Source organism: Erpetoichthys calabaricus, chromosome 15 (assembly GCF_900747795.2).
Source record: "Erpetoichthys calabaricus chromosome 15, fErpCal1.3, whole genome shotgun sequence".
NCBI lineage: Eukaryota > Metazoa > Chordata > Cladistia > Polypteriformes > Polypteridae > Erpetoichthys > Erpetoichthys calabaricus.
Window position 1 is genome coordinate 56,293,170 of NC_041408.2, and position 144,179 is coordinate 56,437,348.

The 144,179-nt window shown below is 41.9% G+C and overlaps 2 protein-coding genes across 3 annotated transcripts; one reads left to right on the plus strand and one right to left on the minus strand.

The window, feature by feature from the left end:
* The first annotated feature begins 4,605 nt into the window (after nucleotides 1–4,605).
* srd5a2a (steroid-5-alpha-reductase, alpha polypeptide 2a) lies at nucleotides 4,606–88,915 on the plus strand. 2 transcript variants are annotated; one of them, XM_028821109.2, is made up of 5 exons: nucleotides 4,606–4,932; nucleotides 68,800–68,963; nucleotides 80,738–80,839; nucleotides 86,524–86,674; nucleotides 88,559–88,915. In XM_028821109.2, the coding sequence occupies exons 1-5, from the start codon at nucleotides 4,658–4,660 to the stop codon at nucleotides 88,623–88,625; spliced, it is 759 nt and encodes a 252-aa protein (XP_028676942.1). In that variant the 5' UTR covers nucleotides 4,606–4,657; the 3' UTR covers nucleotides 88,626–88,915. The 2 variants fall into 2 exon arrangements, with proteins under 2 accessions (XP_028676942.1, XP_028676941.1); XM_028821108.2 differs by lacking the exon at nucleotides 4,606–4,932 and adding an exon at nucleotides 47,211–47,518.
* A 46,314-nt stretch (nucleotides 88,916–135,229) lies between these two features.
* Nucleotides 135,230–143,331, minus strand: mkks (MKKS centrosomal shuttling protein). The gene is made up of 4 exons (XM_028821105.2): nucleotides 142,342–143,331; nucleotides 139,389–139,570; nucleotides 136,226–136,336; nucleotides 135,230–135,700 (listed from the first exon to the last, which is right to left on the minus strand). Exons 1-4 carry the CDS (start codon nucleotides 143,324–143,326, stop codon nucleotides 135,260–135,262), a joined length of 1,719 nt encoding a protein of 572 aa, XP_028676938.1. The 5' UTR covers nucleotides 143,327–143,331; the 3' UTR covers nucleotides 135,230–135,259.
* Between the last annotated feature and the right edge of the window lie 848 nt (nucleotides 143,332–144,179).

Consider the following 144,179-nt stretch of genomic DNA (forward strand, 5'->3'; position numbering starts at 1 on the left):
CAGCTACAGTTGAGAAAGGGCTTTCTAACTAATTCCATAATATAAGAAACTGCAGTAATCGAGTCTCGAGGATATGAAAGCATGAATGACCTTCTCCAAATTACTGAAAAGGGTTTCACCCTAGCCAAAGATCGTAGCTGATAAAAACTCATAGGAAAGACAGCATTTAGTTGTTTCTCAAAATTAAAACACTCATCCATTAAAAACCCCTGGTTTTTAGTAAAATTTCTGCGGTAGATCAAGAAAGAAGCAAGCATTGTGTCAATAGTGTTGAGAACATTAGGAGGCTGAAAGATAACAATATCAGTCTTATCTTCATTCAGTGTGAGAAAATGTAAAGCTGCAGTAGCTTAAGCAGTTAAGACAAGAAGTGAGAGCTGATTTAGGGGCTTTACAGGCAAGTAATTATATTGTAGTGACTCGAAGGTGCGAGAGACGAAGGATGGGACTTAGCACTCTACGTGGTAGCTGACCCTTAGAAGGACTGTTCAGCGGCTGGACCCGCTACCTCCATCATCAGCTGCTCCTCCACACCGCCCAGTTCTTCTGTGGCTCCTCGTACTCTTCCTTGTCTCATCCCTGTGCCTGGGCACACACGCTGCCAGCCTCGCCTTCACTCTGCTTACCCACGCTATACAACACTTTTCCTCAGCAATACGAACCAACACAAGACCAGGGCCCTAAACTGGAGGTCACCGGTGGCCACACCCCGAGTCCGATGGGCTTTAACAGAGGAGAGATGCATCTGAGGTACTTCAAGTAAATTCTCCATCTGTGCATCTCCCTTCCACATGACTTGAGTCTGTCTTCACAAACAGAGGACTGAGGGGGTTCCCCACTTCCTCCTGCATCACTGTGATTAAACTTTTGGAGTACAGTAATTGTTCTATGTCTCGTAGGATGTGTCTTCTTCACTAGTGAGTCATTTGTCACATATCATTAGTGCAAGCCTTAGCAATTTGTTTGGGAAGCTCTGGAATCGATGAATATGCCAGTTTGCTGCATGACTCCAAACTGGAGAAGCATACACAAGCTGTGAACAAACTACCCTTCTGTAGAGCAGTGTTTTGTTCTGAGGGCTCAGATTAGGTTGCCTTAGCTAGATTGGCGTCAATGCTTTTCTGGTTGGCTTCTCCATGGAGCCCCACCACTTCGTAAAGTCCACGGACCCCCCTGAAGAGCTTAGGTCTGGACCCAGGATGCTGCAGTATTCTGTGTGCCACACACTGCTGATGGCGACAGGACATCAATACGCTGTACTCTGTACTTAAGTGTAATGGATCAAACTTTATATCGGGATCACGTTCACAAGCTGTTTGGAAATGCACAGAGTAAAATTTAAAGTAACGCAGGGTAGCAATAAACTACTGAAACATGTGGAGTTACTGTCCTAAAATAAAATGCAAATAAAAACCAAGTTAAAGATAAGGAGCTGTTGATACGAGAGTAAGTCAAAAAGTAAAGGCAACTTGAAAATTCCGTGGTAACCACAACGGATGGAAACTGGCACAGTATAACACGTTCTTGGCAGATGGCTTATGGGCAGTCCAGACACACACAGCACAGCGCTCTGCCGTTAGTCTAGTTGAAGCCAAGGTCAAATGAACGTGGACGCTCCACTGCCACACTGCATCATCGTTGAACAAGGTGTCGTAGTGAAATGTCTTTGGGCAGGGGGAGTGAAACCTGCTGAAATTTACTGAAGGATATTGGTTTGTGCAGATCAGTAAGCTGTTTGGGTCCCCATCTTGTGCACATTTTACTGCGGGTGTTACAGCTCATTTGATAACACACAGAGGTGGCATCGCCGGACGTCTTTCATCAGCAGACTTGAGTGGGTTAGAAGGAGCTTCGGACCTCAAAAGTGTCTCTGTGTAAATAAGTGCTGATGTGTTGAGTACTACGTTGGCAAGCATCAAGGATAGGAACTTGAAATGAGCTGCTGCAGGTTGTCAAAGTAGTGAGCAATTTCTTCACACCTGCATCAACAGAGTACCGAAGTTAAGCATTTGCATTGATTAGCAGGTCTACTATTATCTTCAATCACTTATTGTAGGGGCTGTAATGGTAAAAAGGCTAGGAATCCCTGGCCAAGAAATATCATACAACATGTGATCACCTGTGCCCAAACGTTCTTCTGTTGTTAAGAATTTGCATTGATTAGCAGATCTACTATTATCTTTAGAACAATAAAAAGGTTGAGAATCCCTGACACAACATTTGATCACACATACCTCAATTTTCTTCTGAAGTTAAGCATTTGTGTTGTTCAGCAGGTCTACTATTATTCACAATCAATTTTGGTGGGGCCTATGCCAATAAAAATATTCAGAACCCCTGAGTTAGAGATATCATATTACATCTGAGCACACGTGGCTCAATTTCTGCTGTTGTTCAGCATTTTCATTCATTAGCAGCTCTATTATTATCTTTTTAACTATAAAAAGGTTTGACTTAAGGATAGCACATCACATTTGATCACATGTACCCCAATTTTCTTCTGTAGCTACGCATTTGTTTTGATTAGTAGGTCTACTATTATTTACAATCAATTCTTGTGGAGCCTATACCAATAAAGAGGTTGAGATATCACACGACATTTGATCACACGTACTCCACTTTCATCTGTGGTTAAGAATTCGCAATAATTAGCAGGTCTACTATTATCTTTAATCGGTTCTTGTAGAGCCTATACCAATAAAAAGGTTGAGAATCCCCAGCTTAAAGATATCACATGACATTTGATCACACGTGCCCCAAATTTCTTGTGTGGTTAAGCATTTGCATTGATTAGCAGGTCTACTATTATCTTTATACCAGTAAAAAAAGGTTGAGGACCCCTGACCTAGAGATATCACACATCATTTGATCACACGTACCCCAATTTTCTTCTGTAGTTAAGCTTTTACATTGATTAGCAGGTCTACTAATATTTATAATCAATTATTGTGGAGCCTATACCATTAAAAAGGTTGAGAACCCCGGGTGGCATAGATATCACATCATATTTAAGTACAGATGCCTCAATTTTCTTTTGTAGTTTAGCATTTGCTTTGATTAGCTATTATATTTAAACTAACAAAAAGGTTGAGGACCCCTGGCCTAAAGATATAACGTGACATTTGATCACACGTGACCCAGTGTTCTTCTGTAGTTAAGCATTTGTGTTGTTCAGCAGGTCTACTATTATCCAAAATCAATTCTTTTAGGGCCTATGCCAATAAAAAGGTTGAGAACCCCCTGAGTTAGAGCACACGTGGCTCAATTTCTGCTGTAGTTCAGCATTTGCATTAATTAGCAACTCTATTATTACCTTTATAACTATAAAAAGGTTGGCTTAAGAATAGCACATCACATTTGATCACATGCACCCCAGTTTTCTTCTGTAGTTACACATTTGCTTTGATTAGTAGGTCTACGATTATTTACAACCAATTCTTGTGGGGCCTATACCAATAAAGAGGTTGAGAACCCCTGGCTTAGAGATATCAAATTACATCTGATCACACGTGGCTCAGTTTCTGCAGTAATTCAGCATTTGCATTGATTAGCATCTCTATTATTATCTTTATAACTATAAAAAAGTTGAGAACCCCTGGCTTAGAGATATCACATGACATTTGATCACACGTACCCCAATATGCTTCTGTAGTTAAGCTTTTGCATTGATTAGTAGGTCTAATAATATTTATAATCAATTCTTGTGGAGCCTATACCAATAAAAAAGTTGAGAACCCCAGGCGACATAGATATCACATCATATTTGAGCACACGTACTCCAATTTTCTGCTGCAGTTTAGCATTTGCTTTGATTAGCTATTATCTTTAAACTAACAAAAAGGCTGAGAACCCCTGGCCTAAAGATCATTTGATCACACGTGCCCCAATTTTCTCCTGTAATTAAGCATTTGCATTGATTGGCAGGTCCACTATTTTCTGCAGACCCAGCCAAGAATAATGCTTTCATTCACAACATTAGATTTATATTAGAGGGAGGCCCTGAAAAGATGTTACAACATTTCGAGGGGAGTCTTATCTTATAATGTTTGGGAACCCCTGTTTAAAAACACAATGGGGAAACAAGATTAGTCATGCAATATATGCTTTAGTTAACCCTGAGCAAAAATCTAAATAAGATCACGTCCAGGATTTGGACAGCTGACATCTTTTAACTACACCCAAGTTCCGTCTAATGAAAATAACAAAAACCTTTGCCAATTAATTTCTCGATTCTTGTAAGAGAGGGAACTTGTAGGCCATCTGCTTAAAGAATGCCAGAGGGTAACATTCTTCAGAATGAGGCTCCAGTGAGCAGATTACACAATGTAATGTTTGAATCTGGAGCACACGTCTGTTTGCCACTTTTGACCTGCTAATTCACACAAACTGAGGGAAGTCTGCTGAAAATTCAGAAAAGAAAGTAGAGCTTGCGAGTGTGATGATCTCATGCCACCCACCTGCCTACCCCTTGGAGCTCCGCATGCTCCTCGCTGCCAGCCAGTTGACTCAGGTTACAGCCTTCCAGGGAAGCCTCTTGAGGTGGGGTTTGCATAAGTTATGGAAATGAGCAGGACTACATTTTCCTGATAGGCTACTTAATCTCCAGGATTTAGCTCACAGCTCTTGGAATCACTTCATTCATCATCTTCCAGAAAGAATGAAGTGCAATGAGCTTATGATCCATTTCATTACTGGAGTCCTGCTTCTTGGCGGAGTTCAATACTTCATCAGGCAGCTGTCTGTACGTGTACATTATGGACGCTATGTGGAGACCCGAAGGGCAATGCCTATGGTGCCAGCCAAGGCTGCTTGGTTTATACAGGAGCTGCCATCATTTCTTGTGCCATTCCTTCTGTGGTACAACTTGGATGGAGATAGCAGTGCAGCCAACAACTTCCTCTTGTTGATGTTCGGTGGCCATTATTTCCAGAGGTATGTTGGTCTTAAGTGGAATATCTTGGTAAGAGGCCCTAACTGGGCAGCAATATTCTGAATTGATCAATCTGGTGAGGATAATCCCCCTTGTATTAAAATATAACCATTGACCTAGCTAATGAGATTACATTTTAGATGACCTAGAGAGTGCTGCCGAGGAGCATGAAATGATGGGCCTGATGAGGCAGACAGATAAGCTCACAAGTGTCCGACACTCATCTTATTATCATTTAATTGTGATGGCACTTGCTCGTCTTTTCATTTGCATACTTTATGATTTGGGGGGCTGACTGTATCTTATTAACGTCTAAAACATCTCTCCCTTCCTTGCTATTCACCATTCTCTGGGCTTTAATGTGCCGCATTTAGCTTACGCATTTACAATTTAAAAGTCTTTATTGTCATTATACCATGAATAACAAAATTATGGAGTAGCTACTCCTTCAGATGCAACGAGAAGCAATCAATCATTTACACAGTAACGATAAAAGTACTACATATAAAACTGCTATATCAAAAATACTAATAATGTAAAATATTGCACATGGAAAATAAGAGCCAAAATTGCACTTGACTGTGATTATTACACAGACGACTGTTGCACATCTAGAGAAGAGGTGAGTGCATGTGACAGAGACAGAAGAAGAGAGAAAAGAGAGAAGGACAGAGACAGAGAGAGATGGTCAGTGCATGTTGAGATTCAATGTTGTTACGGCTCTGGGAAAGAAGCTGTCCCTGAGTTGGTTTGTCTTTGATTTGATGGACCTGTTGGTCCTATCAATGGGCAACAGGTCAAACAGAGTGAAAATCAGGATAGGAGGGGTCCTTCAAAATAGTTTTTGCCCTGCCAAGGTGGAAGTATACAAGTCTTGTAGGGAGGGCAGTGAGCAGCCAACAATCTTCTGAGCTGCATTGATGAGATGCTGAAGCCCCGTCCCGTCTGCTGCAGGGCAGCTTCTGTACCACACTGCGATACAGAATGTCAGCACGCTCTCTATGGACGAGCGGTAAAAGCACACCAGCAGCTTTTTGACCCAGATTGTTCTTCCTAAGAAAGTGACGTCACTGCTGTGCCTTTTTAATGACCACTTTGGTGTTTGTAGTTAAACATAGGTTAGCACAAATGAAGGTACCCAAGAATTTGAAGGCTGGCACCCTCTCCACACAACCACCGTTGATGTAGAGCGGGGCTATGTCTGCGCTGATTTTCCTGAAGTCACAGATGATTTCTTTTGTTGTTATGGTGTTCAGTGTCAAGTTTTTTACTGAGCTCCAAGCTGAAATTTCAGGATCTCCTCTCTGTAGGCAGACTTGTTCCCCTCTGAGATGTAGTGTTGATAATAGTGTTATTAGAGTGGACTGAACTGCAATTATGGGTGTAGAGGGCAAACAGCAGTGGACTCAGCACACAGCCTTGAGGAGAACTGGTGCTGAGTAAGTGAGTTGAGGAAAAAATAGGGGCCGAGTTTCACCGTCTTAGGGCAGTTGCTGAGAAAGACCATTGTCCAGGTGCAGAAGAGTAGAGAGAGAGAGACCTCGGTTAGACAGTTTACTGACTAGAACATCGGGAATAATTGTAATAAAAGCTAACCTACAGTCGATAAAGAGCATCCTCACACAGGTCCCTGGTGTTCTAGGTGGCTCAGTGCTGTGTGGAGAGCTATGGCTCTGGCATCTTCAGTGGACCGGTTTACTCTGTAAGCAGTCTGGTGTATATCAGAAGTGGGAGGGAGGGAGTGGGGGGGAGACAGGCTTTGATGTACTGTATTGTGAAACTAACTTCATGAAGCTATTCATGACATGACATGTAAGTGCTGTTTCCAAGAATGCTTTAAGAATTTGGTGCAGTGTAATTCAGCTCAGTCCCATTATAATCAAGACTTCTTTTAATCGACTGGTGCAGCTCACTAAGTGGAGCACTATTTAAAATCAGCACTTCTTAGATAAAAGAAATAATTTGCATATCTTTGTTTTGCAGACACTTTTACTCCAGATATCTTGACAAAAGTAGAGCAAGCTAAAACACATTTATTTGGTTAGCTGACTATTTACAGACAGTGTAGATACCCCAGGATGAAGCTGAAATCCTTACCTGGCTGGGATGCCATAACGGAAGGATGGACTAAATTGGGGATGCCTGATGATTTCTGTGCTGGATGGGATGCCCAAAAAATACAAGGACTTGCAATAGACGATGGCAGGGAGCAGTTCATCCCCCGCTTTGATTGGTGGTAGTGTCTTTTATATAGAGTCCCAGCTGGGACACCTGCAGGGCCGCATAGGAGATGGACTCCGGAGGAGCAGCCCTGTAGTGGTCCCAGTCGGACGATAGAGGGCGCTGCCAGGGGAGGATCTCCCTGGCTTTCTTATGACCCGGAAGTGCTTCTAACTGACTACATTATGCCACTGGAAATACTCCCGGGTCCACAATAAAAGAGACTGTGCTGCCTTGTCCAGGTGAAGCGGAGCTGGAAGAAAGGAAGGCAACACTCAACTGGAGGAGGGCAGTGCGGTGGAGAGAGGAGAGGTGATTGAAGGAGAGACAACTTGTGTTTGTGCTTGTGAATACAAGGTATTTTGTAATAAAACACACATTTGTTTGAACCCGGGACTGTCTTGGTGTGTTCGTGTTGGGGTTTAGGGCTCTCTGGTGCCCCCTTGCCTTCATGATAGATAGATAGATAGATAGATAGATAGATAGATAGATAGATAGATAGATAGATAGATAGATAGATAGATAGATAGATAGATAGATACTTCTTTAGTTACAAGGAAAAAACTTAAGAACATAAGAAATTTGACGAATGAGAAGAGACTATTCAGTCCATTGAGCCCATTTGTTTAGCTAGTAGCTAAGCTGTACCCAACCTAATAGCGTTAGACAGAAATTAACCAAACAAGACTCTTCAACTGTGTCTCCAACACACGGAGGGAGTTGGCAGCTCATATGGAGGTGGACTGCTCGTTTCACCAGCCGGGTGCTACATATGAAGAGAGTCTAGACTGAGATTTGATGCCACATAGAGGAGGCATCACCAGACGCCATTTATATACATAGTTGTGCGTGACATGACAGTGCAAAATGAACAGGAATGACAGCCAAGAATTTCAGAACTGCAGTTAATCTTATCTTGTGTGGCCTTTATTTGAACTTGTGTTGCTTTTGTCAATTGTGTTGTGTGGGTTCTTTGTGCAAAACCATTGAATGGTAGTTTTAAAGAGGATGTCTATACAAAAAACATTTAAAAACCAAACAGACCACATTCCTAACCAAAGGACAAAATTATATAATTTTAACAAAATTCTTTGTACAATATGCCCTGACAGATTGAAACACAAGATAAATGACATCATGGCCTTTGTGTCCAGGCGGAGGAATAAACACTCACACAGCATGGTATTGGGTCAAAGGCTCCAGAGCAAAAAGAGGAAGATTAGGCTTAATTGACTGGAGCCAGGAGCAGCGGTGATACATGCACTGCTCCGGTCTCCACCCACAGGCCAAAGACATGGTGATTAAGTGAATTGGCGATGCTTCACTGGCCAGGTGTGTGTATGAGTGTGTGAGTGTGTATTTGTGTGTGTATATATGAGTGTTTTTGCCCTGTGATGGACTGGCGCCATGTCCGAGGTTTGTTCCTGTCTTGCGCCCTATGCTAGCTGGGTTAGGCTCCAGAACCCCTCATGACCCTGTTCAGGACTAAGCAAGTTAGAAATAGAAAAATATATAAAGTATATTTTGAAAATATATATCACTAGCTGATGGCACGGTGGCGCAGTGGTAGCGCTGCTGCCTTGCAGTAAGGAGACCTGGGTTCGCTTCCCGGGTCCTTCCTGCATGGAGTTTGCATGTTCTCCCCGTGTCTGCGTGGGTTTCCTCCCACAGTCCAAAGACGTGCAGGTTAGCTGCATTGGCGATTCTAAATTGTCCCTAGTGTGTGCTTGGTGTGTGGGTGGGTGTGTGTGTGCCCTGCGGTGGGCTGGCGCCCTGCCCAGGGTTTGTTTCCTGCCTTGCGCCCTGTGCTGGCTGGAATTGGCTCCAGCAGACTCCCGTGACCCTGTAATTAGGTTATAGCGGGTTGGATAATGGATGGATGGAAGTAAGCCCTGTTAATTGAAGCCTACATATGCTGGTGCGGTGACTGATATGAGCAACTTTTAATGAGTTACAGGGAGTTCAAAATAAATTAGAAGCATTGGGAAGACAGTGTGCAGCACACAAATGATCTGCTGTGGATATGGACACACAGTATGGCTTATACGCCCCATATTTTTGGAAATGAGATCATTACAATTTATTAAGGGAAATATGCTAATATTTCAGATATACACTTAAAGATATGTTACACTATACTAAAAGGCATATCCACGCATACTTTGGGTATTATGCAAGATATTTCATTTTCTAAGGCTTATTCTGCCACCACAGAGATCCAGCGTCCCACATGTGTTTGCTGCGCCCAGACATTGTCTTTGTGGAGTTTGCATGTTCTCCCTCCCACATACCTAAAGACACAAGTTAGGCTAATCCATGATTTCAAATTATTGCTGCTGGATAGGCTGTTGAACCCTGCAACCCTGAACTGTCTTAAGCAAGTCTGACAATGTTCCAGGGTAATTGTTTCTTTCTGGAATAAACACTACATTATCAGTCATTATCATAGCTCATTATGAGTCAGTGTTGTGTAGTGCATGTGATTGCATGTCAGATAAACATCCGCTGAATGTAGTTAACAGTCAAGTAAAACAGCAAATAAGTCAAAATTTCATTAAAGCAAACAACCATGAGGGCAGAACTTTGGGGACAAGAGTAAGCAAGGTCAAGATTAAGGACCGCTAATTCAAAGCAGGAAGAGCAATTGCAGGTGGTACATAAAATAAGCATAAGTCTTTGTTAAAAGTGTTTAAAGCATTCAGCATAGTATGTGAGGCGCTATATAAAAATACAAACATGTTGTGAAATATGTCGTATTTGCACTCACCATGAAAGACACAACTCAAAGACTGTAACTTATAACATTAGCAACCAACAACCTCTCATAACAAATGATGACTTTGTGGGTCAAGAGAAAGAAAGGCCAGCAAGATTTTACAGGTTGGTGGTCACATACAGAAGTGTTTATAGGAATCAGTGTGGCATTGTGGTTATGGCTTTAGACTTCAAACTGTGTGACCATGAGCAAGCCACTTCACTTGCAAGTGGTCATATATGGAGGTGTATATAACACCCATTGCGTCATAGTGGTTAAGGCTTTGGATTTCAAACCCTGAGGTCGTCAGTTCAAATCCTGCTACTTACACTTTGTGATCCTGAGTACGTCACTTCACTAGCGAGTGGTCATATATGGAGGTGTAAATAACATCCAGTGTGTCTCAGCTTAAGGCTCTGGACTTCAAACCCTGAGTTTGGAGTTTCAGATCCTGCTACTCATACGGTGTGACCTTATGGGTATCCTTTAATAAGGGCGCGTAAATAAAGGTGAGCTTCAAAAGGGCGACCTCAATTGGGCGCAGCGAATAAAGGCAAACGCAACAAAGTTATTACAGAAAATTGCTCACCTCCAGTAGTTGTAGAATATTCAACAGGTATAGTCAAGTTGTCCAGACTAGTTGGGTTTGACACTGGTGCCTCATTGACACGCCAAACGCGACGGACAGTTTGTTTAAGGTGACGAAAAACAGGAAGTTGTCCAACGACCGCTGATGACAGACCTTGGGTTGCTGTAGCCACGAGTTCCTGCTGTCCGTCAGTAGAAGAAGTTGCTCGTTGTTTGATGTCCACTATTGCTTTCCTTTTTTCGATCTTCGCCACATCTGGAACATGGTTGTGCGTAGATGGTCTCTTGACGAATAATCCATTTTTGGTATGACAGCGAGACGAACATTTTCCAATCCTATATTCAGTGCATTTCCAGATGTGTTTCCCGTTGATAGTTTTCTCCTTTCTGAATGTGTAGCCTTCGACTACGAGTAGATCTGCACCTTTGTTGCTCTTCACATATTCCAGAGCCATTTGAACTAAATTATCTACAAACGCCTTTATTCGCCGTGCTCAATTGAGGTCGCCCTTTTGAAGCTCGCCTTTTTGTGCAAGCCCTTATTGAATAGAGCCGTGACAATGAGCCAGCCACTTCACTTGTAAGTGGTCCCATACAGATATGTATATAGCTGCACATAGCAGGCAGTGTGGCGTAGTGGTCACTTCACCTGCATGAGCTCCAAATGGAAAAACAAAAGACATGTAACTGATTGTATCTCTTACATGCTGCATGTTGCCTTGGATAAAGGTGTCAGCCAAATAAGTAATTAATCATAATAATAACAGCTACTGCTAATGTCCTTAGACTTGAAACCACGGAGTTTCCAGTTAATCCCCTCATTGTGTGATTGTGATCTGCTTGTGCATCAGCTGTAAAAATAAATAAATACTACGGCCCTTTATTTGAAAATTGCTATGAGTTGACATTCATAATAGAAAAAATGTAATATATGTTTTTTTTGCAGCGGTCTCTAAAGTACTTGGTGATATTTCTATAAAAGATGTAATATGAAAGTTTTGATTATAATAGAAGATCCAGATTTTTTATTGTGATCAATGTTTTATTAAGTAAAGACAAATTGAAAGGAAATACCAATAAACAGACATGGCATAATCCCAAAACGGGGCACAAGTCATCAATCAAGCGATCATGTATAGGTCAACAAATGTTTTAGACATGTATTGACTAGAAGAGTTGGACCCCCTTGGAGTTTTGTGCACAGTATTAGACATTAAATTGAAGAGCCTTTTTAAGTTTTGTGGGCGTTTATTAAATGACTAGCCTATTAATAACGGGATATTAGGCTGTAATCTAATTATTAAACGGGGCGCGATGCATAAATTGGGAATGTCCCAGAAAAAAACGGACGTCTGGTCAGCCTAATTATGAGTGCATAACAGAATCAGTCGAAATGTCCTCTATATCACTGGTGTTGAACCTTGGTCCTGGAGGGCAGCAGTGACTGCAGGTTTTCATTCTAACCATCTTCTTCATTATTGACCAGTTTTTGCAGCTAATTAACTTCTTTTATCTTAATTGTAATTAACTTGACTCGGGCACCTTTGTTGTTTCTTTTTCCTTAATTAGCAGCCAAATAAGAGTGAGACACGAAACAAGCCGGCACATGACCAGCCTTACTGAGACCTTCACCTTTCTTTATTTTCAGATATTGTGTGATGGGCACAGGTGAGCTGATCTTTCAAGTCACCAAAACATTTTGATGGTGTTCTTAGCACAACCAGAAAATCAGCAGTTTTGGAAATGTGTGCTGTGGCTGAATGTTGGCAGCAACAAGCCATGGAATAAAATAATAAGTTTAATTAACAGCAAGAATCAGCTTCTCATTATGAAAGGGATTGGAGTGAAATTGGTTGGCATCTGAAGCCCCAATTTAGCTAGTCAGCTGTTGGCTTGTTTCATGTCTCATTTCTATTTGGCTGTCATTTAATGAAGAAAAGAATCAATTCAGAGCACTGAATTGATAAAAACGGCTATTCAAATGAAGAGGAAAAGAATGTAATTAGCAGTGGAAACTGGTGACTGATTAGGAAAAGAGTTAAAATGAAAACCTGCAGCCACTGCGGCCCTCCAGGCGTGGAGTTTGACCCCCCGCTCTATATGGTCCTGCGCCGGTAGTGATTACTGCGCATTCTCACACCGTAACACAAGGTGTTTGGACGCGGTGTGTGACGTCGTTATCTGTTGTGGTGGACCCAGCATGTAAACGGTGGGAAAACTTGACAATATTCAGGTACATCCTAATAAAATAGCTCATATAAATGGCATATATATTACAGAATGCGGTTTTGAAATTTAAAAAAGTCACATGTTGATTGCATTAACACATCATGTCGCCACAAGTCTATTCATAAATCTGTTATCATCCGTTTATGGAGCCTGTCACAGATCCAAACAAATAAAGGCTATTTCTGGAGACTTCATAAGGGTGGTTCTTTTGGGAAGCGGATATAGCTCCCTGATAGCATCGTTCTGAAGGACCACTTTGGCACGCTTATGTTTAAGTGTGTACACCATCTGTGTAAAGTTAATGTGATACAAGTGCATGAAATATGTGCGGCTTTGAAAGCTTCTTTGAAGTTTTTAGATATGCGGAAAGGTGGTCTGCAGCGTGCCGTTCATTGTTTGTCTTCACTGAGCAGTCTTTCCTTCAAAATGTGCGCTTGTCTGTATTTGTTACTTTTAGGAGTAGAGGAAAGGAGACTTGCAAGTCAGTGAAGGCATAAAAGAATGGTTTATTGGGGTGTGAGGTCCAAAACGAGGAAAAGGGTACTCACTGATATTTTAGTTCTGATATTAATTGTAGTTTTAGTTTTTGTTTTATTTTTATTTCGTTCTAGTTTTCAGTGGAGTCAACAATTTTTATTTTTATTTAGTTCTGTGTTTAAAATTTTTCTTCTTCTCGCACGCTACATTTGCTTTTATCATCTGCGCTGTAATTAAAGTATTTCCACACGTTACTTTTTCGCTTTCTATACCCACAAACACTTGTGCAAAACTCGCCATCATTACCCACACGTGCTTACTGCTTCAAGCCGATGAACCAAATGTGCGCAACATACAAACAATGGTCTTTAATGGAAGTTTGCGCCACGTGACTATAGTAAGCCTAAGATACAAGATCACCGCATAGTGAACATCCCAACGTAACTGAACTCTCAGGGCGACCTACAAACAACCCCTCTGGACGACTGAACCAGATTGAATGAAAATGCTATTGCTATTTTTTTCGTTTTACTCAATTTTCGTTCTCGTTTTAGTTCGTTCACATATCACTAATTTTTATTTTTATTTAGTTTCTCTGTTTGCCTTAATTTCAGTTCTCGTTCTTGTAAAACGAAAAACAATATTTTTAGTTCTAGTTCTTGTTTTCGTTATGAAAATATCACTGCTGTGTACTAAACGGACGGTACAATCTCCCCCACGGTTACGGCTGGGGTGGCAACGCTTTAAATGGGCTGCTTTGGCGATTTCGCGCACCCAGCTTTTCCAACACCCAGAAGAGGCCACTGACTGTTCTGCCTCCCATTTTCAGCTCGATGCGAAGCAACACCTTCACTCATAACCGCTGCGCCTGTCACCCACGCTTAGCCTCTACTGTATATAATAAGCGCTCTTGCTAATCTGCCTTCTTCTTTCTGATTCTCCCCCAACAGAGTGTAATTGCAGACTGCACTACCTACGAGGTCAGTCATGTAATGCCCTAATATCACGAAACGCCCTCAACTTCAGTCACGTTAACACCCATCACATTAGACTATGATTAACATTAGGGCCCCATTACACTATGGTTAAGATTAGGGTTGTAGGAGGGTTATCTGAGTCAAAGGGCGTTTTGTGACTGATGTTGTGGGCATTACCTGATCTATATCATAGGTATTGCAAGCTGCAGCTAGACCCTTCTCGATTCTCCAACCACTTTCTATTTCCACCCTCCTCAGCGCCACACCCTGTAGATTTTCTGTCCGGGAAGTCGCCTCCCTTCACTCATCCATTCATCCTATTGGTCAATGCTGTTTTTCGTAACCCCGCCCATCGTACCTGCCGGCTGTCCTCATTTGCAATAAGGCACCCTGCTCGCGCTGTCTCTCATCATGCCTAATCATTTATACTAGCCAACGCCCGCCATAGCATACGGCGGTGTAAGAACATGAACGGAAAACGGTGAGAAAGGAATTCAGAAATCAAGAAGAAATAAATACTTCTTGAAAGACGCAGTGTGCATATAGAATTTCCAGCCAAGCAGGATTACATGTGAAAGTGATAAATAAATCAGGCTTTCCGAATTTACATACTATGGCCATGGCATCCTGATAGTTTTGTTGCATGTATCTTGGACTTCCTGGAAATGTGGATGGTAATATGATCATTTAGCCTACACGAACGTTATTTTCAGCGTTTGCTTGCAGTGCATCTGATAATTCAACGCACAGATCTTGTTGATGTAATCTGAGATAGTTGAGATGCGCGCCCTCTGTTTTAACATACGCTCCTACGACATACTGTTGGAATAGTTTGCAGCTGGAGTGCAAAATATATAAATGTATTCCTCATTGCTAATCTGTTAGTGTAAAATTGGCATTGAGTAAGCCTTATTCGCTTGGCGGTTCTTTTATCGGGAATATGTTGTAAATCTTTGTGCCAGCCAATGTCTCCGTAAGGGAATAAAAGTGGATAAATCATAGGATCGCAATTCATATTGAGCGTGGAAATCTATTTACAGGAGTTGCCTATGGGATAGATGCAAATGTCCTTTTCGGCAGACGTTTCGCCATCTTCTCCAACGAAAATCGCTGCAACATCGGTGTGACATGTCAGGACATTGTATCGTCGTAAATCCTGCCTAGGGGTTTCCTTGAAAACCATTTGTACAGATGCTGTTGGATTGGACTGAGCGATTTCATGCATGTGTTTGTATGATTTAGCGAAGGGGTTGATGGTTCTGAGCATGGAATCTAGCTGGTGAAGTACATTTTTGCTGCATGCAGAATTTGCTTTATTTTGTAATCGTACTTTAGTAACTTGTGCTGTGTCAAAAACATACAACTGTCCATATCCTGGAGAGGTAGAAGTGTTAGCGTATAGTGGAGAGATTTGGTGATAAATTTGCCCGTGTATTTTAAAACAGTATGGTCCGTGGCCAGGAGGTTGAGTTATCTGTGCACCCATGGAAGCAAACGCTAGAGAAGGGTTGAATTCTCGAATGTGTTCACGATAATTTTTAGCTTCTGATGTTTGCTGTGTAAGAAGCTGTTGTAAAGACATAGGTGGCACCCGCAAGGGTGGTAAAGCTACTTTACCGTTGTGGCAGCACCTTGAGTACTTGTTGGATGTGGGAAATGCTGACAGGAAGTTTAAGGGGTCAAATAATGACTTAATACATGCATTAGAGACAATTAAAAAGTTAAAAGATAATAAAATTCAATGATCTTATCTCTTGATGAGCACAGCGGCCAAACTCAGGCTTCAGTGTTTTTCATTAAAGGTTTAAGTTTCTAAATGAACTTTAAACTTTTGTCAAGAGGAATGATGGAGCAACTATTACATAACCTCAACATATAACGACCTACTGTATAATACAACCGCCCCCCATCGTGACAGAAACTACAAAGAGTAAAAACTTTTAACGCCATACGACTTCTTAATGCTCATGCAACCTAAAACTACAAATACTGACTTTGAGCACCACTGGCTTTCCATTCCTTATCATGACTCTCGTGATAATCACATGCAGTGCCATGCAAAAGTTTGGACACCCCTGGACACATTTCATAACTTGTTGACATTTGAATTAAAAAATAGTACTTAAAACTTAAAATTCCAGCAAACTAAAGCAGTGTCCTCCCTCACTTTCTCTTCTCCTGGACTTCCACTCCCATCACTCTTTAGCCCACATATTCCTCATCACATGTCCATACCACTTCACTCTACCTTCCTGTACCTTCTTAGACGTCTCTCCCACTTTTGTTGTACCTCTGATTGTCTCATTTCTTATTCTGTCCTTTTTTGTAACTCCACATATCCGTCTCAATGTTCTCATTTCTGCCACATCTAACTTCTTCTCCTGCACTCCTTTCACTGTCCGTGTCTCAGCTCCATACCTCATTTATGGCCTTACCCCTGTCTTAAAAACCTGACCTTTAACCTTTGCCTTAATTCTTCAATCACACAAGACTCCTGATTCTACCTTCCAGTTGTTCCATCCACACTGCACTCTATGGGCTATCTCTGCATCTGATTTCCCATCTGTGCAGTTTAAACATTATGCTGTCCAACACAACATTCTGCTACCCTTCTTAATCACCCCTGGCCACTGACTGTTTGTTATCCAAAATATGAATATGGGAAGTCAGTACCCCTCACCTGGGGTGAATCTACTATCAAGGCATTCTGGGTGCACACCCAGGGGCCCGTGATGACAAGCCCTGCCCTCCCTCACATGATGAAATGATGGAGTATCATCCATGCACCAAAATGACCAGGGGGAGCCCACATCTTTCTCGTTCAATGAAACGATCTACTGTTTGTGAGTTGTGGGGCGATGAATCGATTATGTCTCATCAAAACTGAGAAACACTGTGCTGCATTAAACGACCGGATGTCCTCATGCTGCATTGTTCAAAGTATGATTAACCCTTTGGTCTTTCTGTTAAGGAGGTACAGTAAGGCACCGAGGAGTCCCTTGTCCTCCCTGCGTGGAGTTTGCATGTTCTCCCCGTGTCTGCATGGGTTTTCTCCGGGTGCTACGGTTTCCTCCCACAGTCCAAAGACATGCAGGTTAGGTGCATTGGTGATTCTAAATTGTCCCTAGTGCGTGCTTGGTGTGTGTGTGGGTGTGTGTGCGTCCTGCGGTAGGCTGGCGCCCAACCTGGGGTTTGTTTCCTGCCTTGCGTCCTGTGTTGGCTGGGATTGGCTCCAGCAGACCACCGGTGACCCTGTAGTTAGGATATAGCGGGTTGGATAATGGATGGATGGATGGGTTTACCAAGGGGTCTCTGGTGGGTCTTTATACTCCCTTGGTATTTTCATCTAAATGTCATTATTATTTGGGACAGTTTGTTCATTTTTTTTTTCTGCGGATACATTTCTTAACTTCATGAAGTATTATTACACAAATGCTTTGTATTAAAAATATACAGTAAAAATTCTTTTACGATTTAATTTGAAGTGCATTACGTCTCTGTCGTGTAGCTTTGGCATTTTGCAATTGTGTTACTAGAAGGCACTGCACTGTTGCTAAGAGCTTCTTTTCAGTATTCACTATGCATGACGTAATAGTTACTTGACTTTTTAACCCATTCAATGCATGGCTCGAGAAGCCAGACCCACCCGTCAAACAACTGTAACTTGAGCCCTTACGGGTGAACATCTTTGGGTGTTTTATTCACAGCAACTTCCATTTCGGCTCCAGCAAAAAGCTTGTGTTTAGATTTTGGTGGCAGCTCACTTTCAGGTCTTGGTATGTTTTCAGATCTAGATTTTGGAGACAGCTCCTCTTCAGGATTTCATACTGTTCTGAGTCCAGATTTTTGTGGCAGTTTTCCTTCTAGTTGCTGGCTTCTGATATTTCTTGGTTTGTTATTAATCCCAGTTTTACACTTCAGATTTGGCTACGGCTGCTGTGGTGTAGACATGCATTCAGTCTTTGTGCTGTCAGTAAGTTAAGTCTTCTGGTTCACAGCTCATAGCGTTCCACTCCTCAGTTTTATGTACAGCTTTGGCGTCTCGGTTTTGGTGACAATACGTCTTTTAGTTAATGACCTCTGGCACATTCTTGTTTCGACTTCATTTACAGATGGGCCTTTCGTATTTTTGCCAGCGCCATCTGTGAGTGTTAGACACTGGCTTTCCTTTCTAAGAGACAGCCAGCAGCTCATCCCAGCCGGGACCCCCCATACAATGGAAAGATGGGGGAAGGCAGCTTTTCAAGGATGCTGCCTCCCCCAAAAACACTAGATGCCAGCTTCCCTGGACTCTAGCGGTGCCCCGGATTCCTGCAGGAAACTATGGGACATGTAGTGTAATACCACAGCCCTGCTGGGTACTGTGGGTGCCACCAGGGGATGCTGTAAGAGGACCGGGGGAGTTGTATTTCATCCATAGCCCGGAAATACTTCCAAGTCATGATGACGGAAGCTCTGAAGTACTTCTGGGCTGAAGAAAACTCAAGTCCTCCATCTGACCCGGAAGTGCTGACAAGACACGTTGAAGGAAGAACAGAAGCACTTTTGGGTCAAGGACTATATAAAGGACTGCTGTAAACTCAGCATGCGAGCCAGAGTTTGGAGGAGGTGGACAACGCTTGCTGGGAGGTGTGGAGGCAAGAGATTTGTATTTATTATTGAGAATTGTGATTTACTTTGCGTTTATTGTGGCTGTGGTGCTTGGAGGCACTGAAAAGGAGGAAAAAAGAATTGAAATATCTTCTAGGTGCTTTTACCCTGTGTCCTGCATGTCTGTCTGTTGTCCACACCTTACAGTGTCTCAAACTCATGCACATCCTCTGTTGCCCCTTTTCTAAAGCTGGCATAAGCTTGAAAAGAGGCTCGAAATGTCCATACGCAACTTCCCATGCAAATGTCAGGATTTATAAAAGATAAATTGACAGGGGAACATGCGTATACAGTATTTATGTTGCATGAAACGGATATGCACCCCAGCCAGGAACAGGGTTGATTTACTGCACGGACGGAACAAATGTTGAACTGGAAGGTGGGAGAGAAAGAAGTCTTTCTGACCAGCTGATGTAAAATAATGGAGGGACCATCGGGAGCTGGAGTTGGTTTGGGGTCCGTATGCCCATAATATGGAAGGAAAAGGGAGAGCAGTAATTCCTGCAGCATTGTCCCCCAGATCTCTAGATGGCAGCAACCCGAGATATTGGTATTCGGACACCTGCAGAGAATGCCATGAATTGTAGTCCGGTAATTGAGTTACCTTCCCTATTATTTGGGGCTTCCATATGACCTAGGAGTGCTTCCAATGGGTGAAGTACTCCTGGGTCTTACATAAAATGAACTGAACTGCCTTGTCCAGGTGAGTCGTGATGGGAGCGGAGATAGGCAACACTCAGTTGGAGGAGTAGCAGTTTGATGAAGAGAGAGGGGGAGACAAAGAAGAGAAATCCAGTGTTTAATCATTGTACAAGGTACTTGTGTAATAAAAACCCATTTGATTTGAAGCCGGGTCAGTGTTTGTGAGTTTGAGCTTGGGGTTTGGGGCTTTGTGGTGCCCCCTAGCCTTCACAATGTCAACTCTAAACCATACCTACGCAACATTTTGGAGAAATTTTGGAAATGAAGACATCCTCAGTCAAGCAGAGAAATGCAGCCAAACTAACTAAATGACGACTCGTGCGTATAATAATTCCATTATTATAATTTGTGTTGATGTGACAAACGTACTCAACCACAGAAGTGTCGAATATGATGTACACTGCATTTTTGTTCCCTTTTAAGAGGGATAATGTTGTGTATTTCCACTGAAGAACTTTTTTGGGTTTTTTGTCAGTTTATGTCAGCTGCCTGTTGTCCCGTCTCAGAGAACTGGCCAACAGGACAGGAATATCTCCGACAAACTTCACTCCACCATGCAAGAAGACTTTAACCAGCCGGCGAAGTGCTGTGTCTAGTTTTCAAATGGTGTGGGTGCACGTACATATAGCGTAACATGTTGTCACTTCTCAGGTATCTGGCCGACAGGTCAGGAATATCTCAAACAAGCTTCACTCTGGAAGCTGCTGGAAGCCATTAATGGACTGATAAGGTGCTACATTCAGTTTTCATTTGGTGTGGGTGCACATACACAAAACATTACAGAAAAAAAGGCAATTTGCAGGCATGTCTGTCAATTACGCAGTTGACAGCACTCATATTGCAATAAAGGCACCTAGCAAGAACGAAGACAATAATGTTAACCATAAACAATTACATTTCATTAAAGCACAAGTCATCTGTGATACCAAGATGTGACCAACAAATGTTTGAGCTTGGTGGCCTGGCACAGCCCGTGATATATTTATTTTGAGGAAAAGTAGCTTTGCTAGATGTGACGGTTGGTTTCTTGGTAGGTAACTGGCTGGGTTACTCATCGTTTCATAAGGTCTATTCGTTGTAACAGCAGTGATGTCATTGCATGTTCCAGGTGACAGTGGCTACCTGCTCAAACGTTAGTGCCATATGCCTTTCCCTAACTCCATGAACACAGAGGAAAAATGCTATAATTCCACACATGCTCTTCCGTGCTCAGATGTGGAGCTAAGTATAGCACTCCTCAAATGCAGGAGGCGGGGCCTTGATGCAAGGCTGCTCTACCAGCCAATAAGGTTTTGTAGTATTGTGATTGCATATGTATGAGCTTGATTAGCATGCATGTTTCAGGGTGGTGTTGGAGGGGCATTCACTTATACAAATTTACAAGCTGATTGTGATCTATAAAGTGGAAATGTGTGAACGGCAGGTTTTATTTATCTATTTTTTTTTTGTATGTATGCATTTTCCTGTTTTTTGGCGTGTGCATATTTTCACATTTCATAAACGAGACCCCTGGTCCTGTTAACAGTGTTCTCATGGTTATTTACTTTCCCTTTTGCCAGCAGGCAATTCATGGGGGTCAGCAGAAACTAAGGAAATGGGTGAACTCTGCCTATGCCGTGTGGTCCAGCAGATTCTTTCTGGATACTCAAAAGTGGAACACCACACATATGGAGTGGCTATTTCATCAGGTTCACCTACTCATTATCATAAAATAGACAGATTCTCTAAACATCCACTTCAGTTTATATGTTTGTGATGAAGCACGTCAGAGGTTTGTGGTGTTGTGTGTTTGTTTTAGTACAGAACCAGTGCCCTCAGGTTAGGTGGGTGTGGGTGAGAGAATCTGCATAGCCATCCATTCCTTTGAGTAGTTAATGAGGAAATTGACTAAGTGCATTTGCATGTCAATGTGTCATTAGCTCCTTCAGATTCCTCATTGACGCTCCAGGGGCCTTAAACAAGGCATCTGCACTCACAATAGTAGAAAAGGAGCCTGAGGAGGTTAGAGGAGTGGTTCATGTAAGAAAAGAAAGTATCTAGAGAATGTGTCAGTGGGGTGGAGATTAGACAGAGAGAATTGGAGGTCCCACAAAGGTGTGAAGGGAGTGGTGCTCCAAAGGTGGGTCACCCCTGCTGAACAATATGGAGGTGCGGGTACAATCGAGTTCTCCAGGGGTCTGTGGTATAGCGGGTCCACTGGCTCTAAACGAATGACCAGTTTTTTAAATAAATAATCTTGCGTCTTAAGGAGGGGGCGTGGTAGTGTGGCTGGAACGGTTCCTGGGAGTGATACGGTTGTTTCTGCACTGAAGTGAACAGATGCGGGATCGCCCATGTCTGCAATTGATGCCAGGAGCTGCTGATTGACACACCTGTGCCACGTCCCCATTTTAAGTAGGAGAAGCGTGAGTGCGGAGAGGGAGAAGAAAAAAGAAAAGAGAGAAGGATGGCGGTTAAGAGAAAAGAAGGGTGGAGAAGTGGAGAGCCAGGGAAAGTGAGAGCAGGCTCGCTTGAGCAAAGGCAGGCAGCTGGAAGGAGAGCCCTGAAAGAGTGTTTGGCCGACACTCAGGGCAGATGGATTGGGTCGCTCCTGCTGAGCTTTTCAGAGGAGCAGGAGTGACCAGGATCATGGATGGCTCACCACGTAAGGCCAAAAAGGCAGCGGGAGTAGGGAAGGCTTGGGAACTTGAGCCCCAATGTGAGCACCCTGGCCATTGGGGGAACCCGAGTCTCGGTCCAGCGGGAGCTGTATGTAGCCAGGGGATGGAAGGCTACTGGACCAGCAGGAGAAAGTCAGCTGCAGCTGCAGGTAGGGTGACTCCCCTGCTGCAAAGCCCGATGGGAGAAGCAGGGGAGCCACCAGGTAGAAGGTAGAAGGCACTGGGTGTTTTAAAAGTACAGCATCCAGCCAGTATTTTAACACTCGGTTTTTAAATGGAATTATTTATTGGGATTTTAACCTCCACTTATCACTTGACATTTTTACGATTATTTATTTCTGAACCATTTTTGAAGCACCGCACCATGGACACTGTTTTGATTTTTTGATTGTTTTTAATAAAAAGCACTTTTGTACTTTCCCCTTGGTCCAAGAGTGGTTTGTCCGCATCTGCCAGTTCATCTGGTTACATTACCAACGGTGGTGGGTTCGAGAGGCTCCCAGAGGAGAAGTAGGAGCATGGAGCAGAACCACATCATCACAGGGTCCTTCTGAACCAAAGGCAGGTGGCAGGATGATGGAGATCAGGCTCTGAGAATCCCAGTGGTGACCGACTGACTGACACGGCCATAACTAGACAGCACGGGGACCGTACGAAAGTTTTTAATGAGGCCCCTAAGATTAGGTACATCAATATACATACTGTATATGCATATCAAAAATTTTGTTCAAACAAAAAATATAAAACTGTATAATATAACTAACACACAATTTGATTTCTGAAGTCTTTAACTACAAGTGATGTCATTTGCACTGTGCATTGCTACCAATGTGTGCATCATTTGTGAAATGGCCCACTAATTTTTATAAATATACGAGAATTACAATGCTTTTTAACATTTATTATAAAAACTAACTGTGTAAGCCCGTGCAATAAAAAGCCCAGGGTCCTAGAAACTACTGAAAACTAAGAAAAAAAAATGCAATATAGAGATGTCAGGTAATTGAAAGGAACTACTCTTTGGCATCTCTCTCCTAGGAGGTTTCGTTTTGCCAACATGCTCGCCTCACTTGTGTATTAGCAGCTAAGCGACTTTGTCTTTCTTTGGAGATTTCATTTTGCCGATGTGCTCGCCTCGCTTGTGTATTAGCGATGGGAGGAAAAGTAAAAGGGATACCGTTTTTGGGCGATGCATTCACCTCGCTTCTGTATTAGCGGCTAAGTGAGTGACTTTTTTCGGAGTTTTCGTTTTGCTGACATGCTGGTATCGCTTACATATCCTCAGAAGTGGAGCCCTTAGCCCGACTCCACCTCTCTCTTCTGGGCTGGACAGACAGACACACACACTTCCATGCGTAGACGTTTATATACAAGATTATATATGGCAATTACTGATAGTAATCATCACAAAGCTGTTTTCATCACATGTTGAAGTAAGGAAATCCTCCTTTAGTATGCAGTACCAGTACGTGTGTGTTACAGGAGCCACTGTTGTCAAATGTTTTGTAAACGTGAAAATAAAATGACATTGATTAAAAACACATAATACTACAGCAGTATTGGCAATGATGTAACTGAAGAAAGAAGTGTCGTTATCATTATGTAATTTGTATTTGATACAATAAAGAGAAATGATTCATAAGGAACTGTACTGCATACTAAAGGTGGATTTCACTATATCAAAAATAACAAAAACAAGTAATTTTAATATACTGTATTATATTTCTCTTTTGGGATCTTAATTGGGCAGAATCTTGTATTATTTTCTTAACATTTAGTTGCTTAGCTCTACTTGACTCTATTGATAAAAGAGCCAAGCGTATGAGTCTTGTCTGGGACATAGTAGATCATAGATAATTATTAGTAAGTTTCAGCTTGCTGAATGACTGCTCAGCCGTTGCAACTGTCACTGGAATAGTTAAAAACAAAACACATGCAGTACAGATGTCTTGCAGACTGGCTGCAATCATGTGATTATTTATTTATTTTTTTATATTTGATTAATTTTATTGTAATCATTCTGTACAAATAGATCAATTTTTATAAAAAATAGGATTGAAAACAAATCAAACCCCACCTCTGAGAAGGAGAGCATGGCCAAAGAAGTAACACTTAAAGCTTGTAAACATACCTAAATTGTTGAGTTTAATAGGGCAATAAAGATAAATGGAGAAGGAAAAGAAATGCGGAAATAATTATTTCTTCTTATTCTAAAATATTATTGATTAGATCCTGCCAGGTTTCGAAAAAGTTCTGTACATGATCCTCTAACTGAGAATTAGATTTTTTCCAATTTCAAATAATATAAAACATCCCCTTCCCACTGACTTATAAGAGCCAAGCGTATGAGTCTTGTCTGGGACATAGTAGATCATAGATAATTTTTAATAAGTTTCAGCTTGCTGAATGATTGCTCAGCCATTGCAACTGTCACTGGAATGGTTATAAACAAAACACATGCAGTACAGATGTCTTGCAGACTGGCTGCAATCATGTGATTTATTTAATTGTGATGAAGTCTGCTAATTCACAAACAGATGAAATAAACGCAATTTTTTTTTTTATGGCCATGCTTGAGGTATTTTATTTATGAATCAGTCCTTACTTTTCAGGTACCAATATCTATACATTTGCAGAATGTCATACTCATAACATAACCTATGTGCATATTTGTATCTTTAGTTTCAAAGACGTTATAAAAGTTATACTTACTATTTTCAACTAGAAGAGTAATTTATTCAAATCAACCTCACATTGTAAGACTATCACAGATTACCTGACCACTTTAGTTTTGACATGTCACTACTGTCACATGCAATTGTTGACCGGAATGACTGATTGCGAAACCACGTAAGGATGCGTTCCGAAACATTACTAGCAAATTTGCGCTGACTGCATTTGGTTTAATGCTAATTAAATTTTATTTTAAAGCATGCAGAACGAGTCCAAATCAACACCCAGGTCACTCAAGTACTATTTTGACTTCTTTTTTTTCCTTTGTATTTATTATTGTTTTATTTGACGATTTTTTTTTTAATCTCCATGTGAAGCCGGGACCACCCAAACGCTGGGGCCCGTGTGATGTCACACCCTACACACATGGTAGTTTTGCTCCTGCCGACTGAGGTGGTTGGGATGAAAGCCGGTGAGGGGAACCATAGTTGCAGGCAATGCAGCCTGACTGAGGAGACATGACGGATGAGCAATGGAGATGAAGGAGAAAGAGAGAGACGAATTGGGCTTGCAGAAGAGAAAGAAAAGAAAGTCCAATGTCTGCATAGATTTATTGTTGGATTTTAAAACTATTTTAGGAACTTATTTATTACTGGATTTATTTCCATAGATGTATTGGTTTTATTGGATTATTTATTAAATGTTGAAGAACTCCGCACCACACTTTCTTTATTCAACATTGTACAATACACTTTTACATCCTTGCTTGTTTGTGTGCCCTCATTGCACTCACTCATCTCAGTACATGTCCACGCTCAAGGAGAGGATGCCACTTGTGGACATCAGGCAGTTTTCAAAAATGCTATTAATTGGACATCCAGGGCACAGGATGAATGTACCAGATGCAGATGATTCCTTACAGCTGTTTATAAGTGACAGCATGTACTTGTGACTGAGCCCAACAGATGGTCACAGCAACTTATTCAGCAGAACACCCTGAACCCAACCTACAGGGTGCACATGTGGTAAAATGTCAGTTATCACACACTTCTGGTTTTTTTTTTGCACTTCTTGTATATCAAGACATAATTCAAAATTGTAAAGTTGAAATGTGCTGGCCAACAAAACGTTAATACTTATAGACAACAGATCACGAGTAGACTACAGGTGACTACACATATTATCAAGAAGTTTGTGAGACTTACCAGGTACGTTTATCAGGTTCATCTGCTTCCACCCTTGAAGATGACACAGACACACACACACACGTACACATAGCAATCCTATCCAGGCCATGTCTTGAGGAGTGCCAATTGCCAGCCATTATTGCACATAGGATGCAGCTACACACACATACAGTACATGAAGAGATCCTAGCCAGACAAAGCCTTGAGTGGTGCTCTGCACAGAAAGATTCTTTGCATAGAGACTCACTGTCCCCAGCTCTAATAAACACGTGGGTGTCATCACAACACACATAAAAGATCAACTCTTGTGGTTATATACCACTTACTAACCAAACAATGCCTTACTTTTACTGCAATTGTTCAGATTACTGAGGAGCGACCTCAGTAGCCTTGATAAACCCTGTGGACAAGAAAGCAGTAATCTAACCCACACTTGGTGCCGTTTTTATTGTCTGTATCACTCTAGATAAAAGACAAAGTTTGGAAAATATAAGAGCAATGGTATTTATTATCATCTTCTACCAAATAGAAGAATTTATAATAGAAAAAAATTTAAATGATAGAAAAGTTTTGATATGAAGTCTTAGAAGAGTTTACTGAAAATCAGAAAAATCAAAGAGTGGATGATGTCCTGAGTGGCATTTAATTTAGCGATCAGTGTTACTCGTAGGTTATGTTCTCCGTTGTCCAGATGAAATGGTCACACATGCATCGATCTCTGATGTCACTTCCTATCTTTCCCTTCTCTTGTCGTCTCTTTTGGTCCCTTGGGTGAGCTGTATATATGGTAAAATGCACACATGGAGTTTTGGAACATTGCACACATTTGATTGTCTCTCTTGTCCCAGTGACAAATGAGTAAAGATCCAACTCATTCCGGCCATAACATTTTTACTTCTCTGCCCTCTGGCAGGCACTTCAGAGTCCTGCACGCCCGCACTACCAGGCTGAAGAACAGCTTTTCCCCCAAAGCAATCAGCCTATTAAATGCGCAGCGATCGTTGCCCCTTCCTGTAACAGAGACCACCACTGATTAAGCTGAACTGAACATCTGCATCAACCACACACCGTCACACACGTACACGTGACCCATGTGGAACTCATGACCATTATATTGACTGTAATCATCATTGTGACCTCATTTATTTGTGACTTCATTTATTATTTATCTATTTATATTTACATGTTTACTTTTACTTTTACTCTGTGTATATTTGGAACTGTTAATAGTAACTGTGCTTCTCATAGTTTAATGTTTACTTAGTTTATTATTTACTCTTGTATACTCAGGCATCTGTAGGCTTGCTCCAAATGATTTTGTTGTATTGTACAGTGACAAGAAAGTTATCTTGCGTCTCAAGTGTCTGATCTTTTAAGTGCATCTGCACTCCTTCCTTTCTCAAGCTGTAAACTAATTCTGAAATTCCTAGTCCTACGGCGTCCATCCGTTCTCCAGTTATAAATGAATTAAAACAGTTTCTTTGGCATCTGTATTTTTGCCCCCATATAATAAAAATTTGAAAAAGAAGCCAACTGGAACAGATGCATAAATTACTGGTGCAATACAGGAAGAATGTCCAAGAATGGGGTGATTACAATACCTGTAATTAAAGTCCTGTAAAATTTGTTCATCCTGGTTTGTTTGAGCCTCATAATTAAAATTTAATACTAACAGTCTGCAGGGCAAAAATTGAAGAGTTTCCACTCCAGGACACTTATGGACAACAGATTGCAAGTAGAAAATGTTTCAACTAAGTTCTCGGGTCACTGCGTTTTGCGGACAATAACATGCCAGTCGTTTTGCACAGTCATGAGAAATTCTTTTTGAAGAATAAGAGGTTCTTTGACACTGATGATTCACTGGAGCCTACATACTGTACTGTGAAAGCCTGGGGGCACCAGTGAGCCCCAAACTGCAAACATGAGCACACAAACTGTATTTTATTACACAAATGCCTTGTTTATGGAAGCACAAAACACAAGTCATCTCTCCGTCCTCTTTTTCTCTCTCTCTCTCACCACAGCACTGCTCTCCTCCATTCGAGTGTTGCCTTTCTTCATTCTTCACAGGTTTGACTCCCCTGACTTGTGAAGTCATTTTTATTGAGGAAGCAGGAGTACTTCTGGTGCCTGGGCTTGTTGGAAGCACTTCCAGATTGTATGGAAATCCCAAATAGTAAGGGGTGTAACTCCCTGCAGTGCCCTCTTACAGCACCTCTGGACCCCAGCAGGGCTACATTACCGGACTACAATTCCCAGCATTCCCTGCTGGTGTTTGAATGGACACCGATATCCAGGATTGCTGCCATTTAATGTCCTAGAGGATTAAATGGCCCACAGGGACAGTCCTTTCCTGTCCTTCCCTTTGATCCCAGCCAAGAAAAGTACCATAAGTATAAGGGTGTAGGTATAAGTATAACCGGTAGGGACGCATGTCCATCCATCTGGGGATTCCTGTCCAGGTAAGGATTCTTCCCCTCTCTTAGCCAGGATGACCTGTATGATAGTTACAATACCTAAAGAGACCGTTGTTGATGAATTATTAAAACTTTGGTCAGGTCTTTTCACAATTGTATACTACATGCAATTCCATGTCAACATGACTTATGAGAGACAATAAGGAGAAATGGGAAGGACCAGGAGATACGCATTACTTAAAGATACAAGCCTGTGGTCATATCAATGAGGCAAGCCGATCTTTCATAAGAGACAAAATTTCAGGAGTCAAGAGCCAGAGCAAGAAATTCATTCCCTAGAAATCAATAAATAAAAGGCTTTTAGTAAATTGCAAAGGGAAGGTTTTATCTGCAAAACTCGGTTAAGGAATAGCCACCAGAGGCGACCCTTTAACTCCTTCAAGTAATCGATGCCTAATGTTGTGACCCCTGTGACCTTGCTACTGGCAACCTGGACCTGCGTCCTGATGATGGGATCACAAAATAGCTAAAAAATGCTCACTTTAGTTGATTCACAATTCAAAATCCTCAGGTCCCAAAACCCCTAAATAGGTGTACAGAGTGAACCACTTCACGCAGAGCGAACAGCAAAAAATTTATGCATGTATATAATGCATGTATTTTTGCATTTTATTGAGTTTTCACATCTATAAAGTTTAATGCTTATGGTTTGTTTAACATTTTGAACTGAAATTAAATAACTCGTCATTTTTACTGTCTTGGTTGATTTGCCCAACGCCTTGATACTTGTCACATGACCATGTTGTCACACTTGTGATGTTACATATAAATATGGCATTACGTATAAATTGTTATATAAAAAAACTTTCTTGCGCATATATAAAAAATATCTTGTGAGCAAGCAAAACCTTCTTGTATGCATGCAAAAATATTGTAACGGTGGTACCGGAAACTGTGAGAGCAGTGACAAGCACAAATGCAGTACCATCTGAGTGGGAAATCCTCATAGTGGTATTTGGGCGACCGTTATGTAAATGTAGAACCCATCAAAAAAGCCCATGTAGATGTACACTATGAAAGGGAAACATTTGCACAGCCGTCTGCCTTTCAGTGTAACACTGACAGCTGGGTGAGCAAGTCCTTATTAAGATAGTGAACCAAGGAAACAGCCATGAAAAGAAAGCTAATCCATTTGAGCCACGCGTCCTTACACCGCGCCTTGCTAAAATATCGTGCAAGCAGGCAAAACTTTCTTGTACGCATTCGAAAATATCTCACGCGCATGAGACAGTACGCATACAAAAATATGTTGTGACCATGCAAAACTTTCTTGCATGTATAAAAAAAAATTAACTCGTGGTTATGCAAAACTTCCTCATTTGCATCCAGGATAGGATATTTTCTTAAGCACATGAGAAATAAGAATTGTTTTTTTTTTTTTTAATCACGTTCCTTCAGGGGCTCCGTACACATACTGACACTGTGCTCTGGTGGCTATCAATATACTTTTAAACTTCACAATGCATACTCTGTGTTTTTCTTGTCATTAATTCACTTCTTCTTTTCAGTCTTTTCTGCCAGTTTTGGGAGTTTTTTTTATAAACAAAATGGGTTTCTGTCCTTCTTATTCCCACTTGAATGATAGATAAATATGCTGATTTTCTTTGACATCTTTTCCCTGGACATCACCATCTCGAGACTGTTTCCCAGACAAGATGTCAGGTTATCTCAGAAGTCGCGCATTATGCCATTGATTAGCATGATGTCACTGATCTAACCCTTGACAAGTTTGCAGATAAATCATAATAAATCTCTGGGAGTTACTATGATTATTGTTGGTTGTTTCTTCAGTTAAAGTTTTTTGCTAAGTATATTTTGACTTTGATTTTTGATTTGTCTCTTATGAGTTTACACAAAAGATAGGCCAGATCATCAGGTTTTGGAAACCATTCAGCCACTTGGCACTCATCATTACCCTTCTTTCAGTTTACCTCTATGTGAAGATGCTCATGTAACCTGTGTGTGTGTGCTAGACCATCAGTTATGTTGTCTGTTAGGCTTTTTCTCTGAATTTGCTGTCTTAATCTTCTTTATTTATTTATCTGGTTTGTACAATGCTATATACTGTATACCCTGCCAGTCTATCTTAAACTCTGTGAAGTGCCTTGAGCATGGGAAAGGCACTATATAAATAAAATGTATTATTATTATTATTATTACTCACCCCTCAGAAAGTAAAAAGGCTGAAAAAAATAAAGTTTACCTGAACTTATTCTATTACAAGGGGTAAATGTACCGCACAAGTGAAGAACATCTCGATTGAGACCAAGACCAAGATTCAAGGCCCAGTGGTTTGTGAGTTTCTGTGTGACAGACAGACAACCTGAACATTTTATAAATATATAACATGAGAATAAGCAAATATGAGCATTTAAGCCACTCTCCTCAATTGATAGATAGTGAAAGGCACTTTATGACACATAATGGAAGGTTCCATTATGAATAGACCTGAGGTTTTGGGACCTGAGGATTTTGAATTGTGAATCAACTAAAGTGAGCATTTTTTAGCTATTTTGTGATCCCATCATCAGGACGCAGGTCTAGGTTGCCAGTAGCAAGGTCACAGGTCACGAATAGATATGAGATGTTTTCCCCTCAAATTCAAGCTTTGATATTTCATATTAGTTCTTCAGTGGTTTCTTCAGAACACCTAGTAATGGTTCAAGCTTAGATCCCCCCTTCTCCATATGTCTGCCCCTGTATTTGCCTCTCCTTGAAGATCACACAACTCTTCATGGGTATCTTTCCAAGAAAGTCACTCTTTGTCAGCAGCTTCCCGATGGTGAGAGATTGGTTCTGGCCCACAATTCAGAGCAGCATACCGGACACTCTGGACCCCCTGCAGTATGCCTACCGGCCCAACAGGTCCACCTCAGATGCCGTTGCGGCTGCACTACATTATTCCCTCTCCCATCTGCAGAACAAAGACTCCTACATCAGGATGTTCTTTGTTGACTACAGCTCCGCCTTTAACACGGTTATCCCCCATAAACTCACCCATAAACTGTCTGCACTTGGCCTGCACCCCACCCTCTGTGACTGGCTCCTAGACTTTCTGACTGGCAGGCCTCAGTCTGTCAGGATTGGTAATAGGATTTCAGCCACCATTATCACAAACACAGGCACCCCACAGGGATGTGTCCTTAGCCCCATCCTCTACACCCTGTTCACCCACAACTGTGTCGCCTCCCACAAAGACAACATCATCCTAAAGTTTGCAGACGACACCGCAGTGATAGGATGCATCACTGGTGGGGATGAGGCGGCCAGAAGTGGGGAGGTGAACAGTCTGGCGTCATGGTGTGAGGATAACAACCTCTCCCTCAACACAGACAATACGAAGGAGATGATAGTGGACATGAGGAAGGAGAGGAGACCTCACTGGCCACTGTTCATCCGAGGGCTTGAAGTGGAGAGGGTGAGCAGCATTAAATACCTGGGCGTCTACATCAGTGAAGACCTCACTTGGACACTAAACACCACACAGCTGGTCAAGGTGGCTCAACAGCGGCTGTACTTTCTGAGGAGGCTGAGGAAGTTTGGAATGTCGACTAAGATCCTTGGCTGCATTGTTGAGAGCATCTTGACCAGCTGCATCACCATGTGGTACGGCAAAACTACTGCTATGGACTGTAAATGCCTGCAGAGAGTGGTAAAGACTGCTGAAAAGATCACCGGGACCCCACTGCCCTCTCTGCAGAGCATCTACAACTGCAGAGTCCGCAGGAGAACTGCCTCAATTCTCAGGGACCCCACCCACCCCCAACACGAACTGTTCACACTTCTACCCTCAGGCTGGAGGTATAGAAGTATGAAATACAGGAATTCCAGGCTAAACAACTCTTTCTTACCCAAGGCCATTAGACTCCTAAATAACTGACTGGAGTTTATAACCGTGGTTCACCTCATTCTTTATACCTCACACAACTGTATTTGACTTGTCCATCACACACCTACCTGCACAATTACACTTTATACTTCTGTTCTGTTTTAATACTTTATGCTGCCTCTGTTATGTATTATCTATCTGCTACTTATTATTTATATTTATCTTTATACGTTGGTTTTGTCATTTGGTGTGGACAGCAAAGAAAGAATTTAATTATAAAGGGAAACATGTTTCCTCACTGTGCATATGACAATAAAAAGGAGGAGAGAAACCTCCTGACCCCAGATGTCTTCTTGAACTTCCCTGAGACGTTTAGGAGATTCACACTGTTAGAGCTGGATATAGTTTTTTAGGATAGTCACTCATGTTGGAATTTCAACATTCTTCATTTATCTTTTATCGTGGAATGATGAAATGCTTCTTGTTTGGAAATCTTTTTGTTCTGTGCCTGAAGAATACACCTTTTTTCATTTTTATCTGGCCTCATTTAAAAGCACAAATTCAGACCTGACTGGCAAAACTCTTGAAATTTTACACACATGTGTGAATAAGTAGGTGAGCATCACCAATCAGTTTAATATTTTTCGGTGTCCAGGCTTTTTATTGGATCTAAAAAAAATTAAAGGAACACTTTGAAAACACATCAGATCTCAATGGGAAAAAAAATCCTGCTGGATATCTCTACTGCTATGGACTGGGTAATGTGTTAGGAACGAAAGGATGCCACATCGTTTGATGGAAATGAAAATTATCAACCTACAGAAGGCTGAATTCAAAGACAATCCGAAAATTAAAGTGAAAAAATGATGCAGCAGTCTAGTCCATTTTGCCAAAATTTCATTGCAGCAACTCCAAATTGTACTCAGTAGTTTGTATGGCCCCCACGTGCTTGTATGCAGGCCTGACAACATGGGGGGTGCGCAGTTCTCATGCTCCTAATGAGACGACAGATGGTGTCATGGGGGATCTCCTCCCAGATCTGGACCAGGGCTTCACTGAGCTCCTGGACAGTCTGAGGTGCAACCTGGCAGCGTTGGATGGACCAAAACATAATGTCCCAGAGGTGATCTATTGGATTGAGGTCAGGTGAGCGTGAGGGCCAGTCAATGGTATCAATTCCTTCATCCTCCAGGAACTGCCTGCATACTCTCGCCACATGAGACTGAGCATTGTTGTGCACCAGGAGGAACCCAGCACCCACTGAACCAGCATAAGGTCTGACAATGGGTCCAAGGATTACATCCAGATACCTAATGGTAGTCAAGGTGCCATTGTCTAGCCTGTAGAGGTCTGTGCGTCCCTCCATGGATATGCCTCCTCAGACCATCACTGACCCATCACCAAACCGGTCATGCTGAACCCTCTCCAGACCCTTTCATGTCTGTCACATGTGCTCAGTGTGCTCTCATCTGTGAAAAGTGCAGGGTGCCAGTGGTGGACCTGCCAATTCTGGTATTCTATGGCAAATGCCAATCGAGGTCCACAGTGCCAGGCCGTGAGCACAGGGCCCACTAGAGGATGTCGGACTCTCAGGCCACCCTCATGAAGTCTGTTTCTGATTGTTTGGTCAGAGACATTCACACCAATGGCCTGATGGAGGTCATTTTGTAGGGCTCTGGCAGTGCTCATCCTGTTCCTCCTTGCCCAGAAGAGCAGATACCGGTCCTGCTGATGGGTTAAGGACCTTCTACAAGGGGCCATGTTCAGCTCTCCTAGAGTAACTGCCTATCTCCTGGAATCTCCTCCATGCCCTTGAGACTGTGCAGGGAGACACAGCAAACCTTCTGGGAATGGCACACATTGATGTGCCATCCTGGAGAAGTTGGACTATCTGTGCAACCTCTGTAGGGTCCAGGTATCGCCTCATGCTACCAGTAGTGACACTGACCGTAGCCAAATATAAAACAAGTGAGAAAACAGATGAGGAGGGAAAAATGTCAGTGGCCTCCACCTGTTAAACCATTCCTGTTCTGGGCGTCGTCTCATTGTTGCCCCTCTAGTGCACCTGTTGTTACTTTCATTAACACCAAAGCAGCTGAAACTGATTAACAAGCCCCTCTGCTACTTAACTGACCAGATCAATAGCCCAGAAGTTTCATTGACTTGACGCTATACTCGGATTAAAAAGGGTTCCTTTAATTTTTTTTGAGCAGTTTATATATTGTCACGCTTGGGTCACAAAATTGCACAGAAACACAGGAGATTGTAGAGACAGGAACTTTATTCAAACACTTCAAACGAACATTTGTCTCATTCAGAACTAAAACGAACTCCATATGTAGACAGAGGGGACAGTTCTGTCTCTCAATTAAAAGAACAGACAAACATCTTCCTCTTCAAAGGGGTGCGCGTCGGGAGCAGGACCCCCAACAGGAGCAGAGGATGTCTGGGTGAGTAGAGAGAGACAAAGCAATGAGTAAAAAGGACAGGATTTTAAATATACGAAGTGCTGCTCAAGAAGCATATCACGCGACACAGCAGCAGCAGCCCAGCATCTAACAGAGCAAAGAGGAGGCAAACTGCATTTGTTCCCATTGCAACAGCATTCAAGTGGGGGGGGGGGCTAAGAGGAGCAACCCCGTCCTCCAGGGGTGTGCAGAGCCCCCTTCTTCACAATATATACAAAAACAATCTGAAGACTCCCTAGCAGTCTCTTACGAATTACCCAGGGCAGAGGACGTGGACCCACCTGTGCTTGTTGCCCCACTGGCTTTCGTAAGAAGATGCTGGTGATGCCATATCTTAGCTGCATCACTGGAATAGAAATCCTGTTCATCTGTTACCTCCAGATAGACAATGTTTTTTGTGAAAGCCTTGCCCTCCATTGCTGAGCTGTTTCACTGGCACGTTGTTGAGCGGCAGCGTTTGCTGCATATCAAAAGAGCAGATCACCTTCCTACACAAGCGCAGAGATAGAAAGTGAGCACACACCCAGCTCAGCTGCTAGTTTTAAATGTTCCCCGCATCAACCATCAGGCGACGGACACGTTACGTGGTCCCCTGCGAACTCGCAGTTGCACTGGCGGCAGACAACCAATCCCTGCTGGTGTTAGAATTTCATTGCACAGCACAGTTTGGGGGGTTGTCAGGGTCTCAAGAATCTCACAATATATATATTTGGGTGGCAAGGTGGTGCAATTGTAGCTCAGCTGCCTCACAGTAAAGAGAACTGGATTCACATCCTTGGCTCCTCCATTCCTGGAGTTTTGCATGTTCTCTCTGCGTCTGGGTGGGTTTCCCCCAGATGCTCCAGTTTCCTCCCAACGTCCAAAGACATGTTGGTTAGGTGAACTAAATCGGCCCATGTGTATGTGTTTGCCATGTGATGGACTGCTGTCCTGTCCAGAATTTGTTCCTGCCTTGTGCTCTGTGCTGGTTAGGACAGGCTCCAGCATCCCTTGCACTGCTGGTCTGGATTTTGCTAAACATCTAATTTCATGCTTTAGGGAAGCCATTTGCACTGGCCAGTTTCTATTGCAATAAGAATCACTGCATATGCGAATATTAGTACTAATAGCTTACCTTTCATTTATTTGGATATTTTATCACTACAGATGATGTCACCTGCCTGCCATTTGACTACATGCATCTAGAGCATCCAACATTTTGCATGCATTTGTGAAGAAAACATTGCGCACCTGCTGGAATTTTCCAGGTTCCGCTATGAGTGACATCAATTGTAATAGTCCTACTGGCCGTTGCCCCTCCTTTAACCGTCACCTTATCGTGGTGGAGGGGTTTGCGTGTCCCAATGATCCTAGGAGCTCTGTTGTCCGGGGCTTTATGCCCCTGGTAGGGCCACCCAAGGCAAACTGGTCCTAGGTGAGGGATGAGACAAAGAGCGGTTAAACAAACCTCCTATGAAGAAAAACCATTTTGGACGGCGTTTTCCCTTGCCCGGACGCAGGTCACCGGGGCCCCACTCTGGAGCCAGGCCTGGAGGTGGGGCTCGATGGCGAGCGCCTGGTGGCCGGGCCTGCACCCATGGGGCTCGGCTGGGCACAGCCCGAAGAGGCAACGTGGGTCCCCCCTTCCCATGGGCGCACCACCTATGGGAGGGGCCAAGGAGGTCGGGTGCAGTGTGAGTTGGGTGGTGGCCGAAGGCGGGGACCTTGGCGGTCCGATCCTCGGCTACAGAAACTGGCTCTTGGGACGTGGAATGTCACCTCTCTGAAGGGGAAGAAGCCTGAGCTAGTGCGCGAAGTTGAGAGGTTCCGGCGAGATATAGTCGGGCTCACCTCGACGCACAGCTTGGACTCTGGAACCAATCTCCTTGAGAGGGGCTGGACTCTCTACCACTCTGGAGTTGCCCCCGGTGAGAGGCGCCGAGCAGGTGTGGGTATACTTATTGCCCCCCAACTTGGAGCCTGTACATTGGGGTTTACCCCGGTGGACGAGAGGGTAGCCTCCCTTCGCCTTCGGGTGGGGGGACGGGTCCTAACTGTTGTTTGTGCGTATGCAACCGAACAGCAGTTCGGAGTACCCACCCTTTTTGGAGTCCCTGGAGGGGGTGCTAGAGGGCATACCTTCTGGGGACTCCCTCGTTCTGCTGGGAGACTTCAATGCTCACGTGGGCAATGACAGTGAGACCTGGAAGGGCGTGATTGGGAGGAATGGCCCCCCTGATCTGAACCCGAGCGGTGTTTTGTTATTGGACTTCTGTGCTCGTCACGGATTGTCCATAACGAACACCATGTTCAAGCATAGGGGTGTTCATATGTGCACTTGGCACCAGGACACCCTAGGCCTCAGTTCGATGATCGACTTTGTGGTCATGTCGTCGGACTTGCGGCCACATGTCTTGGACACTCGGGTGAAGAGAGGGGCGGAGCTGTCAACTGATCACCACCTGGTGGTGAGTTGGCTTCGATGGTGGGGGAGGATGCCGGTCAGGCGTGGTAGGCCCAAACGTGTTGTGAGGGTCTGCTGGGAACGTCTGGCAGAGCCCCCTGTCAGAAGTAGCTTCAACTCCCACCTCCGGCAGAACTTCGACCACATCCCGAGGGAGGTGGGGGACATTGAGTCCGAATGGGCCATGTTCCGTGCCTCTATTGTTGAGGCAGCTGACCAGAGCTGTGGCCGTAAGGTGGTCGGTGCCTGTCGTGGCGGCAATCCCCGAACCCGCTGGTGGACACCGGCGGTGAAGGATGCCGTCAAGCTGAAGAAGGAGTCCTACAGGACCCTTTTGTCCTGTGGGACCCCGGAGGCAGCTGATAGGTACCGGCAGGCCAAGCGGAATGCGGCTTTGGTGGTTGCTGAGGCAAAAACTCGGGCGTGGGAGGAGTTTGGGGAGGCCATGGAGAATGACTTTCGGACGGCTTCGAGGAGATTCTGGTCCACCATCCGGCGTCTCAGGAAGGGGAAGCAGTGCAGTGTCAACACTGTATATGGTGGGGATGGTGCGCTGCTGACCTCGACTCAGGACGTTGTGGGTCGGTGGGGGGAATACTTCGAAGACCTCCTCAATCCCATTAACATGCCTTCCAATGAGGAAGCAGAGCCTGGGGACTCAAAGGGTGGGCTCCCCCATCTCTGGGACTGAGGTCACCGAGGTGGTCAAAAAACTCCTTGGTGGCAGGGCCCCGGGGGTGGATGAGATACGCCCGGAGTTCCTCAAGGCTCTGGATGTTGTAGGACTGTCTTGGCTGACACGCCTCTGCAACATCGCATGGACATCAGGGACAGTGCCTCTGGATTGGCAGACCGGGGTGGTGGTCCCCCTCTTTAAGAAAGGGGATCGGAGGGTGTGTTCCAACTACAGAGGGATCACACTCCTCAACCTCCCTGGAAAAGTCTATTCAGGGGTCCTGGAGAGGAGGGTCCGTCGGATAGTCGAGCCTCGGATTCAGGAGGAACAGTGTGGTTTTCGTCCTGGTCGCGGAACAGTGGACCAGCTCTATACCCTTAGCAGGGTCCTGGAGGGTGCATGGGAGTTTGCCCAACCAGTCTACATGTGTTTTGTGGACTTAGAAAAGGCATTCGACCGTGTCCCTCGGGGAATCCTGTGGGGGGTACTCCGAGAGTATGGGGTACCGGCCCCCCTGATAAGGGCTGTTCGGTCCCTGTACGATCAGTGCCAGAGCTTGGTCCGCATTGCCGGCAGTAAGTCGAACCCGTTTCCAGTGAGAGTTGGACTCCGCCAGGGCTGCCCTTTGTCACCGATTCTGTTCATAACTTTTATGGACAGAATTTCTAGGCGCAGCCAGGGTGTTGAGGGGGTCCGGTTTGGTGGGCTCAGGATTGGGTCACTGCTTTTTGCAGATGATGTTGTCCTGTTTGCTTCATCAGGCCGTGATCTTCAGCTCTCTCTGGATCGGTTCGCAGCCGAGTGTGAAGCGGCTGGGATGAGAATCAGCACCTCCAAATCCGAGACCATGGTCCTCAACCGGAAAAGGGTGGAGTGCCCTCTCAGGGTTGGTAGCGAGATCCTGCCCCAAGTGGAGGAGTTCAAGTATCTCGGGGTCTTGTTCACGAGTGAGGGAAGAATGGAGCGTGAGATCGACGGGCGGATCGGTGCGGCATCCGCAGTAATGCGGGCGTTGCATCGGTCTGTCGTGGTGAAAAAGGAGCTGAGCCGCAAGGCGAAGCTCTCAATTTACCAGTCGATCTATGTTCCTACCCTCACCTATGGTCATGAGCTATGGGTAGTGACCGAAAGAACGAGATCGCGAATACAAGCGGCTGAAATGAGTTTCCTCCGCAGGGTGTCTGGGCTTTCCCTTAAAGATAGGGTGAGAAGCTCAGTCATCCGGGAGGGGCTCAGAGTAGAGCCGCTGCTCCTCCGCATCGAGAGGAGTCAGATGAGGTGGCTCGGGCATCTGATCAGGATGCCTCCTGGACGCCTCCCTGGTGAGATGTTCTGGGCACGTCCAACCGGGAGGAGGCCCCGGGGAAGACCCAGGACACGCTGGAGGGACTATGTCTCTCGACTGGCCTGGGAACGCCTTGGGATTCTCCCGGAAGAGCTAGAAGAAGTGGCCGGGGAGAGGGAAGTCTGGGCATCTCTGCTCAAGCTGCTGCCCCCGCGACCCGACCTCGGATAAGCGGGAGACAATGGATGGATGGATGGATACTGGTCGTTGGTGCCAGAATGCTGAGATAATAAATTGACAAAACTACTTGAAAGGAGCAAACTGAGGCAGAGCAGAGCGAAGAACAGGAAATAAGTCAAAATGCTGGAAGAAAGGGAAGAACAGAATGAACAAAGCAAAAGAGGCAAGTCAGGCGCTTAGTCAAAAGAAACAGGCATGGCGATATGATGCAAAACCTCCTTAGAAGTGCCCTTCGGCTTCTTCTAAATTAGTAAAATCGCCGAGAGGCAGAGAAGAGACAAAATTTGGATAGAGGCAGGCAAAATGGTTAGATATACCAAATGAAAGTGTGAGCCCCAAACATCAGATACAACTCAACCCAACACAGTTTAGAGATAAAATGTAAGATTTTTATTACCCAGAGACACGTTCACAAGCTTTTTAACAATCCCACAATGTATTTATCATTAATAAAGCTCCTTCTCCTCTTCTGTTTGCTTCCACTCTATTGATATGTTGTTATTGAATGAGGAAGATACAAAAGATTACGATCAGAGAGGTGAATATGCTGTCATTTATGTTGATTTTCAGATGACTTTTATAAGGTACCACTTAAAAGGTTAGTCATCAGACTAAAAGAATTTGAATGCGGGGTATGCTCTGTACACGGGTTCAAAATTTGCTCAGACACAGGTACCAAAGGGTTACGGTGAAAAGAACTTGTTCACAATGAGGTGATGTTAAAAGTGGGGTCCCTCAAGGGTCAGTGTCACACCTGCTGCACGTTTTGATATGCATAACCGATCTGGACAAGAATATAATCAATACGTTTGCAGATGATACCAACCTGGATGGAAGGGCAGATAATGTAGAGGTTGCCACACCCAGCACACGACGATCCACCTGAACTGGAACCGGAGTACAGTGGGTGACACCTCTGCACCACACTGAAACAGTGTGAGGTATTTTTACAATGGCTGTACAATGAGATAAATTGTTACGGGGGACTTGGACAGCATGCAGGCTTGAGCAGATCTGTCATCGGTCAGTTATTTTCTAACCCGTTGTGATTGTGTGGGTCAGCTCCACATTCCCAGTTGCTTTCGGGATCCTCTTGAATCCGCTACTGCCATTAACATACCCAAGTGATGAGCCGGCAAATGAGGACACAACACACAAAGCATTGGGCAGGTGTAAAAGTGCCTTGGTGCTTATTAAAATAGTGTGGTTAAAATCTCAAGAAGTAAATAATCCTTTAAAACTGGAGAAATTTCAGGAGGTTAAAATATCCACAAACATCCAACCTGCTATATCCTAACTACAGGGTCACAGGGGTCTGCTGGAGCCAATCCCAGCCAACACAGGGCACAAGGCAGGAAACAAACCCCGGGCAGGGCGCCAGCCCACGGCAGGGTGCGCACAAACACACACCAAGCACACACTAGGGACAATGTAAAATCGCCAATGTACCTAACCTGCATGTCTTTGGACTGTGGGAGGAAACCGGAGTACCCGGAGGAAACCCACGCAGACACGGGGAGAACATGCAAACTCCACGCAGGGAGGACCTAGAAAGTGAACCCGGGTCTCCTAACTGCGAGGCAGCAGTGCTACCTACTGCGCCACCGTGCTGCCCTATCCACAAACATGTTCCGGTAAAACGAAGTTAAACTCTGTGACAGGTAAAATCTTTACAACATGTGTATCTTTACAAGATGTGTCAGCTCTGGTGACTCCTTCTACAAACAGATGTCTCTCTGGCTCAACCGTTATGGATCTATCAGCAGAATTAGACAGGCATGGCCACCCCTCGATCCAGGTTCTCGACACGAATGCCCCCTTTGGCGCATCTGCTGTGCCGATACAAACCTCGCTTTGCTCCCTTCATCTCCCGCTGCCTCTAACCAGACTTACACGGGAGCCCACTGTGAGGCCCTGGGTCACTTCAGCTCCTTGTCAATATTCAGCTATGTTGACCCCCTTCAGGCCCCTTCGAGCATCCATCCTACGCTCCCCCCTGGGGCTCTTCTTTCTGGCTGCCTGCCTCTGTCTACCCGCACACTGCTCATGTCCTGCTGCCTCTGTCATCCCTTTTATCAACCTCAGTCTCTCTTTCTTACTCCCAATCATTCTCTTTCGCTCATCCGTCCCCAACTGCCTGATCTTTCACTGACCAATTTTTTTTCCCCAATCGATCTTTTTTTCCTTTTCTCGTGACAGCTCTCCGTTCTTTGCCTCCATGGGTGCAGCTGCTCAATCTCGCACCACACAAAGCCGATGAAGCAATTAAGACAGACCGCACCCTCACGTGCAGATGTGTCTCGTCCCAACTACTTCACCAACCTCCCACAGCTGCGCGAGCACGCATACCCATGGAGGTCAAGTCGGCCGCTCACTTATTTATTATAAATTAAAGGAACACTTTGAAACACCTCAGATCTCAATGGGAAAAAAAATCCTGCTGGATATCTCTACTGATATGGACTGGGTAATGTGTTATCAAGGAAAGGATGCCACATCGTTTTATGGAAATGAAAATTATCAACCTACAGCGAGCTGAATTCTAAGACACCCCGAAAATCAAAGTGAAAAAATAATGTGTCAGGCTCATCCATTTTGCCAAAATTTCATTGCAGCAACTCCAAATCGTACTCAGTAGTTTGTATGGCCCCCATGTGCTTGTATGCATGCCTGAAAACATCGTTTGGCATGCTCCTAATGAGATGACGGATGGTGTCCTGAGGAATCTCCTCCCAGATCTGGACCAGGGCATCACTGAGCTCCTGGACAGTCTGAGGCACAACCTGGCTGCATCGGATGGGCCGAAACATAATGTCCAAGAGGTGTACTATTGGATTGAGGTCAGGCAAGTGTGGGGGCCAGTCAATGGTATCAATTCCTTCATCGCCCAGGAACTGCCTGGTTACTCTCACCACATGAGACTGAGCATTGTCATGCACCAGGAGGAACCCAGGGCCCACTGCACCAGCATGGGGTCTGACAATGGGTCCAAGGATTATATCCCGATACCTAAAGGCAGTCAAGGTGCCGTTGTCTAGCCTGTAGAGGTCTGTGCGTCCCTCCATGGATATGCCTCCCCAGACCATCACTGACCCACCATCAAACTGGTCATGCTGAACGATGTTACAGTCTGTTTCTGATTGTTTGGTCAGAGACATTCACACCAGTGGCCTACTGGAGGTCATTCTGTAGGGCTCTGGCAGTGCTCATCCTGTTCCTCTTTGCCCAGAGGAGCAGATACCGGTCCTGCTAATGGGTTAAGGACCTTCTACGAGGGGCCCTGTCCAGCTCTCCTAGAGTAACTGCCTGTCTCCTGGAATCTCCTCCATGCCCCTGAGACTGTGCTGGGAGACACAGCAAACATTCTGGGAATGGCATGTATTGATGTGCCATCCTGGAGAAGTTGGACTACCTGTGCAACCTCTGTAGGGTCCAGGTATCACCTCATGCTACCAGTAGTGACACTGACCATAGCTAAATGCAAAACGAGTGAAAAACAGTCAGAAAATATGAGGAGGGAAAAATGTCAGTGGCCTCCACCTGTTAAACCATTCCTGTTTTTGGGGTTGTCTCATTGTTGCCCCTCCAATGCACCTGTTGTTAATTTCATTAACACCAAAGCAGCCAAAACTGATTAACGACCCCCTCTGCTACTTAGCTCACCAGATCAATAGCCCAGATGTTTCATTGACTTGATGCTATTCATTTTTTTGAGCAGTATATATTAATTCACTTAACTTTTCTCATTTCTTCATTGACCCCAAAACATAGAAACTGGGAAAAAACAGCTTAGCAGTTCAATTAAAAGCAGAAGTTGGTTGAAATGAAAACTTGCAGCCCCAAGGGGTCCCCAGGACTGAGTTTGGGAACCACTGCCATATCCAATTATTTACTTTTAAGTTTCATGTCAAAATTCCAAAGATGTTTTTCAAAGGGTATTGGACTTGGTTCTCTTTATCACTATGCGGACCACCCTGCCTGACTTTTTAGCTCACACTTCAACTTCTCGGTTGGTTTCCTTTACTATTTGCTCCGTCCTTGCTTGATTTTCTTCCTTCTTCCTCAACATCATCTCAGCTCTACCCACTGCCCTCACCTGTGTGATTGGAGACACCAAGGGGACTTTTAATAGCGACCTGGAGATGAAATGTAAGTCAAAAACTAAACCTAATCTGAAAGTGGGGGTCTGTCCTGTCTTTCACGAATACCCAAATCAAAAAACCATAGCCAGGGATTAAGTAACCAGAACATCTACCTAAATCATAGACCACCATGAAAGTCTTTGTTTATCCATAAATCAAACAGTCTGACCCCTTTGTACACTCACCTACGTGCCATCACACGCTGCCCATTGGTTGCCATAACAACCGATAAACATCATGCAGCACCCACACAATGAAACAGACAAGCATCAGAAACACGCTAACACTATTAAAAACACCAAAAATGAACTGCAACCAACAAAGAAGAAATGAAAAAGAAAGCAAATCATGACATGGTAACAGCACCGCTAACAAAACGTCACATTTCCAACACATTGCAGATGCATGCTAATGCGGCCCTACTCTTTCATTGTCAACTTAAAACATTTTCAAATGATCCTTTTGGCAGATTCTTACAAACGGTGCTCACCAGTTGCTGCAGTCCATACTGAATGTTGCCTGAATACTTTGAACTTTCTTTAACTTGGTGGATCCCATGCTGTCGGTTAGATTTATTATCCTTGTCAAAAGTATATATTTTTTTTTTAATTACAGCATTAAGTATCTAATGAGTAACACATTTTGGATTTTACACAGTACACATTTCCACATATCAGGAAGGAACAATAAGATTTTGTTCCTTGCTTGCACCTAATTCACATACTGTACACAAAGCCAGACAATGATGAAATTCTGAAAATCTTTGAAGCGGAGTCACACAGCGACCACAATCCACGTAAATAAGCAGGCGGCTGCTGTGAGCCAATGTGTGAGCTTTCTGTAGATGGACTTGCTTCACGTTTCCAGCATTCTCTTGGATTTGCTTTCTTGGAATATTACTGTACAGTACATCTCGCACTAGTCAAGCCCCTAGCGCTCATAAAGCACGCTGATGCTGAAGTCTCATATTGCAGACGTTTCAGTGAATTCCAAAGAACTTCCTAGGGTAGGGGGGCAAGCAGCCCAAGTAGAGGATACGTTGTTATTTTAGAGAAACTATTGCTTCTTGTTGAATATATCCCGCCTGGCTGTTGTGAGCTGCGTACATTGCCAGCAGCAGCCAGTTTGAATTTATACAAATTAATTCTTGCATGCTGATGTTCATTTCATAAGGCATTCACTCTACATGAGTACATAGAGCATGATGCAAAGTTCAACATCACTAAAGTGGACTCATACGATATTTTTAGCAAGCCCCTTAAATTAAAGATGAACGTCTACACTTCAATCACATGATGATTGCTTTATTTCAAATCCATTGTGGTGACACAGACCCAGATTTATGAAAATCTAACTGAATTTCATGAAATACAGTATGTATGCTAATATGTCATTATATTTAACTTATTTATTTGCATATTTACTTGTATACAGTATATTCTGACCCCTTCACTTTTCCACATTTTGTTATATTGTGGCCTTGTGCTTAACTCATTTAAATTTATTTTTCCCTCATCAAGTCACACTCAATACAACAGAATGAGAAAGCAAAAACAAAATTCTTAGAATTTATTGCAGATTTATTGAAAATGAAAAACTGAAATATTACATTGACCACATGAACTTTTACTCACTACTTAGCTGAAGCCCCTTTGATAGCAAATCCAGCTTGGGGTTCTCTTGGACACTTCAAACTTCACATGCAGACCTGGATTTGGGGATTTTCAGGTCTTTCAGGAGATCTTCGATTGGGTTCAAGTGTAAGCTCTGGCTGGGTCACTCATGAATATTCCCAGAGTTGTTTTTGCATTGAGCATAGGGTCAACTGGACCTTTGGTCCAGAGCACTGTGGATCAGGTTTTCATTAAGAATATCTCTGTACTTTGCTCAGTTCAGTGTCCCTCAACCCTGACTAGTCTGTCAGTCCCTGCTCCTGAATAACAACTCCCTGGTCTGATACCACCATACTTCACCATTGGAATAGTGTTGCAGAGGTGATAAGCAGTGCCTTCTTTCCACCAGAAATGATGCTCATCATTATTTCATCAGAACAGAGGGTCTTATTTCTCACAGTTTGAGAGTCCTCAGACTATGTCTATGTCTGTGTTTCTCTGGCCAAATCGGGCTCTTGGTCGCCTTTCTCACCTGATTTTTCAGTGTGGTCAGGTCTCCAGCTGTATGTAGTCATAGTTGTTCCACACTTCCCCACAAGAAGTATGAAGGCCACTTGTGGCCTTAGAAACCTTTAATGCCGCAGAAGGGTTTTTGTAGCCTTCCCTGGATCTGTGACTCAACACAATCTTGTCTCAAAGCTCCACAGGAAATTCCTTTGACATCATGGCTGGGTTTTACTCTGATACACATCATGATCTGGTATTGCAGAAGTGATAAGCGGTGCAAGATTTCCAGCAGACATGACACTCTTCTCGGTTTCATCAGACCAGAGAATCTTGATTTTCCCCATCTGTTCTTTAGGTGTTTTTTTGCAAAGTCCAAATGGGCTTTCATATATGATCTGGCCTCTCTTGTCATAAAGCCCTGATTAATGAAGTGATGCAGGAATGGATGTCCTTCTGAAAATTTCTCCCATCTCCATATACTGTAAGTTCTCTGGAGCTCAGCTAGAGTGATCATTGCATTCTTGGTTACCTCTCTTATTAAGGACTTTCTCCCATGATTGTTCAATTGGCTGGGTGGCCAGCTTCAGAAAGAGTTGTGGTTGTTCCAAGCTTCTTCCATTTAAGAATCATGGAGAGCACTGTGGTCTATGGAACATTGAATGCTGCACAAAGTTTTTCGTAGCCTTTCCCAAATCTGTGCCCTGATACAATCCTGTCTCTAAGCTCTGCAGGCAATTCCGTAGACCTCATGGCTTATTTTTTCTCACACTGTCAGCCGTGGGACCTTCTATGGACAAGTGTTTGCCTTTCTTAATCGTGTCCAATCAATTAAGGTAACCACAGGTGGACTCCAAATGTCGCGTTTCAAGGTGTTGAAACATCTCAAGGATCATCAATAGAATGGGATGCACCTCAGCCACAGTTTAAGGGTCTGAGTATTTGAGTCAATGTGAAATTTCAGTGTTTTATTTTTACTAAATTTGCAAAAAAAAAATCTAAAATCCTATTTTGAATTTATATATATTACTAACACTGAGGACTATCTATCTATCTATCTATCTATCTATCTATCTATCTATCTATCTATCTATCTATCTATCTATCTATCTATCTATCTATCTATCTATCTATCTATCTATCTATCTATCTATCTATCCTTTCATGCTTGTCTGTCTTATCTATATACTGTGCCTTACAAATCTATCTATCTATCTATCTATCTATCTATCTATCTATCTATCTATCTATCTATCTATCTATCTATCTATCTATCTATCTATCTATCTATCTATCTATCTAATTTATGAAGCAAAGCCTTCGCCGTTATGAAAGTAATGAAGAGAACAAAAAAACAAGCAAGTTATTCACCGCATTCCTTGTTGGTGTCTAAAGAGGAAGCTCTTTGCTTTACGAAACGTGATGTCCAACCGTCACATTAATTGGGCAAACCACCAGGCAGATCCGCGCTAACAGACCAGCAGGCGACTGGCAGCAGAGCGGCTGGCAGCCATGCAGTGTTGCGAAGGTCTCGTTTTCACCTATGCTATGGCTCTCGCTTTCGCAGGCGTCTTGTTCTGTTACCGACAGGTGTTTGTACGCAATGCCTTCAGTTACGGCCGCTACAGAAAAACGATGGCCGGAGGTACCGAGCTTGGGGCAAAAGTCGCCTGGTTCATCCAGGAGCTGCCTGCTTTCCTGGCCCCCGTCCTTCTGTGCTGCAATAAAATGACGCCGAGTCCCGTCGCCGCCAAGATGTTACTCGGGATGTACTGCGGGCATTACTTTCAAAGGTACGTGCTGGGGCTCCAATGCTGTAAAGGTTGGCACTGAAAACGAGGAGTTGTTTAAGTTTTATATAATATTTAATTGTGTGTTGATATGAGCTAGCGCGTCAACTCAGGCTCTCGACTCGGGCGTCTAGCAGTGCGGAGTCTGCAAGTTCTGCCCGTGGACCTGTGCGTGTGCGTGTGTGCGCGCGAGAGACAAAGGAGAGAGCGCGTGTGCGAATGCGCAAGTGCGCATGGGTTTCTCATCTCATTACTCTCTTAGAAATAAAAGGTTTTTAGTGATGCCACAACAGAACCATTTATAGTTCCTAAAAGACCCGTCCACATGAAGGTTTCAGAAACAAACTTTACTTTTTTAGATCCGTAAGGCTTCATGTAGTAAACAAGAATGAATAGATGGTAACAGATTTGTGAAATACCAATAGGTCATGATTGCTGCATTCAGTTAGGTCCTTAAGTATTTGGACAGTGACACAATTTTGTCTCTTTATGCCACCACAATGGATTTGAAATGAAGAAATCATTACATGATTGAAGTGTAGGCATTAATGCAAAGAGTTTAACAGAAATATCATATGAGCCATTTAAGAATGACAGCCATTTTTATACATGGTCCTAACATTTCCAGGGGCTCAAAAGTTTTTGCACATTTGACTGATGTGCTGTTCCATAGCCAGGTGGGAGCAGGCCCTTCATTATTTCATTAACTATGAAGCAGGTAGATGGTCAGGAGTTGATTCAAAGTGTAGAATTTCCATTTAGATAGATAGATAGATAGATAGATAGATAGATAGATAGATAGATAGATAGATAGATAGATAGATAGATAGATAGATAGATAGATAGATACTTTATTAATCCCAATGGGAAATTCACATTCTTCAGCAGCAGCATACTGATACAATAAATAATATTAAATTAAAGACTGATAATAATGCAGGTGAAAAACAGACAATAACTATGTATAATGTTAAATGTTAACGTTTACCCCCCCGGATGGAATTAAAGAGTCGCATAGTTTGGGGGAGGAACGATCTCCTCAATCTGTCAGTGGAGCAGGACAGTGACAGCAGTCTGTCACTGAAGCTGCTCTTCTGTCTGGAGATGATACTATTTAGTGGATGCAGTGGATTCTCCATAATTGATAGGAGCCTGCTGAGCGCCCTTCGCTCTGCCACAGATGTTAAACTGTCCAGCTCTATGCCAACAATAGAGCTTGCCTTCCTCACCAGTTTGTCCATACGTGAGGCATCTTTTCTCTTAATGCTGCCTCCCCAGCACACCACTGCGTAGAAGAGGGCGCTCAGGAAGCTGTCGCTGTGACCTCTCAATATGAGGTCCAAAGAGCTGTCCATGCAAGTAAACACAGGCCATCATTAGGCTGAGAAAACAAAACAAACTGTTTAGAGAGACAGCAGAAACACCAGGAGTGGCCAAATCAACCATTTGGTTCATTCTTAAAGAAACGGAACACACTGGTGAGCTCAGACACTCCAGAAGGCCTGGACAACCACAGAAGACAACTGTGCTGGATGTTCACAGAATTCTTGGTGAAACAGAACCCTTTCATGAAATTTAGCCAAACCAAGAACGCTCTCTGGGAGGTAGACCTATCACTGCCAAAGTCTACAATAAAGAGAAGACTTCATGAAAGTAAACACAGAGAGTTTATCACAAAGTGCAAACCACTGGTAAGCCTCAAGCATAGGAAGAGCAGATTAGACTTAGTTAGGAAATATTAAAAAAAAGAAGTAACAGTCCAGTTTTGGAACAGCTTTCTTTGGACAAATTAAATTAAGATCAATATATACCAGAATGAAGGATATAGAAGAATATGGAGAAGGGAAGGAATGGCTCATGTTCTGTGGAGGCAGTGTTATGACCTGATCATGCATGGCTGCCAATGGAAGTCAGTCACTGGTGTTTATTGATGATATGACTTCTGGCAGAAGTAGCAGGATGAATTCTGAAGTGGACAGGGCGACACTGTCTGCTCAGATTCAGACAAATGCTGCAAAACTGATAGGACGACACTTCACAGTACAGATGGACAATGAGACAAAACAAACAGTGACAGCAAACCAAGTGCTTTTCAAGGTAAAATAGTGGAAGATTCTTCAATGGCCAATCAACTGACCTCACCCTAACTGGTCATGCAGTTCACTTGCTGAAGACAAAACTGAAGATGGAAAGTCCATCAAACAAGCAGCACCTGAAGACAACTGCAGTAAAGGCCCAGTAAAGCATCAGCAGGGTGGACAGCCAGCACTTGGAGATGGCCATGGGTTCAGACTTCAGGCAGTCATTGACTGGAAAGGATTTTCCACCAAGTATTGAAAATTATTGTTGTATTTATGATTACGTTAGTTTGTCCAAATATATTTGAGCTCCATGAAAATGGGAGGATCAGGTATAAAAACGACTGTCTTTTCTAAGTGGCTCACACAATGTAGTTGTTAAACCCCTTGAATTAAAACTACAAGTCTACACTTCAATCACATCTTGGTTGTTTTGTTTCAAATCCATTGTGGTGGCGCACTGAGCCAAAATTATGAAAATTCTATCACTGTCCAAATACTGTACAAAGACTGTACAATTACACAGGCCAAGTCCTGGTTTTCTTAATCTGTTAATGTCCTGTTAGGTAGCCTACCAAACATTAAAGACTTCAGTTTTTCTTTCTTCATATTAGAAAGTTTTTCAAAGCAGAAAGAACCGACTTCTTATGCAGAGGACCCCTTCCCAGGATGAAATGGTGCTTTGTCAAGCAATGGCTCAATGAGGAAACACAGCTTCCAGTAAAGAACCAGACAGTGCCATCACAGAACCTGGATTTTTAAGCTATGACATGCAGCTGTGAGTGGGCCTTACAATGCACTGGTGTCTCTTCCAGGGCCCTTCTCTGCCTTCCCCCGGTGCTGCTGGGATTGGCGCCAGTCCACGGTGGCCTTCTGGCTTCACCAGATTTGGAAATGTTGCATTATTTAAATATGGACTCTGTTATTTGCAGATTGTCTAAATCAGTTACAACAACACTGTTTTTACAGAAGTCAAATTACATATTCCGCATTTTATACTTACTCTGTCATTTTCTCATTCACGTTCCTTATATTTTATCTGTGCAACATATGAAATACCAGTTATAAAAAAAAAGAAATTGATGACCATAAGGGGGCAGCACTGAGCCCTAAACCACAGACACAGTAATACCGAACACAATTCCAGGTTCAAATAAATGATTTTGCTTGTCATAAACACCTTCCTGAAAATAGTCAGTCAGTCAGTGTCCAACCTGCTATATCCTAACACAGGCTCACGGGGGTCTGCAGGAGCCAATCCCAGCCAGCACAGGGCGCAAGGCAGGAACAAACAAACACACACACTAGGGATAATGTAAAATCGCCAATGCACCTAACCTGCATGTCTTTGGACTGTGGGAGGAAACCCACACAGACATTGGGAGAACATGCAAACTCAACGCAGGGAGGACCCGGGAAGTGAACCCAGGTCTTCTTATTGTGAAGCAGCAGCGCTACCACTGCACCACCGTGCTGCCCCAGTAAAAATACATCAACACACAATTCTCCTTCCTTCTCTAATGGAGTGTTGCCCACTGCCTCCTGTCCGTGACTCATTTAAGTGAGTCAGCGAGCTCTCTTTAAAGTCAACCCAGGAACTGCTTCCAGTCTGCAGTCCATGCCGTCTGTAGCAGTTCTGGGTTGTGTGGCAACCAGGGCAGTCCTCCACCAGCAGCACCCTCTGGTGGTGCCCAAAAATTCCAACAGGGCTGTGTTTCCGGACTTCAACTCCAATGCTACCGTGTGGGTGTTATAATTGGGTTTAGTCCACTGCCACCTGTCGTGTGGGGGAATGACCTGCCCCTGTGAAGCCCGTTCACCGAGTCCTTCTATTATGGCCGGGTATCAGTCCTTCCTTTATCTCGGCCAGGATGCCTATCCTTCCTTTCTGGCACCCACAACCTTTATCAATAAATGAGTATCTATCTCTAAGTTTAATATAAGCAAATAAGAACTGAAAAGTCTCCTTCCTGTGGATGCATCTCTGACAGTAACAGCTCTGTTGGTAGAGAAGTAACGGGCACAAGATGGCAGGATTAGCTGAAATGGAAAAAATGCCATCTTGGTACAATAAACATCCAAAAAAAGCCACATGTTTTATAGCTATTATTATTATTATTATTATTATATTAGGAATAACATGTATGTAGTTAAGCACTGTATGAAACCTTGCTAGAAAATGTCCAAAAACATGAATATGAAAAGTGCTTGAGACCTTTGAGGTTGGTGATCAACACATCTGTCCACCCATGAACTGAAGCAGCTTACAGCCACTTTAGAAATTTATAGAAATTGGAGCTTTACCTCAAAAATATCTCATAATAGCTTCCAGTCCATTTTCAGATATCCACAATGCATTTCAAGATATCTCAAAATAACTTCCTGCTCATTTTGAAACGTCTAAATTGCCTTTCAAGATATTTTAAAATAGCAGGAAGTCCCTTTGAAGCAATCGGAAATGTAACAAGAAGGGATTTTTAGATTTCTCAAAATATCTGCGTCATATTTATTTATTTCAGATGTCTTAAAATGCATGGAAGGTCAGCTTGAGATATGACAAAATGTATTTGAGATATCTTGATATACATACAGTATGTGATATATCTCAAAATATATTGCAGATATGTTAATATGTTGGGATAGCCATCCATCCATTATCCAAACCGTTGTATCGTAACTACAGGGTCATGGGGGTCTGCTGGAGCTAATCCCAGCCAACACAGGCAGGAAACAAACCCCAGGCAGGGCGCCAGCCCACCGCAGGGCGCACACACACACACACACACCAAGCACACACTAGGGACAATTTAGGATCGCCAATACACCGAACCTGCATGTCTTTGGACTGTGGGAGGAAACCGGAGCATGCAGAGGAAACTCACGCAGACACGGGGAGAACATGCAAACTCCACCCAGGTCTCCTGACTGTGAGGCAGCAGCGCTACCCACTGTGCCACTGTGCCGCCATGTTGGGATATCTGATTCCAGGACTATAGGGGATAAGTTATGAGGAAAGATCACAAGAGCTGAGCCTTTTTAGGGGATTAAGAGGAGACATGATTGAAGTGTTTAAAATTATGAAGGGAATTAGTCCAGTGGATAAAGACTGTGACTTTAAAATAAGTTCCTCAAGAACACGGGGACACGGTTGGAAACTTCAAGTCAGGTCAGGTTGGGGAGCATGCACTGGTACAGCGCATTGCCACAGCCACCACACAGCAAAACAGTTTGGGATCCCAGTTGGTGACTCCCCAGGCAAACAAGTGGTTCAGTCCTCCCCAGAGAATGCCCTTCTAACTGCCGCTGCCAGGTGTTATGTGGGCATCACTTTGGCCTGGTCCAGTCATTCGTGTCGTCAGCAATGACAATCCTGTGAGCCGGATCACCCTCGTGGAATCATGACATATGGCCATAGTGCCGTAACTGACACTCCCTTACAGTGCAGGTAATGTTCCTCATTCAGGACTCCATGAGTAACCGCTCATTCGACACAAAGTCAAACCAACGGTACCCAAGGATTCTCTGAAGAGACACAGCACTGAAGGAGTCTAGTCTTCGTCTCAGGTCACTGGATAGCGTCCATGTCTCCCAACAATATAGCAAAACAGGGAGCACCAGGAGTGTAAAGTGGACATTTGTCCTTTTGTAGAGATATCAGGAGCACCACACATTCCTTTCCAGCGACCTCATACCCCCCCACCTCACCCTATGCTCTTCCAATCGGTCTACTGACTTCATAAGAAGATTCATCAAAGACATGAATGTCGCTGCCGAGGTAAGTAAACCTCCCAATGAGGTCGACATTCTCTCCGCACACAGACACTCTGCTGATGGCTGTGCCCAAGAAGTCATTAAAGGCCTGGATCTTGGCTTTTATACAGGACACTTGCAGACCTAGACACTCAGACTCATTCACTCAGTCTCTCAAGAGCCTCCATTGACTCCACGAAGATCACAGCATCATCGGCAAAGTCAAGATCAGTGAATTCTTTTTCACCAACAGATGCCCCAAAGCTGTTGGACTCCACAACCAGTCCATGCAAGCATTCAAATAGAGTAGGAGCAAGAACACACCACAGAATCAACCGGGAAAAATGCAGAGGTTCTGCCTCCACTCTGCAAGGCACTCACAGTACCAGTGTACAGGTCAGCCATGATATCCAGCCACTTTGTGCGGATCCCGCAAAGTCTCAGGATGTCCCACAGGCAGCTCGATCAACTGAGTCAAACGCTTTATGAAAATTGACAAAAGCTGTAAAGTAAGGACCTTATGACCATATCAAGTTGGAAACTTGTTAAGGGTAAATTTCACACAAATCTTAAGAAATTCTTCCTCACACAGAAAGCCTCTGAGGCATGGAATATGTTTCCAGGTAGAGTGGAAGAGAGGATGACTTTAGGAGCCTTCATAACTTGACTAGATGTTATTTTGAGGGGTTTAGGTGGATAGGACTGTTGAGCTTTGTTGTGCTAAATGGCCTGTTCTCTTCCAAATTGTTCTAATGTTCTAGTGTTATAATGCTGTTCCTCAGTTTCTTCTTGTTGGCCCCATTGTATCACCAAGGATCCTGAGCAGATGACCTGATGGCTCACACTCACCCCAATCCACAGTCTTCAACTGAATCCCCTCCCCATGTTTTCTTTCTCTTCTATCTTACACTGCCCCGTATCATTTTCTTTTTCAGCTTTCATGTTAACTTACGTGCCTTTTTTTAATCCTTGCTAGGGTTTCAGTTTCCCCCCTAGAGTTCGGTACTCAGAACTTCACCCACTTCCTAAATCTCATTACACTCAAGAAGATTTCAGCCGTGTGCTACACAATCACAATATGGCCTCTTTAGGGTTAGAGTCCACTCTCCGTTTAAGCATCATATGACATTTATGGACAAAAACAGTTCAGCTAAGTACAAAGAACTCTCCCTGCTGCTTCTCCCAGAATAAATCCATTAACATTCCATTTCTCCAGTATAATAAAAGAACATCTTTTTTTAATTTGCTTACTGGAAGAGAGATTAGCATTACAGCCTGAAGGTCTTTGAGAAATGTACAGTAATCCTAGAGTAGGAGCATAGGATTTGGATCTGAAGTTGGTGGCCTGTCAGACTTTGCCACAGTGCGTATAAAAAGTTTTGATCTTCTAGGAAGTTTTCAGGTTTTATGGTTGCACAACATTGAATCCCAATGGATTTAATTTGGCCTTTTTGACACTGATCAATGCAAAAAGACTCTTTAATGTTAAAGTGAAAACAGATCTCTGCAAAATGGTCTAAATTAACTGCAAATATAAAACACAAAATAATTAATCACATAAGTACTCATCCCTTCAAGTCAGTATCTAGTAGATGGCAGCCATGACAGGCTTGAGTCAGTGTGCTTAGGGCTCTTTCTGTCACCTTAGCACATCTGGAGTCCATCAAGCTCTGTCAAGTTGCACGTTGATCCTGAGTGAAGAGCCATGTTCAAGAACAGCCACAAATTCACAATCAAATTGAGATCTGGACTCTGACTCGGCCACTCCAGGACATTCACATTGCTATCTTTAAGCCATTCTTGTTTTAGCTTTATGCTCGTGGCCGTTGTCTTGCTGGAAAACAGATCTTCTCTCAAGTCACAGGTTTCTTGCAGACTGTACTAGGTTTTCCTCCATAATGTCCCAGTGTTTTGCTGCATTCATTTTACCTTCACAAGCCTTCCAGGGCCTGTGCAGAGAAGCATCATCACAACATGATGCTGCCACCATTATGCTTTACTGCAGAGATGGTGTGGGTTTTGAGTGTTCTAATATGACATTGTATCTGATGGAGAAAAATGCTCAGTTTTGGTCTCATCAGAGCATAGAACCTTCATCCAACTAACTTTAATGTCTATCTTGTGCTTTCTGGCAAACTCTACCCTAGTTGTCCTGTTCAATATTATAGAGAAAGTATAGGAATTGTGAAAAAATTCAGCCTCGAGATTTTGATGAATCTTGACGTTTTAGACATTCCAGAGTCCGAAAATACCATTTTTGAAATTATGTCTATCTGTGTGTCTGTGTGTAAACACGGTAACTCGAAAATGCTTTTACCTCGGACAATGAAATTTTGTACACCTGCTTTATATCAAAAATATGGAATCCTATCTACTTTTGGGCCACTTCCGGCAACTGGACGTGGTACTTTGAATGAATATTTTCGAAAGTTTTCAAGTAAACTATGGTTATAATTACAGATAGATGATTCAAATTTTGTATAGATATTTATAATGATAAAAAGCAAACAGATATGAAATTTAATAAAAATTACTCAACAGGAAGAAGTATTTCATTTAAATAACCATTCGAATTTTTAGTATCATGGAAATATAAATGTGTACAGCAGTGGTCTTGAATTCTGGTCCTAGAGGACCACCGTGACTGCAGGCTTTCATTCTAACCCCTTATTTTAAATGAGTGCCCTGTTTGTGCTGCTAACTTCTTGTGAATTCATTTAAATTGATTTGTTTTTAAAGATTTGTTCCCCTGAATGTATTCATCATTCCTCTGAATTGCTTAATTTCTCTCCTTAAATGGCACCCAAAAAGAAATGAAATGTGAAGTGAGTGAGCCAACAGAAGACCAACTAAGTCAGGGCCTCAAACTCCATCCAATTTCACTCCAACCAGTTGCTTAATGAGGTGCTAATTCTTGTTGTTAATTAAACTCATTCTTTAATTCCATGGCTTGTTGCTCCTCTCAATGTGCAATGGTTGTGAATTTCCCCCTGGGATTTGTGAATTTCCCCCTGGGATTAATAAAGTATCTATCTATCTATCTATCTATCTATCTATCTATCTATCTATCTATCTATCTATATATTTCCAAAATTATTGATGTTCTCTTTTCTAAGAACAGCACTGTTCAAATGTGGACCTGAGCAGATCAACATTCCTGAGACCTTCATCTTTCTTTATTTTCAGATATTGTGGGATGGACTCATTTGGCTCATTTTATATCTCATTATTGTTTGACTGCTAATTAAGGGGTGTGAGTCTTGAAGAGCAAGTCAATTAAAATTAATTCCAAAAATTTTAATTAGCAGCAAAAACAGGTCACTAATTAAGAAAAGGGTTAGAATGAAAACATATTTATTTTAATTATTTAATTTATTTTAATTTATACATCATCAATATAACAATAACGTGTAAACATTGAACATGCCATGTAAACATAAAGATGGAATGGGAACAATAAGCTGCTACGTTCCCGTCGTGTTCCTGGTAATACATCTAATTTTCTGATTTTTTTTTATTTCTGCCATCATTATCATAATTAAATGTAGCTAAATGCAGTTTTACCTATAGCAATTTATTGCAACAAATATTATATAACTAGACATTAAGCCCGTTACAATAACGGGCGCTAGAACAGTAGTGCATAAACATTAGTAGGAACAGTCTGTATTAAATGGCAAGGGACCGTGTATTTTCTGTTACAGTAATCCTGGCTTGTATGTGGCTGTAACATACGTCACTGTATTGTGTCCTTTAAGTTTCTCTCGCAGTAATGTCTCTCCAGCAAGTATTGTGCAGTTCCCCAGCAAGTATTTTAATCTGTGCTGGTTTACAGCTGATTATTGTATGTGTGTCGTCTCCCCAGCAACGGATTTTATGTGAGCGAAAATAAATCAACTTTTAAAAGTCATTGTATTGTAATATCATGGAAATTCATATATTTAGGAAAACCCCTTCAACGACTGACCCTTTACACTTTTACCGGGCCAAGTTTGTTAATTGCAAATCTGACATCCTCAGAGTGAACACTTGCACAACAACAAACACCAATCCCACCTCTTTGGGGAAGCTGGTCTCCGCTTCTCAGTACCCGATTGGATTTTTCGCGCGTTATGTTTTAGGTCTTACCTCATTTACCGAAATCCAATTGGATCGGCCGCGCGATATTTTATAGGTCCTGCCCTCTCTGTCTTGTGTGACGCGTCAGGCGGCCTTTGAAGCATCGCACCGTGCCCCGCGCATGACAATAACGGGTGCTAGAACAGTAGTGCATAAACATTAGTAGGAACAGTCTATATTAAATGGCAAGGGACTTTGACCTCATTCTTTTTGTTGGTCGTATTTTTCTTTCTTTCAGCCTTTCTTTTGTTGATGTTTACTTGCTGAGCTGACCGTTCTTCGTGGGCTGCCGCCGTGTATTGTGTGTCTTTAATTTTCTGTGACAGTAATACTGTCTTGCATGGCTCTATTCAATAAGGGCACGCACAAAAAGGCGAGCTTCAAAAGGGCGACCTCAATTGAGCGATAGCGTCTTGTACGTCCGCTGGCTTGTACGTCCGTAATATACCTTTAATTTTCTCTGGTGGTAATACAGGAGTGCGTGTCTGTAATATGCCTTTAATCTCTTCTGACAGTAATACTGGCTTGTATGTGGCTGTAATATGTGTCACTGTATTGTGTACCTTTAATTTCCTCTCGCAGTAATACTGGTTTGTATTTCCGTAAAATGCCTCTAACTTTCTCTGACAGTAATATCGCGCATCACACCGTGCCCCGCGCATGCGCAGTTCATCAGAGGACACCCACACACGGACACCTGGATGCACATAGGGATATTATATATATAGATACTAACACTTTTTCTATGTTTTTAGGTGACTATAAATCTTTTTACTGCGGTGGGCTGGCGCCCTGCCTAGGGTTTGTTTCCTGCCTTGTTGGCTGGGATTGGCTCCAGCAGACCCTTGTGACCCTGTAGTTAGGATATAGCAGGTTGGATAATGGATGGATGGATGGATGAATGGCTGGATGGATAAATCTTTTTACTTTGCACATAATCTACTGTATGTCAGGAGTCACCAAGTCCGGTCCTGGAGGACCACCGTGGCTGCAGGTTTTCATTCTAACCCTTTTCTTAAGTCTTTTGAATTAATTTTAATTGACTTGTTCTTGAAGACTCAGAACCCTTAATTGTTTATTTTTCCTTAATTATCAGCCAAACAATAATGAGCTACAAAATAAGCCAAAACATGACCAGCAAACTGTGTCTATCATACAATATCTGAATATTAAGAAAGTCAGGAATGCTGATCTGCTCAGGTCCACATTTTAACAGTGCTGCTCTTAGAAAAGAGAACATCAACAATTTCAGAAATGTCTGCTATTGCACAATGAGAGCAGCAACAAGCCATAGAATTAAAGAACAAGTTTAATTAACAACAAGAATTTTGGGGCCATTTAAGGAAAGAAATGAAGCAATTCAGAGGAATGATGAAGAAATTCAGGGAAACAAATCTTTAAAAAGCAAACCAATTAAAATGAATTCACAAGAAGTTAATTAGCAGCATAAACAGGGCACTCATTAAAAAAAGGGTTAGAATGAAAGTCTGCAGCCACGGTGGTCCTCCAGGACTGGACTTGGCGACCCCTGCTCTAGGTAATGCATATGTAATCATGAAAAAAATTCCACCACCATTTTCAACCTCTCTAAGTGCGAAAAATATCATTTTAATATAAAGTTTGATTATAAATAGAGATAAATGATTGTGTATCAATATTATCAATTAGTTATGATGAGAAACACAGACATATGATAATTGAGAAATATTGCACAACTGTAAGTGGTTCTGATGACCTTTTCCTCTATCTCAGTATATGAGAAGGTCGAGGGGAGCTCACTCCTGATTTTTCTCTTTGCTATTCTCCCATAAAGCATCAGTTGTTGTCTGCACAGTCTCTCAGGTGTGTTTCACTGTAGCTTGAAACTCCTTCAGAGTTCTCTTCGGTCTTTTGCTGGCCTCACTCACTAGTTGTCATCTTGCTGGTCGCTCCATTTTTGTAGACAGCCTGCTCTAAGCAGGAATACAGTTGTGCCATACTGTTTTCCATTTTCTTAATGACTGATTGAACACTTTACTTGGTTATTTTCTTGTCTCCATCCTCTGACTTGTGCTTTTCAGTCACTTTTTCATGGGGTTGCTTAAAATGTTCTTTTCTTTTTGTGTAATTTACCATACTTGACTCGTCACAAGTTGGCCCTTCCACATTCAGGAGCATTTATACTACAGTCAACTGAAACCCAAACAGGTGACCTCCATTTCACTAATTCTGAGATGGGCTGCACTACTGAGGATTTAGGGGTGACATATTAAAGGGGGTGAATGCTTATACAAACTATTTGCTTTTTCTTTTATAGTTGTAATTTATTTAGATCATCTATAGTACTAAACGACAGTTGTATATATGCACGGACGCAGGACGACGGAAGCAGGACGCATCGAAGTGCACGCGCACTGCGACTCAGTGCCCCAGAGTCAAACCCAGCAGCTTCCCAGACTCAGTAGGTAGCGCCCAAACAACACAACACAACCTGTAAACTAAACTTCAGGTTAGTTGCATATAAAACCTTCGTTTAATAATGTTTATGAAGGTTGTATATATGCATGGATGCCAGACGCAACCCGTGCCAAAAGCGCACGCGCACTCGCACAGCGCCCAACAGTCAAACCCAGCGGCTTCTCAAAGTCAGTAAGTGGCGCCCAAACAACACAACACTACCTGTAAACTAAACTTGACGTAAAGCGTGTACACCAACAAGTTGCCATGGTGACATATTTAAACATTGACATAGAATAACTAGATGCCTCATGACTAGCAGAATCGTACGTCAATGTCGCTGCCATATTGTGAGTGGCACTGCTGTGGAGTGAAGTAATGAATAATGTGCTGCTTGGGATTGTACAAACCGCTGTACGCTCCAAACCAGATCCCGGGGGATTACATATCATAGGTAAGGCTGAACAATTGTTTTGGTTATATTTGTCCGTTAGAAAATCCGGTTTTATAATCTTTACTTTAGCTAAGCCAGGCTAAGCTAGCAAACCTATACATTTATGTGCTCAAGTCAGCCTCCAAACAATGTTTTGGCTAAATGTATTTAGTCACTAACTATGTAGATTGTTGTTAGCTGTTAACATTTCTCAAACTTGATGATGTTTTTTCTCAAGGAGCACATTGAGGAAACAGTTTGAAATTGACAACCATCATTTTATGCTCATGTTTTTAGTTGTGTCTGTCTTAAACTAAGGCTGCACCATATTGCCAGACTGAATACTCTCAAATTACAGGATCTGAGTGAGCGAGAGGAGTGTAAATCTGGAGGAGATCAGTGAGGTTGTGGAGAGCTTTAAATGTTAAGAGCGGTATTTAGTGTTGTATTCTGTAGTTAACTGGGAGCCAGTGAAGTTGAGAGAGAATAAGTGTAATATGTTCAGTGGATTTACAACAGCAGGATATTATCCTGGCAGCAGAATTTTGAAGAAGTTCTAAGCGATTGATAAGTTTTTGTGGGATGCCAGATAGAATACCTTTACAGTAATCTATACGTGACGTGACTCGGGCATTAAACAATACTTCAGCACTGTGTTGCGTAAGAACAGGACAAAGTCTGGAAATGTTTCAAAGATAAAAGAAGGCAGTCCCCGAAATGTTACTTATATGGGAGGAATGGTTAATAATAATTATAATTATTATTATTTAATAATTGCCATTATTAGTGTATAAATGGATATAAATAATTGCATTTAAATGATTCGGCAAAATCTGTTGTATGTAAACAATACTGTTTTAAACGTTATTGTTTTTTCATCAGAAAACCCGGTGTCCACGTCTAACTGTATTAGTTTAAATGGCACTTTTGCCACTCGCAATAAGGCTGACGTATCGTCTATCTATATATGTGTATGTATTTAAACTTGAGATAGTGGTGACCACTGACAGTGCCAGCAGTCAGCTACTCCACAGTGCCTGCGGTCAGGGATTCAATTATGATTCCCAATAGCAAACGACTTCTAGCTAACAACACACCCATAGAAAAATAAAAACGAGACTGCATGGATAAAAACAATGAACGAAGGCGCCTACAACGCGCTTCTGAAACACCAGAACCAAACGAATCATGACTCCAAAAAGAAACAGCTTTACTACAAATATATTTATTTCATTAAATGAAAACCTTCCCAGGATGCTCCCACCCTCCATGATCTTACATCCCTTCAAAGATTGGAGGGAACAGAAAGTAATTGCCATTCTTGCATTTGCGATTCTTTAGAGAATCGGGGGTTTACTGGTTTTGCATAGATGGTGGTGCAGTGGTAGAGCTGCTGCCTTGCAGTAAAGAGACCAGGGTCCTCATCCTGGGTGCTCCCTGCGTGGAGTTTGTATGTTCTCACCATTTCTGTGTTAGCTCAAGTTTCTTCTCACTGTCTAAAGATGTGCAGGGTAGGTGAATTGGTGACACTCCAGTTAAGTCCATAAGTGGTTGGACTGTGTTTTGTTTTGGTAGAGATGTACAGTATATTACTTTACTTTCCCTTTTTGCATTCTTTATTGTGTATTCTTTGTCAGAATGCCTCACATCCCATAGACCTGCCACTGTTTATAAGGTATTGTACTTTATAACTTCTGCCCACCTTCCCTTCTACATCTGTAACCTCAAGCAATTAGGTAGAGTAAAAAGACAAACTGGAGTTAAATTAAACATTCCAATAATGTATTATTGATAATATTCATAAAATTATAATAATATATGCGGGTGAGGGAATATGAACACATTTCACAAATCCTTCGGTCACTTCATTGGCTCCCTATCCATCTCCGTATCGAATACAAACTCTGTTTGTTTACTCACCAGTGTATCTGTGGAAATGCTCCACAAAATCTTAAAGGACTCCTTATACTAAAATCCACTACAAGAAACCTCCGTTTTACAAATATCTACCGCCATCGCCCCCCATGACCAAACTTCATACAATGGGAGACCGATCCTTTGCAGCCGCTGCTCCACGGCTCTGGAATGCCCTACCAGAGAGCCTAAGAACACAGCAGGTTGTGGGCTGTTTTAAAAAACAGATAAAGACTTTTCTATTTCCATCCATCCATCGATTTTCCAACACAGGGTCACGGGGGTCTGCTGGAGCCAATCCCAGCCAACACAGGGCACAAGGCAGGAACCAATCCTGGGCAGGGTGCCAACCCACCGCAGACTTTTCTATTTAGGAAAGCTTATTAACAAGAATGCTATAATTATTGTTGTTTTTATCTTGCCTTGCCTTTGTTTAAAATTTGTATGTTGTACTTTGAGATTTACTGCTAATGTAAAGTGCCACTATAAATAAAATGCATTATTATTATTATTATAATGAAGCAAAGTACATGTAATTATTGGCAAACCATACAACCTGATAAATGCTGATGTGTAGTTTCAGGTGGCACACAGACTTGTAGTTACTTAAATGTTTTTGGTTAAGTCATCATTTCTACTCAGCTTTCTTCAGGACAGGCCTCATGGCTGCTGAGTTGCTCTCCTCATTATGGTCTTCTCTTCAAGGTCATGGTGTGTGTGAGAGAGAGAGAGAGAGGGTTAAAGTGATCACATGGGTAGATTCTGTGTCCAAATCCTTAGGCCAGTAGGGCGTTGTGGTACAGACAGTGGCGTAGCTAGGGTCGGCACATTTTTGGGGGCGGCGTTATTGGACAAAAGGCTCAGTACAGTTGGTGTATAAGCAGCAGGGTTCAGAAATATATCACTCATGAATGAAAAAAGTAAAGTTCTCTGATTTTTCTCCACACATGCTTCAGAAATAAGTTTCAGACTGTCCTTCAGACACAGCAGTTGAAATTTATGAAGCAATAACAAAAATAAACATAAACATTACACCGATAATAATTTCTAGGAAGATAAACAACTAATTTACAATTTATAATTTCATTTCGTTATCAATCCGAATGCATTCTTGCTCTGTGCAGAAAACATCCCCACCTATCACTTGTACTCTACACTGGTTCTGGTTTTCGCAGCATAATTATATTAAACTAATCATCAGAATATGGCTTATCAGTGCGTCTATACTATATTCTTGTCTAGTTGATGCTTATCAATAATTATATGTGAAAAATGATTGCTGTTTCTCTATATATGAATACATCTATGCAAAATTTATCATAATTTTCCTCTACACTTCATTTTAACTTTCTATTTAAAGAGGTTAACATATTCAGATATGTTGGATGGCAGCAAATTGACGCACCGCCCTGCCCCGAGTGGCACGAACTCGAGCTACGCCACTGGGTACAGAATGGCCTCTCTTTCAAAACCAATCCCAAACAGCCATACTTAAGACCAATGCGTGCACATACTGCCTTTTCACAACTGCCCCCCCCAACGATCATTTGTTGAGCTGAAGCTTGCCAGCTACTATAGGTTTAGGGCCTTCATGCTGGGGGTTGGCTTATTGAGAATGCCATGCAGAGAACCCCCCCTTGCCAAACTGTTCCCATCAATGAAATAAAACATGTCTTCTGAAACACTAATATAACATTTGCTTTGTTTGGCTTACAACTAAAGACATACAAAATATTTATCAACTTATATACAAAATATCACTTCACCACAGATGGTAAAATAATGTTCATAATTTTGGGTCTGTGGGCCACCACAGTGGATTTAAAATGAAGCAATCAAGATGTGGTTGTTGTGTTGACTTGCAGTTTGAATTTAAGGCATTTAATAAACACATTGTATGAGCCCTTTAGCAATGACAGCCATTTTTATACATGGTCCCCCTATTTTCAGGGGCTCAAAAGTATTTGGACAAACTAACATAATCATGACTATAATGATCATTTACAATATTTAGATGAAAATCCTTTGCACTTCATGGCTGCCTGAAGTCTGAACTTGAAGCCATCTCCAAGTGCTGGCTGTCCATCCTACTGATGCTTTCCCAGGCCTTTACTGCAGTTGTCTTCAGATGCTGCTTGTTGTTTGGACTTTCTGCCTTCAGCTTCATCTTCAGAAAGTGAACTGCATGTCCAGTTAGGTTGAGGTCAGTTGATTGGCCATTGAAGAATCGTCCACTACTTTGCCTTGAAAGCACTTGGTTTGCTGTCACAATTTGTTTTGTCTCATTGTCCATCTGTACTGTGAAGTGTCGTCCTATCAGTTTTGCAGCATTTGTCTGAATCTGAGCAGACAGTGTCACCCTGTAGACTTTAGAATTCATCCTGCTAATTTCTGCCAGCAGTCATATCATCAATAAACACCAGTGACTGACTTCCACTGGCAGTCATGCTTGACCATGTCATAACACTGCCTCCACCATGTTTCACAGATGATGTGGTATGCTACAGATCATGAGCCATACCTTCTCTTCTCCATACTCTTCTGTATCCATCATTCTGGTACATTTTGATTTTAGTTTCATTTGTTCAGAGAAAACTGTTCCAAAAATGGGCTGGTTTTTAAAAAATATTTTCTGGCAAAATCTAATCTATCATTCCTGTGCTTGAGGGTTACCAGTGGTTTGCACTTTGTGGTAAACCCTCTGTCTTTACTTTCATGAAGTCTTCTCTTGATTGTAGACTTTGGCAATGATAGATCTACCTCCTGGAGAGTGTTCTTGGTTTGGTTAAATGTCATGAAAGGGTTTTTCTTCACCAAGGACAGAATTCTCAAATCATCCATCAAAGTTGTCTCCCATGGTTGTCCAGGCCTTCTGTAGTGTCTGAGCTCACTCGTGTGTTCCTTCTCTTTAAGAATCTACCAAATGATTGACTTGACCACTCCTGGTGTTCCTGCTCTCTCTCTCTCTCCAGTGGCGTAGCTGGGGGGGGGGGGGGGGGCGGTCAAGGGGGGACATCTGTCCCCGAGCACAGCATCCAGGGGGTGCCAAATTTCCCTTCCCCATTGCATTTTGGCAAACAGGAGGGTGTGCGAAATCTTCTGTTGTCCCCGGGCGCTGAAAACCCTAGCTACGCTTTGTCTCTCTCTAAAGGGTTTGCTTTGTTTTCTCAGCCTAATGATGGCCTGTTTTTATTTGCATGGACAGCTCTTTGGACCTCATATTGAGAGTTCACAGTGACAGCTTCCAAATGGAAATTCCACACTTTGAATCATCTCCTTACCATCTACCTGCTTAATAGTTAATGAAATTAAGAGGGGCCTGCTCCCACCTGGCTACAGAACAGCACGTCAGTCAAATGTCCAAATAATTTTGAGCCCCTGGAAATTAGAGGACCATGTATAAAAATGGTTGTTATTCGTAAACGGCTCATACTATATTTCTGTTAAACCCTTTGAATTAAAGCTGAAAGTCTACACTTCAATCACATAATGGTTGCTTCATTTCAAATCCATTGTGGTGGCATACAGAGCCAAAATTCTGAAAATTGTGTCACTGTCTAAATACTCATGGACCTAACTGTAAATTGGCCAGTGCGTGATTGGTGTGTGTGTGTGTGTTCACCCTACAATGTGTGCATGAATGTTAATTATACTGGGGCTGCTTTCCAGTGCCCCAAATGTACAGATTTAGGGTGCTGTACTTTAAGCAAACAAAGGTACCCCATAACGCCCCCATATGCACAGCTTACCCCCAACATGGGTGGCTGCCTCAATCAAAATGAGACTTCAGTACAGCTGCTTTATAGCATCCACATGTGGACAGCTGCCTGAAGCTTGCATAAGCAGATCAAACAGTTGTCTTCACACAACACCTGTGCCACTTATGAAAGCAGGTGGCCACTCACCATGTTGCTACTTCTTGCAGGTGTCCCCTCTTAGCTGCTCACCCCTGTCAGAATATGGCTGTCACCCAGACTAGGTGCTCTCAGTAGACCTTGGCCCAACCAAACAATATACTTGCAATAGCAGTAAATCAAAATGAATAAAACACAGTAAATCCAATATTAGTAAAAAGCAGGAAATGCATTTGAGAAGAATCTCACTGAAAGGTATTTCTGTAAGGACAGAGATGATGATGAGAACAAGTCCCTTCAAGCCTGGGTGCACAGCTGTTAGAGTTTCTTCATTTTCCTGATTTCTTTTATCTCTTTTTAAATGTTTTTAAGTGGGATTGTAGACATTTTGTTTGGGAGAGGGTGAAAATCTTCTCTGTCCTTCTGTGGAGGATATGCCCCAAACTTAAAGGCCTCTCCACATGGAGTTACCAATGATTACATAAAGGATCGATGACCTTAAACATGTGTTCTTTTTTATAGGCTGCGTAAGAGACGGCCAGCAGTTCAACCCGGCTGGGACGCCCAGGGTATGGAAGGATAGGAAAAGGCAGCTTCTTTAGGGCACTGCCTCCCCCAAGATGCTAGAGGGCAGCTCCCCTGGTTTACAGCAGTACCCCGTAATCCCACAGGACACCAGGGGACTTGGGGTGCTGTAACTCAGCCCTATTGGGTACCGCCAGGGGGTACTTTGGACAAACCATGAGACATAAGATGTCCACCTGACCCGGAAGCGCTGGCCGGTAATGTGGGCGGAAGATCAGAAGCACTTCCGTGTTGGATAATATAAAACGGTCCTCCTTAAATCCAGTCGGGGAGCCAGAGTTGGGTGGAAAATGGACAAAGCTTGCTGGGAGGTGTGGAGAAAGAAAGAAAGAAAGAAAGAAAGAAAGAAAGAAAGAAAGAAAGAAAGAAAGAAAGAAAGAAAGAAAGAAAGAAAGAAAGAAAGAAAGAAAGAAAGAAAGAAAGAAAGAAAGAAAGAAAGAGAATAATTCTGGACTGTGCTGCTTATTTACATGTGGCTGTGGTCGTGGTGAGCACTATGAAGAATTTACAAAGAATACACGAGTTCTTGGTGCTTTTAATTTGTGTCCTCAGTGTCTTGTCTGTTGGGTTTGAGGAGCGACGGTGCCCTCTAGTGTCCACAGCTGATATCCATGCTAATCCTATTTACCCCAGGCTAATAAATAAGGGGTATTCTTGGGCATTTTAAAGAAGATAAATATTTAAATGAATAAAGACGCAAAATTTAAATAATTCCTAGCAGTCTGCACTACAGTACCATCACTTAAAAGATGCAAAGTAACAAGCAAATATTCCAACAGGCTAGAAGAATCACTAGAAAAAGTCCAGAGAAGAGCGACCAGGCTGATTCCAGGACTGAAGAGGATGAGTTACGAGGAAAGATTAAAAGAGCTAAGCCTTTTAAGTAAAAGGAGACATGATGGAAGTGTTTAAAATTATGAAGGGTATTAGTCCAGTGGATCACGACTGTGACTTTAAAATGAGTTAATCAAGAACACGGGGTCACAGTTGGAAACTTGTTAAGGGTAAATTTTACACAAACGTTAGGAATTTTTTCTTCACACAGAGAGGAATAAACACTTGGAATAAGCGACCAAGTAGTTTGGTAGACAGTAGGACTTTAGGGGCCTTCAAGACTCGATGTTATTTTAGAAGATTGAAGTGGACAGGACTGTTGTTGAGCTGAACGTCCTGTTCTCGTCTACGTTGTTCTAATGTTCAGACAAGACCACCTCACATTTACTTTAATTCAGCTGCAGGAAATGATTTGCCAACCAGCCTTTAATCTCCCCCAAGTAGCCAAAAAGGGTCCTCAAAGATCAGGCATTGTTAGGCTACGCAGACAACTAAATCTGTAAATCATCAGCATAATAGTGGAAGGAAATCTTGTGTTTCTTAATGATCTAACCCAAAGGTAGCATATGCCGTCTCATAAGCAGTAGTCGTATCCCATAAGGTCAAAATAGCACAACAAGTAACAAGTCATTTGTGACCTTCAAAAGAGCAGACTTGGCACTATGAAAAGCTTTGCATCCTGACTGAAATGATTCCAGAATATCACCATTAAGCTGAAAAAATTAGCAAATTTTTCATGAATAAAATGCCTGCATATGCAAAGAGGAATATTTGAGTGTTCTTCGAGGAGCGACAATGAAGTTTATTGAAGGGACGGCAAAGCTTTTTCATTCATGTTGCAATCCAAGCTTTGCTAGACTCTGTGCCAGGGTATGAAGAGCACATGGATGGGCCAGGGCTACTAGATGGTGTGCCTACTTCTTAGACTTTCCCACTGCACAGATGTCTACAGTGTGTCGGAGTGATTGTGACTTGAAACTTGTCATCCGTTATAAGTGTGGTTTAACAAAAGAAGAAATCCACAGTGTGGGAAAATATTTCCATTCAATTTGTTTTCCTTTTTAGGGTAATTTTCCACCATTTTTTCTCCCGTGTAACATCAAGTTGCACCACATGGTTAATTTGAGCAGTTTCCAGTCTGAATCAGTGACCACTGTTCTCCAAATTAGCTACTGGACAGCTCGGGAGTGTTTCATCCTGCTTTGTCTTCTGAGATTTCTTAATTGCTGTCATATGTGGACTGAAAGAATCTGACACTGAGAAATTCTGTTTTGCGTTTAGGACCTTCATCTACTCCCCGTTGACCAGGGGCCAACACTCCCCCCTTGAAATTGTGATTGCTGCCATCATCTTTTGCACCATGAATGGTTTCTTTCAAGGACACTATCTGCTCCACTGTGCCATCTACAGTGACGCCTGGCTCACGGATATCAGATTCATCCTTGGTATGGAATCTCTTTGTCACGCATGATAAGTCTATTGTCACTAAAGAGAAAAAGAAATTTTTTGTGCTATAAATGTAATGATATAACTATAAGCCAAGATCATGAAGCTTCAGTATCACAGAAATGGTGCTGGCTGTGTCCAGGCTCCAGATACAGATGACTGTACATTATTTTCTCGTTATAACTGATTTTTGGTATTGGGTCTTAAGTTGCCCTGCTGGTGGTTTCCTGCCTTGCATCCATTAGAGATCAGGAAATGGATAAGAAGTTGAATGGATGAATGGTTTTTGGGATTGATTAGGATCTTGGGCCAAGGCAGTGTTTTGTCTTCTCCCTGTGTTTGTTCCTTTTGCCAGGTAATCCGATTTTCCTCCCACTTCCCACAAACTGGCATCTTCAACTTAACCCAGGACAAGTCAGTGTGGTTAAGTGAGTCAATGTGCCCTGCGTTGGACTGGTGTCCCATTTTGGGATGGTCATTTGTGTAGGGGGCAGAGTTAGGACACTTCCAATGGCCTCTGATTGATGGGGCCCTCAAAACCATTGGACCAAAATTTCATCAATTTTTATTAGCCAGTTATTAAAATTACAACAATAATTTACAGTCAATTCAGTTTTATTGCTGGAGTTACACTCCTAAGGATACCGAAGCATCTATTGTATGAGACAAATAAGGTTAGGCTCCAGCAGGATTTGGCTCAAGGGGAAAGATGGGGTTAGGTGGATGCACTGGGCCTCCACTTTTGCTCCTTAAGCCTCAGTAATGATCCTTCCACAGGTTCACCTATGGAAATCTTGTTAGGACTTTTACTTTCTCTATAGTTAAGTTTGATCATCTTCTGAGTGCTCCGTCAGAGGCCATGATCTGCTGCAGCAGGGCCGATCCGAGGACCTCACTAAACCGTCCAAGGGTGATATGCACAGATGGCAAAGACTTAGTCAGCTTAAGCTCATGACCCGCACTTTATTGGGAATTCCTCATTCTTGCAGAGCAATTGCAAGCCCCAGCAAGAAAGAGGGTTAGCAGTTTACCTGGGTGGGCACACATGCATCGCCGGACATCTAAGAACATCACTGGCCTGTTATTGCTCAATCTTATGTATCTCTCTACATGGTAGGCCCTCCAGTATTTTGTTTGTGCTGCTCTGGTCCACAGATGGGGGCAGGCAAACCACACATGTAGTGAAATGGATTACAGTTTTATAACAGCAGAAAAGCAAATCTGTGGGAATGTAATTTAAAGCTGGATTTACAGTACTTATGATTTAGAAATGAATGGCTTTTGCCAAAAGCAACAATCCAAACAGTTCCTACGTTGCATTTCCCCCATCTCTTTTCGCTAGAATGGTTCAGCCCGGTCCTCCCCAACTTGAACCATAGGCCTTGCTAGGGAACACTAGACACGTGTGGGGAACAGCCCGGACACAGACAGGTAGACATGATGTTATCACCACACACATGTTTATTAATCATATTTACAGTGCACATACCCAGTGCCTCAGCACCAATCACCCCTTTAAGTCCTTGGCCACAACACAATGCCTTAATAGTCTCTGGTCCACCTCCACTCCTCTCTACCAAGCTTCGTCCTTCTTCCACCCGACTCTTGCCACTGACTGGAGGGAGGCGGCCCCTTTTATTCACCCCGGAAAGGCTCCAGCTGCATCCTGAGGTCCTCCTGGGCGTCCCGGCCTGGCATGAACGCCTGCCAGGCACCACAGTGCCCCATCACCAGCGAAGATGTGTCGGTCCGAGCGACACACCCTGTTAGGGCGGTTCAACCCCAAAGTGGGTCCTACTCTCTGTCCAGGGTCCATTCCGGCACCCTGGAACTCTCTTCTTCGGCACCCTCTCCGAGGTCTACGCGCCTTGCTGTTCAGCGCCGCTCGTGCCTTCGCAGCCTCCACCGGTTGAGGGGCTGCCCCATCGCCAGCCGAGTGTCGTCCTGCCAGACGGTCCATCTGATGAGGGTCGGCTTCCCACAAAGCAGGTCCTACTGCTCGTCCCGGGCCCAGTCCTGCAACACACAGAAACACAGGGGCAGAGCCGCTGCCTGGACACCCTTCCCTGGCGTCCCTCTGTGCCGCGCACTAGCAGCGCTACCCCCTTTTACCAGGAACCCAGAACTTGCCTGTTCGGAACCTGCTTCGCGGGTTGCATGTCCCTCCAGCTGACGGGACCGCCTGCTTTTCTCTCCATTCCACCGGCTCTGGGGAGTGGCCCTTCACTGGACGTGTGCACCCAGCTGCACGTCCCTTCCTGTCGGAGGAACCGGCATTCACCCCTCGGTCCCTCCATTTCCTCTTGGACGCCCCAATGGTTTGAGTCTGCAATGACAAACGCGCAGCCCCGTTCCCGTCTGTGTCCATGCAGAGCGACGGGAGACTACCTCGTGAGCAGCCTGCACCTCCGCATCCGCTGTTGGAGACCCACCGACATGGTTCTGATCACTGATGTCATGGGCCCCATCAGTGGGATCTCCCTTTCTCTTTACGGGGTCGGTCTCACTCACCTTCCTTGCCGCGTCCATCCGGCTGAAGACTCCAGCGCCGCGCCGATCTGCCCACTGTCGCAGCGTCATCACGGACGCGGCCACCTTCACCTCCAGCTCCTTCAATCCTCTCCGGAGGACGCGCACCACCTGAAACAATGACTCCGCGGGCTGGAGGCATTCTTCCAACTCACGCAGAGCCGCTAGCAAGCACAGAGTGTCAGTCGGCGGTTGCCTTACCTTTTCGTCAGGCAAATCCGCCGGCTGCTCTCTGTGGGGCCTTCCCACAGGCCCTGTCGGGTCCTTCCTCGGCCCGGGATTGACATTCCTTGGGTGCCTCAGCACCAATCACCCCTCAAGTCCTTGGCCACAACACAATAGTCTCTGGTCCGCCTCCACTCCTCTCTACCAAGCTTCGTCCGTCTTCCACCCGACTCTTGCCCCTGACTGGAGGGAGGCGGCCCCTTTTATTCACCCCGGAAGGGCTCCAGCTGCATCCTGAGGGCTCGTAGCCACACCCCTGTGTGGCGGAAGTTCCAGCGGTGTAACCGGAAGCCCACCGGGTGTCCCCAATCCTCTTCCCACCAGCACTTCTCGGTGTGGCGGAAGTACTGAGGTCCAGGGCTCCCAAGGCATCGGGGCGCCCCCTGGCAGTGACCACAGGCCCCTACAGGGTTGAGCTTCCAAGCTCTGTACCTGTGGTCCCCAAAACAACCAGGGAGGACGCCCCCTCGTGTCCTGGAGGAGGCACAAGCCCTCCTCCGGTCCTCCTGGGCGTCCCAGCCGGGCATGAACGCCCGCCGGGCACCACACATGATTCTGTTTTGCTTAAATTAAAACGTCAAACCTGAAATTTCAGGTTCCAGAAAAGTAAAGAAAGGCAAGAAACGCTTGAACAAGTGAGGGTGACAGTCGATCACCCAATTTTTCTCAAGGACAAGTCAGTTTATTAATGTTAGTCAGTACTTTATACTTGGTGCATATGAACTGGTATTAAAGATTGTTCAATCTAACCCAACAGCAAAAGGATCAAAAATATCTAATTAGAAGCTAGTTCAAATAAACCTTGCCGGCATATGCTTATCATTAAGTAATCCACAAGGAATGTGTGGCACGGCAGTAAATTGAAAACACCGCATTTCTGTTGCTAATTATTCTAATGCTGGACCGCATTATTATGAGAGTGTCTGTGAGCTAACGACGCTCATGCAGCTCGCTAGAACAGTGCTGCCCTAGTGTCACATACCTAGTGTTGTTTATATTGGATAGTAAGTATTAGGGCTCTTGGATCGAATGTCACTATCTAAATATGATTTGAATTTATTTGAAAAAGGATTTGAAGGCAAAAGCTGCTATTTGATTGTTTGTTTTACCTCGCACTGATTTTGGCATCAAGTAATTCCAGATATACTTGGCAAAGCTGCAGTATTTTGTGGATCTGTTTTTGCACAACACTTCCACAATCAGCCTTTTCTGGAACTTGTATGATGAGTTTATTATCTTAATTAGTAAAACGTACAGCCAGACCCCTTCATACTGAAAATTAGGACAGTGGTTGATGGCTTTTTTCCTAATCCACCATCCAACTTTTTTGATCAAGAAGTGTACTCGGAGCATTTTTTCTAAACATGCCCTCAGGTACCCTAAAAGGATCATTCTGCAATTGATCCTGTTCCAATTTACTCATAAACAGTAAATTCCTTTCAGTTGATTTATGCTAAGACATTGTCATTAATGAAAATGGAATATAACTGTCATAATTTTAATTTGGGTGGCAGGATGATGCAGTGGTAGCTGAAGTTCTTGTCCTGGGTCCTCCCTGCATGGAGTCAGCATGTTCTCCTCATGTCTGTATGGATATCATCCTGCTGCTTTGGTTTCTTCTCACTGTCTAAAAACAATCAGGTTAGGTGAAACGGCGATGCTAAATTGTCCCTAGTGCGTGTTTAGTGTTTGTGTGTGTGTGCGTGTTGTGGGAATATGGGTCCCTGTCGACCCCTGAACCCGCAGACAACACGCCCAAACACCAAGTAAAATTTCATAGCACTTCCGGGTCAGGTGGAAAACTCTCCTTTTCTTCAGCCCAGAAGTACTTCCTTTCTTCCGTCCCCGTGACTACGGAGTACTTCCGGGCTATAATAGAAATCATTGTGCCTCCATGCAGCATCCCCTGGCGGCTCCCACAGTATCCAGCAGGGCTGTGTAGTAAAACTCCATTGTCCATGATGCCCTGCTGGAATTCGGAGCACCTCCATGTTGCAGGGAGGACTCCATCTAGCGGCGTGGGGGTATTGGCCAGGATAAACTGCCGGCCATATATCACAGTGTGTCTGTGTGTGTGTTCACCTTGCAATGGACTGGCACTCAGTCCAGAGTGTGTTGTGCCCTATGTTAGCTGAATAGGCTCCAGCTTCCACCATGACCCTGGTCTGGACTAAGTGGGTTAGAAGATGACATGACAATTCTGATTTTCCTTTTCTATTCACCTTAACAAAAGGATATGTGTCTTGTGTGTCCATCTGTGCATCCATCTGGTTTCTGTCTATGTCATTCAAAAAGATGGCGCATCACAGACAGTTTTAGTACTAAAATGCATAACATTTGTCATTCCAACAGATGGAGCACCACAAACATTAACACTGCTTTTACAAATCTTATGCTAAATGGCATCTAACAGAGACATAAGCATTGCATGGTGCTCCACAAATGTTATCGCTGAGGTCTACATGGATTACTTAGATTTAAACCCATCTTAGACACGTAACATGGCTTGTCCACTTTAACAAAAGGATAAGTGTCTGTGTGTCCGTCCCATTGCTAGGTTTCTGGCATTCCAAAAGATGGAGCATCACAAACATTTTTAGTGATAAAATACATTGCATTTGTCATTTCAACAGATGGTGCATCCCATACATTAATACTGCTTTTACGAATCCCACATCAAATGGCATATAACAGATACATATACATTTCATGGTGCACTGCAAATGTGAAGCACTGAGGTCTATGTCAATTACAAGGGTTTGAACTTGTCTCAGAAGGGTAACACAGCTAGTCCACCTTAATAAAATGATAAATGTCTGTATGTCTGTCTATGTGTCTGTCCGCTTGCTATTTCTCTGTCATTCCAACAGGGAACGCATCACAAACATTAACACTGCTTTTACGAATCTCGTATCAAATGACATCTAACAGAGGCATAAGCATTGCATGGTGTACTGCAAACATTAACACTGAGGTCTACATGGATTATTTAGGTTTCAACCCATCTTAGATGGGTAACACAGCTAGTCCACCTTAATAAAAGGATAAGTATCTGTGCGTGTGTCTGTACGTCTGTCCGGTTGACAGGTTTCTGGCATTCCAAAAGATGGAGCATCACAAACATTTTTAGTAATAAAATACATTGCATTTGTCATTTCAGCAATGGCGCATCACAAACATTAACACTGCTTTTATGGATCCCATACCAAATGGCATATAGCAGAGACATGGTGCACTGCAAACACTAATGACGACTATGTGGATTATTTAAATTTCAACACATCTTAGACAAGCTTAAACAACATTATTTTGTTACAATAACAACTAGTATTATTATAATGCATTAAAGTCCTCCCTTTGAAGAACTTCTCCGGTGTCAGTAATTGATGCAGTGGAAGAAATCAACATATTAATTAAAAAAAGTTTGAAAATTGCATTTGAGTCAGAAACCAGACAGAAAGAAATGTGCTCATTGTGTCTTTATTTACCCCTCAGCACATGATGAAGAGGGAGGATTCATCACAGCGGTCTGTTACAGAACGGTCAAAAGAATAAGGGCAGAGGTCCGCTTTTTAAACAATTGAATTTACATAAGAGTGCTGCTTAATGCACACATTTACTCTGATTGGTTTGTTGGTCTACACCCAAATGACTTATTAAAATAAGTCTATTCTATTACACTCTTGTTCTTATACTTTTTAGGTTCAGCTATTATCCTTGAAATCTCTATGTACTGTATGTGACAACCGCCCAGTCTTGTTGTTTACAGGACATCTGCTGACCTCTTGATCATTTCCGAGTACATTTTGTGTATTACATCAACCTTTCTCCTAGTACATTCTTGTCTTTTATTCACATAACTAATTCAGCATGTAACACTCAAGGAGACACTACGATTCACACTACCACAAGGACAGTGATTTATTTATTTTTGTAAGAGGGAACTCCAGGAACACACCTAGCCTTGGCCCGACTCACACCACTCATACACGGAGACACAGAAACAATGGGATTAAATAATAATCAACATGAATATATTAAACAAAAATAGCAGGAGAATTCTAATCAAACAACAAACAAAAACAATCCCTCCCCTGCTCTCAAATATAACACAACCCGAAAACAACAACAAGCCCGAAAAACACAAAGTCCAATACACTGTCCAGATGAAGCGGCATGTGGAATAAAGGAGAAATGATAATCTAGGGAGCAGCTTGCTTTATGTAACATATAAACAGTCCTACCAGTATTCCTGATGCATTGAGGGGTGATGAAATGGGGAGCACTCGCTTCTCCAAAGCACGATAAGTAATCCAACTCTGTACTCACACGACAGACAGGCATGGGACGATCCATACATTCATAAAAACGTGGTATCCCAGGACAAAACAATAATCTAAAGACAGTGATATTGATGACAAGACTCCGACACAAACTCCAGCCCCTCCACTGTCTAGCCAGATTCCCTTTAAAGGGCAGACCAGTCTATCTTTTCCCCAGTAGATCCTGTGTCCTCCACAGATGACCAATCAGGAGGGACCGCAAAGTGTTGTAGCTGTAAATTTACGTAGCGCCACTATGAGTAGTTCTCTTCATGACATTTCTAAAACAAATACTTATATATTTCAATATGCACTGCAGACCAAAATACTTAACTATTATTACCTCTAAATTATTCTCTCACAGTACTTAAGCTATTTCCACCAACATGCGATTTCACAGAATTAGTCCCCATCCAATGTCCTCTGTCCTATGTGACTGTTGACTTGGCACATAAGGCCTAAAACAATGAGGTGAGATTAAAAATATTCAGGCCACCTTTATTACAATTTTGCTCCATCTGTAAAGGAGAATAAAAAGTCTATTTAACAAATATTTTTTTTTAATTTAATAAAGTATCTATCTATCTATCTATCTATCTATCTATCTATCTATCTATCTATCTATCTATCTATCTATCTATCTATCTATCTATCTATCTATCTATCTATCTATCTATCTATCTATCTATCTATCTATCTATCTATCTATCTATCTATCTATCTATCTATTTATTTAGTTTAATCCTGGCTCTCTATCGCACTTACTAATGACTAAAGTTGTTGCCTGTCAGGCAATAGAATAATTTAGAAAGTGTCTGCTAGCTCTTGCCCAACATGTACTTTCAGCATCTTTCTCCTGTATTCATGTAGATGTGAACGTCTCTTCACCGGTGCTCCCGTAAAGCATACTTTTCAGATGCTGTCATCATTTTCGAGGCACCTTTCTCACCCCCTGTCCAGTTTTACGCTTTCTGTCTTTGAAGACGACTCCCTCAGCATGTGCCTTTACTCCTCCTCGTGCGTCTCACACTCTTGCTTCCTCTTTTGTCGCATCACCAAACCCAAACTGACTAATCACACCAAAGCCAACCTGACAAATCAGATTTCTCTCAGGGACTGGACACACAAACCCTAGTGTTTTATTATATAGTGGAGTTTGCATGTTCTCCCTGTGTCTGCGTGGGTTTCCTCCTGGCGCTCCGGTTTCCTCCCACAGTCCAAAGACATGCAGGTTAGGTGGATTGGTGATTCTAAATTGGCCCTAGTGTGTCCTTGGTGTGTTTGTGTGTGTCCTGCGGTGGGTTGGCACCCTGCCCAGGATTGGTTCCTGCCTTGTGCCCTGTGTTGGCTGGGATTGGCTCCAGCAGACCCCCCGTGACCCTGTGTTTGGATTCAGTGGGTTGGAAAATGAATGGATGGATAGATATGCAGGTGTGTGATAACATTTGTTGGCCTTTCTAAAAATGTAGTGTCATCAGTTTATTTCAGAGTTACAGTCAATACAATGAAATTCCTTTTTGCACGTTTGACCAACAGGCACAACGTGGCCAATGTCGTTGTCCAGCAGCATGACCCTCCTGCCACAGGTTATGTAAAAATTAACTTACAAAATAATAGCTAGTAGTGATCAAAACAGCCTAGTCCTGTGACACATATAGCGTCACAAAACTGATACGAAAGTTTGTTTCACATGTGATTTCACAACCCACGAAACTCACTAAAAACGAGTGTTTTCAAATTTTATAACTCAAAAAGAGTTGCAGGAAAGAAAGGAACATTGCATCTCAATGGTTTATCAACACCATACATCTTTTTTTGGACTTGTGTATTTCTCAGAAAAGGGTGTAGATGAAAATAAACAGGGCAAAGTCGTCTTTTGAAAATTCAACAAGGTTAAACACAACCTACAATGAGATAACAGATGTATTCTTAGACAAAAGCTGTAGTCCAGTGAGGAAGTGAAATTATTTTCCATATTAGCTGAGAAGAAAAAACTGTGATGAGATCCTGCTTTGAGTGGTACAAAACTTTGAGACTGTGTTGATAACAGTATCTTCCTATCAGCCCCAGCACACTCCTGCTGACTGATGGGAGTTGTAGTCCCTGCATCAACCTTTATTTTTCAGTTCCCCTGCATGACAATATTTTAAGTTGGACCCATAGCAATACAACCATAATTTCATAAAAATGAGATCTAGCTGCTTTTGTGTGATTGGTGAATAAACAGACAAACAGATTATGATTTTATTTATACGGATTGTATGAAAAAATAGAAGTACAAACAGAAACAATATTAAAGTAACTTTACAAAATATGCAATATATTATATTTAGTTTTATAAAAAATACAATACTAATGCTATTGTGATATACCTTCTGATCTCTTGGTTCCTTTTTCCCACACTTGTGAAACAAGGCCCCAAGATTCTTAGGCGCCTCCATTTGAAGAGGCACCTCCTCCCCATTGTCACGCCAACCTGGACACAGACAGGCAGGAGACAGGTTTTGCTACAGTACACCCATTTATTTACATAATACAGTGCCCAAATTACCAGTCCTGCAGCACATCACACCATAATTCCTCCTTGCCACCAGTCCTTCTGCCTCCACTCCTCTTCAGGCTTTTCTCTTCCTCCTGACTCTGGCCAACTAATGGAGTGAGGCGGCTTCTTTTTATAGGGCACCCGGAAGGACTCCAGGTGCCCAATGAGCTTCTCCTGACCACACCTCCGGGTGTGGCGGAAGCGTGACCAAATAAGGCCCTGGAAAGGTCCATGTGCCCTCTGGCGGTGGCCACGGGTTCCAACAGGGTTGAGGTCCCATGCTCATAACCCGTGGCCCCACTGGAAACCAAGGGGGATGGCCTCTATCGCCCCAGGGGAGAAACTGTCTGATAATGCTCTCTCCCCCGGTCCAGCTACCCACCACACCATCCTGAAGAGAGCACTCCAGCATTTTCTGGTAAAGAACCATAACCTCAGATTTGGATGTGTTGATCTTCATCCCAACCAGTTAACTTTTGGATCCAAATTGCTCCAATACACACCTGAGGTCAACATCTGATAAAGTCAACAGGACCACATCATCTGCAAAAACCAAAGAACTGGATCCCCTCCACCCTTTAGCTACACCTAGAAATTCTGTCCATAAAAATTATGAACAGGATTGGTGACAAAGGGAGATCCTTGCAGAGTCCACACCCACAACAAAGCTGACTTTCTGCTACCAATGCCAACCAAAGTTCTCATTTAGTTTGTACAGGGACTGAGTAGCCAACAACAATTGGCCTGGTACCCCAGACTCTGGAATCACACCCAACAAGAAAACCCAAGGTGCATGGTCATATGTTTTTTCCAAGTCCACAAAAAACATGTAGAGTGGGTGGACCTTCTACAATTCACGTGCGCTGGTCCAGTATTCAACCAGGATGAAATCTGCATTGTTCCTCCTAAACCCGAGGTTTGACCACAAGACAGATTTTCCTTTCTAGCGCCTTGGCATCGACCTTCCTAGGTAGGCCGAGTAGTTTGATTCCCTTGAAAGGTCAAGCTGGCTTTTTGGTTCCCCTTCTTAAAAATGGTGCCCACCACCCAGTGCTAGTGCTAGGTTATTTTGCACCCTAGGCCAGACTTATTAGTGCGTCAACTGACTGTTCGGTAGTTAACCTGGGTTTTACCCCCACTTATGATCTGCACCCCAGGCGAATGTTTAATTCTCCTTAATGATGGCGCCAGCCCTTCCACAACCCCAGTTTTTCATTCCCAAGGCACTGTCCTACACTTCCACACAAAATATATATATACAGTATATATCTTAATACATAATTCACCTGCCTCCTCACTCACTCACTCACTCACTCACTCACTCACTCACTCACTCACTCACTCACTCACTCACTCACTCACTCACTCACTCACGTCCGTCCGAAGCCGAATGCACAGTCGCCTTCTGCGCACGTCCGAAGCCGAATGTGCAGTCGCCTTCTGCGCAGCTGCCCGGAAAAATACCTTACGAGACCGACATCCAGCCCCAACATCGCGGCAGGCGGCGGATTTACAGCCGCTAAAATTCAAAGAGAAAGGCGACTTCGATTAAAGCTCTAGAGGCCTGAAAGGCGATTTCGACTACAGCTCGAGGCCTAATTATGCATTCTGATTCAATTACGCATTCATTCAATACACCTATATCAGGTATGTGGTGCTTATACTTATTACTATTCCATATTGTACTGGAACATTCATCATTCAGTATTATACTATAGGCCTGGAAAATTCATCAACTAACAGTACAAGCCTGTACAGTAATGAGTAAAGCGGACTACAATCATTACAAAACAACTTCTTCGTTACTTATCATTTGTTCTGCATACACTGCTGACACAAACTCATGCCCGTTTCATCTTACATTGTCAAAACGGGTTCTTTGTCTAGTATTTTAATAATTTTATTTTGCTTAAATAATGGAAGTCATATGTGATGTGCTACCTCATTGTGTATTTTTATTACGTTTGGTGGGAGTCTTCAGTGAAAAGTAATATATAAAATAAAGTTTAATTGATTCAGTCTTATATGAGAAGATGATAGGGAAGTAAAAGTTAAATATTTTTCATGCATTACTATGCTTTGGCTTTCTCTAATAAAATAACAGTGAAGCTCAAGCCGATGGTTCTAACCCACAGACTTCTTCTGTCGTTTCTAGGTTTGATTATTTTCTTGCTGGGGATGGCAGTTAATATCCACAGTGACCACATCCTGCGTAACTTGCGGACGCCAGGAGAGATTTCTTACAAAATACCAAGAGGTAGGCCAGTTCTTCATTTCCTCATCAGAGTCAACTGGCAGATGACATGTAACTTTAAGTCAGGCTTGTCAAGAGGTGCCACTCTTGTTAAGGGCAAATTAATAGTAGCCTATAAAGGAAAAGTGGCTGATTGAGCTACTCAGTAATAACACCACCTCCTCTGGGATTGTCCAAAAACCAAAGAAACTCATAGTAAAATGTGGGTATCTGAAAATGAAATCCAAAACCTGTTTTGGGGTTTAGTAAAAAAAGTCTGCGTCCCTTGAAAATCAAATTCCTCTTACGCATGCCATACAGTATTTCACAGTAGCTGTTTCATAACCAGCCTGTGAATGGAGAAAGATTTTTTGACTGAGTTCACAGTGATGGTTATTCGGAAATCCCATGGCAGGGTAGCCAACTTACTGTCTGATAAGTCTGAGTCTGAGCTGCACCTTGAAGGGTGTCAGACAGAAAATATTTGTTGTGTGGAGTTTCTGGGGAAGTTCTGTGGAATTCCTAAAGCCTATGAAGTAATACAAAGAAATACTATGACTGATGGTGTTTTCAGAATGAGAGTAAGCCACTATTAATCTAGAGAACTTGCTTAGTGGGGCGGCACAGTGGCGCAGTGGTGAGTCCACAGTTTGCATTGCGGGTCCTCCCCACATGGAGTTTGCCTGTTCTACCCATATATGAGCGAGTTTCTTCCAGGTGCTCTGATTTCCTCCCCGAGTCCAAAGACATGCAGTTTAGGTGGATTGGCAGTACTAAATCAGCCCTAGTGTATCTGGGGTGTGTGTGTGTGTGTATGTCTTTGTGATCATTCTGCGATGGACTGGTGCCCTGTCTAGGGTTGTTCCTGCCTTGCACCCTATGCTGGCTGGGATAGGCTCCCACTGCGACCCTGTTCAAGACTAAGTGGGTTACAAAATGACTGATGACATGCTAAGTGTATCACATGCTTACAAAAAAGCAGAGTTTATTATGGCAGCAAGGGGCATAAAAGAAGAACCAACCCTGGATGTCACACCTGTCAATTATAAGACACAGTCACGCACACCAGTCCACTTTAGAGTCACAGGGAGAAGACGCTAAAATACCTCCAAGGGTATGAGGAAAAGGTGCAAACTCTTTAAATTAAATTGATTTAATAAAGTAATCATTTAATTCATTGTATGGGCCTCCTAAATGTGCAGCCTGTAAACTTTGTTGCTTTTTGTAATAAGTTAACATAAAACACAATTCAGAGCTTAAACGTTATTGTTTGTCTATGGCTATGAAAAGAAAAAAATTGAAGCTTGAATATTGCAACAAAATCTAATGCTTCAGTGAACAATGTAAAGGAATTAAAATCATTAAAATATATAATAATAACAGTAATCCATCCATCCATTTTCCAACCCGCTGAATCTGAACACAGGGTCACGGGGGTCTGCTGGAGCCAATCCCAGCCAACACAGGGCACAAGGCAGGAACCAATCCTGGGCAGGGTGCCAACCCACCGCAGGACACACACAAACACACCCACACACCAAGCACACACTAGGGCCAATTTAGAATCGCCAATCCACCGAACCTGCATGTCTTTGGACTGTGGGAGGAAACCGGAGTACCCGGAGGAAACCCACGCAGACACAGGGAGAACATGCAAACTCCACACAGGGAGGAGTCTCAGACATACCCAATTTACACTTAGCTGTCAAACCAGCCTGTCTTAAGCTTTCAAGGAAAGCCTGGAGACATTCTAAATGTGTTTGCCAATCATTACTGAAAATCACGACATCATTGAGATATGCCCAGGAATACTCGGAATGAGGAAGCAAGATCTGGTCCATCATACACTGGAAAGTTAGAGGCGCGCCATGCAGGCCAAATAGGAGTCTAGTAAATTCATAAAGTCCGCCAGGAGTCGTAAATGCTGTTTTTTCGCAAATGTCAGCCTCAAGAGGCACCTGCCAGTAACCTTTCGTGAGATCCAGTGTGGAGATATAGGATGCCTGACCCAGTTTTTCCAACAGTTCATCAACACAGGGCATTGGATAAGCATCAAATTTTGAGATTTTATTCAAGCACCTGAAATCGATACAGAAGCGAATCGAGCCATCTTGCTTTGGGACTAATACGACCGGACTGCACCAGTCACTTTTACTTTCGTGACTTCCTTGCACACAATATTCCGTTGTTCTTCCAGAATCCAATACTGGCGCATCTGCACCCTAACATCGGGTCCAGTAGTTATTTTATGTTCTGCAAGATTAGTCACGCCTGGCAAGTCTGAAAAAACATCAGTGTTCTATTCAATCAAAGATAACAACTCTGTCTTTTGCAAGTCAGTCAAATAGTCACCAATGGCAACATCAGTCTGAGAGACAGTAGCCAAAGAATTGCACCCCCCCTGTGGGTCATGCCATTCCTTCAAGAGAATAACATGTAAAATCTGGAATGGTTTGCGCCGGCCCGGTATTCTAACCTTGTAATTTACCGGCCCCATACGTTCCGCCCTGCCATTTCGCTAGGAATTTGTGCGGATCTGTTGGAATCAGTACCAGAACACGATCGCCAGCTTTGAATTCACGGAGCTTACAACGTCTATCATAAAGACGTTTCTGAGTTTCTTGCTCACATTGCTGATGCTCTACAGCAATAGAAGAAAGTTTAGAAATTCTTTCTTGCAACGAAATTACCCGATCTGCAAAGCTCAGTCCGTGAGCTGTTGTCCCGAATCCTGTCCATTCCTCTCATATAACATCCAAGATGACTTGCGGACGCCTGCCAAACAACAACTTGAATGGACTCAAGCCAGTGGACGCTTGCGGAGATTCCTGCACCACAAACATAACAAAAGGCAGGACAGAGTCCCAAGACGTCGGATCATCATGAGGGACTCGCCTGATCATCTGTTTTAAAGTTTTGTTAAATCATTCAGTCAAACCATTCGTCTATGGATGGTAAACAGTGGTACTCAATTTCTTAATAGCAAAGCTGTCACACAACTGTTTCATCACACGAGAAGTAAAAGGTGTGCTCTGATCAGTTAAAATTTCGCTAGGGATGCCAATACAAGTAAAAATCTCGCACAAAGCTTTGGCTACAGTGGAGGAATTGGCTTTTTTCAAAGCAGCCACTTCCAGATATCGCGTTGCATAGTTAACCAACACAAGCATATATTGATACCCACTTTTAGTCTTAGGTAGAGGACCTACTATATCTAATCCCACCCGTTGGAAAGGGACTTCCAAAATAGGCATATGAGAAAAGGGAGCCCGAGGAGGTTTATAAGCAGAGACAATCTGGCAATCAGGACAAGAAGTACAGAATCGCTCAACATCTTTCCCCATATTCAGCCAACAAAATCATTTTGATAAATGTTCCCTAGTCTTATCAGTCCCCAGGTGCCCAACCAAGATGTGAGAGTGAGCTAATTGCAAAAGAATGTCTCTATTTACTTCAGGTACAACTAACTGTTCAATAAATTCTCCGACTAAATGATCTGATTTCACTCTAAAAAGGCAGCCGTCTTTCTCAAGAAAGTGCGGGGTTTTTAAGCCCCCAGATGCACGCTCTTGGTAATAAGAGTCACTAGCAGAGCGAGCCTATTTAAATGCATATTCTAATGAGCTATCAGCATGCTGCAAGCACACAAAATCGGTCTGCTCGCCAGGGTTCGTTTCTTGTTCAGAGGCATTTGCAAGTTGAGAAGTTGTAGATGGGCCAGCCAACCGCTCTGGAAAATTGGGGGTGTCTCCCTTGGTCTCCCCGGAGAGATTAAGTTCAATATCTAGACCAGGCTTAAGATCTTCCTCAACAGCCAGCAGTTCTTCCTCTTCCCCGGCGCTAAGTTTGACATGGGGCTCATTGACTGCCGGCCAACATTCGGTCATGAGTCTAGGAAAAAGGGCATTCCTCCTGCCGATCAGTAAGGGCCAGGGGCAGGAGTCCGAATCAGCAGACCAAACTTTAAAATGTCGACCCTTATATGTTAAAGGAAGAAGGAATGTCTGAAAGTCCTTTACATCTCCATGTACACAATGTATGTTTACAGTTTCAGTGTTACACAGATACCTGTCGTCAAGATAGTCCCGTCTGACCATACAGAGGTCACTCCCTGAGTCCAACAATGCCGAGATCTCGCAGCCCCCCAACTTCACCGAGACTGTTAAGCCATCCTTTTTATCTGAGGAATGAGGAACACAGGAGCAACAAACCTCGGCAAGACCAATTTTCATTGATTGAGCAGGGGAAAGGCGGCATTCCTCGCCAAGTGGCCGGGTTGATCACACCGGAAGTATCTTCGTTCAGCTCCACTGCTGAAATATCCATGGCAACGTCCACGGCCTCCTACTTCCCCAGATATGGGTGCTACGTTAACAGCCAGATCCCCTGGAAGTCTTCCCGAAGAAGCCCGATTTTCAGGGTTAACAGCACGTTTATTCTCAAATCTCTGTTCAAAGTGACGAGCATTTCCTGGGCAATCTCTCTGAGGCTGCGGAACAGCATAAGGAGCAGCAAATCCACCGCTTTTCTCCAAGCGGTTTGAGAACCCTTCAAACATTTGGCCATGATCGTCAACGATTCAACATCATAACAAAGGAATTCATCTCGGAGAACTGCAGGGATCCCTGCCAGCAGTATATTCATGACAACCTTTTCTACAATGCGCTCCATCTTGTTTCCCTCAAACCAGCAATGAACTTTATGAATCAAATCTTGAATTTGCACACGAATGGGTCCGTCCATGTTCAGTTTCCAATCATGAAGCGCAAAACCCTTAGACAAAAAGCTCGTAGTTTTTCGTAAAATAACTTGCTGCTTCAAGAAATCATAATCGCCGAGTTTATCATGAGGCACATTCCGTAAAGCAATTAAGGCATCCCCAGACAAAAAAGGGGTGATGATGACAGCTCCCGTTTCAGCAAAGTCGCCACATGTTCAAAAGCTGAAAGAAACATCTCTGGGCCATCGGAAGGATCCATCTTCGTCAGCACATCCTTGGAATTAGCAGGTAGAGCAGGAACCGGATCATCCTCCGGGTCGGGAGGAAGCAGGACATTTTTAGCAATCTGAAACAACCGCTCGGCGTTCAATCGTGCGTTCATCTGTGCAACCACTCCTGGTACCACTTGTCATGCTTTGGTCACAGATTTGCACAGAAGCACAGGAGGCTGTAGAGACAGAAACTTTATTCAAATACTGCAAACAAACATATGCCTCTTTTTTTCAAAGGTTTAAACGGACTCCTTGGCAAGATGGGGATGACAGTTCCGTCTCACAATTTAAAAGAATGCAAACATATCTTCTTCTTCAAAGAAGTGTGCGTCAGGAGCAGGGAAGGTCTGAGAGAGAGAGAGAAAAGCAAACAAACAATCAAAAACTGACAGGTGCTGTTCAGACTTTTAAGTCTGCAAAGTACCACGTGGATTGCGAGATAGATCAGCCGCAAATAAGCCCAGCAAGCAAGGGAGCAATGGTGAAGGTAGTCTTTCAGCGTCTTTTTTAACCTGTAAGGGTGCTAACAGCCCCCCAGCTCACACTATCTGTATCTATCGTCATTTACTTTTTTCTATTTTCTGTCTGATCCCACCATTGGCCACTAAGCCATGCAGGGTTTATATTCTCCAAAAATACAGCAATATCACAGCAACAGGATGTTTGGTAAGTACAACTCTTAATAATTCCTGCTCGACTGTTTTGTTGTTCTGTAGGTGGCCTGTTTGAATTGGTCTCTGGAGCCAACTTCTTAGGCGAAATCGTGGAGTGGTTCGGCTATGCCTTAGCCTCCTGGTCGCTGCCAGCATTTTCCTTTGCCTTCTTCACTTTGTGCTCCATTGGACCCCGTGCCTATCATCATCACAGGTAAGTCAAAATTAATTCAGTCCTCAAGACATGTGGACAGAAAAATCAGGAATCAAAAGTTATCTTGGTATTGGCTGATGTCTGGCTCGTTAATAGTTGGTGGCAGTAGTAGGGTATGGTGATATTCTCATGTAAGATTTGCTGTTCTCCTATTTGAGGTCACCTATATGCAACTGTATCACTACCCTGGAAGACTAACTAAGGCCAGTGCAGCTGCACAATCAGAACACTGCTATAATAGTAGCAGCCATGCTTAATAACTTATCAGAAGGCTTTTCGGGGTTCAGTGACCAACACTCAATCTTATTTAACCCACTCACCACATATCCCAGACAAGCACTCAATGAAAAGCAGTAAAGAAATGGAAAAAAATTATCTACATATTTACAGACACGACAAATAGTTTAGCTATAAACCCCCAAACAACAAACACATTACTGGAACATAGTCAGAAATTAACAAATTAGGGTGCAATATGCAATCGCTACAGATAACCCATTTCCCACAAAAATACCACAGTCTGGTTTTATGGTCCTTAAAGTTATAAGAGGCTGATGAAATGCAAAATAGAATACATAGCCAGTCGATGCCAATAATAATAATAATGTTCTGTCCTACCGGTCAATTAGTTGGTTGCACCAGAACAAATACAAAAAACTTTGTCTTCTGAGATGCGTTTTACTTGTCTCTCTGTTATAAAAGGAAATCCTGAGATGAGACTTTCAACTCCCACGAGAGATAATTTCAGGTCCCGAGAGACAAGACTTTTTGCCAAGAAATTTTGCCAAGTCCCGCCCTCCTCTCAAACATTTACAACCATGCCCACGGTCCAATGACTTCTCATTCGTGTGAATGCTATTGGCAGACACAGTTCCTGTTCTCTCAGCTCCAAGCGGGGTCAGAAATAAAAGACAAAGAGTATAAGACAAAGTAGAACATCGTAAAGAGGTTCAAAAACATTGGCGCGATACACATGCAGAGCAGGTTAGAGATTATGAAAGTACTAAAATTCGAAAGTCCCAAAAAACTGATAGCAAAGATCGCATTACCGCTAACAAACAGAAATTATTACTTGGTGAAATAACGTCAAAAAGAGATCGAAAATATGGACATAGGTGATATGACAGAAGTATGTAGATATTGTTTGGTTTTAAACTTTAAGCCGGAGACTTGTAGATCGTCTAATTCATGTTGCCATCAGGGAAAAGTAGTGTTTGATCCCAATGAAGAGGCGTATCCATGAGAAATAAAAAAGTGAAATCCACATACACAAGTGTCAGAGACACGAAGTTACTGGCACATAGTGCCCACCCGGGGGTTGGTGAGCGAAGTGAGCAGAGGGCAGAGGCCCGTAGTAATCCTGAAGAAAAAAATTCATCTGCCAGCATGTGGCGCCCATTGCAGATTTTCTGTGCTGTTGTTCCTTGCTTCACCCTCCAATATCTCCCTATCTCGTTTTCTCTCTTTCCCAGTTGAGTCCCCCTTAGGCCTACAATCCTGTCCGTGCTGTGTGTCTTCCTTAAACGTGCAGATATCCATTATGTGGCAAACCCTATACATTAAGGAGAGGTAAATTAACAAAAGGCCAATAGTGCATGTGGCACCTGCTACACAACATACAGCAGAATCACACATAAACCAGCAGGTGGGTACAGCGCAGGGAAGTTAAGATCAGGTTACTGAGAGCTCAAAGGCCAAGAGCCGCTTCAAGAGTTGCACTCCTGACAAAATGCACGGGTGTCTCATTTCGCTCCCAGAATTGTTACCTTTGAAAACACATTAGAAATGGGACTGAGGCTGGCTATCTCAGCTTCAATACCACTGTATATACTTGTCTCAGTGGAACAGCCATTTAATACGTTCTTTGCTTTTTCTCCATTTTAGGTATTACCTGGAGAAGTTTGAAGACTACCCAAGATCACGCAAAGCACTGATACCTTTTGTGTTTTAAACATAAGTTGAAAAATTAGTTGTACCTTCACCAGAATTAAACCATTTTAGTCCAAAGTGATGTGGCAATCAATCCTTCCATTTAGAGAATAAAAATAAAATCCTCTTTGGCAGATTACATGAATGTGAGTCAACCTGCCAACCTCAAATCAGAGAGGCACAAAGGGTTGAAATTCCCTGGAACTTCCAAACCAGACATATTTCTTCTATTCTGTGACAGAAATGTAAATACTATGTGCTATATTAAATAGGCAAACTAGTAAAAAAATGTATTAAAGTATTAAGTTTTAACACTACCAGCCTGTTTTTTTGTGTCTGTATGCGTAGCATAGGACTTAAGGGCTCCACTGGTATTTCTGAGTCATCCTAAGTAGCCAAAGCAGAGTGTGTGTGTGTGTGTGGGGGTGTGTGTGTGCGCGTGTGTGTGTGTGTGTGAGAGAGATAATCACGAAATTAAAAAGCAGCACCTACAAGACCTGCTCCTCTGGCTAAATCTATTGGCCTGGCTATGTGGCCACCACAGAGTCTGGAAGGTATCCTTGCTTGGATTGGCTGATGGAGTTGGTAAGACTGAGTGCAGAGGGTGTTACCTCTGACCCCAAGTGTCAGGATCAGGCTTTGGTCATATCATGTCTTTTACTAACTAATGGAGTGACATCATCCATTCTGCTGTTGCTAAGTTACAAATGCAGCACCCCGAGGCGTTTGTGCTAATTGCTGGAGACTTTAACCATGTGACACTGGACAAAACATTACCTGCCTTCTCCCAGTATGTGGACTGTAACACCCGGGGAAATAAGACTATTGATTTACTGTATGCAAACGTTAAAGACGCATGCAGCGCCACCCCGCTGCCTGCGCTTGGGAAAGCAGATCATAACCTGGTTCTGCTTCAGCCTCACTACAAACCAAGAGTGAGGGTCCTACCTACAACCACACGATCATTCAGGAAGTGGACCCCGGAGGCAGAGAAGGCTCTGAGTGAATGTTTTGGAACTACTGACTGGGATATCCTGCAGGGATCACATGGTGAGAACATTGAGGAAGTTGTTGACTGCACTACTGACTACATCAACTTCTGTATGGACATTGTAGTTCCAGTAAGAACTGTACGCTGCTATGCTAATAACAAACCATGGATTACAAGTGACATCAAGGGCCTTTTGAACCAGAAGAAAAGGGCTTTTAAAGGCGGTGATCAGCATGAGCTCAAGCGCGTGCAGAAGGAACTCCGAGTCCAGCTCAGGGCGGCGAAGGAGCAGCACAGGAGAAACCTGGAGCAGAAGTTGCAGAATAACAGCATGAAGCAAGTGTGGAATGGGATGAAGATCATCACTGGCTGCAGCTCGAAGCGGGGTACCACCATCGAGAGAGACGTGAAGAGAGCAAACCAAATGAACAACTTCTTTAACAGGTTTGACCACCCTAACCCACTCTCACTCTCACCTCGGAGTACTGCACCCTCCACACATCCTTCTGCTGATACCAGCATAGGAGAGACATCCCCACCCATAATTACAACAGCGCAAGTGAGCAGAGAGCTGAGGAGACTTCGTGCTAGCAAAGCAACGGGTCCAGATGGAGTATCGCCACGACTGCTGAAGGTCTGTGCATCGGAGCTGGGGGGTCCTCTACAGCACATCTTCAACCTGAGCCTGGAACAGGGGAGAGTCCCGAGGCTTTGGAAAACATCTTGCATCACCCCAGTCCCAAAGGTATCATGTCCTAGTGAGCTGAATGACTTCCGGCCTGTTGCTCTGACATCACATGTGATGAAGACCATGGAGAGGCTGCTGCTTCACCACCTGAGGCCACAGGTTCAACACGCCCTCGACTCTCTGCAGTTTGCATATCAGGAGAAGGTGGGAGCGGAGGATGTCATCATCTACATGCTACATCGATCCCTCTCTCACTTGGACAGAGGCAGTGGTGCTGTAAGAATTATGTTTCTAGACTTCTCATGCGCCTTCAACACAATCCAACCTCTGCTCCTTAGGGACAAGCTGACAGAGATGGGAGTAGATTCATACCTGGTGGCATGGATCGTGGACTATCTTAAAGACAGACCTCAGTATGTGCGTCTTGGGAACTGCACGTCTGACATTGTGGTCAGCAACACAAGAGCGCCACAGGGGACTGTACTCTCTCCGGTCCTGTTCAGCCTATATGCATTGGATTTCCAATACAACTCAGAGTCCTGCCATGTGCAAAAGTTCGCTGATGACACTGCTATCGTGGGCTGCATCAGGAGTGGGCTAGAGGAGGAGTATAGGGACCTAATCAATGAGTTTGCTAAATGGTGCAACTCAAACCACCTACACCTGAACACCCGCAAAACCAAGGAGCTGGTGGTGGATTTTAGGAGGCCCAGACCCCTCATGGACCCCGTGATCATCAGAGGTGACTGTGTGCAGATGGTGCAGACCTATAAATACCTGAGAGTGCAGCTGGATGATAAATTACACTGGACTGCCAATACTGATGCTCTGTGCAAGAAAGGATAGAGCCGGTTATACTTCCTTAGAAGGCTGGCGTCCTTCAACATCTGCAATAAGATGCTGCAGATGTTCTATCAGACGGTTGTGGCGAGCGCCCTCTTCTACACGGTAGTGTGCTGGGGAGGCAGCATTAAGAAGAAAGACACCTCACGCCTGGACAAACTGGTGAGGAAGGCAGGCTCTGTTGTTGGCATGGAGCTGGATAGTTAGACATCTGTGGCAGAGCGACTGGCGCTGAGCAGGCTCCTGTCAATCATGGAGAATCCACTGCATCCACTAAACAGTGTCATCTCCAGACAGAAGAGCAGCTTCAGCGACAGACTGCTGTCACTGTCCTGCTCCACTGATAGACTGAGGAGACTATTCCTCCCCCAAACTATTCAACTCTTTAATTCCACCCTGGGGGGGGTTGGGGGGATGGGGGGTAAACATTAACATTATACAAAGATATTGTCTGTTTTTTACCTGCATTATTATCAATCTTTAATTTAATATTGTTTTTTGTATCAGTAAGGTGCTGCTGGAGTATGTTAATTTCCCCTTGGGATTAATAAAGTATCTATCTATCTATCTATCTATCTATCTATCTATCTATCTATCTATCTATCTATCTATCTATCTATCTATCTATCTATCTATCTATCTATCTATCTATCTATCTATCTATCTATCTATCTATCTATCTATCTATCTATCTATCTATCTATCTATCTATCTATCTATCTAACCCACTTAATCCAGACCATGTTTGTAGCTGGGGCTAAAGTCTATCTCATCTAGCTTAGAGCACAAGGCAGGAACAAGCCCACTGCAAATAAGGGTGCCAGTCCTTCGAAGGGCAAACACACAGACACACACACACCAAACACACAGTAAGGCAATTTTAGCAATCCACCTAACCTGCCTGTCTTTGTGCCGTAGGAAGAAACCCATACAGACACAGGGAGAACATGCAAACGTCATGCAGGGAGTACCCAGGACACAAATCCAATCGGCTTTTGTTTTTTTTTAAATCATTTTTAATAATTCCCCTTGACCTCAAAAAATTAGTAAGACCCTGTTTTAGAGGTGTTGGAGGTAAAGGAATCTCAGGGTCACATCTTATTTTGCGATTGATACATTTTTAATTGTGCTGAAAATAGGTAATGCTCTCCTGCAACACCACTTTGGGATTTCTTATGGGCACAATCATTTTGAGGAGTTTTGTTGATGGCCGGTATGCCACTCCAAGGCAAGGTCAACCAGAAGTGTGCAGTCCATGACATACAGTGCCTTCAGAAAATGTTCAGATTCCTTCTCATTTTACACATTTTGCCTTGTTCCAGCCTTACCCTGAAATTATACCACTCAGATCTCTGGTCCTCAATGAAAGGTGGTTCGTGTGCCCCTTTTTCCTCCTTATTATCACTAAATTCTTCAGAAAGGTGCTCCTTAAATTCATGTCATGAAGACTGCCTGGCAAGAAGATGGACCCAAGTGTTAAGCAAGCTGCTCAATTGCTCCATATTCAGACTGACCTCTTCCTCTGGTATGTGCGGAAGTGTCCTGCCATCTCATTGTTTCTCTTTCGTCATTGATGAAGTGGCACCAGCTTTTGGCTTGACGCTGAGCTCATTGTTTCATGGCTGAACGGTATAGATAACTTTGTTTTGTGATCAGAGTGTATGACTTTCGGATGCAGTGGAAATGACCAGTCTTCTGTGAAAACCAGAGCAGATCTCAGTTTGTGTAGGCAGCTGCCCGTGTTTGTTGTGCCGGCATTGTGCAATTTGCTTCACTCTTAGCCATAGCACCTGCCCACTCCGCCATTTGAGAAGGACCCTAACAGGGTAGTCTGGACCTCCAATTTATTGCTATAGGAGTGTGCATCTCAACATAAGTGCTCAATCCAGGCTCAGGGCCCTGTGATTCTTGAGTTTTTGCAGGACAATTGGACAACAGTTACCATTTTATACATATGCTAACTGTGTGTGGTCTCTGGAACAAAAAACAATCTGAAGACACCCTAGCAGTTTTGTTATATTCATAAACTTGGAGAGGTGTCAGCTAACTCTTAACAATTACTCAGTGTGGAGGATGCGGACCCACCTGTGCTTGCTGCCCCACTGGCTTTCCTAAGCAGACAACTGGCGATTCCATATCTTAGCTGAATCACTGGCATTGGAGTCCTATTAATCTATTACTTCCAGATAGCCAATGTTTTAGTGACAATTTCAAGTCTTGCCATCCATTGCTGAGGTGTTTCACATGCATGTTGTTGAGCGACATTGTGTTTCTTCATCTGTGTCATTAGCATGACATTGTTGTTGCACAGTGGTGTTTGCTGAATTCAGGTCTTTTGTAGCAAGAGCTGAAAAAACGTAAATGTGCATGCATGCGCCATCTAGTGGCTGTGGTTGAGCATGAGCAGAGAGGACTGCTCCATACACACACACACAGGTCTTTAATTTATATATGTCTAATAGATAACCATTTCCTCAGTACTTAGTTGAAGCTACCTTTGTGATTAGCAGTGATTACAGAATGGATTCTTCTACGGTTTGACACGACAAACTTTGCAGACCTGGACTTGGGAGTTTTTGTTCATTTCTCTGCAGATCCTCTCAAGTTCTGTCAGGTTAGATGAAGACTGTCGTGGACAAATGTTTTCTGATCTCTCCAGAGATTGGGTTCAAGTCTGGGCTTTGACTGAGCCACTCAGAGGCATACCCAGAGTCCTTAAGCTCCTGTGTTGTCTTTAGTTTGTCCTGTTGGAAGGGGGACCTTTGGCCCAGTATGATGTCCAGAGTGCTCTGGAATAGGTTTCGTTAAGGATATCTTTGTACTTTCCCCCATTCAGCTTTCCTTTAATCCTGTCTAGTCTCCCAGTCCCGGCCACTAAAAAACATGTTCAGAGCATGATGCTGCCACCACCATGCTTTACTATTGGAATGGCATTTGTGCAGGTGATGAATGGTGCCTGCTTTCATCCCATCTCCTCACAGGTTCTCTGGAGCTCAGCCTCAGTAACCATCAGTTTCTTAGTCACCTCTCTTACTTGGCCCTTCTCTCCTGATTGCTCAGCTTAACCATACGACCAGCTCTAAGAAGAGTCATGGTATTTTCATTTTTAGAATAAAGAATGCCACTATATTTGTGGGAACCTTCAGTGCTTCTCGATTTTTTGTAGCCTTCCTCACAATTGTTCTGATTTCACGGCTTGGTTTTTGTTTTGATACACAAAGTCAACTGTGTACATTTCCTAAAGTCCAGTGAGTTGAGTTGACCACAAGTGGATTCCAAACAAGGTGTTAGAAACATCTTAACGATGATCATTAGAATGAGAAGCACCTGAGCCAAACTTCAAGTGTCACTGCAAAAGGTCTGAATATTTGTGTCAATGTGAGATATCAATTCCTAAAATCCTGTTGCTGCCTTCTCATTCTGGGGTGTTAAATGTTGCTTGATGATGGGAAAAAATGAATTTAAGCAAGTTTAGCATAAGGCTGCAACATATCAAAATTTGAAAAAAGTGAGTACTTTCTGATGGTACTGCATCTGGGTCAAAGGTATAAAGGTTCATGTTTTTCATTTACTTGTTGTCCTTGATTGGACTGAACTCAAACTTAACAACTTGCATTGCCTGGTTTCTTTTGAACAGTTTCTAATTAACAAATCCTAGATTTGCTTTTTGACTAGAATTTAACATTAACATTTTGGCTCCATTTACGTGTTGTAAGAAATGACTGGGCAAACAAACTACTCTGAGAAGCCAAGAAAGTCTGGGGTGCCAATCTGGTAGCCCTGTTTAACAACAACTGAAAAGAGAGCCACAAAACAGTCAAAAAAAAAAAAAAAAAACTATTAACTGGTTAATCTTTCTGGTAGAGGCTGTCTTCTGGAACAGGGGTCGCCAGCTCCGGTCCTGGAGGACCACCCTGGCTGCGGGTTTTCATTCTAACCCTTTTCTTAATGAGTGACCTGTTTTTGCTGCTAATTCACTTCTTTTGAATTAATTGTAATTGACCTGCTCTTGAAGACTCAGACCCCTTAATTGTTTCTTTTTCCTTAATTAGCAGCCAAACAATAATGAGATACAAAATGAGCCAAAACAACTGGTGTCCATCACACAGTATCTGAAAATAAAGAAAGATGAAGGTCTCAGGAATGTCGATCTGCTCAGGTCATCAAAACATTTTAATAGTACTCTTAGAAAAGAGGAAATCAGCAATTTCAGAAATGTCTGCTATTGCACAACGAGAGCAGCAACAAGCCATAGAATTAAAAAAAATGGGTTTAATTAACAACAAAATTCGCCCCTAATTAAGCAACTGGCTGAAGTGAAATTGGTTGGAGTTTGAGGCCCTGACTTGGTTGGTCTTCTGTTGACTCACTTGCCTCACATTTCATTTCTGTTTGGGTGCCATTTAAGGAAAGAAATGAAGCAATTCAGAGGAACGATGAAGAAATTCAGGGGAACAAATCTTAAAAAACAAGCCAATTAAAATGAAAGGAAAAGGAGTTAATTAGCAGCACAAACAGAGCACTCATTAAAAAAAGGGTTAGAATAAAAACTTGCAGCCACGGTGGTCCTTCAGGACCGGAGTTGGCAACTCCTGCTCTGGAGCAATCAGTTTGGCATCTGACACCACCTTCTGTGGATAAGCCAGCTTTATATTCTGGGGACTGGAAAGGGAGGAGTTTCTTGGACAGTGGGTGGAGTCAGCTGTCCCTCTTGGGTGCTTTTGAAGAAGAAGGAGAACATAAGTCAGAGTGATGGCTCAGGTTTTTTACGGTGGCTGGAGTGTCAAGTCTGCCACCAACCCCCAGTTTTTTCTCTGCAGGTTGGGGGGCCTACTTGCAGAGTTGGATGCAGATTAACGTCATACCCAGGACAGAGCTATTCCAAGTTAAGGGCCTTGCTCAAGGGCCCAACGAAGTAGAGTCACTTTGGGCATTACAGGATCCTTCCAATTGCTAGAGCGCAGATCCTTAGCCTCAGAGCCACCACTCTGCTCCAATTCAATAAGAGGATTAAAAAGTCACACAAAGTGAAGATCTAACGGCATATTATTTTGTCATGCAGTACAATCATCAAAGGGCATTAATAAAACTTATCTGCACACCAACAGCAAATACTCAACACCAAAACTATAAATAGGAATTAATATTCATAAATTTTTGTTCAGTGAGCTTAATGCTTAATAATGTTAATCTATAAGTAATCAATGTCAGTCAGTCATTGTCCAACCTGCTATATCCTAACACAGGGTCACAGGTATCTGCTGAAGCCAATCCCAGCCAGCACAGGGCGCAAGGCAGGAAGAAACCCCGGGTAGGGTGCCAGCCCACCACAGGGCACACACACAAAGCACACACTAGGGAGAATTTAGGATCGCCAATCCACCTAACCTGTATGTCTTTGGACTGTGGGAAGAAACCGGAGCACCCGGAGGAAACCCACACAGACACGAGGAGAACATGCAAACTCCACGCAGGGAGGACCCGGGAAGCGCTACCACTGCGCCATCGTGCCACCCAAGTAATCAATGTGATTCATGACAAAACGAAGGCTCCTTCAAAGAACAAGTTTGGCATTTTATAAGTCTAAATTATTTCTTCACAATCATGGTATGTATTAATGTGCCACATGAAGCTGCATTGTAAAGTGAAACATTTTGTAAAAATTCAAAAATAAATAAATAGCCTGCTTTTGCATTTTCAGATTGAAGAGACAGGGCCAAAAATATGAAGACAAAAGCCTTAAAACTTACAGAATACACTCCCTTTAAAGAAACTTCTACATATCTGAGGCATGCTTGTGATAACAAATGGAAAATGGAAGTAATAAATCTTACCTCAGATTCTTGGTACTATTTTCTTGAGGTAAAGAAGTGTTTCCTGTATGCTTCTCCACCCACAGCAGCTGATGTGGGATGGTATAAAAGAGGACAAGACAAACATAAAGGACTTGGACAACACTACAACTATATATAACATAAAGCAAACTTTTCAGGCAAAAGAAATATCTCTAAGGACGTGAGTCTCAGATCAGGCTATCCAAGATGGCGACACTTCGGTTAAATGCTAGTGGGATGGACACTGGAAGTGACATCAGAGGTGGTGAGGTTGTCAATCATCCGGTCTGTAGAGGAAGGAAGAGAAGATGTGTTATGATACAGTGCCACCCTGTGGATTGACAACGAATTGCCATCTTCAGAGCCTTTAAGAGGCATATCCACGAGAATTAAAAGATTTGTTGTTTCGTGAAAGTGAAATCCCGTGAGAGAAATCATTTCTCATTTGTGTGAATGCTATTGTCAGACACATTTCTTGTAGAGAGAAAGAAACGATATTCACTCACGGGCAGTTACACGTTGCGTTGTCACAATGTAATTCCAAACACGGAATCAAAATTCAATGTGATATTGATGAAAAGGTAAAAGTGAAAAGAGATCAAATATATGGATTTAGGTTACATGACAGAAGTGTGCCGTGCGAGATGCAGATCACGTGGCATGGCAGCAGCAGCAAGACAGCAGCTGATCGAGCAAAGAGGAGGTAAAAAAAACTGTATTTGTTTCTCATTTCATTCCTGTTTAAGAGATGATTTCGGAGGAGTGATCGCTTGTCCTTGGGGTGCGTTCAGCCCCCCTCTTCACAACGCGAGTGGCAGGCCGGGTTAGGCGAGCAAAGCGAGCAGGGGGCAAAGCCCCCTAGCATTTAATAATAAGTGAAATACTCTGTCTGTGAACATTGGAGGAAAAAATGATTTTAGCCCTGCACAAAGATGTCTTAAATGATAGACCAAAATTATAGTTTATTAGTATAAAATCTGTGGAGGGGTTATGAAGTGAGTTTTAAAGAATTCACCCTAAGTACATGTAAACATCTGACTTTCACTGTGCTAATAAATCTAAACTGAACTGAGTACAATACATTGCATTCTTTTTTTTTTTTTAATATTTTTATTTTATTAATTTTCATTGTAATCATTCCATACAAACAGATCAATTTATAACCCAACAAATTTGAAGACTAATCAAACCCCACCCCTGAGAAGGAGAGCTTAGCTAAAGGAAAATTGCTTTAAGCTTTTTAATAAGGCAACATTAGACAAAAGAAGGGGAGAAGTAAATATCTATATAAATAAGACATGGAGAAGGGAGTTAAATGCAATAATAGTTAATTCTCTAATTCTAAAATAATATTGATTAAATCCTGCCATGTTTTGAAAAAATTTTGTACAGATCCTCTAACTGAAAATTTGATTTTTTCCAATTTCAAATAATATAAAACATCGGTTTCCCACTGACTTATAAGAGGAGAATTAGGATTCTTCCAATTTAACAAAATAAGTCTGCGTGCCAAGAGTGTAGTGAATGCAATCACCGTTTGCTTGTCCTTCTCCAATTCCAGTCCATCTGGAATACATTGCATTCTGTATAAAAACCTTACACGTTTGAAAGAGCCATGGCCACTGGCACATTAATACTAAACGCATAGTACCAATCAACACTCAGCATTATGCACTTTCTGTGGCATGTTGTGTGCACGCATGACAAAAACAATACTGAGAAGATAAAAAAAGGGTTAGATGATGCAATACAGCCAAACCACAATGAAAGAGGTGGAAGTGCGACTAACCAGTTATTGACTTTTATAGCACATGCTGGGTGATCGTAATGGTGAGTTTTCTTTTAGCGATCATTGCCTAGTTGTCAAGAGAACAGAGACAGCAGTTCAGATCTGGGCATCAACATTCAATAACGTCGATAGCAGCACCTGCAGATGACTTTTTGAAGAAAAGGTTGAAACAGAGGAAGACGAACAGTGAAGTGAAGGGCACAGCCTGTCTCCTTTTCAAGTGGCTGGATCTTCAAAAAAATTTCTTTGTTTTTGATTCTTTACCTTCCTGAAATTACATGGATACACTGTTTTGCAGCATGTTTGCAGTCTCAAGACATGGAGAGTAACACTCTTGGCTTGAAAATATGGTGTATTTGCTAGGTTTTAAGGCTTTTGTTCACATATAATGGGACCCCAGCCCCATTATCTCCTTCATAGAATGCAAGAACAGGCTAAATTTTTCTTAATTAATAAAAAAATGTTTTAATTTAGAACACAGCTTCAGGTGGCAAATGAATAAATACAATGTGTGAGTTCTGTGTTGGATGGACTGTTGCCCTGAACAGGATGGAGGCAGGTTCTTTGCCAGGCAGACGACCAAAAAATCCTGCCGACTACGCCAGATGTGACCAGCAGGGTGTGTAGTAGCACCCCAAGCCCCCAAACACAACTACACAACACATTGCTAGGTTCAAACTGAATATGAATTTTTATTTTACAATACCTCCAAATCCTTACCTCAACAGTACATACAATACAAAATCTTTTTGCCTCCTTCCACACTTCCCACGTAGTCTCATCCACTCTCCTCCTGACTCTGACTACCAATGCAGGAAATCTGGCTTCTTTTATGCCAGAACCGGGAGTACGGCCAATGCTTGCACACTGGAAGCACTTCCAGGTCAGGTGGAAGCCCTTCAAAGAGGGAATAACGATCCCCTGCAGCCCCCCTGGTGGTAACCAAGATCCCCGACAGGGATATTCCATAGGACTAAAATTCCCAGCTTGCTCTGTGGGTATTCATATGGGAGTACCACCAGTAGGATGCTACCATAGTGTGAACAGGGGAAAATCTAAATCCCAGCAGCAGCCACCTTCTGTCCTTCCATTGCGGCATCCTGATTGGGATGCCAGTCCATCCAACTTAGCACTCACATAAGATTGTGAAAAAAATAACTTCAACTTGAAAAATGTAGAACTTATCCTTTATAGAAAGACCCCATCCGACACAAAGTACTAGTGTTCACAGAGTGGACTGTAAAACACTGAATGATTAATGTGGCATCTTCATGTCATTTCTCAGAATGGTTCTTGTTTACTTCAATCCAGATCTGCATAAAGGGCACCCTGCACTGTCCCGAATGCGCTCAGTTTATCACTTCATACATCTCACAAGACTCTGCCTAAATTTATTGGCAGTATGTGGCATTGGTTTTCTTAAATTGGTCTCAGTGACTTTTGCAACAAGATCTGCCCTTGCCCTTAAACGTATTCCATCAGTATATTTCAACACCCTACTTATCAATGTTTTGACAAGAATTAATGGACCACTAATGGTGGTAATGGAAGGTGGGAGTTAACAGAGTTTGCAAAAATAGATTAAAAGCATAAATGCATCTCTGCCAGAAATAAGTGAAGTGGAGGCTGGGAATGCAAAGGAGATGGAGCTGCGACTCGGCTACTGCATATCAAAGCACTTTCTCATTTCTTACAGGACTGGCTGGAAATTCCCTTCTAATAAAAAAAGTGGCTAGGCAGCTGCCCCCAGTCTAATGGATACTACGCTGCACCTTCATTCCTAAAAATCTGTGAGAACAGGGCTGAGGAGAGTAGGTCTTTATTTTATGTAGTGCCTTTCATTGCAAACTTCATTATTACATGTCTTATAGTGCAAATCTACATGTAATATAAGTTAAAGACAAAAAGGCCATCTATGCAAACCATAGGCAATACTTGAGTTTTGTTACATGGTTGGTAAGAATTTTTCTTGGTGTTACAGCCACGGATACAAAAAAGCAAAATGCCAAAGCCGGTACAATATGCAACATATGAGAACATCACATTACTAGATATGCAACAGCAGCAAACAGCACTGTTGTGTACCAAAAAACGCTACAAATACTCAACACAATATGACAATTGAACTATCTACTATCTAATTAAACATTAAAGTCCATGTGTCCACTCCCTCTAAGCAATCTGATTGGTCAGTTTGACTTTGAAAAAAAGAAGCATACAGGATGCAAGAAAGCCATCCCAAAAATAGTCTGAAAATCAGAGGGAGTGCCGGTGAAGAAACGTCATGCACAGTAAATGCTTGTAGGAAAATAAATAGCAAATATTTTGAAATTATTCTATTACCTGTCTTCGGTAAGTAGCGTGGTGTGACCACAAGGGGGCACCAAAGAGTCCAAAACAACAGAAACAGCAATGCACCACATGTTGATTTAATAAAATAAAGCATGAATTCCTTTTCCAAGCCCCTCCCAAACTCTCCTTCCAGTAACAAGCCACAAATACAATTACAAATAAAATAAACCAATAAATGTTCTCCTGTCCTCCAGCTGAGTGTTGCCCACTTCCTCCTTACTCTGACTTCCTGAGCTATGGAAGCAAGCACCTTTTAAGGTGAATCTGGGAGTACGTCCAGTGATGTTACATTATGTGGCCAGTTGGAAGCACTTCAGGGCTACAACAAAGCCAGGGAGATCCTCCCCTGGCTGTGCCCTCTACCGTTCTCCTGAGAACCCTACAGGGCTACACTTCCAGACTTCAACTCCCATGCAGCCCTGTGGGTATCCAGACTGGGACCCTTCATGAGGGACACTCCCAACCAGAATGGTGGGGGACAAATTGCTCCCCTGCTGGTTCCTGACATCTTTGGGCATTCCCAATCAGGATGGGATTAATAAGGTGTCCCGGCTGGGTATTGCCCCCATTTATTTCATCCTTCTGTTATGGTATCCTGGCCAGGGAAGTAATTCACCTCCATCCTGGGCGGGACGCCCACTCATTCTCTGGGGTATCTACAGTGGCTAGTATACATATAAAATCCTAAGGTCTGTCTATTTTACACAATTAATCCTGATCTACTGGGGGTAGAAACTTGACCTTCACCTTAATCAAAAGCTTATGACCTGATATGTTCTGGAAATTAAAAAATTTCAGGTAGCATCAACTTTGGCAAATTGACCTGTCTATTCTGTTGAAGTGATTGGCAGATGAAGTGACATGGCAGAAAGAAAAAGAATTCTTTTATCATTAAATTAATTTAAATAAATTAAAAACTTTGCATTATTGTTTATTATTATATTATGCAATACTTGAATGCATTTTAATTTATATTCTATTTCTGTCCAGAAACTTGGCAGCATTTTTGCTCACACCGTCTCGCCACATTTGCTCTAATGGAGTTTACAGTGGCAACTCTGAGTACAACTTCAAGATTAGCATCAGTAAACCTACACCTGTACTTGCATTTATTAAAGTTTATAGTTGAGAAAAATTTCTCACACAGATATGTTCTCCCAAAAAGACACATTACCTGACTGAACACTTTGGAGAGCTCGGGAAAGGATGGAGGTCATTCTCTCAGAAACTGCTCAGTCAAGTCTGCTTTTTCCCTGTGCCTCTCTGAACTTAGAGTTTAGCTCACTGCACTGCAAGTCAATAAGTTCCACTTGGAACCTCTCCACATCAGCTAAAAAGGGGTCTGCAAACAGCTGGAAAGTGTTGCAGTGTGACCTACAGTCAGCAAAAGCTATAAAAACTTAGACATAGACAAAGATAGATAAACATACACAGGTTTGGTTCACAATAGAAATAAAATCCTGCAATACTTCTTTATATTCCCTGCTTTGCACCCCAATTAATACAAGTTATCACCAATATACTGTACTAACAACCCAATTGTGCTTCACTCACTCAGAATATGGAACCAATGTGGGAAGTATTTTAAGATAGAGAAGCTTTTATCTGTGGCACCTTTTTCCACCATCTCAAACATATGCAGTTTTTAATGTCTGGAAAACATCTGGGATTAAATCACTTAGAGATCTGTGTATAGACAACATCTTCACATCCTATGAACAATTACACTCCAAATTTAACTTTCCATCAACACATTTCTTTCACTACCTTCAAATTGGAAACTTTGTTAAACAGAACTTGTCTAATTTTCCTTACCTCTGACCTAACTCTATGCTGGAAAAAATATTGACCAGTCGTAAGGACTCAGACAGCATTTCCGTAACATATAAAAACAATTTACAGTCCCTCCCTTTCAAAGATTCAAGAGTACAGTGGGAAAAGGATCTCTCACTCAATATCACAGAAAAGGAGTGGAAGGTAGCAATGCACAGAATTCACTCGAGCTCCATATCTGCAAAGCAAACAATTATTCAACTAAAAATCATCTGTCGAGCACATCTCTCTCGTTTAAAACTGTCCAACATGTTTCCAGGGCAAGATCCAACCTGCAAACATTGCAATCAAGTTCCAGCCCCACCAGGTCACATGTTTTCAGCCTGCACCAAATTAACATCATTCTGGACCAAAATCTTTAAATGCCTTTCAGACAGCCCTGGGGTCCCAATCCCTCCTAATCCATTAACAGCTGTGTTTGGTGGTCTTCCAGATGGGCTTAAAGTGGAGAAGGACAAACAAATTTTAATTTCCTTTACTACACTATTGGCACATAGACTTATCTTGCTAAACTGGAAGAATCCTAACTCTTCTCTTTTAAGTCAGTGGGTAACTGAAGTTATATATTATTTGAAACTGGAAAAAATCAAATTCATACCTAGAGGATCTGTGCAAAACTTTTTCAAAACCTGTCAGTATCTAATCAATATAGAATAAGTATTTAAAATGAGGAAGCAGATTCTCTCCCCTCTTTTACTCCATTTATCTTTATTCATTTAATAATTTATCTATTTACTTATTTTTACTAGCTCTACGTTTTACTCTGCTGGCCTAGCTCTCTTTCTCAGGGGTCGGGGTTGATTTGTTTCAAACCTTTTTTTTTTTTGTAAAACTTGAGTTATTTGTATGGAGTGCTAATAAAAATCAGTAATAAAAAAAAGTCAGCAAAACGGTGATCAAATTCCTGAAGTAGGTTTTCAATAGCAGATGTATATGTATCACTCCTGAATGCTGTGCCATCCTCCACAACAGATCTACATGTTGGGAAATGGGTGAGATTTTTGGCAGAAAGCTGTGTTTTCCATAATTTCAATTTTGTGGTGAAGGCTTTCACACTTTCATAAGCTGCTGTGATGCTGTGATGAGCTGATCAGGGCCTTGGAGCTTTAACGTTAAGTATGTTCAGCTCCTGTGTAATATCCACTAAGAAAGCAAGGTCCATGACCCATTGTGGATCTTCCAACTCAGGAACATCCATTCTGCCTTCTGCCATGAAATTTTTCACCTCTGTTCTCAACATAAAAAATCTCTTCAGGATATTTCCCCTGCTGAGCCAGTGTACCTTAGTAAACCATAAGTTGTCTGAATTTCTTCTAAAAAGGCTCTGAACTGGTGATGCTGTAAACTCCTTGACCTGATGTAATTAATACATTACAGAACAACAGACATGACATGTTCAAATTTTAAGCACTGGCTGCACCATGCTTGTTGTTGAATAAATGCAGCGTAAAACTACTGTTGGATCAACTTTTTCCTCTTCTAATTTTTTTGAACCAATGCTACCAGTCCATTTTGTTTGCCTGTCATGAACGGGGCTCCATCTGTGGTGATGCCTACCAGTTTGATCCATGACAAACCAGCATGCTCAATCGCGTCACACAGAAGCTGATATATATTATTGCATGTGGTATGGCCATGCATTGGACATAAATTTAGCAATTCTTCAGTCACATCAAAGTGGGAATTAACACCCTAAATCAGTGTCAGTTTTGTCGGTGCTTTCATCAAGCGCCACGGAGTATGCAGTAAAAACATTAGCTTATTCATGTAACTGATCATAAATGTCATTTGATAACTCGCCTAGTTGCTCTGCCACATAAGGAGATATTTTTGAACAAGCCTGTCTTTTCTGGACACAATATTTCAACGACTTGTAACATACAGTCCTTAAGAAATTGCCCTTCGGTGAATGGTTTTCCTGCCTTAGAGATTAGCTCAAATACCACATAACTTACTTCCACCGCACCATCAGCATTGCATTGCATTGCTTTGCAAAAAAGACTTTGCTGTAATTTCAAGCCTTTGTGTAGCTGCGTAGCTCGTTTTTCCCTCTCTTCTCCCTGATACTTATCATACTGTTCTCAGTGTTTAGTTGAGTAAAGACGTTTGAGATCATATTCCTTCAAAACAGCGACTTTTTCTTTGCATATAAGACAGGTGGCATTTCCACTGAATTCCACAAAAAATGCTGTACTGTCCATCTTTCTTGAAATTATCTGTGTTCAGCATCCACTTTCTTTTTTGGTTTGGAAAGAGACATCTTTTTCATTGACAATCAAGCAAATGAATTCCAAAAAAAATATTAACTTGCTTTCTTTTAATCAAAATTTGCACCAAATGACAGAATTGAAAGATTTACGTTAATTTGAAAGAAAATTTTAATTTAAAATTATTATTTTTAAACTAGGTTGGACTTAAACGAGTAAACGAAGGGAATAGGCAAAAATAGTTAAATAAATTTACCATTCACGGGCCGGATTGCATTATTTTGTTGACGTCATATACAGGCTTGGTGGGAAGGGGACGGGGACAGGGAATGGCCTGCGGGCCGGGAGTTTGAGACCCCTGATCTAGAAATAAGTGCCTTGAGCATGGGAAAGGTGCTATATAAATAAAATGTATTATTATTATTATTATTATTATGATCCACCATAAGTAATAAAATACATTAGGTCTTCTAGAGGAACTGAGAGATGTAACTATTTATTATTATCAACAGCTCCTTATCTTTAACTTGGTTTTTATTTGCATTTTGTTTTAGGACTGTGGATCCACATGTTTCACTCTGAACATATACATGATGTAGGTTGAATGGAGGTGAATCGAAAGTTACTGACCATAGTGAAAGCAGAAGAATAGAAGCCGAGTGATACTCGTTGTAATTGACTGTAACATTCTTCTGATGGTAATACCTGAAATATGTGGTTACCTGGGTGAAGGGGATCTTTAATTATATTGGCTGCTCCCACCTTGTAGAGTATAACAAAGTCCACTTTCAGATCTAAACATCTTCCTACTGTCCAAACAGCTCACTGCAGTTTGTGTTTTGAAGGAGCAGATGTATTGCTGAACCTCACAAAACATTCCATCTTTGAGGACATCATAGGGTCATCCATCTGCATTATCTGAGATTACCCCAAAGATGGCTGGATTCTACTGAAGGCACTGGACAAATAAAAAAAAAAACATAAGCCACACGCTGCTGCCAGTCTTGATCAGATGGGAATAGATCTTGTGAAGTAGATCGATACAGTAAATGCATCTTCCACGCCATTCGTTGTTCAATAATCTAAAGTGCAGTGCATCCATGCTGCTGAAGAATGTGAATTTCCCATTGGGATTAATAAAGTATCTATCTATCTATCTATCTATCTATCTATCTATCTATCTATCTATCTATCTATCTATCTATCTATCTATCTATCTATCTATCTATCTATCTATCTATCTATCTATCTATCTATCTATCTATCTATCTATCCAGGTGGTCTTTCACACATACACTCTTAAAAATAAGTGTTCTTTAATGGCACTTTATGGTTCTTTACTGGGTTGTGTGGTGCCTCATAGGACATTTGCTTGACAAAGCACCATTTCATTCTGGGAAGGGTTCCTTGTCTTGTGCCTTGAAAAATCAATGGTAACTTACAGGACCCTAACAGATTAAGAAAACCTGGGCTTAGCTTGTGTTATCAGACATTTACAGTGAGAATCCTTTTAAAATTATGACCCATTGGTATTTCACAGATCTGTTCCCATCTAGTCATAATTATTTGCTGCATGGAGCCTGTCATGGGTCTAAATAAATAAAAGATCTTTCTGGAAACTTCATTTGGATGCGTCTTTTGGGAATCAGAAATGGTTCCCCTATGGCATCACTCTGAAGAACCACTTTGGCATCCTTATTTTTAAGAGTGTAGTCCACGAGCCTCTCAAAGGTCTTCATGATGCATATTACATCAGAATTTTTGTTATCTCCATTTTGCATGAAAACATCACATTCAAAATTCTTAATCATTACTATAAAGTACATGGGGTAAATAACATGTGAAAGAAATATGATTTTTGGATGGGGTATTTCTTTAAAACCTCTGTAAATATGAGTGCTAACTCATCAGTACAGGTGTCTCCATTTTGAGATTGAGACATCGCATGTGTCAGCTGTTTTATGAGTTCATTCTTCACGCAATGATATGGATGGGATGGGGAATGTGAACCACCAGGGTGCACACCAGCCACCTAAACACTCGACACGACAGACACAGACACAAGTGACGCAAAATTAAGGCTTTTATTCAGTGGGAAATGTTTTCCACGCGTTTCCCACTTGCACCAAGTACAGTACAGCCCAAGAATACAGCACACAGCACTTCTTCTTCTTCTCTCTCTCTTACTTTCCTTCCTTCCGCCTTGACTCCTCCACTGACAAACTTTATCCCTCTTCTTCCTGACTCTGGCTCGTCTCTGTGAAGCAGCTGGCTCCTTTTTACGTCGCATCTGGAAGCATTTCATATGGCTCGTTAGGGAGGTTTGGAATTAGTCCCAGGTATGGAGGAAGCCCAAAGTAGGGCTCTGCAGCTCCCGCAGCTCCCCCGGCAGCATCCACAGAACCTAACAGGGCTGTGCTGACAAATAGTCATTCCCATACAGCCCTGTTGGTATCCGAGGGGGGCTGTCAAGTAGCAGTTCAGGGGAGATAGCACCCTTCAAAAGCCATCTCCCTCTGTCCTTCCTTTAAGGAGACATCCTGGCTGGGTAAAGATGCCGGCTGTCCCTCAAAGAAGAATTGGAGCAGAAGAGGCCTGATACAGGTGGAGCAGGTGTATATTATGGAGGGGAGCTTCTCAAACCTGCAAATTTTGCAGTCAAATCTGCAGCTGACTAGGTGAAGAGGACTAGGCCACAGGTGAAGGGAGATCATTATGTGATCATCTATAGTTCTTTACAAACAGAGGAACAATCATTGGAGAAAAGACTGCATGTACATGCTCCTTCTTGTATTTGCATTTGGCAGCCTTAGCTTCCCTGGCTAGCTGATAGTTTTCTTTTTATTTGCTACTTTGTCACTACTTATGCAAGTTTCCTCTTCAGCTGTACATATTTTTTAGTTGTTTGGAAAGAACATGGCTTGTTATTACTGTATTGATAATTGTTTTTGTTGGAATGAAATTTTTTGGCAGAAACTGAATGTACGGGTCTTGGTAAACTCATTTAAACCATTGAGGCTTGCCTGAAAACACACGCCAGTGTTAAGTTCAAGCCATCCTGTAGTCTCTCTGTGGTCTCACTAATTAAATAACGCACTCTTTGTATTTCTGTTTGAGGTGCATTTGAGTTGTGTAAGAAGAATCAAGAAACTTGCTGGTATGGTCCGAGTTGTCCAAGGGCACATGGAATATATTGGTAAGCATCTGGGATTGTGCTGTAGTAGTGGTCAAGAGTTTTTCCATTTCTAGTAGAATATTACATTTGGGAAGATCAGACAATGCCATTTATTTTAGACAAGACAATCACTACAGAATCTGGGAACTTATTCCTAGCAGCTAAGAGCATAAAATGGTGAAAAGGGGGTGCAGGCTATAAAGTACACACAAAAAAAACGACACCAGGACCTCACAAGTCTCCCCAAAATAAGCCTCACCCCAAGCAACCAAACCCCAAACTCAAAAGGCCCAAAATGTGGCCTTGGGTTTAAAAGTGCACAAATACTTTTAGATGTCCAAAAATACACAAAGGTGGCCTTCAAGGAAGAATAAAATGTAAAAACCTCTGGCTTAACAGATCAAAATTTTAAAAAAATTATTAAAGAAAAAAGAAATAACAGCCACGACAGAGATTATGCTTTAAAAGGGGGTTGTCTGTAATCCAGTTAATGAAATCTAAAAACACAACCAAAAGTCCAGAAAGTAGAATAAATTTTAAACAAAACTCAGAATGTTACAGTGGATTCAAAAAGTGTGCAGACCCCTTCACTTTCTGAATGCTTTCTTGTGCTGTAGATTTCAATTTAAAGGGACACATTTGCTATTTTTGTCCATAAATCTACACTCAATAATCCATAATGATGAGGTTTAGAAATGCATTCAAGATCAAAAACTGAAATCTCTACTTTCCATAAGTATTCAGATCCTTGTGCTTTTAGATCTCAAACTGTGCCTGTTTGCTTTAATTCTCCTTGAGATGCATCTAGAACTTCTATTGGAGTCCACCTGTAGGAAACCGAATTGACTGGACATCGTTTAGAAATGAACAAAATTCACACTGAATGTCAGGACAAAAATCAACCCATGATGTCCGAAGAACTCTCCGCAGACCTTTGCAATCAAACTGTGGTGAGGCAAAGATCAGGGCAAGGGGATAAAACCATTTCTAAAGTTTGAAGTGTTCCAAAGAGCACAGTGGTCTCAAGAAATGGGAAATGAAAGAAAGACCAGGACTCTTCTTAGAGTTGGGTGTCTGACAAAACTGAGATACTGAGCAAAAGAGCCTTGGTTGGGGAAGTGACCAAGAACACAAAGTCAGAGGTCCCCTGCTGAGATGGGAAACCCTGTCAGAATGATGACCATCTCAGCAGCCCCCCATCATTTGAGGAGTTTGTGGTAGCTGGTGGAGGAGTTAACTCTTGCTTGGAGTTCGCCATATGTCATTTAAAGTACTCATGGAGCATGAGGAGAAAGATTCTCTGGTCTGGTGGCACAAAAATTGAACTCTTTATGTAGAACTCCTAGCACCAGTCAGAAGTGATACCACATGCACTTCAGAACAGGTCAACCACAAAAAGCTAAGCATGCTTGGGACAGGCCAGTACTTGGATGGGAGACCATCTTGGAAAAGCTTGGGTTGGTGTTGGTGAGGCCAGCAGGGGGCACTTACCCTATGCTCTGTGTATGGATCCCAGTGCAGTGATAGGGACACTGAGAGCACTGTCCTTCGGATAACATGTAAAACTGAGGTCCTGACTCTCTGGTCATTAAAAATCTATGGACATCTTTTGAAAATAATGTATTCCAGCTTATTCTGATGTCCTAGCTAAATTGCTCACCACGGCCTTGTCCATTCTGGCTGCCTAATTATCCCCTGTCCCTAACTGGGATCTTCTTTCCTACCCCATCACCACTTTACATCTAATGTGTGGTGAGCGTACTGGCACAATAATAGCTGTTGTTGCATCACCGAGGTGGGGGTTACACATTGGCGGTGGTTGAAGTGGTCCCTCTCTGTCTATGTAAAGCACTTTGAGTAGCAAGAAAACTGCAAGATGAATGTAATTAATTAATAATTATTCAATATGTTGGGGCGAAGACCAGGCATTCCTTAGCACATACCAAATACCATCCCTGCAGTGAAGCATGGTGGTGGCAGCATTATGCTATGGGGCCTTTCTCAGCAGCAAGGGAAGGGAGACTGGTCAGAATTGAGTGAAGGATGAATGCAGCCAAATACAGAGAAGTCCTTGAGTGCTCCAGAGTGCCGTGGTGACAGTTCACTTCACCATGACAGTGATCCAAAGTGTTTGCCAAGACAACACTGGAGTGGCTTCAGGACAAATCTCTAATTGTCTTTGAATGGCCCAGCCAAAGCCCAGACTTAAACCCTATAGAACATATGTGGAGTATACTGTATAAGAGAATAATTTAGAGGTAACAATCGTTAAGCATTTCAGTTTGCAATACACATTGAAATATATAAGCATTTGTTTTTGAAATGTCATGAAGAGAACTACTGAAATGGTTAAGTGAATAAAAGTCAAGAATGTACCAGAGGGACGTTAATGTAAGCTACTGCATTTAAGCTACTGAAGGGTGCACGCTCCAGACACTGAGGGGGACACCCCTCAACCCTGAGTCTTCGAAATCTAATAATACAGACTACCTGCAATGGAGAACAAGAGGTGATGTCCATCTGCCTCTGCCAGGGCTCCAAATGGGCTTCAGCTGGCACTGGCTGGTATTATTTAAGGCACAGTGATTGATTGCTATTAACACGCCCAAAGTGTGCCAAGAAAATATTCCTCACACAATTAAAGCACCACCACAAGCCTGGACTGTTGACACAAGGCATGTTGGGTACCTGGATTCATGCTGTTGGTGCCAAACTGACCCTACCTACAGTGTGCCTCAGCGGAAATTGAAATTGATCACACCAGGCTACATTTCTCCAGTTTTCAACTGGGCAGAGTGTGTGCCCACCCCAGCCTCAGCTTTCTGTTCTTAGCTAACAGAAGTGGATCCTGACACGGTCTTCTGCTGTTTTAGCCCATATGCCCCAAGGTTTCATGTATTGTGCATTCTGAGATGTTTTCTCCTCACCACAATTGGTTTATCAGAGTTACCATAGCCTTTCTGTCAACTGGAACCAGTCTGGCCATATCCTTCAGACATCTCCTATCAACAACATATTTCTGTAGAATTGCTGCCCACTGGAAGTTTTTTGTTTTTCGCTCCATTCTTAGTAAACTCTAGAGACTGTTGTGAGTGTGAAAATCCAAAGAGATTAGCAGTGTTGGAAATACTTGAAGCACCTAGTCTGGCACCAACAATCAAGTCTTATTTAAAATCACTGATGTCACATTTTGTCCCCATTCTGCTGTTTAAGTACATTAACTGAAGCTCCTGACTCGTATCTGCAGGATTCTATGCATTGTGCTGCTGCCAACATGACTGGCTGATTAGATAACTGCATGGACAAGCAGGCGTGCAGGTGGTCCTAACAATTGGGTGGGTGTATGTAGCTTGTTGCATACTGGTCAAATAACCAAACAGGTCAATAAAATGTTATTTTCTGCCTCTTGTATGAGTGAACAGCAAAGTTCAAAAGAAGAAGAGGGACTCAGAACACGACACCGGAAAAACAACAGATAAAATGAGACTGAAAAAACAAGCAACCAGATAAGGGATAATGATAAGATTTAAATTTGTTTTAAATTGCAATCCAAAAATCAAAGTCTTGAAAACCAGAAAAATTATTTACTTGTAACCAGGAATAGAGACATCAAAGTAAAGCAATGCACACCACACAGGAATCCTAAGATCCTAAGTGTCAGAGGGGGGCATTTTTTGTGCACTGGGTGGTTTCTTTTTTCTCTTAGGCAAAGAAACATGTAAATATTATATTTAAAAGACAGTAGAGGAAGAAGCAATAGACACCCATTGTTGGGACTGGGGTGATAAGTTGAAAGGCAAATCCTTTTGTTGATTATTGTGATGCTTTTTACAGGACATACAGTAGATAATTGCTGTCTTGCAAAAGAGTCACCCGCTTTGAAGGATGAACTGCTTAAACATACAAACAATACACAACTGAGATAACAGAACTGTTTGCATTGACTTGGAAATTAATATGTCGAGGGATATTGGTTTCTAATCAGAATATGTGTAGTCATTGATAGGTGGCAATAATACTTTCTGTTAACCTGTGTTTGCATTAGTTATTAAGGCCAGGAAATGTGGTATGCGCCATTGTTTAATCCATTGTTACGTTGATCTAGACAGGGACTGAAGGAGATTTAAATTTCTGAGCAGGAGATGGCAGTGGTTTTTTATTTCAGAGGGGGACAGTCCACTGAGAACACTGTCAAGGCCACTCGCACAGAGCACAGGGGCTCGAAGGCACACGAGGGTACGTGGCTGGTACGACATGAGGCACAAGGACGGCAACACCTACCTCCAGGGTGGAAGAGACTGCTGTAACAGAGAGATACTGGCTGTGGGTCCAGCGAGAGGGGGAAGCCACATGGAAGGACCAGCGAAGCTGGTGGACGAGAAGTGAGGCGTGCCTAGATTGTAGCAACACAAGGAGCCGAGAGTGACAGGGATTCAACTATTTGACAATGCTTCTGTTGGGAAATGAGAGTCCGGTGAACAGACGTATGCATTCCAGCCTTTGAATCTGGTCATCAGTCAAAGAGCTGACGGTGCATCCGTGGACAGTTGGACGATTACTTGTTGGGGTAACACAGTGCGCAAACTCGACCCTGCACCATTAAAGGTTGTATCCTCCACTTCATGTTGTTAACTTACTTTTAGAGTGTGGACTGCGTGCTTTCCTTTTTAATAAAGGGTTTTCGTCTCTGATATTGTTAGATTTTTATGTTTGTTTATCTTTTTAATGTACTTTATATTGTCTTGTGCAATTGAAGTTATTGTTGTTTTCCTGAAATTGCTGCGGTGTCTTTCATTGTGTGTTTACTCGCGTGACCCCAATTTAAAGAAACCTGTGTGCTATTCTCAGTAAATCTCAAGAGATCCCAGTCTCTTAATAAGACTGGGTGGCGTAGTCAGATATTTTAACAGTGTCTAGGTTAAATTACCTGTAAGTGTGACCTGGCACCTGTCACATAAGGAACCTGCTGACATTTATCTCCGGATGACATCACACATCACACATTCCCGAGGAAATCTTGGATGGATTACCATAGCAACTGCTGATGTGATTAAGAAAAAGGGGGATTGAATAGACACTGTGGAAGGTGAACTTTCCAAATATTGTATAAGGCAAGAAATGAATGGTCCAATTGTCCAATTTACAGCGTGTTTTCAGGTATGATAGGAAGAGTTAAAAAAAAAAAAATTAAAAAAGAAGATAGCTTATTATACCAAATCTTTAGTTTATCTAAGATTAATAATTTTTGTGTTTATATGTTTCCATTTATCTTGCCTTAGTTCCTCCAGCACTGTTCATTGTATTGAGCAATGAGCTGTTGCCGATCAATTCTATTGGATGAGAGTTACTTCCCACATGACTCGCGATGGCTTTGAGAACGTCGCTCGCCAGGTCTTGAAATGGCACCCCCTATCCTTTGTTCATTTGTGGATGTCCAGTTCATTGCTGTCTTGGGGATCTGGTGTGCTGGCAGCCTGAGGACATCACCCGTTGGGCACATTCAAAGGCCAGTGACATTAGAACATTAGAGCACTCTAGACAAGAGCAGACCATTCAGACCAACAAAGCTTGCCAGGCCTATTCACTTAATTCTTCTAAAATAACATCAAGTTGAGTTCTGAAAGTCCCTAAATTCCTAACACACTTACTTGGTCACTTATTTTCAGGGTTAATGGCTCTCTGAGTCAAGAAAAACTTCCTAATTTTTGTGCAAAATTTTCCCTTAATAAGTTTCCAACTGTGTCCCCATATTCTTGTTGAATTCATTTTAAAGTCATAGCCTCAATCCACTGCACTAATTCCCTTCATAATTTGAAACACTTCAGTCCTGTCTCCCCTTAATCTTCTTTTCTTTAAACTGTGAAGGCTCAGCTCTTGTACTCTTTCCTCATAACTCATCCCCTGTAGCCCTGGAATCAGCCTAGTCGCTCTTCTCTGGACTTTTTCCTAGCACTGCTATATCCTTTTAGTAGTCTGGAGACCAAAACTGCACAGTACTCCAGATGAGGCCTCACCAGTTTGTTATAAAGCTTGAGCAGAACCTCCTTGGACTTGTACTCCACACATCAAGGCGCTATATAACCTGACATACTGTTAGCCTTCTTAATGGCTTCTGAACACTGTCTGCCAGTTGATAGTGTTGCGTCCACTACGACTCCTAAATCCTTCACAAAAGGCGTACTTTCCATTTTAAGACCCCCCCCCATTGTGTATTCAAACCCGAACTATTCCGAAGCGACATTTGCACTGTTTTGTGTTTTTTTTGGATCTCACACTCTCATACACCTTTATCGTAAGAGCATCCCTTATCTACGATGGAGCATCCAATCAGAAGAAAATATGAAGCAGGTTTTAAATTATAAATTTTATGATTGATTTTTTGGGTTTCAAGACCCGACTTGTACATGAATATATATGGTAAAAGTAAAGAATTATTATTATTATTATTACTGTGGACATTGAAGAGCGTGCACCCCTTTGTGTATGGAGTCTGTACTCCTTTGCTTTCATAAACAGTTCCCAGTGGGTGACAGTGCCCATTCAGTATCATCAGAGTTCAGGTACACTTGTGTCCCCCTCGATGTTTGGAGAGTGTGCCCCTTAACCTTCACAAATGGAGCCCCTCAGATGACAGCACCTTAGGCAGCTGCCTAACTCACCTAAAGGATTGTCCAGCTCTGTTGTTAATTATATCCTTGCATCTCCCACCTCAACATCTCAGCTTTTGATTTCCTTCTATGGTGTCCAGGCAGTGATCTCAACCCTGTCTAAACCCTGAAATCAGACTTGATCCATTTTTTGAGAAAGTCCAAGTACAATTGATGGCATCTCTCTGATGCAGTACACAATCCAAGGACATAAAGTATGTCTGAATATTCTGAAAACCTCTAGCCAAATTTGATTTTACAGGCCTGTCTGTGTATACATTCCAGCCTTTGAATCTGGTCATCAGTCAAAGAGCTGAGCCAAATGGGAAATGCACGTTCCAACATAAGCTTTTATTATAAATTTAGAGTTGCAGACACTGCATTTCTTTAAACAATACAACAACAAAAGCTTCTTATAAGCTTATAAGTGATTCAAATGGCTATCCCATCAGAAATGGTCTGGACATGATGACTCCTAAAACTTACACTGTACTGCAAATGTTCAGAGTATTTGGATTAATAAAGTGAGTTTGCAAAGCAGGTGGATGGATATCTCATATGGATGACATCTCTGTGCTGTGATAGAAACAGGGCACCAGTGAGCCCCAAACCCCAAACACAACTACACAAGACAGTCCTGGGTTCAAAATAAAGGTGTGTTTATTATACACAATACCTCCAAAAAGCAGCAAGCACAAGTTATCTCTCCACAATTCATTTCTCCTCTCTACAATGCATTGCCCTCCTCCAGTTGAGTGTTGTTCTCTGTCCTCCCAGTTCTGACTTGCCAGGATAAGGGAGAGTGGTCCCGAGAGTGGTCTCTTTTATTGAGGACCTGGGGGTACTTTTTGTGCCAGGGCTGCTGCCTGTAGGAAGTACTGCCGGGTCATATGGAAGTCTAACATATCAGAGAGCAGCTTTCCCTGCAGCACCCTCTTGAGGCACCCTGTGACACCAGCAGGGCTGTGCTGCAGGACTACAACTCCCAGCATTCGCTGTCGGTTTGCAAATGGGAGCCGATATGGAAGACTGCTGCCCTCGGAGACAGTTCTTCCCTGTCCTTCTCTTCTCCAGTCCAGGGAAGGTACTGGAACCATGTCTGGTCAGGACACCTGTCAGTTTGCCCGGGGCCTCCCGTCCAGGTAAGGAATCTCCTTCTCTGTCTGGGAAGTCTCTCTATCCCCTTGGGAAGTCCTATTTGGGTATGGCCCCTTTCCCTTCTTTGGCTGGGATGCCTGACTGACCTCTTGAAGCCGAGCAAGGTACCATTCTCCTTCCTGGTCAAGATGCCGTCCAACCCATGTGGCACTTACAGTGCTAAGCTTCATGATATGCTTCTCAAACAAACCAGCATCACCATTAAAACTCTGTTGCAAAATACAAAGTATATGAGGTATCTCCATGTGGGCCAAGGTCATGTCATCCACACATCTCCAGGGTGGTATTATCTCTTGGAAATGCACTGTTTTTCAATGTCTGGAAGACAGCAGGCATTAGTATAGTGTAGTCCTCAGTGCAGTTTCACAAAAACACACTTTTTAATGGTCCACCCATGGAAGTGGATCTGATCTCACACATACTATAGGTTGAAAAGACACACCACTCCTGACATATGATCCACAGTGTCCAAAGCTTTGATAAGTATAGTTGTACAGTAGTTGATGTGCATGCAGAGAACATCTGCAGTGTTATATACAAAGTCCAACAAATTGACCGGCAAGAGGAAGCAAAGGGTTATGGTGAGAATTTTTTAAGAATGACACTGTTAAAAATGTCTGTGTTTTGTTTCAGTGAAAGGATGCAAAATTGAGAAGAACTGTAAATCATAAAATCTTAATTTACTGTTTAATAAACAGTGAAATGTAGTCATCAAAAATACAGAAAAATCTATTAAATTTTATGGTTTTATTTAAAAAAAGTTACAGTATGTTATTGTTTAAAAAAGATCAGTTAATTTAATGGTAAATTACTGTAAAACACATTATTTCTCACAGAACATATCTGTTGTAAATATGTATTGTGGAATTTAACGGGAGGCGTACCACTCCCCAAACAGACAGGCAGGCAGACCACACAAGTGACAAAACAGCACACTTTTTACTTCTTTTGTTGCCTTTACAGCACAGTGCACAAATCACCAACAATAATACTCAGTCCCTTCTCTTTATTCTTCTCCTCTCTTTCTTTTTCTCTCTCTTGTCTGTCGCCTCCAATCCTCTTCCAGCAAGCGTTGTGCTCCACCTTCCGTCTCTGGCTCCTCAAACAGAGTGAGGTGGCCTCTTTTATACTGCGCCCAGAAGTACTCCAGGTGCACCCGGATCTACTTCCGGTAGCACTTCCGCCACACTTGAGCTCCAGAACTGTCCAGGCACCCCCTGGCAGTGGCCATGGGCCCCAGCAGGATTGAGCTTCCAAGCTCCAAGCCCATCGTCCCGATGCAATCTAGGGGGTTGCCCTCTCATGTTCTGGGGGAGGTATTTCCCCGAATATGTCTTCTCCCCTAATCCTTCCATCACAGGGATGTCCTGGCCCAGCAAGGGTCCCAGCTGTCCGCCACAGTACTTTTCTTGTATTATTTGCAATCGATCATAACATTAAAATAAACAAGATCCCACCGTTATTTTACATAAATAAACCAGATATTTTACATATGTACCATTACTCTAGGAATAATTTTTGTCTGCAATTTATTTAATCCATTAGTCCTTTTTTACCATCATAACAAAAACACATCCTGTTAAACTCTGAATTTAACCCCTGTCCAGTAACTAAATCAGATAGCATGATAAGTAATCAGAATTGTGCTTCAGATGAAATCATACAGGCAATGTTAATGTTAAAATAATAAAAATAACAAATTTACATATTTCTATTACTTTTTTTAATGAAACGTTTTGAAGTTTTGAACGGTTGACCTTTGAATGTAGGGACTGACCGGATGGTGCGTTCTGTTCTGTTGGAGACGGCCATTTTATTTTCCTGTTGCAATCGCAATTGTACTGCTTATTTATTATATGGATTAAACTTTAAAATGTTACGTTTATGGTAAGCATTTAAAACTTTTTTTGCACAGTATTTTAAGCAAGTTGGTCTTCTTTTTCAAAATAGTGTTCACTTGTGTAGTGTTAGCATTGTAAGAAGCAATACATACGTGATGGTTAGATTTTGAAATGTATGCTTGTAGCTTTTGTAGCACAAACTCTAAAAGCACTTGTACTACATTGCAGATTGTACTGTGATGAACCTCATCCTATTTTCAGAAGTGCTGATTTTGATCGCAAACCGTTGTTTTTCAGATACAAAGTATGTAAGTCACATTTTAATCAGCGACATTACAGTACTATAAGTTCTGTCATTTGCCTGCAAGAAATCGATACCACGTTTTCATGCAATGTTTCACTGTGTGGTCGAACAGATCAGGAAGAGTAGGGACTCATTGCTCATTTAACGGAGAGTGATAAATGTCGTATGACAGGGTGTGAGTGTTTTCCGAATTAAATTTTCATTCACCTCCCATATGTCTAGAAGACAGAAACTGTACATCATCCAACAACCTCTACATGCGAAAATACAATTTCCCGTCAGGGATTAATACAGTGTAACAACAAATGAGTGATTCACATAGGCGATTGTCATCACAGCTAATTTTTACGCTATGTGAGCAGTGTCATGCAGATCCAGGCCAATCAAAACTATGTGGAGTGGACTTGGAAAATTTTGGTGATTTGTATCTGAGAAATGTTTTCTTGTTTTATATCAAGTTACAAGGTCAGTTGCTTCTTCCAGCCACTACAATACAAAATGTAGTAGAAGAGATGTAAAATATTAATATTTTGGGACAGGCATATACTTTGAATAAATTAAGTTTCTATTTGAAGAATGATTTGTCAATAGCAGATGAGGACATTGTCAAAATATGTGAAATAGAAAATAAATCTGATGCCTTGACTATGCGTCACAAAGGACTTACACGAATGGTGAGCTCAAGGGCTCAGGCCCTTAAAAAAACACTTCAAATATGTACAGCCACAAAGAGTACTTGTGGGTAGAGGTGAAAAATTGTACCAATTACGTTGCCTGTGAAATGTTTTTTGGATTCAGATGTCTGGCAAGATATACTTTTGAGATTAGAAAAGAGCTCTACTGATGAATTATGCACTGATGGTCAAATATTTAAATGGAGAGCTCTTTCCAAAGAAAACCCAGAATGCCTCAAACTAGTGCCTTATCAAGATGCCCTTGAGGTTGTTAATCCTTTAGGGTCTGCCAAAAAATAAAAGAAACACGGCCTTTTGGCTTTTTGTCTGTCTCTTGTGAAGTTACCTGCTTATCTTAGACCCCTGTAGCTTTTTGTAAATACTTTCATCCACATGCAAACTGCATTTTAGGTCCTTGAAAACAGAGCTTTTGAAAAACTCCTTCCAGAGCTAAGATGCTTAGAAACTCCGTTTTCCATGTTTATGTACAGATAGAGAAAATGGAGTTTTTGGCTTGTAACGTCAGACTATACACCGATATCTTCTTTGATTTACGTCAGTGTGCATGTCATTATCAATTTTGTGCAATTTCGTTTGTAGTTAAAGTGGTGTTAACCTTGTTAACGGGACTTTTTACATGTTTGCATTTAAATGTACAATTACTTTATCACTATATTGAGCAACAGAGGCATCAGAATGTGCCATGGAGGTCACTTCTACATCAAACACACCAACGACACAGACCTCTAGTTGGTGGGACAACTTCAAGAACAAAGTGGTTGTTGTTGAAGAGAATTTTCGTTTGTCAAGGACATCGCTGTCGTTTTTGAGAAGGCTGCTTCGCCTGCATATCAAAAGAAAGATGACTGTAATGAGATTGCTTGTCAGGGCTGTCAAAAATGTTGCCTGCACACTCTACTACGTAGCAGACAAGGGGAGATTACGCAGGATGGCAAATGCCTTTGGGTTGTCAAGTCAGGTGGTTTCTGAAATAGTAAGGCAAGTGTGGGAAGCAGTTACTGTCCACTTAGGCCCTGTGTATATACAATTTCCTGTCCCTCAGTCCAAAGTAGAGGAGCTTGTAGCAGGGTTTCACCAGCACTCATGTAGAAATAAAGCAGCCATCCATAAATTCATGGATTATTTTAGTTGGTACTGCAACTCGTGCACATGTTGTGTTAATTTATGTCAACGTGCGCTGCAGATGTGTCAAAAGAACGCTGGGAAAACATGGCAGCCATGATGGGTAAGAATTCGGAGAGTCAAGTATAAACCGGCCCTTAGAATCCAGAAAAATCAGCCTTTCCAGAAAGCAATCTGAAACCTAAACATCAGCACTAATGCTGAAAGTTGGTCCACTTATCAGGTTGTAGACGGTAAGGTTTGAAAGTAAACATAGCTACTTTAAGAGGTGTACAAGGCAGTTGACGAATTTTCAGAACTTGTGTTACACCATTTCTGAAAGTTATAGACTGGGTCAGCACGTTCTATGGTCATGAAAATACAAAAGAGCGCTCCATTTTTCTTAGAAACTGTCAAGGACACAGAATGTCAGTTGGGATTCAACAAATCAAATACAGTACCAAGGTTGCTGCAGAAACTGAGTTTGAAGGAACTCAGTTTGTTGTCATTGGAAATGACGACTGTGTGGAGCTTGGTGAACTTGTGCTAATTTTTGTCAAAGAGGAGAGTGTACACTTGTTAACACGAGTGTTCCTAACAGAGTTTCTTCCTCAGTTTCATTTGTACATTGCAAGTGACAGAATGCAATATCTGAACATTGAAGACTTGGTTGACTTTAATCTGTTATAGTGTTACATAAAGCAGGGAAGAAGGGAAGTTCCATTGAAGCACAGTGTGTTGTCCTTGTAGACTGTTGTCCCACTACACTATCATTGAATGTTTAGATTTTACTGAGGTTTAATGATTAAAAGGAAATATTTATTAAAACATGGACAATAAATTGTAATTTGTATTGATGTGACCTGTACCAATTAGCTAGATAGGGACCGAGCTGGGAAAGATGTGCAGCCGGTTAGGGTAATAAAGAATAAAGATGGAAACATACTCACAAGTGAGGAGAGTGTGTTGAGCAGATGGAAAGAGTACTTTGAGAGGCTTATGAATGAAGAGAACTAGAGAGAGAAGAGGTTGGATGATGTGGAGATAGTGAATCAGGAAGTGCAATGGATTAGCAAGGAGGAAGTAAGGACAGCTATGAAGAGGATGAAGAATGGAAAAGCTGTTGGTCCAGATGACATACCTGTGGATGCATGGAGGTGTTTAGGAGAGATGGCAGTGGAGTTTTTAACCAGTTTGTTTAATGGAATCTTGGAAAGTGAGAGGATGCCTGAGGAGTGGAGAAGAAGTGTACTGGTGCTGCTATTTAAGAATAAGGAGGATGTGCACAACTGTAGTAACTACAGGGGGATAAAATTGATGAGCCACAGCATGAAGTTATGGGAAAGAGTAGTGGAAGCTAGGTTAAGAAGTGAGGTGATGATTAGTGAGCAACAGTATGGTTTCATGCCAAGAAAGAGCACCACAGATGCAATGTTTGCTCTGAGGGTGTTGATGGAGATGTTTAGAGAAGGCCAGAAGAAGTTGCATTGCGTCTTTGTGGACCTGGAGAAAGCATATGACAGGGTGCCTCAAGAGGAGTTGTGGTATTGTATGAGGAAGTCGGGAGTGGCAGAGAAGTATGTAAGAGTTGTACAGGAAATGTATGAGGGAAGTGTGACCGTGGTGAGGTCTACAGTAGGAGTGACGTATGCATTCAAGGTGGAGGTGGGATTACATCAGGGATCGGCTCTGAGCCCTTTCTTATTTGCTATGGACTATGATGTTTGCTAATGACATTGTGATCTGTAGCAATAGTATGGAGCAGGTTGAGGAGACCCTGAAGAGGTGGAGATATGCTCTAGAGAGGAGAGGAATGAAGGTCAGTAGGAACAAGACAGAATACATGTGTGTGAATGAGAGGGAGGTCAGTGGAATGGTGAGGATGCAGGGAGTAGAGTTGGCCAAGGTGGATGAGTTTAAATACTTGGGATCAAGAGTACAGAGTAATGGGGATTGTGTAAGAGAGGTGAAAAAGAGAGTGCAGGCAGGGTGGAATGGGCGGAGAAGAGTGTCAGGAGTGATTTGTGACAGACGGATATCAGCAAGAGTGAAAGGGAAGGTCTACAGGACAGTAGTGAGACCAGCTATGTTATATGGGTTGGAGACGGTGGCACTGACCAGAAAGCAGGAGACAGAGCTGGAGGTGGCAGAGTTAAACATGCTAAGATTTGTATTGGGTGTGATGAGGATGGATAGGATTAGAAATGAGTAGATTAGAGGGTCAGCTCAAGTTGGATGGTTGGGAGACAAAGTCAGGGAGGCGCGATTGCGTTGGTTTGGACATGTGCAGAGGAGAGATGCTGAATATATTGGGAGAAGGATGCTAAGGATATAGCTGCCAGGTAGCAGGAAAAGAGGAAGGCCTAAGATAAGGATTATGGATGTGGTGAGTGAGAACATGCAGGTGATGGGTGTGCAGAGGACAGAAAGATATGGAAGAAGATGATCCGCTGTGGCAATCCCTAACGGGAGCAGCTGAAAGAAGAAGAAGATTGATGTGACATTGTGTTATCTTTTTCAATTTGTAAAAAAAACCCAAGCATTATTCCTTCATAGAGAAACCTTTTGAGGAGGTGATATTTTTAAAGGGGCAATACACCCTAGGGGTGTAATGATGCCTAATAACCAATTGCAGGGCTGTCTTAACGTATGGGCACAATGGGCACTGGCCAGGGGTTAGTTTTGTTAAGGTTAGGGTTTGGTGTAGTTAGTGTGTCAATCAATTTGATTTGTGATGATCTATACACATTTATTAGCAAACTGCTGGTCTAGACGTGCAGTGATGTCACTTCTGCCCTGAAACTGCTGGTGTACACCTGCAGTGACTTAACGTGCTGTGGCTCTGCTGGTCGATACATCTCGAATCGAGTGAAGGATAACCAAGGTTTTACTTTACTTCAAACAGGTTGACAATCTCTGATAAAAAGAACAACTGCCAGGGCCATCTTAACGTATGGGTACAACGGGCACTGGTCCGAGGAGCATAGGGGCCCACAATGTTTCTGGTACCCTAAATGGGGTCCCAGTGCATTACTTTACCCGGGGGTTCATGATGCTGTTAAGATGGCCCTGATTGATTGGTCTACGTCAACATGATTCATTGCTCTAACTATCTGGTCACATCTATCACCCCAAAGTTGCAAATGATAATTTCTGACCTCATGTTAATTTTTGAATTTACAACTACCATATATACCCTCAGATAAGTTCTCCCGCAGATAAGTCGTGACTTGATTTTACTGTATAATTTCTGATATTTTATAATGTCGGTTGAATGCGGAAAACTCACACTATTGGTCCAAGAGATAATGACATGCTAACACCCACCTGAGAGAGTAACCACGAAGCACACTGACTTTTTTTTTTATATATATTGCGCCTACATGACCACACGGTAATACCCAAACTATTCTGAAGCAACATTTGCATTGATTTGTGTTTGTTGTATCTCACACCCTCATACACCTTTATTGTAAGAGCATCCCTTATCTACGATGGAGCGTTTGATCAGAAGAAAATACGAACCTGGTTTTAAATTAAGTGTTGTTGAAGCAGCGAAAGAAATTGGCAACTGCGCTGCTGCAACAAAATTCGATGCGTCTGAGAAACTGGTGTGAGATTGGAGGAAGTAAGAAGATGAAATAAAAAATATGTAAGTGTTGCATTTTTGAACGGGCGTATAAATCGGGGTCTGATTTTATGAATGATTTTTCAGGTTTCAAGACCCGACTTATACGTGAGTATATATGGTTGCAACAGCAGCAATGAAATGATTGATTCACACAAATGCTAAAGCTAATGAACAACATATTAAACTTCAAGAAAGCTCACTCAATTTTTATAGTTTCTAACAATGTGACAATAAAATAATTCATTTTCATGTTATGGATATGATGGAACAAATTATGTGACAAGTTAATTTCTTTATTTCCAATAAAAAATTGCTTTCAGTTGTGGTCAGTTGTTTTGAGATACATTATAATTGTTTAAATACAAAAAAGTTGGTGCAAACTAAGTTCAGAAATAGATTTGCTGTAAGCGTCAAAAAGCTTGTTGAAGTGATTTCATAGATATATTATTTATCTATAGGTCCTTCAATGTACACTTCAAAAATGTTCATGTCGAGAAAGCTTACAACTGAACACATTCCAACCTTTATCTTAGAAACTGTGCACCATGTTTGGCGGCTTTTACTGTTTCAGTATTCACTATCCAGCATAACTGGCATCTCCTCTTGAGCTCTTGCCAAGGTGAGGATGACATAATTTTTTTTACATAACGCTATTGACAATTTATTTTGCGCAGCATATACTCAGAAAAACAGCAAGTAAAAGCAAATGAATGTGTTTTTCAAATGCTTCTTCAACATAAATCCAGACAAGGGCACCAAGGCTAAGTCAAAGAAAAACAAGAAACAGCTCTCAGTCAATCCCAAAGTGCTAACTCTAATAGCTGACCTTGCTAACCACGACCGGAGAGCCAATTCTTAGAAGTGTACTACATTGCAAAGAGAAGTCAAGGAACAAATAAGCAATCTGAGTCCTTGTTTTGGATCTCTTAGTATTTTTGTTTGTTTGTTTCGGAAGACATTGAAGGGAATAAGAAGTCTGAATCCTCAGTTTAGTCTAATTACTATTTATTTTTATTTATTTATAAATGGTATGAAGCAAACAGGAAGCCCAATCCATCTTCATTGCAGTTTACTCACAAGTAATTATTTTTTGGAGGACAGGGAGTCTCAAGTTTTACCATTATTTACCTTTTTAAAACTAAGGAACCTGGAGGACGTTTTTTCCATTTTTCAGTTATGAACCAGGAATATGTTAAAAAGATACTGTATAAAGTTGTATTTTAAATTTTGAAATTGTATTTTATGTATGAAATTAATACAACAGAAGACACAAGTTGATAAACATTTCATGGTGCCTATGTAGTACTGGCAATTAAAAAAAAATCATTTGGTTTATGATTGAGTTATTGTTTTTTCCATAAAGATTCACTTTGACTCTTCAATGGCAGTCAGGGCCGTCTTAACAGCATCATAGCAACCCTGGGCAAAGTAGTGTGCTGGGCCCCTGTTTTGATAGCAACACAGAAACATACATAGGCATCAGAAACACCGCAGGCCCCTATGCTCCTCGGCCCCCCAGTGCCCATACATTAAGACGGCCCTGGCAGTTGTTCTCTTTATCAGAGATTGTCAACCTGTCTGAAGTATAGTAAAACCTTGATTATCCATCACTCAATTCAAGATGTATCAACCTGCAGAGCTACTGCACATATGTCACTGCAGGTGTATGCCAGCAGTTCCAGGGCGGAAGTGACATCACAGCGTGTCTAGACCAGCAGTTTGGTAATAAATGTTTATACGTCATCACAAATCAAATTGATTCACACACGAACCATGCCAATCCCTAACCTTAACAAAGCTAACCCCTAACATTAACTTCCATCCAATAACTACTGGCATAGACCTGTGGTTACGTATGGTGCTCGGACTCTGCAGTTAGATATTATTGCTTGATTCACCGTCAGGGCAAAAGAGAAAAAAAAATTTGTGCATGCCAGCGCATACCTAGTAGTGTTCTACCACGGCCGTGTTGTAGGCTGCAAGTTAGCGTGTAGTGTTCTTCCCCGGCCCCACATGTCAGGCCGCGTTTTGAAATTACAGTGTCAGTTACTTACCTTCAGCTTTAATAGCATTTTGTAGCTTTTCTCTTGTTATAGTTAATCTGCTATACATTGCTTTGGCATTGGAATTGTCACAAAAAGTTTTAATTATCAAACATTTATGAAATGGTGAAAGTGCTTCAAGTATTGCTTCAATTTACGGAGTAGGAAGGACAACAGTGAACGATATCAAGCATGATGCAGACAAAATTGAAAAACGTGTCAAGAATGGAAACTGCTAACGGTAATATTCTTTTGTATTAATGTTAACGTATTGATGTCAAGGTTCTTCTGTACTGTAATTTTCTTTTTAAATTCTTTTGTATTATGTTTTGTTAATATATTGCGATATGCAGGCAGCTTGTGAGGTGCTGTGGGAGAGCGCAAAGGGTGGAATGAATGCTGTAAGTGATGGGACTGGGTGAAGGGCTTCTGTTCTGTGAGGGGCCGACACACCTGTTAGGAGATGAGTGACAGGAGGAGTAAGGAGAAAAAGGAAGGTGCGGAGGAACAAAGTTTTAGTTTAAGCAAACGTAGATTGAGAGGGGACATGCTTGAAGTCTTTAAAATTCTAAAAGGAATTAGTAAAGTAGATCCTAGTTGTTACTTCAAAATAAATACTGCAACAAGAACATGGGGACACAATTTGAAATTTGTTTGGAGCAGATTTTGCAGAAATGTTTAAACATTTTTCTTCACACAAAAAACTGTAGACAGAAAATTACAAAGTAGTGTGCTGGAGAGAAGGGATTTAAGATCTTTTATATCTTGACTTGATGTTATTTTGGACAGTCAGGATGAATGAGTTTGTTCTAAGGTTACTAATATCTCTAACTAACTAGGTAGTGAGACTTCCTGACCCTGAACAATATTAATAGGCTGGGAATTTGATGGATGGATGGTTCATTTGTCAGGATGTATTTTGTTTTGAAATTTGTTGGTATGAAGCACAGCACACCTTCATGTGTCCCTCCCTACAATGTATCTCTAGGCGGGTTGTATTGAGTCTGGATCTGTTGTGGCTTGGGGCGTCTTAGGGTTTGCTAGTGTCCAACTCTGGCTGCTGCTTCTTTACATGAAAATGGAAGGGTTTGCTAATGAAATGACACTTATTTCTCTGGTCAGCAAGACAGACAAATTTTGGACACCTACACAGTACTGTGCAAAATTCTTGGGTACCCTAGATTTTATAGTATAAAATACTTCTTATATGTTTATTTGTTTGCCTCCTGCATGTGTGTACCAGTAGTTAAGATTAAAAAAAAAGAGGTACCAAAGAATGAATGGTTAATGACACAATGAGCTGACTGAATCAAGTTGATTAACTGGAATGGAAATGGCTGTAGAAGAACAAGAAAACTAAACAGTGAGAAGGTGACAGATGTGACAATTAACCTTCGGATCATCAGTCTTCACAGCAGAGCAACAAGACACAAGGACATCATCCTGCATCAGCAAGGCCTCCCTGAAGCAGACAGGAGTTTCGAAAAGAGTACAAGGAAACAGACAACTCCAAGGACCAGAGTCTAAAACTGAACAGGCAAGACTGAGATCCACCAGACTAACATACCTTCAAAACCAGAAGATGTTCAGAACTACTAACAGCTCTGACTCACAGAAACCACTGGTGCCCAAGTACACTCCTTTAAGTCCAAAGAAGCCTTTTCACAAGTGGTCTTCATGGAAGAGTTGCTGCCTAAAAGCTGTTCTGCCAAAGTAGAAATAAGATCGGGCACAGAAACACAAGGATGGGGAGTGCAAAACAATGTAAGGAAGCTTTTTGAACTGTTCAATCAAAATTGAAAAATGTCATTTTTTTCCCTATATGATCTAGAGAGCATTATTTGGATGAGGGGGGCATCTAATCTGACCCAAATTCATTCAGCAGCAGGATGATAACCTCCAACATATAACCAAGGCCATAAAGAACAAAAGGCAGAGGAAGGATTTCTGCAACAGATTGTATGACCTCCACAGAGCCCTAACCACAAGACCATCATGATTGTTGGAGAAACAACAGCAAATGAGACAGACAAAGCCTGCAGAAGGACTGGGGCGAGGTCTTCAATATGCTTACAACAAACTACCAGCCGCATTTCTTGTAAAACTGCATGATCGTGTATCTAAAAGATCGGGTGCAGTTAAAGGATGAGCACACCCATCAGCGTTGATTTACATGTACACTCCGCAATACTTACCTATTTGACATTCACTCATCTGTCATTCTCATCATGGACACTGCCACAGACATACTCAAATACAAAGTAAGAATACCTACACAATACCTGAGGTGGCTGCCTCAGCTTCAATAATTTAGCAGGGACCGGGCTCCGCTCACAAGTCGCATCCCTGTCAGGACACGTTCAGTCAGGTTCATAAGTATTTGGACAGTGACACGATTTTCATAATTTTGTTTCTGTATACCACCACAATGGATTTGAAATTACAAAAATAATTGCATGATTGAAGCGGGCATTAACTCAAAGGGTTTAACGGAAATATTGTACAAGCCGTTTAGGAATGCCAATTTTATACATGGTCCCCCTATTTTCAGGGGCTCAAAAGTATTTGCACATTTGACTGACGTGCTGTTCCATAGCCAGGTGGGAGCAGGTCCCTTATTATTTCATTAACTATTAAGCAGGTAGAAGGTCAGGAGTTGATTCAAAATGTGGAATTTGTATTTGGCAACTGTCACTGTGAACTCTCAATATGAGGTCCAAAGAACTGTCCATGCATATAAAAACAGGCCATCATTAGGCTTAGAAAACAAAACAAACCCTTTAGAGAGAGAGAGCAGAAACACCAGGAGTTTGTCAAGTCAACCATCTGGTACATTCTTAAAGAGATGGAACACACTGGTGAGCTCAGCAACACCAGAAGACCTGGACAATCATGGAAGACAACTGTGCTGGGTGACCGCAGAATTTTGTCCTTGGTAAAGAAAAACCCCATAACAAGATTTACCCATCCCAAGAACACTCTCCAGGCGATAGACCTATCATTGCCTGAAATCTACAATCAAGAGAACACTTCATGAAAGTAAAGACAGAGGGTTTATCATAAGGTGAAGACTACTGGTAAGCCTCAAGCATAGGAAGGGCAGATTAGACCCTATATTTTCTAAAAGCCTGTCCAGTTCTTGAACAATTTTTTCTTTGGACAAATGAAACTAAGGTCACTATGTACCAGAATGTTGGAAAGAGAAGATTATGGAGAAGAGAAGGAATGGCTCATGATCTTTAGCATACCACATAATCTGTTGAACATGGTGGAGGCCGTGTTATGACATGATCATGCATGGCTGTGAATGGAAGTCGGTCACTGGTGTTTATTGATGATATGACTGCTGACAGAATTAGCAAGATGAATTCTGAAGTCTACAGGGCAACACTGTCTGCTCAGATTCAGACAAATTGCACAAAACTGACAGGACAATGCTTCACAGTACAGATGGACAATGAGACATGACGTACTGTGACCGCAAACCAAGTGCTTTTCAAGGCAAAGTAATGGAAGATTCTTCAATGGCCAATCAACTGACCTCAACCCAACTGGACATGCAGTTCACTTTCTGAAGACAAAACTGATGGCCGAAAGTCCAGCAAACAAGCAGCACCTGAAGACAGCTGCAGTAAAGGCCTGGGAAGCATCCAGCACTTGAAGATGGCCGAGGGTTCAGACTTCAGGAAGTCATTATTTGAATAAATTTTTACAGTCAAATATTGGAAATAATCATTATATTTATGATTATGTTTGTCCAAATACTTTTGATCCCCTGAAAATAGAGGGACCATGTATAAAAATGGCCGTCATTCCTAAACGGTTCATACAATATTTTTGGTAAACCCCTTAAATTAAAGCTGAAAGTCTACACTTCAATCATGTAATTATTTCTTTATTTCAAATCCATTGTGGCAGCTTACGGAGCCAAAATTATGATAATTGTGTCACTGTCCAAATATTTTTGGACCTGACTGTAGATCCTTTAGCACTCAGATCTTTACCCATGAAAGGGTTACACTTAGCAAAAGCCAAAAGCCGCTTTAAGAGCTGCACACCTCCCCACAGATTTAATTTACAAACAGTTCCGATTCTATGAGTTAATTTCCAGGAAAAAAAATTGAGACGAAGAGGAGAAGTCAGACAGCATCCTCTAGTGGTGAATTTGTGAATAGCACACTAAGACCTTTAACTATTAGCCTAAACCGTTCTGTGGGTTTTTGTCCCAACCAACTTCTGTTTTTATTTGGATTCCTAGCCTAATTCAGTCAGCTGTTATTTCCCAGTTTCTTTATTTTAAAGTCAATGTAGAAATTGCAAAACTAAGTCTGGTAGACTATTATTAAAATATACTAAGTAGTTATATGGGGATAATGCATTTCTGTTTTGTTTTGATTTTTAAGGTTGTTAACAATATTTTCATTCTACTCTTTCAGGTGTTCTGGTTATTTAATCCATTTAAATCACACTAATTAGTGGGTGTAAAGCTGATGTAGTTGCAGCCTTCCATTATTCAGTGTTATTTGCCCAGGTGTCTACTCTATGGGGGTCTCATTTATGCGCTCGGAAACATTAAGTCCAGAATTTATCAATGTTTTAACAAGGCCCAGATGTACGTAAAAACAAACTGATCTTACACATGGTCAGGACCAAGCGTAGTGTGTGTAAATAATAAAAAGCATGATACAGTATATGAATGCCATGTGCACAACACACATTTAAATGAATAAAATACTGTATAAATATGCAAATTATAAATGACAAGAAATATCCTTCAATGGAATCTCTGCCAAATTAGCTGCTAGTCTGATGATTACTCGACAACACAGGTGTCTTGTTTTGTTTCTCAGTAAACACATCACACAGGTCTGTACCTAATTGAGTGTATTTTCCTATAACGGGATTTATTTGAACCCAGTTTGACTGAACATAACTATGGCTGATCTCGTACTATTGAATGATTTGGCCCGGGAAGAAGCGGTTCTCAGATTTTTGCTTACCCTAGGCGAAGTTGTAAATGGTGCCCCACCACCCCCTTTGCTTTGGGAGAAATCATCACTGCCAGACCTGAAGATAGGACTGGAGAAAGCAAAGTATTTAGGACCTCAAACTCACAATTTGAGAATGTCGAGTTATAGCAATGTCTGCTTACAAGACTGTCTCAGAAAAATATGTTCTTATGGGGTGCCATTATAGAAAATAAGTAGGAATCGGACTGTATTAGCAATATTCATTTACTGCTTTTAACATTTCTCTAAAGAAAAATTGATTTAAAAACTATATTGCTAAAACTATTATTTAGCTTCTACAGTTATCTATTTAAACCACCAGCTAAACGTGTATCTTTTGATGATGGTGACAATCTACATATATTATTATTATTATTATGTATTTATTTTTAACTAAGACATGACTGTGACAAATACATGTCATTTACATTATTAAAATAAATTGAAATCTTAGCATGACAACATTCAATGAAACTGAGAATATATGATTATCTTTAAATAAGAATCTTTACCCACAATTCCTATTTACCGTAATATAAAGCAATAGAATTTGACATTCGCTTTGACTCTTTTTTTTAAACAATGCAGACCTACAAACAATCAATGTACCACCCAGGGCCGTTTCTGGGCCACAGATTGTGCTGTGCATAGTGCAGACAGTGCAGGCGCACAGACATTTCTTTGTTCAGTTCGGTCCAGACACATTTTTCTAAACTAAGACAGGAATCTCTACATGGGGCTGCGGTAATGCTCCCTGGCCACTAGAGGGCATCCTATGCACTTGCCTAGACCACCTATGCCCAGAAACGGCCCTTGGCCCAAGTTGTACTGAGAAGAGAGTGCAGATTAATGGCTCACACTGATGTGTTGGTAGAGAGTGATGAATGGTTGATTAGTCATTTTAGACTACCCAGACGCATTCTGGTGCATTCATGCACTATTATGGATCCTATTCTAAAAAGTCCAACAACAAGAAGCCGTAACACGCCTGTACATCTGCTAAGTCCTGTTGACACTTGGCATTTTTGCCACTGGGACATTTCAGTGGGAGATTGCAGACAGGTCTGGGATTTCTCAGCCATCTATTAGCCACATGCTACTTGGAGTACTTAACGGAATATTAGCACTAATGTGGGGTTATAGACAATTGTCGTATGGTGGGGAAAGGCAAGTGGAGGTTAGTCAAGGGTTTTAAGAGCAGGCCAACCTATCCTGGGTCATCGGTGCAATAGACTATACACATGTACACATCAAAGCACCATCCAATGACGCCTTTGCATTTTATCAACGTGCAGCTCATAAGTGATACAAAGTGTGTTAGCTCAACGTGGTTGCCCAGTGGTACACATAAGAGTTTAAATTCGGTGTCAGTCTCATTGGCACGTATCTGGAAACAAGGAGCTATGCATGATGGCTGGCTTCTCGGTAAGAGAAAAAGTTTCTCCTATAGATTTAATTGTATTTATTTGAGAGGTATAAATAGACTAATTGCTTATATCCATAGGGGTCAAGGGTTATAGATGACTTGCCACAGGAATGGGCTTATAATAATACACACACAATAGCGTTGGGATGTGATCCAGTGCACTTTTGTTAACTTCTGTTAAAAGTACCTCAATTTCTGCTTCTTTTTCCACTTTTGACATTTTGGCAGATCCTGGGCACATGTTCCAGCACATCCTTATATGGTTAAGATTTGGGGTGTTGATGGGTGAGGATTATGGTAATGAACTGACAACGTGTACGCGCCTGACCATTTAAGATTGATTGCTACTTATGAATCTACGCAGGGTGTGAAGAAAACAATTGAAGTGTTACTCGTGGTTTGGGAATGTGACATAAGATTTTAGTGAAACAGCCTTTCACGCACAGATATGTTCATTAATTTATAAACATTTCATGAATGAGAGCCCTTGCTTTTAATTATCGTGATTAGGAAGGATGCAAACTACACAGAAAAAGCAAAATAACAGGAAAACAACAAAAGAGAGATTGGTATTTAAAGCTATAGTAAAAACAGAAATACTTCCTAATGTCTTATAAATGGGACTTAAGGGACTTAGCAAGGCAAAACAACCTCAGACTGCAGTGAAGATCTGTTACTAGCGCTACAAAAATATAATTGATTCACTACATTACTTTGATAATAAATAACTTACAGAAGCATGAAGGATTCTTTCCTGTGACTTTAGTAGAATAAATTGGATGGTGAAATAAATAAAGTGTGTTGGACAAATAGAGAAGACACCAGTAAATGCGTGGTCGTTCTTTGTAAACATGTATGAAACTAATTCTTTCTAATGTAGATTTAGTCTGTGTCACAAGGACAGTTGTCGAATTTTTGAAAACAAAGCATGACACAATTGACCCGTGGGTTTATTTTTAAATATGCAATACCTCACCACTTGTGTTCATCGCACATTTTACCTACAAAAGAGGACTTTCAGCTATAATAAAACAGGTTTGCACAAGGTCAGCTTGAAACCCTAGATGTTACTGGGAATTTCAAGGTTCTGGAAGCCTTTTAAACATAATGGCCCTGTACAATAAGTGGATTTATCTGTGCATCATGACACACCTGATACACAATAAGGACCTTAAAAAATGAAAATTATACTTCACTGAATTCCCATGATAAAATGCATAGTTTCAAAATGAGCAAAACAACCAAATCATTAAAAATACAGAAAACAAAAGCTGACATCCATCTTAGTCAATCCGTTAAGCCCATTCCACAAACAAAAGGTACAATTGCAGGTACAATGTCGTAATGCAAATATGTAAACCTCAGTAAAATGCACAACTAGTAACACTACAGCCATGACCCCAAAAAAATGTCAAAAGTCGTCATAGGAGCTCACTTTTTTTTCTGTGAAACTGTTGATCACCAGTCCGCTTCGGGGGTCGAAAGGATTTCCCTTTCTGTTGACATTAACATAAAAGCCTCCAGATGTTTCCGTGACAACGTATGCCTCAGTCCATCAAGCTCTTTTAATCAATTAACACCCAAAAAAAAAACTGTCCCAAAGTATCAACTATGTACATTTTAAAAAGTTATCAAGGTTTCCGCTTCAACCACTCTACTCTGGGTGTAGAACCAGAATCCCACAACTCTGTGTGAAGAAATACCTTTATGTTTCATTCTTAAGTAAACTTCACCTGAATTTCCATTGGTGTCCTCAAGAATGTGTTTGAATATATGCAAAATAATTTTGCTGAATCAACTTTATGGATGAGAATTTAAGGCTTAGGTAAGGTCCCAACACAGCCTTTGTTGCTCAAGACTCATGAGGTTCATTTTTCTAGGCCTCTCTGACCGACTAGGATAGTCTAGTTTAGGACTAGACCCTCAGTTTGGGATTGTTCTTCCTTTTGTATAAGTTTCTGACAAATAAGGGACAGGTTTACCAATCACCAACGACTGAAAGGAATTACAGTTAAGGGCATTACAACAATGAGGATGAGAACAGGCCATTCAGATCAAGAAGCTCATCAATCTGATCACCTAATTTCTCCAAAAGTCAAGTTGTGAAGTGTTACAGTCTAGCACACTACTTGGCAATTTATTCCATGTTTCTATGGATGCATGATGAAAAGCTTTGATGGATGTGTGAAGTTTACCCTTAACAAATTTCCATGTTGAAGAATTTATTTTTAAAGTAACAACTGGAGTGCACTGCATTAACTCTGTGCCTAATTTTAAACAAGTGGATAATGTCACATCTTAATAACTATGTGCTTAATTTGAAAAGGTTCAATTACTTCAACATCCTCACAGCCCCATACCTTGCAGCCCTGGAAATCACCTAGTTGCTCTGCTCTGAAATTTCTCTTGTGCTGCTACTACTTTTTTGTAAAGTGCAGAACAAGACTACAGACTTGACTACGCACATATACACACACACATACACCATTACAGACTGACTTTACCGTTTTAAGAATTAACCACCACTTTATTATACAGTGCCATAGAAGACAAGGGTTGGTTGGCTGGCATCCCGGCCGAGGTACCTTCGTAATGGAAGGAGAACATCACCCAGTTTCTTGTGCTCCCCCAGTCTGACAGGTGGCAGCAGCATTTAGGTGGGTCTCCCATACACACACCTTCACTCTGCTGGGTCTCATGGGAGACATCAGAGGAAGCTGAGGGGAGGAGGTTCTGCCTGACCCAGAAGTGCTCCCTGACTGCAATGTGGTAGCACCGTAAGTACACTCCTGAGTCTGGCATACAGGAAGATATTCCTCCTCATTCAGGGAGTCCGAGACAAAGGGAAGAGGACAAAGCTCACCGAGAAGAATGAAGAGGGGGGAAAGGAAGGAAAAGAACAAAGAAAAAGAGAAGGGTTCATTGTGTTTGGTGTGCTGGAACATCTCATATTGGCAACAACAGCTTAAGGGGAAAATTAGTTTTATGTGATAAAATAGTGATTTCTGACAAATTCTATGCACAGACAGATTATAAGACTATAAAAATAAAATAAACAGGTTTTTCTTTAGTCTTTTAATTCAAAACTATTTAATTAACATCTTTTACAACATGCTTAAAATCCAGGACCAAGCTTGCCGTTTCGACTGCAACCTGCAAAGCATTCGTTTTTGCAGCAAAGGAGTCCAGAATAATACATTCTGGGATGTTTTCCATCTGAATGTTTTCGATCAGCTTTGGTGAAAAGGTGTCATAGTTACCATCCAGCACCACCCAATTCATGCGGTTTGATTTTTCAATACTGCCACAGGCACATTGTGTCACGAGATCGCTCCACTTGCAGCCGATGAACTCATTTGACGGGACTATCCATTTGTGTCCATGGGATAGATCTATAAGACACTCTCTCCCTTCATGATCTAAAGCCCGTGCCACATATTCCAATGAGGAGCAAAAGCAGCGTGCGACCACCATATATTCTGTGGCGGTGCAGTCAAGATCAGCAAGTTCACAATTCATCTCACTGGTGACCTATACATTTACAAAGACAAAAACAATGTCATTTTTATGAGTGTATTTGCCGCCAGCTCTTCACTTAGTTGAATTAGAAAGATCAGGAAAATCTCTTTCCTTAACTATAAACATGGAAGGGCTACTAATTTTTTTTTTTTTTTTTTTTAGAAGATATGATACAATCTGCCATGTATCTTCACATTCTATGTTGAGCCACCGTTTCTTCCTCTACACTTTTCCTTGAGAGACAGAAATGTACTACAGAATGTAAGCTTGGGTATACCATGCCGTTAATTTATATGCAGCGTGGCAGAGAGTGTGCCCCAATATTTTTAACTAATGATCCTCTTGCCTTATGCATAACGTACCCCCACACCACAGAATGACGTGCTATATTCTGTCTCAACAGCTGAAAGCCTATACAGTTGGGATGCTATTACAATTTTTGTGGAAATCAGAGGACCATAAAATTGAAATGTTTACTCTAACCAAAGCCTATTTATTCAACATTGATATTGCATCTTTCATGAACTGGATACTGACCTTATTCCTGATATAGGCTGACAAATGAACTTCTGTACATCCTCCACCAAGAAGAGCAAATGGATCCTTCAGTGTAAGTTTTAAAACATGTTCTGCAGTCTGACACGCAATCTAAAGGAATGGGAGAGATTCACAATCATCCAATGTTAAAACAGGATTTTCAATACAGTCACCATGATTGAGATCACAACAGTATATTTTATTTAAATAGTCTGATAGTAAGGTACAGTAAAATTTTGAGTATTCTGTGAATTTCCTGTTGCCATGCTACAAAAAAAGTTTTTGATTAGTGTTGTAACAATGACTTGTTCTCGGAGAATAAAAATCACAACAGAATGCAATTAGTAAACTACATAGATATTTCATAAAATGTATTCTGTTTTCAAGATATGCAAGTAATAGTCATGTTTTATAAAATAATGCATAACTTTATTGAATCAATTCAGCTACTTTTTAAAATATTATTCAGAAACAAAACATTGTAATAGAATGCAACTCAAATTAAAATAACATAGAGTCATACTTGCTATGTTCCAAAGACAATCAGTGAAACACTGCATTCAACCTTAGCCCCATGTCAAATTGTTCCTTATATTGCAAAAAAGCAAATAAATTACGAACAATATGCACGGGTCTGGCATGCTTATTTTGCATTATGAAAATGCGATTTTGCCAGCTTCTGAACAGATCCTCTCCTAGAGAAATTGATCTTTTTTAATCCGAGTTGACAAAGAACCTCATTTTGCCACAGAGTTATGATGGGTGGATTGGGATTCTTCAAACTGAGCAAAGCAAGTCTTTGTGCAAGCTGTGTATATAAGATATTACAACCGCTTTTCATAACCCATGTTTACCTCATACAGTATTACTCCAAATATTGCTGTGGATTAAAGTTGTGGATTTAAAAAAAAAAAAATCACTTCTATCAGAGAGATATACACGTATTTTTAGTCAAATTAGTTAAAAGTGTATGGCATAACAAAACATGTGAGCTACCAATGCAGGTGTTTAGTGACACTGACTAAAATATACCCAGAGCAAAATATAACACGAGGAATTTCAGCTGTGATATATGTAATCGATGCAAAATTTATGGTTAAATTTAGATGTGGTAGGCATATACTAATCTTGAATGCATTTTATGAATAACTCAAATCCTTTTATTATTTTCTGATATTTTAATTGAAAAATCACTTCCCAAAGTTCCTTAAGATCAATATTGGGTAAATTCCTTAAACTTTGTGGACATACTCTAGAGAGTTGCTGTCTGAACGTCCAACTAAACTAGGGAGTATCAGCTCAGGAACAGATATACAGGAAAGCTGGATATTCTGCTTTCAATGAACATTCTAATTTAGACATCCAAGAAGAAGTGTGTCATTGTAACATTAAATTTGGAGCTTAATGGTTCAAAACATACAACTACAGATCTCTGCATTGATAATGTAAATGCCACAATCCTTAGCGTTTCACACATTTGAACACTAAGGAAAGCCAATGTTGGCATCTATGTATGGGGACAACAGAGAACTGTTTTTCTGCCTTAAAATGTGTTTAACTCTGGTTCCATAACATTAGTGAGCCACTGGGTTGCTGATGAATTGATTATAATTATTGTTGACTCGGGCAGAGAGGAAAACATACAAACAAAAATCAGAGCCACATTTCCTGTGACAGGATAAGGGAATTAAACCTCTATAGTCCTGAACAAAGAAGAACTTCATCCAGATCTCCAAAATTCTTAAAGGCCTCAAATATGACCTGGTAGATTAACTTGATTAAATACAGTAGTAAATCATGTACTGTATATGAGGACACTGGTGGACATTAATGGAAGGGTTTATAAAACCAAAGCAAGGATGCACTTCTTTACATAAAGAGGAATGGAATCTAAATCAAGCTAACGGGCCATGCAGCTGAAGCAGAAACCATGACAGCTTTTTTTGAAGTATCTGAATAACATTTTGGGACAATTTAGCTACTAGCTAACGAAATACATTAGATGGATTAAATGGTCTCCTCTCATTTGCCAAACTTTTTGTAGACGGCTGTCAAATATGTCTTTTACTGCCTTTAATCACTTATATCAAGGATTGAAGATAAAAAGGCTCCAGCTAGAAAAGTGTTTCATACAGACATTTCTTCCTCCAATGGATTGATTTATATTATGTTGGTGTTTCCCAGGATTAATTATTTTAGATGACAATTTAGGTACAGATGATTACTGTCCTAACTGATAAATGAAAAATCCCCACCATCCAATCCAGGAGTCACACTCTTACAGCACTTTTAGCCACAGGCTCATTCCACCATGGTGTGCTAATAAGTGCCTCTGGGGGGGTCTTTGCTGCCCACTGCTATCAGGCAATTCAGTGCTTCCACCCAACATACTTTAAGTTCATTTTGAAATTTCTGTACAATATACATTTATTTTATTTAATCATCAAATTATTGGCTGTATTATTTGTCCTATGAGTCTGTATCACCATTTTTTCTAGGTTTTTGTTGCTGTATGGTTCTGAATAGCCCCTTGGGAATAATAAAGTTTATCTAATTTAATTAAAAAAATATATACATAAACTACTTTATCTTCTTTTCTGATAGTATAAATAAGATGATTATAAATCCTCCACATTGAAACGTGATGTCATAAGCACATAAACAGGACTTAATATGTGGCCAATGTGTTAAGCCATGTATTTAAAAAACACCTCTGCACACTAATATACTCTGTGGTCATAATGGCTACCTAACATTCTTATGTTCCATCTCCAGACAAAAATAAGCCCTGTTTTTCAAATAGCCAACAACAAAATTTGCTTTATGAAGTATGTTGTTTCAAAGAACTTTAAAAAAAAAAAAAAAAAAAAAAAAAAAAAAAAAACAAAAAAACAAAAAAAAAAATTATTGTGCCTTCTTTCTCAACTTTTGAAATTCATTAAGTAACATGCCTTTTCTTCACTTCAAAACCTTTTTCTTTAAACAAATCCTTTGTCATGGGAGGCAATTCTACCTTATTTAGAAAGCACTGCAGTGGCAAAATAGTACCCTCACAAGGATGTAGAGAAACATTATACATTCCAAATTTCTTAACTTGTGTGCTAAACATTAAATTACCTGCTGCGCCATCCAGGGTAATGTTATAAAGTGGATGAAAGCATACCTTAAGTTCATTCAGTGTGGTTTCATTTCTGTTACAGAGCACCAATGTATACACACAAGAGTCCTCAAAAGGAATTAAATGTAGTAATCGCTTTGAAGCGACAGAAACCATGTCAAGACCCTTCAGCTGCCCATAACATTTGTGTGGAACTGCAGTTTGAAATGAAGCAATCGCTGTTGCACCTGTTTAAAAAGGAATACAACCAGGTACAAATTTTAGAAACTGCTCAGACCTGAACAACTCAACAGTGTAATGACAACAGATATTTGATGGCTCCTACAATAAGAACTAATGGCATGTTTGTTTTCGAAATTTCAGACTTGATCAAATCCTCCATTAACACCAGTGGAAAGTAGCTGGACTTTTCTGTAGAGAGAGGGTTGGACCTGCATAACATAAACATATATACACACATACATATATACACACATATGTATAAATAAAAAACAGGAAACAGGAAAATGTCTCAAGTTCACAGGTGGTCCACATTTAACTTTTTTTACTTGATGTTTTTAAGCAGTAAATGTGCAGCAGTAAATCTGTTAAACCACCAAGGTTGCTCAAAGTGACTCAATATGGCTGTAGATCAAGTTATCATGTACTAACAAACTAATTTAATTTGTTAATATTTTATCCAGATCCTAAATAAAGTATGCACACCTTCAATTCAAGTGTTTGAACTGAAGACCTGCCTCTCCCCTCATTCATTGGTCAAAAGCCCGGTCTTCAATACTAAGACAGGCTGAAATTCTGTTCATTTGATGAGCTCTCCTCCTCCACTGGATCACCATAAGGTTGTTGTCAGTCTCCACGTTTGTTTATTTTTCACACAAACAGCATCAGGAGTTTACATAAGGATGGGAATATTGTAAAATGAGCAAATGTGAGATTACCATTATTCTTTTATTACAGGGGGCAGTTATAAACCTACTGGAGACTATTTTTTTTTAAGTCATATGCAAATTACTTAAAACAAAGAATAGCAACTGAGGCCTATAAATACTGTACATATGAATGGTTATTAAAAAAGGTTTGATTTTTTTTATTTATGCTGTATCTTTGGAATAATTTGTCTCCCTCGAGTCAAAATAAATACTTATTTTCTGCTGAATGATCTTATACACAAGGAAGATCAGATTCTCACTACATATTCTGGAGCAGGGGTGGGCAACGATGGTCCTGGAGAGCCACACTGAATGCAGGTTTTTGCTCCAACCCAGTCTCTTAATGAGAAAAGGATTATTGCTGATGAAACACTTACTGCTTAAGTGACATTTTGATGCTTCATTTTAGTGGTCTCGCTTGTTAAGGTTCTCCACCCTTGATTGCTTATTTCAGTCTTAAACAGCTGCATTCAGTGTTTTAATGGCTCCTTATTAGTAATAAAATGTAAAGGACAAAGCAGCCAGCAGTTCTCCATCCAGTTAGTTTTCATTTACATCTGTGTGTGTTCATCATGTACTGTTTGATTTAATAAAACATGAAATAGAAAATGTGACAGACTGAAAATTATCTGTTTTAGGCTTCAAATAATTTGGATGATATCCTTGGAGAGGGAAAAATCTATGGTATAAGAACCTTACATTGCAGACTAACAAGCCATTAAATTAAATAAGGAGCGAGACTGGCAAGTATTGGTTTCTAATTAAGGAGTTGGGTTGCAATGAAAACCTGTAGCCACTGCGGCTCTCCAGGACCGACATTGCCCACCCCTGTTCTGGAGGAATGTATTGGCTTAAGTTTCTTTTTGGGGCGGCACAGTGGTAGCGCTGCTGCCTCGCAGTAAGTAGATCTAGGTTTGCTTCCCGGGTTCTCCGTGCGTGGAGTTTGCATGTTCTCCCCGTGTCTGTGTGGGTTTCCTCCGGGTGCTTCGGTTTCCTCCCACAGTCCAAAAACATGCAGGTTAGGTGCATTGGCGATTCTAAATTGTCCCTAGTGAAAGCTTTGTTTTTGGGTGTGTGTGCACCCTGTGTTGGCTCCAGCAGAACCCCGTGACCCTGTGTTAGGTTATAGCAGGTTGGATAATGGATAGAAGTTTCTTTTCGACCACGTTCTTAATTACTAATTAATTTACTGACAATAATTGGAAGATACTTCTTTCTCCTTAATTTAAATGGATTTGCTTTTTAAGATTCAGAAGCCTTGTTTCTTCTTTTTTCCTTTACCAGCAGTCAAAGAAAAAAAAGATGACAAACAAGCCAACAGAGCATGACATAATGTGACCCAATTTGTACCTATGTATCCATTATACAAAATCTGTTTCAATTAAATATTTGGAAGACACAACGGTGCTCTTTTCCACAAACCATTTGGATGGAGACCTCAGAAAGAAGAAAATCCAACAGTCCTGGCAACGTCTGGTGAGGTGGAATTAGGGCAGTAAAATTTCACAGATTTAATTAATGTGTTTCATTAACAGTTAGAAATAGCTTCAAATTAAAAAAGAACACCTGATTGGTGCAAAAATGATAGATCACTAGGAATGGAGTTTGAGACCCCTGATTTAGCTGGTCATCTTCTGACGTGCATTATCATTATTGTTTAGCTGCTGGTTAAGGAAAACAGAAAGAAGAGGTTTTTAATCTTAAAGAAAATCAATTAAAAGACAAAAGTCGAACATTCCATTAGCAGCAGTAATTGCTTAATAATGAAGAAGGTAGCTAGAATGAAAAGCCAGCCACTGGAGCCCTCTACGAACAAAGTCTGACACTGTGTGTCATGTAAATGCATCTTGGAGATATACAGGAAAATGAACTGTGATAGATTTCTCCTCAATTTCCATGGAAAATTAAAGTCTCCAGAAAAAGCATGCACTTCTACATCCCATTGTACATTATTACAGAACTACTTAAAAACTATTAAAAGGACCTCCAAAGTTTGACCTGAATAAGATGTTAACTGTAATTAACAAAAGTCATAATAAATGTAAATGAATCAAAAGAAAAAAACTTACCTGTGATTTGGGTCAGTGGTTCCATCAAGGCATGGCCGAGACGGTCAACAACAATCATTTTATGCTTTTTCAGCTGCTGCTTAAGGGCAGGATGCACCACTTTTTGGCACACCAGAAGATCAACATCATCAGCGATTAACTGGCTACCTAAATTAAGCAACGATTCCAGAAGGACTGCTTCAGGAGACACACCAGTGCATGCTTCCACACCTCCATTGACTCCCTCAGGAAGGTCTCCTGACAAGGATGCACTAAATACCATCACTTTAATACTTCTGGAAGTTAACTTTGTGTGCACAAATTTAGGACATGTGTCCAACAAATCCAAAAGCATCCCAGGGAACAGTGATGACTTTTCTGCTCTATGGCCCTCTATGGAATACACAATAGTTTTACCAAGCAAAGTATTGCCTCCTATATGGCAAGGAACGGTGTGCAAAAATGCCTTTAGCAACAGGCAGCTTACGTGCTGCACCTCTTTAGAGTTAAGTAAGCAAGCAGGTTTACTAACTATGATGCTACGTGCCAGAGAAAGTAAGACCTGGGTGCTATTAAAATCAATTTTAAGCTTGCAGGCACAACTATCACTATTTAAATAGCGAATACAATCCCCTAGGAGATGCTTGAATATTCTGACTATTGTGCTAGAATGAAAGTTTAGCTGTAGAGCACTTTGAATTAGACGGCAGCTGAGGATGCTGGTAAATAAGCCACAGTCACTGAATCGTGAGATGTGGTTCAGCACAGATGCACACAGTAACTTGAGAAGGGGGTCAGACACTGGGACTCCACGGAGAAGAACTAAAGCTGTAGAAGTGGTCTGGATGTGACCGCCCCGATTGTTGTGTATTTGCTTGAGTTGGCCACAGGGGCCATAACAAGATGCAAAGATTTGCTCAAGCTCACACAGCTGCTGTTGAGTTCTGCCATCACTCAGAGGATCCGACAGGCGAAGGGCAGATCTTTGAACCTCTAGGCGGGACATCTTTCAAAATAAAAGTCTCATTTCAATTTTAAAAAGCCATACTGTTTATTGTGGTACTTTTCAGGAAACTAAAAAAAAAAAAGAGCCCACATACTTTATTGAGGACAGTTTGTCTATTGGGACAGTAGACATCATTTTGATAATTAATCTTTGATGTGTTTCTGTTTTGACTCCACATCTGATCGAGCTGAGCTTTTGGCCGTCTTCTGTATTATGTAAGTACCAAAGTGAATCCCAAAAAAAGCAAGTCCAGCTGCAAGAAGAACATTTTTCCGTAGCCAACTGGTAGCTTTCATTTTGTTTTTCCTTGTTGCTTGCTTCAAAGAAATAAGATGGAAATCTTTATAATCTGAAAAGGCAGAAGAGGGGGAGGAATTCAGTTGTGTGTGTTGATATCAAAGTGGAGTTCATGACGTGGTTACATAATACTAGGCATTTAAACACACATTTTACTAAACCCTATAAAAATCTCCATATACTTTGGCAATTAACATATGATTACACATTACTGTACAGAAAAAAAGACAGTAACCCTGAACTAAATAAGCAGGTCAGAATATTGATGGATGGATGGATGGAGGGACAGGGGACTGTAGTTTCTCCGGTCCTGTTCAGCCTATATACATCAGACTTCCAATACAACTTAAGAGTCCTGCCACGTGCAAAGGTTTGCCGACGACACTGCTATCGTGGAGGGGTTAGGGTGAATTCTTTAAAATTCACTTCATAAGTGTATGTAAACTTCTGGCTTCAACTGCAGATGTATATATCATCAATATTGAGTCACGAAACTACTACCAGGAAAACCAACTCAACTTTGATATAGGCCTCTGTCCTTCTGCTTGCAGAAAAC

What these genes read in the sequence shown, in the direction of transcription:
- srd5a2a (XM_028821108.2), top strand. Translation starts at nt 47,238, where the DNA reads ATGCAGTGTTGCGAAGGTCTCGTTTTCACCTATGCTATGGCTCTCGCT. An exon ending in TTCTTACAAAATACCAAGAG is followed by an intron (nt 80,840 to 86,523) that starts GTAGGCCAGTTC and finishes GTTGTTCTGTAG; the next exon opens with GTGGCCTGTTTGAATTGGTC. An exon ending in CGTGCCTATCATCATCACAG is followed by an intron (nt 86,675 to 88,558) that starts GTAAGTCAAAAT and finishes TCTCCATTTTAG; the next exon opens with GTATTACCTGGAGAAGTTTG.
- mkks (XM_028821105.2), bottom strand. Translation starts at nt 143,326, where the DNA reads ATGTCCCGCCTAGAGGTTCAAAGATCTGCCCTTCGCCTGTCGGATCCT. An exon ending in ACCACTGACCCAAATCACAG is followed by an intron (nt 139,571 to 142,341) that starts GTAAGTTTTTTT and finishes CTTTTTAAACAG; the next exon opens with GTGCAACAGCGATTGCTTCA. An exon ending in CAGCCTATATCAGGAATAAG is followed by an intron (nt 135,701 to 136,225) that starts GTCAGTATCCAG and finishes GTAAATGTATAG; the next exon opens with GTCACCAGTGAGATGAATTG.